Below are 130000 nucleotides of genomic sequence, written 5' to 3'. Positions count from 1 at the left end.
GTGAGCTACCGTCCGGTTTCTTTAATTTAATTTTTTTCTCTTTAATCAGACGATGATTTGGAATTGTACCAAGGAATAGCGCAGTTCAATGCTGGAATAGGAGGCACCGATGAATACACACATAGATAGTATGTGCATCAGATGGACGCGGGACACGATTATCAGGAATTAACAGCCAAAATAAGGGAAACGTGTTTAAAAAGGTGGGTGGTTCTGAGCGCAATCCCTGCGGGGGCAACAAGTGCCAAGGTCAAAAAAAAAAAGAAAAGAAAAGAGGGGAGGGTACAACGTCAGCAATGGCGTGTGAAAAAAACAACTACCCATTTTATGTCACATGACTTGTTCCCAGGCCCCACTTGTGTGTGAGAAAAACTACGTTTTATCTTGAGTCTTACCAGGTTGTTATTCTTGAGTGCAGCGTTTGTGGGAGCAAATACTGTACAGGCATCGCAGGCGTCCAGCAACGACAACAGCTGCAGGCTCTACAAAACAGTTATGCAGCATTAGTTCCAAAAAAAGGTCCTGCTGAGCGGATTTCAGCTGACACTAAGAAGTGTGGATATCAGAATACTGTAAAATGCCAATTATACACTCAACGCTTAAACAACTCTTCAACTCTTTCACTCCCAGGATACGAAGGATTATTGTTGTCGAAGGGTGCTTTTTCCATTTGTCAGAACTCAGTGTTCGGCCAGCCCGTCGTAATAGGAATTTCACTTTTGATCAAAACTAACCATCCAGACCAGTCCAAACCTAAACATTACGCACAAAGGAGATAAGTTTTTTCAGCAAAACATCTTGGAAAAAGACTATTTTATGGTCAGAATGTCTGGTTCGGCCATGGTCCAGCCAGCCAGTTCTGACTTTTGGAAAGCGCCCCTCGAAGACTACCCAATCATCTTCAAAACTTTCATTTATTTCGCTATACCTTCGTTAGAGTCGGTTACATCGCTTAATTCCACAAAACACAAAGCAATGACCAGAATCGGAAGCAAAGCCTTAGTAAACTAACTGACGTCACATGACGTCATCCCTCTTTTTTAATTCTTTATTTGTCCCAGTCTCTGGGACATTTGTGAGAGGAAAAAGTAGATTTTATAAGGCCAAATTCAAGAAATTTTGAGGGAGACAATTTTTGAAAGTTCACATGTGTTAATTAAACTCATCTAATACACGAAAATCAGTTTAAAAAGATTCCGTGTCATATATACTTAAACAGAACAGCACGGTACCTTTAAGGTGGTGTAGAAATCAGAAAACTCCGATATACTCTTAAGAAGTTCTGAAGTTAAAGGAAGTCGATTTTCAGAGGACAAACGTGGAGGCAGAAGAACCTAAACAAAATAACGAAAGGTCGATTATTAGTTGAACTGCAAAGAGTTAAAACTCAAAGAAGCGCCAAACGATAACAGAGAGCTTTAGATTTGGAGACGAGGGCGACATTTCATTTTAAGATTTCTCGACTATTCTCGAAGAATAGACATCCAGGAAAGCTTCCTTGTACTTTTTTCACCAAAAAAGTTAGTACGCTTATTACCGTTGAAGAAGGTGAAGCCCTCTCCCGATCACTAAATGATAAAATTTCCTACATTTGGTAACTTGCTTTCGCCACTACGACACTCTCGCTAAAAGTCGTAGTCGAATGGCGATGGCTGCCACATTTTCCCGCCAAGATGACGTTGTTTCGCGCGCGCACACTACTTAGTATTGAGAAAATCTCGTTCTCGTTGTCGTCCTCGTCTTAGCCTCTAAAGCTCTCTATTAATTGGCAGGAAGCGTCCTAAATTCCCACCGTCACTCTACCCCCCCCCCCCCCCCCCCATGGTGTGGTGGTAACTTCCTATAATAGCTTATACGGGATAGCTCCGCCCGAAAGGGGCGGGGGTGCTTAAGACTACTCCCCAAGCTTTTCCGTTCGATTTTTGCTGAGATTACCCTGAATCGCAGAGGTAACTTGCACCTGTTTTCTACAACAGATGACTATTAATATTAAGAAAAGAAGTCGAATTCTTATAAAAAAAAAAAAAAAGGCTATGTAACAAAGGATTAAGTTATTTAAGAACGAAAACGGACAGTTAAGATAGGAGAAAGAAGATGGATTTTTAAGGAGAAAGTTGGTTGTTTAAGGGAAAAAAGGACCATTTAAGAAGAAAGGTCGCTGTTAAAACAATACGTTAGACTTTAGCAAAAGACTGAACTTGTGCATTTTTTTTAAAAAAATGCGTTACTTCTCGGTGCCTTACTTTATTGATGATATGAACAAATCCATTTTCCGTGGTGACATTTGCTTGCACGACTTTTGCTGAATTACCAATATAAACCTGAAAAAACGCAACTTGCTTGAGTGTCAATGCATTTAAAACAAAAGTACTAAATTAAACAGACTGTATTTACGTTCCCTCGTGGAGACGGAGTTGCCATTTCCAAGTAACCATCCGAGCACGTGAAGATCACGTGAAGATTTCGTTGTTAGATGTCAAGTGTCTTTAAAGTTAGCCTCTAGCATAGCCCTGGGTAGCCGGGTGGAAAGGCCGAGAGGAGAATGGGGCGGAAACAACGAAAAACTCGCCGCTCGCGCGTTTCCGCAGCTTCGCTGCTCATTTTCCCTCTCGCTACGAGCGCTGGAGCGAGCACTGTTGGCGAAAACTTCAGCTAAGTAAAGCCCCAGGCAAACGGACGCAACACTTTTGGACGTTACATGTTGCGTCCGTGTTGTCGGGAGTTGTTGAGGAAAGTTTGAAACCGGTCAAACTTTTGAACCAACAACTCCCAACATTTCTTTTATTCCGTGATAACCGAAGCGTAGCGCGACAACTTGACATCCGTTTGCCGGGCACCTTCAACATTGCTGGGGCCTCGCAAGAGCTAGGACGGCTGTCGAATTCAAGTTTACAAAGTCTTATGGGTTGTTTCCTTCCCACGACGCACTGCATGTCCCAACATTTTTGGGAGTTGTTGCATCTGTTTGCACACCACTGCCAAAGAGGACGCAACAACTCCTACCATTGTTGGCATCCATTTGCACGTAGCTTAAGGAGTACACTTCATACCATTTGTGCCCGTGTAGTTATGTTCAGCGTCAGACCATTGGAAACATTGAATGCATTCATTCCCTTCAGCTGCTCTAGACTGTACGACTTATCTACAAGATGGTACCTATAAAAATTTAAAAAAACAAATACAGAAGTTCATGCATCGCTAAATTTGATTTACCTCTGGATTCTTGGGTATAGCAAATCAGACCAAGGGATTAGCGGAAAATTATGGCCGCGCGCAACACTGGGTCGATGCTGTGTCGAATTGCATTATGGAACTATTTTATGGGAACGCTGTCGCCTCTTGAACTGGATCATACGAGGTCGCACGGGAACTGGGGAAAATTCTTCTTAAAAAAGCCCCGTGTTGCATTTCGACGAAACACCGAAAAGAACATGACGGATTTTTCAAGCATCAAACCTCAAAAAACGCTTAAATATGAAATTCTCGCCATTTCTTATCCGAAAAACTAAAGGAACCTACCTTATCAGATATTGCAGCCTTTCTGTACTGTTGGTCCAATATTGTTTGTCCGCGTCAGAGAGCAGAGATAATGCGGAGACGGACGGTGCAAAAAGTGTCAAATTCCTTGTGGGATCTGACAAATAATGTATCAGATTTGCTTGCTAAATAAAAAAAGAGTAAAAGAAATGTACGTGAATGAATTTCCTTTAGCGTTTTCGTGTGGACGGGCGAATACGCTACTTGTGCACGCGTATTTTTTCGCAAACGGAGGGGGGAAAAATCTCCGTTTCCAAACATAATCGATTACGTGTGGACGGGGCCTGGGTCCGTGTTGCGTGGAATTGCATTGTGGGACTGTTTTGTGACGTATTTTGACCCAGTTTCTGCGCAACTTTCCAACAGTCAATAAAAGAAGCGGTAGCGTCCCCCAAACAACCCCATAGTGCAACTCGACTCAACATTGACCCAGTCTCATCGCAACCTGTAAATGACAAACAGCCCAAATTTTTTCGCAGGGATTGATTAATTGTCGAACAAACGTTAGATGGGCTGGCAACGAAATTGTCGGTCCTCAGGGGGCCGGGTGGGGGGCTAACTTGCCAAATATGCAATCCAGTTATTAAAGACACATTAAATATGTAAATATCATTACCCTTATGAAGTTTTCCAGACGTGGATTCATCCTTCCAATGATCTACAAGAAAACAAATATTTTTGAGATTGACGGTACTTATATCTTCCTCTGCAGGTCAAGTCAACTGGCAAGCACTTTGCATCCAACAAGAACAGGAAAAACGTTTCTTTTACCCCCCCCGCCCCCCCCCACCCCCGTCAATAGAACTTTTGTAGGTGTACATAAAATTCCTAGGTTTACAAACATTACTTTCCTGTGGTGCTGTTTATCATGCTGTAGAAGGTGGTTCTAACTTTTTCTAACCTGTGGATGAAATCCTAAAGTTTGACCATTCAAATGAAAGCTACTGAGCAGTACTTTCCTGTGGTACTATTTATTATGCCGTACAAGGTGGTTCTAACTTTTGAGTCTGTGGATGAAATCCTAAAGTGTGACCATTCAAATGAAAGCTACTGAGCAGTACTTTCCTGTGGTATTGTTTATTATGCTGTACAAGGTGGTTCTAATTTTTGAGTCTGTGGATGAAACCCTAAAGTGTGACCATTCAAATGAAAGCTACAGAGCAGTACTTTCCTGAGGTACTGTTTATTATGCTGTACAAGGTGGCGTTTTTAACATAATACCATTTGTCTACCACTACTTTGCTTAATATATTTGTAGTCACTTTTAACTGGATTTCTTTGTATTCCTGAGGGGGTCAACAGTTAAGACCACACGCGAACTGATTAATAACTATTTTTAAAATAGGTTGAGCCACATTTGCAACCGTCTTTTGAGTTTTATTGGGCTTTCTTAACACATGAAGTTTACTCGCTCTAACAGTACACAAAATTGACTTTCACGTGCCGTTATTAAAACAGCAATTTACCGTTGCAACAGATCCCAAACAAAAGTAGCCATTTCCTATGAAGCCAGTGTTACATTTGCAGCTGTGATTTCCTGGCCCTGTACGAACACACTGAGCCTAAAGTGAAAAAAAAAAAACCACTTTTTAAGTGCCTTGAGTAAAGGCAACAAAATTACTTGTTTGTGATTTGATTTTTCTCGACGATTAACTTGTGTGGTTAGTTGGTCGGTTGGTGGTGGGTCGGTCCTTCGGTCAGCAGGCTAGTTAGTTAGTTACTTACATGCTAAGTGAGGTAGGCAGACAGGCAGACAGTCAGTCAGTTAGCTCGTTAGTAAGTCAGTCAGTCAGTCAGTCGGTCGGGCACTCAGTTAGCTAGTCAATTACGGTAGTCAGTCAGTCAGTCACTCAGTTATTTAGTAAGTCAGTCGGACAGTCAGTCACTTAGTTACTTAGTTAGTAATCAACCAGGCAGGCAACTAGTCAATCAGTCAGTTAGTTGATAGTCGGTCAGTCACTTAGTCCGTAAGTTAGTTAGTTTACTAGTTAGTTAGCCAGTCAGTAAGAACGTTGTTGTTATTCAATCAGTCAGTTAGTCTGTTAGTTAGTTAGTTAGTTAGTTTACTAGTTAGTTAGTCAGTCAGTAAAAAAGTTGTTAGTCAATCAGTCAGTTAGTCTCTTAGTTAGTTTACTAGTTAGTCAGTCAGTCAGTAAGAAAGTTGTTAGTCAATCAGTCAGTTAGTCTGTTAGTTAGTTAGTTTACTAGTTAGTCAGTCAGTCAGTAAGAAAGTTGTTAGTCAATCAGTCAGTTAGTCTGTTAGTTTACTAGTTAGTCAGTCAGTAAGAAAGTTGTTAGTCAATCAGTCAGTTAGTCTGTTAGTTAGTTAGTTTACTAGTTAGTCAGTCAGTCAGTAAGAAAGTTATTAGTCAATCAGTCAGTTAGTCTCTTAGTTAGTTAGTTTACTAGTTAGTTAGTCCGTAAGAGAGTTGTTAGTCAATCAGTCAGTTAGTCTGTTAGTTAGTTATTTAGTCAGTCAGTAACAAGTAGTTACTTAGTTGGGTCTTCCTCCGCTACTTTATCCGTGTTGTGGCTACCACAACCAGCTTCGACGCCTTCTTCCCTTTTTGTCTAACACAGTGCAAAATCCCTTGATAAATAACTAAATTATCATAAAGTAAACTCTCCACAACAATTTATCCTTCCTTCTGAAAAACTAGCCAGCGAATACTGCCGCCCCTTATCGCTCTAGTCCGCTGGGGACGTCTTTACTCGCACGCTTCTGGGAAACGTGAGGAAAATAACTTACATCAGGAGAACAGCCTCCATGATTCACCAAACAGTGATTGACTTCATTGCACGACGAACCATCACCAGTGTATCCAGGCTTACAAACACAAGTACTCTGCAAAACACAATTGTACCATGACAATGCGGTAGCACTGTAACAAGCCCACTATAGTAGACAGAGCCAGAACTCTATCTATCGTGGCCAATAGAAAAGGGCAATGATGGCGCCAAGCTTTTCATCCTCTGTTATGAGCAGGTGATTAGGAAGCGAGTGCAACAAAGGAGGCGACGGCAACGATAACGGGACAAAAGCAATAGGTTTAAAGAAGCAAAACAACTTTGCACTTGCATCACGCATTTTTGTACATTTCTTCTATCTTTTTTTTATCCTGAACTACGATACAGTCTTTCAGAATTCAACTCCAGAAAAATTTGCCAACATTTGACGAATTGAGGGAGATGGGATAAGCGCGATAATGGTTTAACACTTTTTTATCACTTTTTAAGTGACGCCTTCGTTTCTTGAGGTCTCTATTTTCCAGGACAATTCGCTTAAATTGGACGTTCAAACTATCAGTGTTATTGCAAAACAATCGAAACGTAACAGAGTAAAATAGAACCAAGCAGCGTTTGAAGAATTCAGTCGAGAAACTGAGCGGCACTATAGACTCACCTGACCAGGGCCTATATACCGGCATTCAGCGTTGCTATGGCAGTACCCAGCACCCTTTTCCTGGCATGGATCTATTGCAACACATACGACGCCGTCACCACGAAAACCATCCTGACATGTACAGTTATTAGCACCAGGCCCCGTCATGGTGCAGACGGCCTCGTGATGACATCCTCCCCGGCTGGGTTTGGTGCATGGGTTGATCTCACTGCAGAATGTTCCAGAACCTTCGTACCCAGCATTGCACTGACAGCTGGGGAGTATAATGGTTAAACGATCGAGGTTATGTTCACACTTGATCTGACACCGCTTACGCCGGCACGAAGACATACCGGGTAGTACTTCCGTTCACACATAAGACCGCTGACTATGACGCGGTTTCTGCAATGGACGGAAGCTGCGCCTTGTGCTTGCGCATGATGTTCAAACAAGCCCTAAAGCGCATGTTTGTGCGCAGAACTATGGTATACGTATGCTTATTTGGATCAGGATGAATGGCATCAACGCCAGTACCTATGGTGCAAATGCATGCAAATAGGGGAAAGGACTAGAATCCACTAAGATGAGGACTAGGACTCAGTTCACCAAACCCTTTCGCCCAACTGCTCTGGTGCGATGTTCGATGAGTGTGAAAGACTTGTTTCAGTTTAAACTCCCTAATGACAAACAGAGAACTATTCTGTAAAGTACCTGTGTCAATTTAAGGAAGGAAGACTGTTTGCAAACTTAATTTCAATTATGATGCTCCGACCCCCATTTTTTTTAGTCGCGTAGTGTTTTCTAGCGTGTGTTGTACTGAAGGATGTCTCCACTGAACAAATCATTTGTCATTACAAAGATAGTTAAAACCAGGTTACTACAAAACAATGTCCCCAATACCCACCTGTCAACATTTCCTTGCCGGACACACGAGGCAAACACGTGACACCTGAGGGTTATCGAAGGATCAGCACATGGACTGTCTCGCTGGTCACAGTTGTCTCCATGGAAACCAGGTGAGCATGAGTGCGGTACACATGTTCCATTTCCCGTGGGGCCATTGTCGCACTTGCCATGTAAGCACGTGCAAGCTGAAAAAACCAATCACAGGAAATTGGTCGCGTTGGAATAACCCCTTCAGTATCGGCCAAACGGAGAAACGTTTTCATAAGAAGAATGACAAGAATGATGTTGTTATAGGTCATTAGAGAGCTAAAGCAAAAACAACGAAGATCCAAGTGAACACGTCTCAAAAAGGAAATTTACATGAAACTGAAGGGGTGACGAATAGTAAAATCCGAGACTCGCCGAGACGCCGAGACCCTAGTTAGAAATCCGAGCCCGAGACTCTTTGGTAAAAAGTTTCGAGACTCAAAAAAAGTAAAGACAAACCATGCAAAAACGAGACTTCGAGACTTATCAAAAACACTTCCGAGATTTCGAGATCCTGTTAAAATTTTCCGAGACCCAGGTTTTTCAAAGGTACCATTCGCCACCCCTAACTGAACTGCAATAGTCTAACTGGGTTAGTTTGTCACATGCGACAACTTTTGACAACTTTTTGACAGTCGGGTTCACGTACTTAATAGGCTGATTTAGCAACAGGACGGGAACGTCATATGACGAGGGGAAAGCGCGCGGAAAGGACTAAACACGACTTCCGGTGCTCAATTTGCCGCTCTGCCATTGGTCGAGCAAGTTGTTTGATTTGCGCGCGCCGTCGTCAACTGACGCTCCCGTTCTGTTGCTAAATCAGCCTAATAATGCACCGCATGAGGAAATTTCATGTCGTAGTAAGTTGTACGGAGGAAGTGCAGGTTTGTTGTTTTGATCTTTAAAACTTCGGTCGTGGCACTGTTTTTACTCTCGTCGTAGTATTTGCTTAGCTGTACATTGTGATGTGATCGTGACTGACAGATAGGGATGGTGGAAATGAAAGTGTTGATGACAGCGATTGTGGTAATGTTGTTAAAGAGAATGATGACGATAATGACGAAGACGATGCTAATGACCGGGATTTTAGGGTGGGTTCCTTTGGATCAGGATCAGTGATCTAAAAACAATCAGAACATAGTACATCAAATGAACCACAGAGAGCCCGAACGCTGTAATTAGCTAATATGAAAAATTAGATGTATTTACGCTGTATTAGCTAATAAAATAATAATATGTATTTTCCTTTATTCTTGTGTCTTTATGAGTCGTTTTGGAAGGGATTTGAATCCGATCAGAGACGGTTAACATTGCTGATTATCAAATACGTTTGATTGTCTGAGACGTTCAAGTTCCGTCTCACGTTTTTAATATTGTTAACTATTAACTTTCCTCTAACGGCCACGAGAAGAGAACTTTTCTCTTTTCGTGACGATTAAATTGAACCCCGAGATCATCTCCCAAGGAGATCGAGAGTTAATAGTTAACATGGCATTATTAGAAACGTGAAACGAAACTTGAGCGTCTTATTTACGACGCGCCAGACAAGCAAACGCATTTGATAACCAGAATCAGCAATGTTAACCGTCTCGGATCGGATTCAAATCCCTTCCAAAACGACTCATAAAGACACAGAAACAAAGGAAAATGCATCTTATTTTTTTATTAGCTAATATAGCGTAAATACATGTAATTTTTTCTATTAGCTAATACAGCGTTCGGGCTCCCTGTGAATGAACCGATGAATCCCTTCCCACAGTGGATTCGTTCCTTTGATTAAGTATTAGAGAGCTTAAGCAAAGACGTTTTTGAGGAACGCCCGCTAACCGGAAGTGAGGCCCTCTCTCTTTCTATATGCCTTGACTCCAACAAATTTGTATTGCTAACTTTCTTTTCTCTTATAAAGAAGATTTACCCGAGAGTTTCAACCAAACTACTGGCCAATGATACAAAAAGTCCACTTCCGGTTGACGTCCGTCGCTCAAAAACGCTGTTGCTTAAGCTCCCTATTATCTAAGTGATATCGGATCACTAATCCAGGATGGGATCAAAAAAAGGTGACAGTACGGATGATCATTACTAGCCTAATTAATTATGGTGGTGGTGGCGGTCTTATGGCGTGACAGTGATAGTAAGGAGCTAAGCATGAGAAGATATAAATGTCATACTTTGGTTGCAAGTTGGTCCAAACTTATCGACTCGATCGCATAGCTCACAAGCTGTTCCTTTGAACATGGGTCGACAAATACAGCTCCCATTGCCTCTGACTCTGTCAAAACACTAACAAAGCAGAAAAATGATAAGAAAGATCAATAACTCCATTAAATTAAAAAAAGAAATTGCATTTAAAAGAGAAAGGGTGGCGCAGTGGTGAGAACACTCGCCTCCCACCAATGAGGCTTGGGTTTGAATCCCAGCGTCGAAGCCATATGTGGGTTGAGTTTGTTGTTTGTTCTCTCCTTTGCCCCGAGGGGTTTTTCTCCGTGTACTCCAGTTTTTCCCTCTCGTGAAAACTAACACTTCCAAATTCCAATTCGATCTGGAACCCACGGACACGTTTTAATGAGTTCTTACGAACGCTCTGTCGGTAAATACAATCCAATCCAATGGAGGCCATACACTTGCAGCATGGGTACTGGCATTGATGCTATTCATCCAATTAAGCCTACGTATGCCAACTTCTGCGCACTAAGACGGCGTTCTAGGGATCGTTAGAACATTCTACGCAAGCAAAAGGTGCAGTTTCGCTCAGTTACAGAAATCGCACCAAATTCACCGTACTCATGTGTGCGCAGAAGCCCTTTCCGGTTATAGTATCCACTATAGTACGTACATAGCCAGAGTCTTACAAGCCAAGAACTCTCACACCATTGATTTGATTCTATATCTATATGCACAATACCTTTCCATTGCCATTACAAGCATTTCCAAACGGTCCAGGGCATGGATGACAGGGGGCTCCATAATAACCTGCACAGCACTCTGGCACCTGTTATGAAGGTAAAACAGCTTCACCTGTATTGCTTGACCCTTTCAGCCCCGAGAGTGACCAATGTCAATTTTGTCCTCACAAAATCAATCCGTAATCAAAAGAAAATATTTGTGAGAATTTATAAAATGATCAACTAAATGCTTTGATCTTTTATCAAATTCGTACCACTAATTTTTAATAGAAAAATGTACGGAGATCAGTTTGGATAATTTTTTTATGTGTGTAATGAGACTTAAAGGGTAAAAGACTTAACACACTTTTCTCGAAAACAAGAATTCCTAATGCATTAATAATAATAATAATAATAATAATAATATAATTCATTTATATAGCGCTATTAATACTAGTTATTCATAGCGCTTTACAATTTTAAACCTTATACAAACTATAAAATAGTTTTTACAATTTCATCCTACTATACTAAATTCTACAATTATATATAATTAAAAAACATTTTCTAATTACATCTTACACACTATAAAAAAATAGGAAACAAAAGAAAATACACAATAGTATGCAAAATAATAAAGCAAATGCCCATCTAAAGATAGGCCATTTTAAAAAGCATTGTCTTCAGTATGCATTATCACTAAGAGACAAAGTGTTGCCCTTCCAAAAACTAGTTCAGACAAACATTTCAGAAGCAAATTTCCCAGTCGTTTCTTACTTGCCGCGAAACAGAATGACCTGAAAAGACGTCACAATGATTCCCAGTGTCTTGTTTTCAGTTGCAAGGTTTTCTACTCAAGGGAACTTTCACTTTTTTGGTATGCTAACACACGGAAGAGAGAAATCGATATTGGAAATTTTTTGGTTACCCTTTTCCGAGCACAGTGTAGATTCTTTCAAGCAAATAAATAAAATTCTGTCATATACACTTTAAGCTATTACCTCAATAGAGCATGTGCTTGCTGTACAACCAACATATGTTCCGATAAGAAAGCCGCCGGGCATATATAGTCTGTAAATGCATCTTGAGGTCGTGTTCTGAAACATAAGTACTTTTTAAGTACCACTAGAAAAAATACTAAGGCCTCTTTCATAGGGAAGGTGTCAACGGATTCAGACGTAACCTGACTGGATATTGAGAAGTTACTTGGCTCTGCCAGGGATTTGTGAAATGAACAGGCCCAGGATTTTTAACGGGGAGGTGCTATCAAACGAGGAGACGGGTCGGGGGGAATTAGGTTACCTGAGATTGCATTTCGAGCATTTTGAAAAACTGGGTATTTCTCAAACTTTTGATCTTCAAAAACAGTTTTTTTTAATAGAGTATTTTATTTTACAATTTTTTTAGAATGCAAATGCAGGATGTTACTATTCAAAAACAAACAAAAGTAGAAAGAAAGTTGTAAATCCGTATTATTCGCTAGGTTTGATGCATGCCTGCGTCATGATCTTTGAATAGTGTACCAAGCTCAAACTTCCTTGGGTGGGGAAGAGGGGACGGGGTGGTCAACAAAAAATGTGGACCTCTGGGGTCTGTGGGGGGGGGGGGGGGGGGATGCGAGCGCACTCGTCCCCCCCCCCCCCCCCCTAACGGGCCTGATGAAATTCATAAACGGTAAAGATAATGGTAATGGTCCTTATTTTCCGTCAGCAACTCGTAACAATACTTCAACTAACAAAGCTGTGACCGGCGTTGCGCTCATTTTACCCCCCCCCCCCCCCCCGCCCCCGCTTCCTCTCCATCAGTACGCCATTTTACGGGTATTTTAAGCTACACAGAAAAGAAATAAGTCGAAACAGAGGTTTGAGGTAACACCTAGGAATTGTATTCGGAAACTCACGAGCAGTAACCCACTATGCTACACGTTGGTTCGGCTCTCAGAGAAAAACGTTCAACGGCAGTGACCATCGGTCTACTTCACTGAACGTGAGTGAGAAACGTCTTTGAATAGGGGACTACCACGCAGCAATAACTGATAATATATGCAGTTTTCAACCACGTGTTCAGCAGCTATACAAACGTCCTGGACCAAAAGAAAGTTTTTGCACGAGAAAAGAGTTCAATCCCCACAAGAACGATAATATGGTCGTAAAAACGACATATAGTTAACTTCCTCTTAAAAGCCCTGGGCTTTTATGACTCCATATTTATGAGGGCTTATAAACGGCGGGGGTACTTACATCCGGGAGGTTATATAACCGGACTAAAAAAACCGTTTCAAAACAAGCTGCATAGCACTGCTGATTAAAATACGTTATGAAGGTACTCACTTTTTTAAGCTTCAAAACGTCGCAAAAACTGAATTCATATCAGTACAAGCTAGAAAGGAACTTATACCCGGGGGGGGGAACCGCGTGTGTTTTTTTGTTTACAGGTTGATTGGCCTATTGCTGGGGGAAGGGGGTTATAAGCGGAAGTCTAAAGGTATTTTTTTACTAAGATTTAGGACTTACAGATGGAGAATAACCTCTTGGACACCCCTTAGTGGGCAAGGCTTGGACAGCAGAACAGCGGTAACAAATGCCCTGTTGAAGAAGCATACTGCAGGTTTTTAATTAAGGAAAGGGCTGAAATAATTAGGGAAAGCAACAAATACACAAGGCCAATGGCGGATCCAGGGGGAGGGTCCGGGGGATACGAAACCAGCCCCCCCCCCCCCCTCACCGTTATCAGACCTGACCCCTTGTCGCTTGTTTAAGACTGAAATACTTACATCAACAGGATAGTATATCACTTTATAAACTGGCTGATTCACTAAACGAAACATCATCGAAATTATAGCGTGCAACCGCGAGTGGTGGGAGGGGTGTGGGGGGAAGTAATTTGCCACAACAAATTAAACAGTGCTTTCTGAACTTGATTGGGCCCACCCCAATCAAAAATTCCTGGATCCGCCCCTGCAAGGCAGTTGTCAATAAGTAGATTGGGATATTAAGAAGCGTCTTAAACTGGATTTAGGGACCAAATACTTTCAAAAATCTATAAGTAGGGATAGTAGACGTCTCAGTGACTGACCTATTGAGCTCCTCCAAATTTAATAATCCATAATTACGAACAATTTAATGACTAGCCCCCAGTTTTTTGCTGGCTGGCTGTAAAACTGCACTGGTATGACAGAGGCAATATTTTGAATCCTTTTCGCAACTGCATATTAAGTTGCGTCACTAACTACAATTATTTTCCTTGCATTTATTCCTTCAGTGGTTCAAATAGATGAAATTCATATATTTATCAATTAAAAAACCTTAAATAACTACTTACACGACTAAACGACTTCCTGTTGCAAAATCTTGGTAACAAAGGTTGAATATCATCAGGGATAAGAAGCTTGTTTAACGCATGAAGTACTCCATCGCTGGCCAAGATATTCGAACTGATCACGACAGCATCTTCACCTAAAACAATCAGACCCTGCAACAAAAAAACAGATTATAACCCCAGTAACGGTTTCTCATTATCACCAGGGGGCCACCCGGGGGTAAAGTCTCCTTGGGTTTTCTTCTCGATCGAGGAAAAGAAAAGGAGACTCTAGTCTTCCTGAACCGCGTAAAATCTTTGAAGTCGCCGGGGCCCGTAACTTCTGGACCAGTAAGGCCCAGTTCAAACGTCGAATTTCACATGTGCCGAATTTAATTGCTATTTTACTCGACTAAAATAGTTAAATACGGCATTTGATTCAAACGTCGAATTTATCTCACTGAACTCTGTCGAATTGAACTCTCTTCGCTGTCAATATTCTCAGTAATATAATAATAATTTACTAAAATTCATTCATTAAGTTCGGCACATGTGAAATGCGACGTTTGAATCAAAAGTCGAACCTAAGTCGAATCTTCGACTGTTTCAGTCGCAGATACGGCAAACGTCGCATTTAATTTAAACAGTCGAATTTAATTGATTCAAACGTCGCACTTCACATGCATTCAACTCTCGCGTTAAGTTCGGCACATGTGAAATTCGACGTTTGAACCGGGCCTAAATCTTGTTTTCTCTCTCGTCAAACTGGATTTTTTTAAACCCTGCAAGCAGAGCCTCCTTTTGTTTTCTTCTTGATCGAGGAGGAGAAGTCGCCGCAGCCCGAACTTCTGGACTAGTCAATCTTCTTTTCCCTCGTCGAACTGCTTTTTAGAGTACAAGCCTCCTTATATTTGAAGGGGCGATTTAACGGACGGTTTTTTGCGTTAACGGGTCGGGGGGCTTATATTTGGAGGGGCTTACACATGGACGGGCTTATTTTCGGAATTTTACGGTATTGTTGTTGTTGTTATTATTATTATTATTATTATTATTATTATTATTATTATTATTATTATTATTATTATAATTATTACTACTACTATTATTATCATTATCATCATCATCATGCATAAGGTTTACACTGCAGTAAAGGTTTCTTATCATTTTACGTTTCTGGGAAACTACCCACCTACCCCTCCCCTAAACCAACATGAACACTTCTAAAAGTTCTTACCTAGGGCAAAATGTTGGTTTAGGGGAGGGGTAGGTGGGCAGTTCACAGAAACGTAAAATGATCCGGGCTCTTACCCTGGAAGCCAGCTTGATAATCACTGACTCGCCTTCCACGGATACAACTTTGCCGCTGTACAACAGGTCCAAAATTGAGAACTGGCAAGGAAAACAACATTTGGGTGTACAAGTTAATATACTAAACAAAAAGGAAACGCATCATAATGTCTAGCCTAAGAAAACAGCCACCATTTCGCGACACCACCAGTGGTTTCCCCGTGAAATGACGTCTGAGAAACGAGCGCAAAAATTCCATACTGATGACGCGTCACTACCCAGACCTCGGTAGTGCTTCTGATTGGCTGAAGCAAATTTCCCGCGCGGCACGACCAATCAGACACACTAACCAGTTCTGGCTAGTGACGCGTCATCAGTATGGAATTTCTGCGCTTGTTTCTCACACATCATTTCGTTAAAACATGCTGACCTCCGTCGATGTTAAGTTCATCTCAATAGTGCAAGTCTATCGGCAAGTTTAGGAGATAAAGGACTGTTCAGGTCTGCATATATACTCCAACTAGCAGATGTCGTCCTTCGAGCTGTCTTCTTTCTGTTCTTGCTATGTTTTTTAGACAATAGTTCGCCGTGAAACGAGTAAAATGTTCCGCCATTTTGTACTCACTACCAAAACAACTTTAACTCGTCCCCAGGTCTCTCGGTTAATGGTTCAATAATCTCTCAATTTTGCTGCACGATTGACGTCATCAGTTAAATATCGCAAAATTCTTCCAAATTTGGTCAACAATAGCTGATTATGATGAATTATACGTGGGATTTTAGCCAATCAGAAACGGCGAAATATTTTTGAATGAATAATACTTAGCATTATTAACAAAATGAACTAGACAGCCGTAGCCAAGCTCCTTTAATTCAGCAACGTCTGGGAGCCTTGCATTAAACAATAATCTATTTCATCGTAACCTTCAAGTATACCTTTCCAGTAAGGATGTGGTTTCTCAAAAGGGATTTCATCTTTCTTCTTCCCTATAAGAAAGACAACAGTGTGCGATTAAAAAACATCACTTGTCGACTTCACTCGCGCAGTTTGATCCAGGTGATCACTTGGCAACAAGAAATTACTTATAGCAGCGTATAGAGTGTTTTCATATGACGTCACGGCGGCCATATTGGTGTTCCAAAACAATGAAACGGCGGCCATGCTGGTCTCCCAAACCAGTCCTGTGGGAGTTGAACTCTTTTCTTATGCAAACGCTTTCTTTTGTTTCAATAAATTTGTATAGATGCTGGCCACGTGAGTGAAAACGCTCTGTATAAAAATTATTTTCAAAGAAGGGAGCAACAAGACACACTTACGCAATGGGGAATACATCAATAAAATTCCAAGTAAAATGCTTCACTTAGTTTAGGCATAGGTTCGTTTTTCTAACGCCACTTAACGAAGTAAACCTAAAGCACGCCCGTGCAGCTTGAAGACAGCATGGTAAAATGCAGCAGTGTAATTGTAAACGTGCATGACTGGAATCAGGAATTGAATTTATGCCACACGGTTTATTAAACGCACCAGTGATTTTTTGCAAGCCCCAGAAAGTTTTTGTAATGAACTGAATTTAAGAAAAAAATTCAGCACCAAAAACTACATGACTGAAAAAACTACTTAACAAAAAACTCACAAATTACTTCCTCAGTTGTCGACTTTCAATTCCATAAAGGAGGGCAACGGGTTTGTAAACCTGGAGAGATTGTTTTAGAAGTGTCTTCCCCGTAAAATAAAGACGATTACTTTTGTTTTCATTTACACAAATCAGTCAAAACAGTTACTTATACACGATGACATTTAAAGCTTGGTAGCTCGAGGGGTCGTGTATAGGGTATATAATTCCACTACAAGCTTTACAATCAACCAGCTTCGTAATCTTGTTAAGTTTCCCAAACTGAAATACTTACCGCATCAGTGTCGGTTAAGAACCTCATAGTGCTGTTGTCGATTGCACTGAAAGCGGAATTTACTGGTGCTAACAGGGTAAACTGTGCACCCAGACCAGATAACTCTGAACCAATTCCTGAAGACTAAAACAACAAAACATGAGGGATTCGTGTACTCCTAATTCAATAAAGGTTAATTGGCAATTGGTCGTTGGTAATTGGGCATTGAGTATTTGAGCATAAGGAGCTCACTGCAATGAATTGCTTGGGTCCTAGTTGCTTCCTAGTGCTCAATTCCTAATGCCCAAAGCAACGTTTATTGAATCAGTTATGATTTACTTAATTTAATAAAGGTTGCTTGGTCAACTGGGCATTGGGTATTTGCGCATACGGAACTCGCTGCAATGAATTGCTTGAGTGACCGCTAAACAATGGCTTCCTAGTGCGCAATCCTAGCGCGCTGTTATATTTACTGATCATTAATGTGACTGTGCGATGCACTTAAGCAATTAATGTGTTGTTATTTGACTGCGTGATGCAGCTCCTTTGTCATAACCCCTTGAAATACCATTGATCTCCAGGGTCTCCAGTAGTTCAATGGCTAGAGAATCTGTCTAAAGTGCAGGAGGTCGTAGGTTCAAATCCCGGGGTACTCCCATATATGGGCTAGATACAGAGGCGGATCCAGGGGAGCCCCCCCCCCCCCCTTCCCCCCTTATCCTTGGACCAAACTGAGGCCCGAAGGGCCGAAGAAAAAAATTTTGACACTGGGCCCTCCTTATCAAAGGGTCTGGATGAACCCCCCCCCCCCGCCAATCTGAAGGTCTGCATCCGTCACTGAGATAGGTATGTGCCACCCAATAAGGTATGGTTTTTCAGGGTCTCCATCCTTAATAAGGGAATCTATTATGGCCTTGTTAGCGTTGTAATCACGGTGTGATCCTTAAATAGAGTACTGTTATTAAATCACCTACAATTTAAGCAAGTAAATGCCCACCGACACATGAAACAAATCATCTGTTAAAGCTGAACTTTACCTTAGAGTATTAGGAAAGCGATTTTTGGAAGATTTTTTTTCCGTTAGATTCTTAGGTTTTGTTTTATCCTGAAAATGGGTCTTATTTTACAGGTTTTTTTCCAAGAGGATCAGTCTTCGTTTGTCTCATCCTTAAATAGGGTCAGGGTGTAAGACCCCGGGCGGCACAACCCTATCCCAAATTTTCGGGAGTAGCCTCCGGGGTTCAAGCCCCACCTGGAACTCAAAAATTTCTGTAGATACCCTGTGGTTGATTCTCATCAAATTGTTTTTCTAATTCATACCTGTAAGAGTGACGCAAAGACTTTGAATCTGCTCTGACTGAAGAGAACCTGAAGCGATGATTTCTGGAAGAGAGAAAAACGTTTCCCATGTAAAATAAAACTCAACTAAACAGAAAAAATGTTACAATCGTGTTACCGCCCGGCTAGGGTTCGTAGGCAGTCTACTGGTCATTTACAAGTAACGAGAATTTCCGGATTGTGAGAAACGATTGATGTTTCATTTAAGGCCCTAAGCAGCAAAACAACCGACTAATAATAAAACGGCAAATCTTTAATTATCGTAACTTACGGAACGTGTTTCTTGATAGTCTCCGACGTGCCACATTATCTTGTCAATCACATGAATCATACCATTACCAGCCAACAAATCGCTCAACAGCACAGATGCATTGACATAATGCCCATCCAGCTTGAAGTACGTCACATTCTGTTTGTAAAAAAAATATCACATCAACTTCCAAACAAAATGAGACTCGAGCAACACAGAAGTCTATTCTGATATAGATGATCGTTAATCATTTTGAATAAACCAACAGCCTTAAGCTATTTCAAACAGCCATCAGTCACATCACGATTTTATAAGATGTTAACTTGGCTCAAAAAATCTTTTCTACTACAAAAAAAACATCGCAAAGCTTTCGAGAAATGTGGTGTTCATCAACAAGAAAAATAATGCAAGTAACGTCGTTTTTACAGAATTCTTTACAAAACGTCTGCAAAAACGTGTAGCAACATCGCTTTATTCACTAATTTGGCAAAAAAAAAGACTTATCTTGAGGCGTTCTTATAGGTGATTAAGCTGTTTTTCTCAAGGGTAAAAAATAACAGACGAGAAAGCCATATATGGTAAACTGCCGCTGATAAGCCCCTCAGCTTATGAGCCCACAAGTTAAACGCCCATCTACCTGTTATAGACCCCCTCACATTAAAGCCCCTCCGTTTACAGGTCCTCTTAAAACCCTCTACGAAGATGTTTGAGCCCAGCGCTTATAAGCAAAAGGAAAAAACTCAATAACGGCTAACCTTAGATGGGTCTACCATTACCTGATACTCTGCGATGATTGCATTAATTCCTTCGAGTGTTGCGACTTTTCCATACTTTTTCAAAGCAAATGAATCGAAATCGCCAGCTATCAAATGTCTACTGACGAAATGCGAAGCCATATCTAAATTGGCAGTCAGCTCAGCCTTCTATAAATTCAACAAGCAAATGAATGTGATTCAAGAGTAACACTAGAAATTTCATGTTTCAACGGGAGCCTGGCTGAATGCAGCGTCCAGTTGCAGTTTGAATTTGTTTGAGGGGACGAACTTTGACCCAGTTTCCCACGATTCCATGCAACCTCCAAATGGCCAATTGAAGCGATAGCATCTCTCAAACAGGTCAGTGTAAAACAAGGACTGCGGACTGCGAACAGCAGACTGAGTGTAAAACGTCTGCAGTCCTCATTCTGCATTTTGCACCCATCCTGCGTTTTACTCATAGTCTGCAGTCTGCATTTTATCCCTGGTCCCCAGTCTGCGTTTTACACTGACCGTCTCTCAAACTCTCCCAGAATGTAACTGGACACACACGAACCCAGTGTACTTAACATTTACATGGGAAAACCGGAAATTCCAGTTGAAAAAATAAAATGGTTCGCGTCAATCCGTAGGAGAAGCTTCGTAAAAAGGGGGGCTGTGATATGAGTCTGTTCCGCTTATTTGAATATACATTGTAGCAGGTCGTTTTTCCACCACGTCAAACTTTACAGTTTAATGTTAACACACAAGATTTCCTCCCTAGTGGTTTGTGTAAATGGTACCCCCAGCCTCACACATGTGCCATTTTATATGGCCGATTACACTCTACAAAATGGAGTGATTCTCCATATGCAAAAGTGTCCAGTATTGTCTTGTTGGCAAATCCGTCGCGTTGCTCTATTTTCTGTTAAATCTATTTTGTTGTCCTTTTTTCCAGTATACATGTATAGTGTACCTCTATAATCTTTATTTTTTAGTTTTTACCTGTTCCTGGGTAAGATTTGCAAAAGCATCGTCCACCATCAGGAACAGAGTAAATGGCCCTGCACCAGCAAGGGCTTGGTGAACAAACGAACCAGTCAGCAAATCAATGGCAGTATTCAGTTGTCCCTTGAGTCCATTTGGGCCTTGAAGGTTCAGCTCTTTTACTCTCTGCAACAACATAACATCATATTGGATACAAAAGGTACATGACAATCCTTACAGGCCAGGCTAGGTAACTCTAAAAGGACCACAGGCAGCCCACAAGAACCGCAGGCAGCCCACATTCCCCACTCTAGAAATGGCAAAGGGAATGGGTGCAAGCTTTCGGCGCAAAGAGTTTTGGGATCGTTTGGGTGGACAAGCGTTATTCCCCTTTATAGTTTCTAGAGTGGGAAATTGCCAGTGTGGTTTTCCTGTGTGAAGTAGCATTGTAGCTACCCCCTGCCTATGCTAGCCAGCTACAGCGTCCCCATCAGCACTCTGTTCTATTTTACAACCTGATATGGAGCGCCAATGTGGGGCACAACTCTTGTCAACTCGAGGGAAAAAGGCCTGACCCTTCGTAATTCACATCTGCTATTCACCAAAGTTACTGCTACATTACAATTACTTCGCTTGACCCTACACACTAATAAAACTGTATTTTATTTTTCATGGAAAAGTCGTACTTTCAGGGAGAGGAAATAACTTTTGATAAAGATAAGAACGACAACACATCGACAAGTGAGCCCCAATTTGAATTTAAGGTGGCTTACTACAGTTTTCAGATGAAAACTATCGACTTTTTCAAACTGGAACATCACAATTACTTCTCTTAACCCTCTACGTTATTAAAATATGCATTTCACTTCTCATGGTAAGACCAACTTTCAGGCTAAAAATTAACTTTCGATATAGCTGAGAAAGACGACTTCTTGACAATGTGAACCCCAATTTTTATTAGCTAGGGAGGTGAGCCACTCCAGCTTGACATACCCATTATCACAAAGTCAAACCACATGGCAGTTGCTAATTTAGTAGTTGAGTAACATTAAGTATGAGCCACTTACTGTATCAAGCATTCAAGCAGTGTTCTCATTAAAGATGTTGTTTACCTGCAGAATGTTGCCATAGCAAGTGGTTCCATTTCCTCGATAGCCATTTTTACAGTCACACCTATTAAGTAAAACAATAAGACCATTTTGACCAGTTTAAAGAACTGTATGAACAGGCATGAATTATAAACAATAGTCTGCATGTAGCAAGGGGCATACCTCTTTACTCCTGGTCCTATCATTGTACAGTTTGCATGGACGTCACACCCGCCTCCATTTTCACAGAGATCAATCATCACACAACCAGCTCCACTTGTATAGTTTTGAAATCCAGGAAGACAGCTGCAGTTACTCTACAATGAATATCACCACTGTCATTAGTAATGTGTTGAAATGGAAACTCAGGCCTAGTTCAAATGGGACGCTCGCGTGCAAAACCAAAATTTGATGAAGCTGAACTTTGCAGCGACTTTCTTATTTTTCGTCGAAATTGTAACAAACGACATACTTACAACAAAAGCAACATTTATTATTTATAGTTCGCTCTTTCTATATAAATTACCAAAAGTGCAAAGGAAAACGAGTCATTCAAAAAGTGTCAGTCTTAACTGAGGAAAACTTTGAAGTATATCAAAATTAGTGAATAGCTTTCGGTGCATTAGAAGATCACTACATTGGAAAATCTAAGTACATTTAAACTTAGACATGACCACATTACCTCTCCAGGTTGTAGGAAGTTACAGACAGTTGAGTTAGATGGGCAATCACCATTATTTCTTTGACAAGGGTCAATTGCTGTCAAGAAATCAAGAGAAGCACAATAACAAGGATATTAGTCAAGTCCTTGGTAAGTTGAATATATATCTGCCCTTTCATTCTAAGTTAGAATCCTACATAGGACTGTCGCTGTCAGTCTACTGTAGGTGTAGGTATGGGAAGGAAGGCTTAAATAGCTTCGGAAGTGCTCAAAGGTCGTCGGAACACCTTCGCACATTTTCGGTAACGTTCAGAAATCTTCGGAAAATCTTCCGAAACGTTCGGAAGTCGCTGGGACGTTTTTAGAAATCCTGGTCATAACCCTACGAAAATCTCACGCATTTCAATTCTGACTTTAAAAAAAGCCGGAAGTCAAATTAAAAATTTAATAAAACTCAATAATCTTAAATATTAATTTAAAAGCTGCTACTACTTTAGTTCTTACCAACACAGACGGTTCCATCTCCTGTGTAACCAGATGCGCATGTGCAGTTGTGTTTTCCAGGTCCAAGATAGAAGCAGTCAGCATTACTATGACATCCATGGTTTCCATCGATACAGTGATTGATTGCTAAGAACCAAATAAACAGAAAACTTTATTACAGTTGAACGTCCATTAAGCGGCCACTCTCTATTAAGCAACCAGTAAGCAAAAGTCCCGAAATAATTGTAGAACTGAATGGGAAATTAAAACTCTATTGAACGGCCACCTTATGGCCGTCGGCTCAAGAGTTCTCTCATTGTTGACACCTCTATTAACAAGTCATTTAGTGCTTGATACACTTACTTTGGGTTCCCCTTAATAATGTGATGAAGAAGTTGACGACTCGGATTAGGGACTTTAAGATCCAACGACGCGACGGCAATGAGGAAGTCGCTTAAAAAGTGAATTTGCGTTCTTTCATTCTTTATCGCAATTATTCCTACCCACTTACTTGGTCAAATGTAGGCGAACCCTCCTGGAGTTGAATTCCTGGGCACCATACCCAGTACAGAAAGATAAATAAAATTTCGTCGTTGCTTGTTTACGTCCTCCATAAAACGCGAAATTAGGCATTTTCACGTCGTAGTCGTGCAAAAACGGGCAAAGAAATGTACAAAAAAGCGTGGTGCACGTGCAAAGTTGTTGTTTTGCTAATAAAACCTATTGTTTCTTGACCGTCCGCGTCGTTGGATCTTAAAGTCCCATTGTGAACCAGTAAGGCATCTCCCGTAGCGCGTTTGCATCATTACACTACTACATGAGAAATTTCTGCAATTTGATTGGCTTGGAGCAGTGGTATTTCAGCTTAATTTGAAATACCTACACTTTGAAAATTACAAACCTTTTGCGGATAGTGGTATAAACAAATAATAACATGATTTGTGCGTCATATTTGGCATAAATACCACTCGTGATATTTCAAAATTGTCTGAAATTTCACTCGTCTAACTGCTCTTGAAATTACATATACCAATTTCGAAATATCACTAGTGGTATTTATACCAAACATCACTACTAATCATGCTATTACCTATACAAATAAAGTGATGTTTCTGATAAAGATTTGCTAATTTATGACAAACCTTTATTGAGTAGCCAACCCCCATTAAGAGGCCATAAGCGCAGAAATTCTAGGTAGCGCTTCTGATTGGTTGAAACAAATTTCCCACGCGGCACGACCAATCAGAAGCGCTACCCAGATCTGGGAACGCGTCATCAGTATGGAATTTCTGCACTCGTTTCTCAGACACCATTTGGCGGGGAAACCAGTGGTGGTGTCGCCAAATGTCGGCTGTTTTCTAAGGCTAAAAGCAAGACAAAGGAGGAAGAAGACGAAACACTGAGATAACAGAGAGGGAAGAAAGGACAAGAAGGAGGAATGAAGAGAGAAGAAGAGAAAGGAGAGAGGATCCGAAAGAAATAATAATAGCTGAACAAGATAGTTAGAGAGGAAAAGCTGGGGGGTGGAGGAAAGTCAAAAGGACAAGGGCAGAGACAGTGCGATGCGGCGAACGGCGGCACATAATGACATCCATCAGATTAAACTACATTAGTCTTTACAAGGCGTTCCGAAAAGACTCAAAAGCGCCGTAAAAGCTTTACAATCACATATAAACTTTAAATTCCAGCAAATGAAGAGATTAACAAGAATAAAAACCGAAAACAAAAACGGGTAAGTCAAGCTTGAGGTTTTTACGCGGTGGCCTTGTGCACAATGACAAGGCCAACAGTGCGCATGCTCGAAAAACACAGGCAAACCCGCTGGGCAACGGAAGACCAGCAGACAGTAAGGGAAAGCGAGAAGACAGGAGGTAGGAAAACAAGAGGTAGGAGGAAAGGAGAAGGTAAGAAGTTAAAAGGGATTTACAAAAAAAGGCAGTGGAAGTGAAGGAATCGACAAAACAAAAAGACAAAAGAAGCAAGAAGACAAAACACTGAGATAAAGAAACGGACAGGAAGGAGGAATGAAGAGAGAAGAAGAGAAAAAAGAAAGGATAAATGGGAAAAGAAAAAAACCTTCAGTTGGCAAAGAAAGGATGCTAAAGGGACAAGGTAGACCCTCTAAGGGTATTTCCGACGAAATCGAAGTCGCCAAGATCGACCATCTTAGAGATTAAAGCGACGACCATATAGCCATTACCATCAAGTCTGACGACATAAGTCGGGCAAAGACGAGAAAGAAATTTGCGAAAAAGTGTCCTGCACGTTCAGAATTTTTGCTTTCATGAGCATTAATTATTATTTCCTTGTTTCTGTCGTCCGCGTGGTTGATCAAGCTCGCTTGTAGCGTTTATATACCACGCAAAACAATATTTGATATGCAACGATTTCCTTCACAAAACGACGTTTTGATGGAAAACGCGCAACGAAAACTATGATAGTGCTCATAATTTCTTGGCTCGCAGTTAGCCAAAACGCTAGTCGTGGCGTAGCAAATTAATTAAGTAAAAGATTACAAACAGATATCACCGGATAACAAGTAAAAAGCAAAGAGAAAAGAAAAGAAAGAAAATGTGCAATTTCGTCAAAAGCAAGAAAGACAAATCTGTGTAATGCACGTCGTGAAGAAGCTAAGGTTTGGGATTTCGCGATTTTATTTCTCGCATTATCATGTTTGCATCAAGGTAATCATCTGTCTTTTAACGAGGAGAAGAGAGGGCAGAGACGGTTAGGAGTTTGGGAGAAGACTGACCACCTACCCCTCCCCTGACTCAAAAATTTGCCCTAAGTAAGAATTAAGTGCTAATGTTGACTTAGGGGAGGGGTGGGTGGGCAGTTATCCAAAAAAAACCTTAATTTATCCGAAAAAAGGCGAGAGACTGAAGAGCTAGGAAGAGGAAGGAAAGACGTTGAACGTGAGGAAGTTGTAAAGAAAACAGTGACGAGCGATGGAGGGAAATGAAGGAAGGAAAAAAAATGGAGAGAGAAAGTAGGCAAGCAGAAGAAGAGCGGGAGTGAAGGGAAGACAGTGGCTTACGCCACAAACGAAACTAAACTCTGGTTAAGACCGTCTGTGAAACAGCGCCAAAAACTTGTTCGAGGTCCTTACCTGTGTACCAGGATTGGAGTACTCGCCATAATTGGCCTGTTAAAAAAAGCCATTGTCGATTTGCCAATCAGGTTGAAGGGAAATTTGAAACGCATTTCCGGAAATTTGTTGAGTTCGTTGGGGGCCCAAACCAAGGATCTCAGCACTGCTTCGCAGACGTTACTTACCGGGGTTAAATTACCTCTGCAACGCAGTCTAAGAGGAGAGAGGATATAGAACAGTAGAATGAAAGACAGAAGAAACAAAGAGTAAGGTAGAGAAATGAGGAGGGATGAGAGATAACGAACAGTGGAATGAAACACAAAAGAAAAAAAGAAAAAAGAGTAAGGCAGCAAACTGAGGAGAGATGAGAGATGTACTCTAGCAGAGCCCGGTGGCCTTTGGCGCCTAACTTTTGCTCTTGGGCGACTAGAAAATCTAGGTTTTTTTCATACAGATCATATACTGGGCGCCCTGGATTTCACAAGTTCAAAGCATTGGGCGCCCTTCAATTTTTCTTAGAGTACAACCTTGGGTGAGAGATAAAGAACAGTGGAATGAAACACAGAAGGAAAGAAGAGAAAGGCAGAGACAAATAAAACAATTTCAGAGGAGGAGGATGCAGGGGAAGCAAGAATTAATGATCTACTTTATTCCTAATAGTTTACTATAACTCACCATTGCAAGTATTGCTGATGTTTCTGTATCCTGGATCACATACACATGAGTCTGTGTTATTGATCTTGAAGCAACCTGAATTCACTGGACATGGCAGTGGATTGGTACAGTTTGGCAGGGCTGGAAAGCAAATTGTTACTCATTACGTTTTTTAGTTGATAATGACCACTTTGTTTTTCTTTATCCCCCTTTAGATAATCTATATTCTCATAGAACACACTTCTCTTGACTACAAGACGCAAAGCGCGGGCGTCATATTTTCACGCAAAGCGCATGGGCTTCACACGCCCGTAGTGGTGAGAGTATTTTTCGTGTCTGTCCTTAGTATCACTCTCCGTTTTCACCCTCTCTCCGGACCTTTCCTTAGACTGCCCAAGTGCGCGTTCTTAACCTAGACCAAAATACGGGCTGTATTGCAGTCTAACGCTTCTCATCCTACATCAAGTCAGAATGTAACAATGAAGTGTATTCCCTTTGGCACTGATACTTCTCATACAGTCCTTTGGACTGTCATAATGCAATGTTCTTTTATAACTAATGAACCTTTGGGAATCAACATAGATAAAACTCATCATCTGCTACTTGGATCGTCTCTTCACCATAATAAACTTGACCAATCGTTTCCTTGAGAACCTCAAGCAAAGTATTAATTTTAGATAATACAGGTCTCTTGTGCACTGCCAAATGTCACAGGTATCCCAGCTTTTACACTTACCTATGTTACAGTCCTGTCCTTGATGTCCCAGGTGACAGCTGTCTGCTCTGCAGTGTCCTGTGCCAAGTAACCCACTGTCACACTGTCCATGAACACAGTAACAAGCTGCCAAGGAGAAAGGAGGACATGATTTAGATATCATAATTACTCACTCATGTAAATAACAAAGATAATGTAATGTTGTATCTCAGATAACCTAATAAAAGAACTCATGCCAAAAGAAAAATGTATTGGTAGATAAAGGGGGGCCAAGGAAGACACCCTTACCCGCCCTGCATCCCCCCTCCCCACATTTCATCTACAGCTGTCTGTTTCCTCTTGGACACAGACCGTGCTCTCAGAGTTCTTTCACCAATAAAAGATTATTAAGACCTATTAACAGATAAAAGTATGATATTATAGCTGGCAAGTCTCCCGATGCCCCACCCTCTCTTGGTATTTTCTGGATCCACCCCTGACAAGGCTGTTCACCATTTTCACATAGACCATTATAATGCACCTTGTTTACCCACCCCCACCCCCCAAAAAATTTTGCATAACCATTGTCTTGGATTTCTCTTGGGACCACTGTTATACCCAGGAGAAATGGGAAACAATGGTTATGCAAAATTTGGGGGGCAGGTGGGGTGGAGGGGGTAAACAAGAAGCATTATGGTCTATGCAAAAGTAGTGAATTGAAAAGAGGACAAGAGGTTCAGTGTACAAGCTTGAACCACCTCCAAGTAGTAAATAGGTTATCTTTAATGGACAAATAATTATCAAAACATCCTGAGTCACTGACTCATGGTTATTGGGCAGTCATCATTTACCACTTAAAATTAGATAATATAAAACACTTTTGGGGGTTAAAAGGCATGAAAGATCTAGATTTATATATAACATTTAAATGCCATGGTATAACAAAATGATGTGCTTTGCCCCAGTTTTAATACAGTGTATAGGTTAAAACCCTGATAAAAGGCCCCCGCCCTCCTTCCAATTAAAATGAATGTAATTTCAATCAGGTGGCACATTTTTATATTGGGATTCCACAGCAAATCATATCAAAATGAAATTTCTTTGGCACAGTGTTGCACTAATATTATAAAATTAAAATTGAGTTAGTATAGGTAATAGCATGATTAGTAGTGATATTTGGCATAAATACCACGAGTGATATTTCAAAATTGTTATACGTAATTTCAAGAGCCGTTAGACGTGTGAAATTTGAGATAATTTTCAAATCTCACGAGTGGTATTTATGCCAAATATCATGCACAAATCGTGCTATTATTTGTTTATACTTTACCCACAAAAGGTTTGTAATTTTCACATGTAGGTATTTCAAATTAAGCTGAAATACCACTGCTCTAAGCCAATCAAATTGCAGAAATTTCTCATGTAGTAGTATAATTCAGTTAATTCTAATATGAATTACTAATTATAAAAAGATAAGAAAGAGATCATTTAACAAAAGACATGTATAATCAAGACATTAATAAGTTTGTAATAATATGACAATATAGCAATATTAAAGTCAGTAGTTTTAAAATTTTTGTTTGATATCAGTCCTTATGTTAGTGGGAAAATTACTGGAATGCTTTGTCATGATTAATTAGCTGAGTCACAAAAGCCAAGGAGGAAAAGACAGCACTCAATTCTGTTGATTAATTTGCACATGGAGAAGGTGAATTTATTTTTATCATTAAGAGCTTACGGGTAATTAAAGTCTTAATATAGTTAATGACACTTAAAATGTTTCAAGTAAAAAAACATCTTCAGTTTAAAAACATTTTATAAAAATCCTTGATTCTTTGAACCAAGTTAATTAACTTGGTTTCTATTTTTTGTTGTTGCTTGTTTAGGAAATTTTTAAATGGGTAACTTACAAAAAACCTGGCTAATTTGCCAAATACACAGCGAGTCAGGCACTGAGAATTTTATCATGTACTTCTTTCATGAATTAACACTCACTTTCATTGCAGTAGCTGCCAAATTTGTTTGCGTCTTTACACAGCTCACAGGCAAATCCTTTGAAACCATCCTGATGAGTCAAGGTACAAAGTAAAGAATCATTGCTAACTAAGTGAGTGAATAATGGTGACCTGTACTATGAAGGAAGGATATGGCACACAAAAGGAACTTAAATCAACATCCATAACTAGACAACCGCTTCAGCTGCCTCTAGACTACAATGGGGAACAAAAGTGTTGACACACTTCCGTAAAATGGCCCCTTTTTGCATAGTGGATATACTTATCCCCTTCCCTTACTACCCCAACCCCTTCCCCCCCAAAATCAATGTTGAATTTTGGACCCTCAAGTCTTTTTTTACTTCAGACAACATTGATTCGGGGGATGAGGGGATTCACGGCTTTTAAAAAGAATGAAATAATAGATGAATTAAATGTTTGCTAAAAGCACTCGTTTTAAACAAGTGTGTCAACTACTTTTGTCCCTGATTGTCTGAAATATGTATCTGTGTTTTCCGGCTAGATTTTTGACGCTGCTGAATTTTTGTGCGATGACGTTACTCTATGGGCCAAATTGTTTTTTTTAGAAACAACAATTTGTAAAGTTTCCTCCTGATTTGTAGTATACGTAGAGTAAAATGTACGAAGCGTATGTCATCACTTAATCTTGTACTTCCGCGCACGTTCCTGATACCCTGTGGGGTCGAGAGGAAATCATTTGTGTTGTGATCAATGCCGTTGCAGCGGATGTAATGTTTTCACAAGTATTATCAATAGTGGAAAAAGGATGGAAACACTAAGGTGCAATGAAAATTGTTCTTGTAAATGGTTAACTTAAGCGAATGAAGTACTGCAGAGTAACTGAGGGGACATGCATTATTTTTGACATTGACTTGTGCCATTAGTGAAAGGACGTGAACAATATACAGGTTACGAACCTCACAAATGATGGGCCAGCCGTTTGTGCTATGCCCTATATATAGATGTGTGTTTTGTTTGGAGACCTTTTCAAACCTAAGTGATCCAAACCTTTAGCGAAGGTAGGCGTCGAACAGGTTAGACCAGGTTTTGGAATGTACTTTTGTAATGATTTTAGATGACCGCCTGCCATTTATTCAGTGGCATAATTTTTTTATTGATGTTGGATGGACAACTATTTCATTTCCCAGTTCGTAAATCACAGAATACCAAAGAAATTGTTTTCAAGTAGACACACCAGTTTGCATCATCGCTAAAACAGCAATTACTTTTGCTCAGAAGTTCACTTGATGACAAGGAAAGCGGGATAACATGTGATCAATGACGGCCGTGCGCTGGAAAATTTTCCTTTTTTATGCGCTAATTCCTCACGAAAGGCAAAAGAAGATTCCGCTATGTAGAAAGTACTTCGCAATACGTATTCTTGGCGAGAAAAATTCCAGCGATGTGGTGCAAATAAGGAGTTTCAACGGTTAACCACGAGAATACAATTAAGGACATTAAGACATAACAGACTAATGTTACTTTTCGTTTGCCGAAACGTGGTTAACCGTTGTAACACGAAGGAAGCAGTGTTTTCCTCAGTTTGAGCTGTCGTTTTCTTTGAGAGTCAAATACCAGTTCACGTTTCAAAGTTCTCTTTTCATTTTCTCTGCCGACAATAGACAAAAACACAGGGTTTCGCTTGAGAAATACAGTCCAAATACACAGACATATGCGCTCATGTCACGCTATTTGCGTTGCGTTATCATGTCACTCATGGTGTCACGAGGTGGGATTGAAAGTAATTGTTTTCGTGGACGCTTGCAATGTTTGCTACGCTGTCCTTAGTTTTTTATTGAATTGGCCATGAATTTACCTTCACTTTTCCGTAGTTTCGGTATTGAACGCAGTGACGGCCGCTCCGCACTAACGCTCCATATTTCCGTGGCCGGCCAGTGACTATCCCCACTACGTGTCAATCCTTACCCTACCCGTGATTGTTTGCGCCTTAACCATCAGATAAAGTGAAGAACGAGAAATATTCACTTTATTAAAACATTTTCAGTACGCATACCCTTGAAATTCATCAAATCTTGTACATGTGCGCGAGTTTCAGCGTCAGTTTTTAGCTTGTAAACCATATCGACGTTAATTCTGGATATCGCAGCCCTTTTATTACGTCATCACGTAATTCCAATTGGCCCTATAATTCGGTCGTGAATAAGTCAATGTCATCCCCACCACCAATAACATAATTATGTCTTTGATTTCTTTAATTTCAGTTAAAATCAGTGTCATGCACGGCTCAACTTGTGTGCAGTAGCACAATTTTGCATTCAGACAATGAGGGACAAAAGTGTTGACACACTTCCGTAAAATGGCCCCTTTTTGCATAGTGGATATACTTATCCCCTTCCCTTACTACCCCAACCCCTTCCCCCCCAAAATCAATGTTGAATTTTGGACCCTCAAGTCTTTTTTTTACTTCAGACAACATTGATTCGGGGGATGAGGGGATTCACGGCTTTTAAAAAGAATGAAATAATAGATGAATTAAATGTTTGCTAAAAGCACTCGTTTTAAACAAGTGTGTCAACTACTTTTGTCCCTGATTGTAGCTATAGGCCTGTGTACACTACTGTAAGAACTTGGGTGAACTGCGACTCTTACCTGGCAAGTGCAGGTTCCATTACCAGTCACCTTGTCACTGCAGGAGCCACGCCCACTGCATGAGGGACTACCAGGACATGCTATGATTCACAGACAAAACAATGTTAACTCTTCAAGCCCCAAAATCCACATACAAATTCTCCAGTTACACACATTGCCTCATGAGATACTTAGTTGAGAGAATTTGATAAAAGATTAGTAGCATTTCCCTAGCCTCCCAGATCATGTCAGAAATCTAATAACCTTTCCTCTTAATAGTCTATTGAAATCAGGAGAAAATTGATGTTAATCACTACTTAAAGGTTTTTAAGTTTAAAGAATCATTTTGAGGATTCCCTGGTAACAACAGGCAAAAAACAGTCAAATCATTCCCTCTCCCCTCCCCTGTCTCGCCCCTCTCCACTCTCCCTTGCTTTTATTTGCCCATTTCCTAAATCCACTAAATTTTAAAAATCAGTACCTTTTTCTCTGGAATAAATTAATTGTTCAATAATTTGCAAATTAGTACAACATACTTTAATCAGTTGTGATCAAACAGTCATAGCCAGATATTACCCGGCTACATTAATTTGTGTTCTTTGTATTGAGTATTAAAACTCAGTATTTTTTCTCTTCCAGCAATTAATTCTTCAAGTTCGTATGACATATTTAACAGTCATAATCAGATATTGTCCTGCTCATTATACCAGCAAATGAGATGATTAATTGGTTTTATTCTTTGCTTTAATACAACTTGAGGGTACATGACTATGAGTCAATTTTTAGTTTCTTTCGAATTTTGAAGTCATTTTTTTTCCAAGTGTTTTTCTTTTAAAAATAGCCTTAACAAGATTATGGTTTCTTTTCCTCTTATATTGTTCACATTCTTCGTTAAACCACAGCATCATTAAAGCCTCAACACAATATATCTGCTGTACGAAATTAAAGGTTTTGCTTCTAAAATTATCCGCCTTTACGTAATGTGTATTGTCATCTAAATTTCGGGCTAAAAAGTTAATTTTCATATGACCACCGGATATTATTTTTCCATGATTGACTGATACTTATCTTGCTAAAAAATTATTTTAGGTTTCTATGGACTGTTTGTGATGCAAAACTGTAACAGCCTCCTTGTAATTGAAAAACGATGAAAACATAAACAAACCAGATTAATTCACACAGTTACTTCCAGTTGAACCCATTATAAACGTCTACAACAAACTAAAAGTTGTCGTCTATAAATTTCATGGTGCACGATGGCGTACATTTGTTATTTTTAATAACTAGCTCTTAATGTGTTCAGTTTAGTTCTGCGGATTCCGAAGTCAAATTATAAGCGCGAACTACGTAATGAGAAAAGGCGACTTTGAAGAGGAAGTCTAAAAAAGCTTTGAATTCTCCGTACGCTTGGAATTTTTAAACATGCTTGGAGAAAATTACCTGAACTTTTTTTCTCTTATGAGATTGTCTTATTCCAGGACAATATAACATCAAAAATAAGTGACTGCTGTGTTTAATCTTGCCAAGACAAAATTGCTAAATATTAAAAGCAGAACATGCGAAATGATGCGTGTTAATTTTTTAAAAGCACGAAAATATATCGTGTGAAAAAGATACGGCGCATATAAGTATGAGAAGAGTGTTCATGACAAAGTTCCCATGCTACTGTATTGATATTGTCTAGATTTTGCAGAGATTTTTCTTTCCTATTCATGTTCACTGTAGCTGCCATAAAATGTATTTAAAAATTAAAAAATTAAACTGCTTAGTGCGAGAATTTCACAGCGGAGAGTCGAAAACACAGCCGTTTCAAAGACAGAAAATTTTGACTTCACGCTTGTCCATACACACTCGTTAAATATATTCTATCTTCTTCACTGAAAATATAGGCTTTGTCGCTGTTTGAAACATTAGATTGACCTTTCCAGTGAGAGAGAACGTGCACAACTTTAATGGCATAAAATATAACATAATAGAAAATTCAAATATCTCGATTGTAACAAATTTCCCGGAAGATTCATGTCATGTGATCCCTTGGCGCCAAAATTTCCCGAAAAATTCCCGTCTTTGTGAAATATCTCAGCTTTATTATAAACACTTAAGATGAAATTTCGTAGCCAATATATACACTTCGCTTGGGTTTGGAAATAAAAATGCAGGCTGAATGAAATTTAAATTCAAGAAAACTGTCTGTGTTTACATAATCTATAACAGCGCAACAATGAAGACATTGAACAACCAGAGTGATTTGTGTATTCGAGTTATAAGATTTAACTGATAAATTTCATTGCAAAATACCTTGACAGTCTTGTCCCCAAAACCCACTGCAGCATTCTTTTAGTATAAGAGTTCGCCTGCACAAATGTTGACAGCCAGGGACAGAAATTCTGCCCAAGTTCGGTCCAAAATTTAAGAAAATTGTACAGCGTTGAACTCCTTCGCCGCTCGTAACTTGTTGATAACCTATCGGGCAACCTTGGAGAACATTTATGTTACATTCTGTGCAACGATGCCATATGTTGCTGTAAACTTGCCGATCGCATCTCTGAGCTATTAAAATAGATGGCAACATAAACACGATCACGTTCAACAGAAAGAATACGGAGATCGTTGATCGCTTCGCCATGCCTGGAAATGCCCTACTGCAACTAAGCTGTAAGAGTTTTCGAAGCTCGAGTCTTGACCGCAAATTTACAACTTCCTTCAAGATTATCTGCACTGCAAGCTTGCTTCAAGTGGGTGTTCTAGTTTTTCGAGAGGAAACCATATTTCACACAGTAATTTGCATATCGGGATCTGTTGACTTAAAAGAGCCAATGAATGAGAACAAACTCTTCGCGTGTCTTTTTGAAACCACATGCACGCTATATCAGGGTGAAAAGGGAATGACGGCGCAAGGAAAATAAATTTGGAATAAAACTCCTGACAGACATTTCTTTCCTCTTTCAGTTTCTATACAGTATAAATTTATCGGCAAAACGTCAAACGGGCTTGGCTTAACTTTTCACGCACTTCCGTTTTTTTTGTGCAGCTGAGTTTCGACTCTTTTTATAAACTGTCTATCTAACTGCGTTATGTTTGGAGATCTATCTGTTTTACATTATCAACGCTATAAATAGACAGCTCTTGTCCATTAAAATAATGAACCTACAAGGTTAATTTAAGAGAAGTAAAACTATCAAGAACTTCACTTAAAACTCAGAGATGTGTCACAGCAAAGTTTCGTTTTGTCTTCCACGCGGCCGCAAAATGTTTTTCTTAAAAAAGAAGATTAAAATTAAGAAGATAAGATGACAGTTAATTGATAACCTTTCTTTCTTTTTTCACCGGTTGAATTGTTCGGTTTTGTTTTGTCTACCGAATTATGTACATTATCTTTTTTTAAAGTACAGCTGGATAAAAGTTAACTGTAAACTTTACACGCCGCAACATTTGCATTCTAATTACAAATTTAGAGTAAATTGCAAATCTGAAGATGAATTCTATGGGTGAGATAAAAGTGGTAACAAAAGTTATATCTCCTTCATCATATAAGCGAATCATGCTACTTTTCTAAAAGAACAGTTTTTTTATTGATATAAAGATCCCTTAAACGATTTTTCATGGAAATTTTCTTCCTTTAGTAAGAGCAACCTGAGAAGCAATTTGTAACCCGACCGGACGCGAAAATGCATGGCCAAGATGTTTGCTAACTACTTCAAACACTCCTTCGTCAATTAGAATACCAAAGTTGCGACGGAAACTAGAAATGTGCTCGAGAAAAAATATCCGGTTCGTTGCCAAATGTTCCGGTCACAGGGACAAAAGTCCAGCGCGAATAGAACAAACGACCCCTCTCTGTAAAATATCTGTTGGAAGAAATGATTATCGCCTAGAAGTTTTCATAGCTGGAGGACGGATATAAATATGTAGATAACTATTCCATTCAGGCGCAAGTCAAGAACGGAATTCACATGAGCCGAACATAATTGATAATGAGCGAGATTTTTGGGAGTTATTCTGTTAACTTCCATACGATTTTCGGAAATTTGGATTTTTAATCCGTTCTAGCGACTATTATGCGTGAGAAGGGGCTACTTAATTTTCTTGTTTCGAAAAAAGTGAGGAAACTAAAAAGAGATTCTTGTTTTCGGCGTAAACGACGATAAGCCCTAATAGGAAGATTTAAAAGCTTCACGTATACGGCAAACGGCAAACGTCTGATTCAAGTTGACTATTTCGCAAAATAGAAAATGTGCAGATAAAAAAAGCTCAAAACAAATCTTATGGATAAAAAGTTGCGCTAAACTACTAATTTATGCGTAGAAATAATCAACAGTAAACCACACGTAAACGTGATGCTTAACCTCTCTAATGAGAGTCGCCCAAGGACCCCTCTCTTGTCAAGCTCGGACTTGACAAGAGATTTGCATGTGCGTCATTGACCAGGGGTGAGGTCAAATATGGCTGGATATTGACCTGGTTCATTTTTTTTTTTTTTCTGTTTTATGGAACGACAAGAAGACGAGTTCTTTAAAAACGTAAGAAACAACGAGGCAAATACCAAGCTCTCAGGACCGAACAGGCTTAGTCTCATCAGTCAATACAGGATTTATCACATAGCCAAAAAGAAAGTTTCTCCTGCGAAACCAACGCGGGAAACTCCGAGCGGCCACGATCGGCCCATCTTGCCGGCTCGGGTAGCCAATCAGATCACAGGATTCGCTTTATTATGCCCGCTCGCGGATTTCGCCATATAATAAAGAATTGTCTTGGTTAAGAAATGTTGATGACTTATTGGTCAATCAAACAGCTTCTGCTTTGACTTGCCGGATTATTAAATTTAGTTAAGTTTTAACGTACCACAAATTAGCCTGTGAGAGCATCCGGTTTTTTGGCTCTAGTTTCACCCACCGAGAAAAACTTTTCGGAGGGAGAGAAGTGACGACCGGAAATACGTCTGTGGTTCGTAGGCTAACTACAAATTGAGATGAATAACATATAACATCAGGCTAAACAATTCATAGTCCCTGATTTTTCCATGAGATCAACGAGATCGAAGGCTTTGCGTTACGGGCGGCCATCTTGGGTGACTATCAAATCTACTTAGGGGGTGGGGGACAGTTTGGGAGGAAGCGCCTCCCTCCCCCCACCGCTATAAAGTCCGAGGCCCACCCCCCGGAACATATGAAATTGAGGGTGCTCATCCCAAAGGAACACACCCTAACATGGCCGCCCATACCAGTTAGTGCTTGATCCTGATGATCTTACAAACAAATAGTGGACAGTGAACAATCTAAACAAATCAGTACATCTTACTTTTGCAAACAATCCGATTGGTCAGATTAGTTTACAGGGGTATTTGCATATACGTCGCTGAGTTTTAAGTGGTCTCTCAATAAACAAAAGTGCAAGATTTCCTTTTCAAACCGAGCGGGATAAAGATCAATGCTACAACTTCCGCAATGAACAAAAATAATAAAGAAAAGAAAATGCACGCGAAAATATAACAGCAAAATCACATTAAATTCTAAACAGGACCTAAACGTCTATTAGCGGCAAACTGGAGAATGCAAACTCCGTTTTAATTTCCTAAACGAACAAGAAATAAAAAAAAATCTTGACAAGTGTTTTCGTATCTTCTCAGATACTCATGAAATTTAAGTTTTCCCTTTTTGTTTGCACAGCTTCCCAATGATAATTTTTTCAGTCCCCTGATACAGCTGTTTTTCAAATAAACGCTTAAAAGTGAAAAATCGAAGGATTTGTAAAATGGATCAACATTTTAAAATACGAAAGTTGTGAAAGGTAAAAAATTACGACGGAGTAGGCATGATTAAAAATACAATACAAACAGTTCACCCTATGAGATAATTCAGATACTGGAATCCTGGAAATTTTTGCTTGTGGAATCCAGGGCTTTGGAATCCATCCCATGGAATCTGGAATCCCACGAACAATTTGAATCTGGACTCCAAAATCCACTGCCAAGAAATCCAGAATCCACAACGAGGAATCGAGAATTCAAGACTCTTAAATCACCCCACATGGGGCAAAACAGTAGCCTCCCACGCAGGTGTAGTTAGTGGAGCCCATATTTCATCATATTTTGTGGGAAGGGACTAAATACAAGTTTCCCTCAAACGACTGGGTGGGAGGCTAGCAAAACAGCAGCGAGTTAAAATAAAGATGATAAAATGACCGGTCAATTTAGCATTTCATATGCTACTACATATAGGTTTTCAAAAGTAGTAGTTATGAAACTGGGATATCAATGAGCCTTGAGTAAGTAAAGTCTGACAGTTGCGGATCCAGGGTAATGAGGACGGTGTGGGTCCAAGGCTGAAGAAAATGTGTTTAAAATGTTTTTTTTTCTCTCTCTCTCTGGCCCTAAGGAAGGCTAATTTTGTTAGCTGAAATATTGTTCTCAAATAAATCAGCCCTTTGCCATATTGCCAGCCTTGCATTCAGTTTTGTTTTGTTTTTTGTATATATTTTTTGTTACAAACATTTCCCTCCTTTGATAACGCAAGAAAGCAACTCTTAGAATTAAAAAGCACAAAGTAGAAGTATCAGAAGCGGAAAAAAACAGGAAGCGAGAGTTTAGTTTAACACTGATCATTTAAAAGAAATATTAAGCTTATAAAAGCAGAAGAAAAGCAGGCATCTCTAAAACTGAGCGCCCAAGTTATGCTCCTGTGCGCTAACTTATGACATTATTACATTATTGTATAATAACCATAAAAATCCCCACTCTAAAATTCGAGAGAAAATCTTACCCCTAACTCAATTACAATAGAAAGTACTAACCTTTGCAATTTGCTGTTTCTTTGCAATTTCGATTTCGGCGCCATGTTATTTCCAGAAAAAACTGGGGGCGACTGGGATCGAATAAACAGGCGCATGCTTTTCAATACAAAAAATACCTTCCGCTGACAAACTTTTCACATAATGATCGATTTTCTCACGGAATGGTTGTATTCAGTATTCTTGTTCACATTGTTGCATCAGCTCGTTAGATATCATTCCAGCCATCCTTCATGTTTGTACGCTGGTGTAGTCAAACTTCTTTTGACTGCAGGATTCAATATTCATGTTAATGCTGTCAACTACAAAGGAGATACTGCGCTTCACATAGCTGTCACTTTAAGACCATGGAATGGTGAACACATCCATCTTTTAACCGAAATGTTGGAGGTTTTGTTTGATGGAGGTGCTCATCATGATTTTGTAAACAATGATGGTAAAACAACCATGGACATGGCTCAAACTGATGAAGCTCGCGTGGTTTTGCTGCCATTTCATAAAATTTGGCTTCTTTTTTACTTTTTTTAGAGCTCTCTAGATTTATTTTCTGCTTTTAGATGCTATGACCCTGTCTGTGTAGTTATTAAGGTATCATTTATTAACTAAATATTAATTGCTTTTTGTGTTGAAAAGTTACAAGGGGTCGATTGAATCAATATATAGAGAATACTTTATGGAAAGTGCTGGCGTACAGTATTTACACACGAGTTGTTTTTTATCAGAAATCAAACGAGTGAACGCAGCGAACGAGTGAGATTTCTGATACAAAAACAACGAAAGGGTAAAATTAATACTGTACGAAGCACTTTACATGTGTTATTGTGTTTATTGTATACATACTGAGACATTCATCATTTTGGTGGCCTTTTTATTTTAAATCTTTCCAAAATGCTTAAATTTGCCACTACACTCCACGAAATAACAATGAAAACGAAGTATCAGCTTTTTAGTAGAAACATTTCTTAAAAACATAAATGACGGTAAGGATACGAGGTAATCCAAGAACTACAAGTAATCTTAACTGTTTGTTCTGAAATATGTACAATAATATTGAAAATGAGTGAATTTAAGTAAAATGGCCGGTTTCAATATAAGCTTAAGCTTATAAATGTAAGACAAAGTAGCTCCGACAAAAAGCACAACATAAGCTTACGTCTTGTTCTGTTTTTCCCCTTCCGCTGTTGTTTCGCCGGCTCTCCACAGTTTTCTTTATCGACAGTGAAACAAACGAAACTATTCCACTCCATTTCCGAAATGTTTTTCACTTTTTTAACGAGAAAAAACTCTTTGAGAAAAACTTTTCTCCTCGAATGTGTGCGAAGCGGCGCTCAGCAAGCTGCAAGAAAAGGTGGGAATTTTGGCACGAAGCTCACACACCTCTGTGGCTTCTGATTGGATGTATCATTTTTCTCACATGTGAAAAAACATCATTCGCGATTCTGATTGGACATATCCTTTTTTTCACGTGTGAAAACCATAGTTCACTTCTCTGATTGGCTGGAACTCGTTTGCATATCAAAATTTACAACACAACTTTTTGGTCAGTATTTTTCAGTATGTATATAATAAATGCTGGTATTTAGTTTATAACACAGTCAAACCTCCTGTAAGCAACCACTCGAAATGCAAAGATTTACTGGTTGCTTACAAGAGTTGGTCTGCAACAATTTTTATCCAAAGGGGTTGTCTTCTGAAAAGAGGTCCAGACATATCTAGTTGTCAGAAGATATTAAATATCTATTCAGTGTTAAAGTTTGTGTTGAGCTCTAATTGGATGTTTTAATTTAAAAGTTTCTGGTATAATCTGAGTTGGTTAGTACATACAACAAACATAGTTAACCGCCGCCTGGTTAGTTCAATGGGTTAGGTTCAAACCCCTACCAGACCAACACTCAGGGTCTTTAAATAACTGAGGAGAAAGTGGTGCCTTTGTAATAACATCTGCAAACGGTTAGACTTTCTAGTCTTCTCGGATGGGGACAATCCATAAGCCCTTGCCGACATGTGATAAATCTGTGGGACCTTGAAGAACCCAGACACTCTTCGTAAAGAGTAGGGCAGGTAATACCCGTTGCAGAGGTCTATTTCACTTTCACACTCATGTGTGGGGGCATCATTACTCATTCCTTCCTTACTTGTAAACTGCACCTTAAGCAGTCTGGCAAAGTCCCCCAACCAGTGTTGTAAATTATCCCTGAAAAGCCCTGAGGGGAGTGGATAATAAGATATTTACAATTTACAATGATTAAACCACTATATTGACCCTGTCCCTATGTAACCACTCCCTATGGGGATGGAGAGAACCCTGGGAATGAGGTTGACAAGGGTTTGTATGGGTAACCACTCAACTGAGATGGGTTGCAAGTGTAGGCTCGATTACCAGCCGCTGTTCGGGAAAATGAGCTCACACTCATCCCCCGAAAGTCTCTCTTCCGGGAGGATTAAAGACCGGACCTGGGAGACGGCGGAAATCGAGCCTATTGCAAGTGTTGTAATTCTCGTACAAATGTTACAAATGTTGCAATCAAAACGTTTCAGACGTACCACTGAACACAAAAGTAACATAGTTTAAATATGCCTTTTCAGTTCCTAATAAAATCATTTTTCCGAAATGACTTGTTTTTGTGTTTACGGAAAAATTGATCACGTGACAAATTATTGCAAATTAGGCCTAAGACAGGTCGCTGCTAGCCTGAATTTCATCCGATTGCTTCGAGTCGTTTTCTCCTCTCAATAACGACTCGAAGGAATCGGATGAAATTCAGGCTAGGTCGCTGCTTTATTGATAGGTAGCTCCATTAAACAGTTTCCCCTCAATCAAAACTAGTTATTAGGGCTAGGGTTAGGGTTAGACACTTCTGGTTTTATTTATTAATTTGTGGGATGGTGATCTGGTTTGACCTGTGAAATGTGACCTGTAAATAAAAATTAAAAACGTAATGAAAAGAAAGGGCTGCTTAAGTTTCATAATTAGCAATATGTACCTGATACTGTTAAAAAATACATGTATGTTAATTACGCCGTCATCAATGGTCAAGGGGCCATAAAGGGGAGATTTCTTTCCTAATAGACAACTCTTGAAATCACTTTCAGTCTAGCTAGGAAGATATGAGCGTCAAAATAAATGAAACGAAATAAACTGAGAAAATGAAAACTAAACCTGCCATGTTTGTGTTGACGTAAAATTCATGGAAAATGCATCGCTCTTATCCACAATAGCCTGCGTAGAAGGCGCTTGGAAGTAGTGGGCGAAAGAGAGAACGAGCGCGCGCGAGGAAGACACGCGCGTCTCCTTCTCGAGCGCCCGTTTTTTCTTGTGCCCACCACTTCCACGTGCCTATATCCACAATTGCCCCACACTAACGCCAATTGCCTTATCCCCTCCCTCCCCCCCCCCCCCGCAAAACGACCTGTTGACGTTAAGCGGGGAAAAAGAAAATATGTTGACGGCCCCTAACTGAGGGACATCATTTTAGCAATAATGTCCCAAGTTTTCTGAGAACACCCACTTTTGAGAAAACAACCAAATCTGGCCAAAAAGAGATACCAGATTGGGTGTAAAAAAAAAGTCGTAAAAAAGAAGACGATTTTAAGCTTGTTTTATTAACACATTTGTCCCTGAATCGCCCGTCGCGTAAACGCCAGTGTGTTTCCACGTCCATTCTACTGCTTGTGAGGTCAAGGACAACCTTGTCATTTATCTTCTATAGGGGGAATAGGTCTTTCAAACCACTTTGCTCAGCTGGGACTCTTTTTGAAAAGCAGTAGTTAATGCATTACTGTATTCATCTGTGTTTTTCAGATTTTATTATATTAATTTACTTGCTCATCTATTTGTAATTTGCATATTTGTTAGTTAGACCCCTCGCAAGAATCTTCATTTTGAAAAGAAGGCGGGTTTCATGGAAAAAGAATGAAGAAGAAAATAACAGAATAAGTACGATTTAGTCAGCAAAAGGGAAGAGAAAAAGGCAAAAAAACAATGTAATGTTAACCGGGAAATTCCCAATCCCCCACCCCCCCGTCTTATCTCTGGGTGTGGATGACTTGCCCCTCCCTCCCCTCCCCCATCTAAAGGTCTGGATCCGCCACTGGTCTTAAACCCACCTACCTTTCCTTTCATCTACTCCTAGGATGATCCTAAATGCTTTCCCAAAAGCTCGTCCACCGAAATGAAACCTATTAATGACCACGAGGCCTAACGAAAGAAACTGCGAGAAAAGAAAAAGTGAGAAAAAAGGGAGAAGGAAAAGCGAAAGAAGAAAGTCGAGACTGATGTGTCCGGCTTCTATACTGGCTACTTCTCATGAGAATTGTGCGGTGTTAGGTCACTTCTGTGCTGAAGTCATTACTCAGTGCCTTTACCAAACTATCCAACCTTTTAAGTAAGTAAATCGAGAAATCTCGCGAGCGCTGAAGGTTCGAGTCGTTAGGGGTAGGTGTAGGGGCATGGCCCCCCACAAAGTTTTAAAATCTTGATACTCTGAAACGCCATTTCTAGTATTCTGGGAGGACAATTTCTGTCTAAAATGTTCGCTAAATCAATTGTTATTTTCATGCTTATTTATGTTTACGTCTCTTCGAGTGCAAGTGCTGGATCTTGTGTTATGTTTCGTTTTTCTATATTCTTAGTTTCAGTTAAGTATACTCTGTTCTTGTATCATAAGAATTCATGCGAGGTATCAGAACAGGTGTCAAAATTGGGATTTTTCCTCGGATCGCATATTGGTCGGGAATCGGGATTTTCAAGCAAAAACGGGAAAATCCCGACGACATCGGGATGGTTGGACAGTCTGCTTTACCCATACACAAAAATGCCCAGTACAGTGTAGAGTTAAGAAAAGGCCGGATATATCAAGCAAGTATTTCAAAACAAATCAAAACGCGAAACTTTGCTTCTGTGCATGCCTGAACTTCGCACAGGTTTTAGCTGACATTCTGCATCTAACACAGAAGGCCGCGAAGTGCACGACCTGCAAACACCTTTTTGGAAAGTCTTAGCTCGTTAAACCAGACAGTAACACAAAAACGGCCTGACTAGCTTCACGGTTTTCGGCAAAATTCTTGCACCACACATGTTTTAAAATGCGAAATTGTTCATAATTCTTTGTCAGGTATTTGGAACTAGGTTTTCTTTTTTGGGGAACAACTAGAATCCATGCAATTAATTTAAAACGTTTTTTCAACACTTTAAATCAATTTGGATAAGGATCAAAGCTTGTTGTGGACGGTCATGGTGAACCTGTACAACGACGGACGACGGAGACAGGAATCTGGCTGCCTCGTACCCAGACGTCTCTCTTTCGATGTGCGCGCAAAGGAAGGCGGGAAAGAGACAACGGGCTTCGCCCGCCATCTGGACCCTTCCCATGATCCCTTGCGGTTCATCACCAGTCACTCGCGTTGCGCGCTCGCCTCTGCCATGCGAAAACGAAGCGCCTGAGGAGGAGGCTGGGAATCTAGCATTCTTGATTTTCAAAATGGCTTCTTCAGCTTCTTCCAGTTGCGGCTAAATACAGGAATCGATCCAACAACAACAACAACAACGATCCGTCGATTTATAGATAGTATCAGAGCTGAAAAGTTTCACTTGTCTTTAGAAAACATGTGAAAGTGAAATAAGACATTAATTCTAAAATATTTATATTGTTTGAGAAACTTCAGCACAGCAAGATGTTTCAGTGGGGATATCATTTAGTGTGCTTTTCCCGCCGTCAGCTTAGCATCCGCGCTTGACCTTGGTTTACTTTTTTCATTGCGTGACTCCCGAGCATGACGTCGGCGAAAAAGTTTCTCAGGATCAGATTTTTAAAAAAAAATCATCTTTACTGCGCTTTTCACAAACATACGAACTCTAAGGTTCAAAAGCCGCCTTCACAATTGTGTTTTTCACAAAACACACAAAACGGGTCGAAATCCACCAATCATCAATTACAAACCATGACTAACGGTTTTTTGAGTAGTTCAATAAAGACACCATAGATCAAGAACAACTACATGAGTTCAGAAAACATCACAACTATCGATGCATGTTTATTAGGCATAGGTGCTAGGCGGTAGAATTTTTGGGAGTGGAAGTTTAGGGAAGCATCTGCCACTGAACCATTTTCATCAATGTTTCTTTTTGTAAATCTATGTTTCTTAACTATTGTAGCTCTATGCTAGTGGGCGTAGCCCAGTGAAGATATAGTTATTCCATGGCTATATGGTGGTTCATTAACCATTGCATTAGTTCTAACAGGGGAATATTTTATGGCGGCAGCGAAAAACGCAACCGGTTCAGTTATGGTCGGCCATTTGTTTCAAAATTATGACACGATATACGTGCGGTTTTTTCCCACGTATTCTTGCAATCATTCCCGCTATGGTCGGCCATTTGTTTCAAAATTATGACACGATATATGTGCGGTTTTTTCCCACGTATACTTGCAATCATTCCTGCTACACGATATACGTGCGTTTTTTTGCCACGTATACTTGCGTTTTTTCCTGCTTTGTGGGGTTTTTATTCCCAAATATATGACCATTTTCTTACAAACGCGCATATATATGCACAAAAAAGCCAATAGATATACGTTACAAACAAGCATGTGGTATATGGGGTTCACAGAAAGTCGTCGTATAAGAGGCACCGAATCATACCGTCAGCTAAAAACCCCTTCATGTACGATGGAGCTGAAAAGTAACTTTAGTTTATTTAAATCAAGCATGGCCGCAATTCGAGCAAGGTTTGGTTCTTATTCATTGCCCTCACAGTAGTTGTGGTTGTTGGCTCTCCGACAACGGATTTGTTGGAATCCGTGGATTGTCTCATGAGAGACTGTGTACGCTGTTTCACGAATGCTGACCGTATTAAACAACGATGGATTCAGTTAGAAGTTAGCGTCTGACGGGCCAAACACGACTCATAAGCTCGTGTGATAATGTGAAACATGACCTTGAGAGTCTGCTTGAACAAATCGATTTTTCTTCTTTTCTCTCTCTCGCGCGAATTATCTCCTTTTCTCCTCCACCAACACGTTCTAAGCATGGTAAAATGGGGTTGACAGACCTGCGCGGCTCCTGCTGTGTGACCGTTGTGTTGTTATAAGCCTTTACAGTTTTGCTTTAACAAGCATGTCTTTAAGCGACTTTCCTTTTCTATAAGAGATCAAGGGAGGTTCCTTGAATATCTCTCTGAGTAGTGGCTGGTTTTCTATTAAATGCCATTTTTCCATTAGTATGTTTTTCAAACCTGGTAATGACGGTTGAAATTGCGTGACAAAGGGTAAAAGAATTTTTTGCGCTTTCTGTTTTTGTGTCAGAGCTGTCGCTCTATCTGCATATTTAACTTCTGAGAGGATCTTTTCTACCATACTCTCTGGGTAGCCTCTCGAGATAAGGCGTGTTTTAAAGTTTTTAATATTCTTCAGATTCTTGTCAAATATGACTTTAGAAGAGTTAGTTCTTAGAAGTCTAAGAGCCTCTCGTTTGACAAAACCTTTTTTAACGCCTGGTGGGTGGCAACTGTTAAAGTTAGTGTACTGAAACGTTTCAGTAGATTTAAAATGTGTGCGCACGTCGAGAATTCTTTCTTTCTCAAATCTCTCTCCCTTATAGACTGTCGTGTCCAAGAATGTGGTTTCAATTTGTGATATTTCAGCAGTGAACTTGATTGTAGGATGAAAAGAATTGGCTTGCTCAATGAAAAGATCTATATCTTCTTTGTTTGTGTCCCACAAAGAGAATATGTCGTCAATAAACCTTTTCCACGTTAGTGGTTTCCTTCTGCTTTGTTTTAAGATCTCCTTTTCTATTGTTGCCATAAAAATGTTGGCAAAAGCTACTGCTATTTTCGTGCCCATAGCAGTTCCGTGAGTCTGGAGATAGTCTTTCCCATTGAAATGGAAAGAGTTCTCTTTAAGGATAAGACTGAGCATTTCTTTAAGCAGGTGTGTAGCTATAGGAGGGTTTTTGTCATGAAATTTTTCGTATGCGTTGCATACTATAGTAATTCCTTCCTCCTGTGGGATATTCGTGTAAAGGCTGGTGACATCCATTGAGACTAAGAAAGCGTTACTAGGCACCCTAGTGTTTTCGATAAATCTTATAAAATGTGTCGTATCTTTAAGATACGAGTCTTGTATTTGTGCTATTGGCTGAAGTAGCTTGTCTACAAATGATGAGAGGCGTTCTGTGGGGCCATCGCACCCCGAAATGATAGGTCTTCCAACTAAAGTCGGTTTGTGTATTTTTGTGAGAGTGTAGAATACTGGAATTCGTGGCGGATCTGGTGTCTGGTTAAACCATTTTACTGTCATTTCGTCAATGAAACCTTCGTTATGTAGAGTGTTAATGAGGTGTTTAACTCTCTGGGATGTGTCCTTAACCATTGGTTTTTCCAAAGGTTGATAGTTGTTTCTATCATCCAACTGTTTTTGTCCCTCATTTATTTTGTTCTCTCTTTTCATTATGACGGTTGTTGTGCCTTTATCTGCTTTCTTAAGGATTATTTCTTTGTTTTGAATAAGTTCACGGAGCGCTCGGCGCTCCCCAGGCGGCAGATTGTTTTTAGGTTTATTTAGTGGCACTTCTGTTAGCCGTAGTTTGACTTCCTCTAAATAGGATTCTAGAGCAACTGACCGTTGAACTGGGGGAATCCAACTAGACTTCACATGGAAGGGGTGTGGTACAGTATCTTTGCCATGATAAATGTATTTGAGGCGCATCCTTCTGGCAAATTGATTAAAGTCTGAAACCCGGGGTCTGAAATTAGTTGGCTCCTTATCTGGTTTTCTTTCATGACAGGAGTTGGAATGAATTTCAAACCCCGAGAGAGTAAATTGATCTGCTCTGTTGTTAGTTCTGTGTCTGAGAGGTTCTTAATGTGTTTTTTGCGTGTCTCTATGGCTTCGTTATATAGCTTAATGTGTTTGACATTTTACCGCTTTCTTCTCCTGTGATTTCTTCCAGTGAGTGTTTTACTATTTATCCCCTTCTCTTTTCCCTTGTTAGAAACAGAGAGAACACTGGGATACGATTCACTTTGTTTATTCTCAATATCAGTAAACTTTGACATCATTTGTGAGAACTTGTCGAACTTAGCTTGGAGGTCTGATGCTAACTTAATTACATCAGTGCTTTTCATTACATTGTTTTCTCTAGTCGCCGATGGCGTCTTATGCTCTCTAGTTTGAACAACATTGGTCGCTTTCCTGAAGTGAGGCTTATCCTTCTCAACCTTTTTTCGTTTGTTCTGAAGACGATCAATGCGTCTTTGGTGAAACTTCGCTAACGAGTGAATGAACTCTTGTTCGGCAGTTTTTCTAATCGAGCCTATTTCTCGTTTAAATTCTTCGTCTGGCGTGATATTTGCACGCACGTTGTATCTTAGTGTCTTTGGACATGTTCTGTCCTTCATGTGTTTTCTCAGTTTCGTGATGGCTGTCTCTGATTTTTCAATCTTTGTCTCTAAGGAGGCGGCTTCGGCGGCTCTGCGTGGTGTTTTGCCGTTATGGGTCTGATCGTTAGATTGGTCCCGTTTTCGTTTTCTATCGTTATGGTACTGTTCTCTAGGAACTCTTGTTGTCTTCTGGCGGGTAGGTTGAGAGTCAGGTATAGTTTCAGAGTCGTCAGTAATGGCGCTTTCGTTTCCTTCACCTTCTGTCTCGTCAAGGAGTAGATTTTCCTCTTCAGCGTCCATTGGAGACTCATCTGTTTCTTCTGGCTGAGGTGGTCTAAGTTGACCGTCTTTGGTGAGAATTGAATATTCCATATGTAGATGTAAAAGCTGAAGCAAGACTGCAGTTTCGATTCTACTAGGGAATCTCGTCAGTTGCTAGAGGTATATCTCATGGATAGTACCCTCCCCCCAGGCATAGCAGGAAATACTCACATTCCCGGACAAAGAAACTTACATGCATGCATGTATGTTATTCCGCAGATCCAGGATTTACGGAGAAAACCATAGAAACTAAAATCTTTATTTAGCCGTAATACTAAATTAAAGCTTGAGGCTTAAACAGAGGTCAAAGAAAATTAAAACACTTTACAACTGCATCTGAGGTCAACTCCTATCAGGAACACCTAAAGAACCATAAACCACAGGAAATCGTGGATTACATTGTACTCAGTATGCAAGTAACTCTCTGTAGTGCTAGTAACTTTAACTTTATTATTCCATCGTTCATATAGTACAAACTCAGTAAAGCCAAAGTCGGGGGCTTATACGACCCGTGGTCAAAATGACAGAAATTATTTTGTGTAGAAATGAAGACTGAAGGCTAAATTACAAAACTAAAACAAGATACAAAACTTAAATTCAGTAATGCAAGCAGTCCTATGGCAGAGATAAAACTAGAAGTATTAGTGACAAACAAAAAAATAATTCCTCGCTAATTAAATTCAGGCTTAAAAAGTAAAGTTTTGGTTTCTTTTTACAGTCAGTGGTGGTAAGGCTGTTACAGACAGTCAAAGGGAAAATCACTGGGATCATGATCCTTGGCCAAATAATCGGGGTTGCTAATAGCAAATTGATAGCTGAGCAGCCTGAGGGACATTTTATGCAAGTTGAACGATAACGAGTTCGATAACCATGAAAATCACAATTAAAGTGGAGGAGCAAGGAAAGAGAGGCAGGTGGAAGGCTATTAAAGTGTGAGAATACAAAACAAGAAACATGGAATTTATAGAGTGAATGGAGGGAAAGAATATAAAGCTTCGAGACTTGGAGGCTCAGCACGTGTTCGTGGAGGAGAAAAGATGAAACACTGATCTGTTCAAGCAGACTCTCAAGGTCATGTTTCACATTATCACGAGCTTATCAGTCGTGTTTTGCCTGTCACCGGACGCTAATTTCTAACTGAATTAGCCTGAGTATCAGGCCTTCCTAAGGGGCTACGGGAGAGGAGAGTTTAGACGGTCTCTCGGTCTCCGCTCTCTGTCTTTTTCGCTTCCATCTTTCCCCTTTTCCACAGAAACGCCTGATATTCAGGCTATAACTGAATCGATCGTTGATTCGGTCAGCATTCGTGAAACAGCGTACACAGTCTCTCAAGAGACAATCCACGGTCTCCAACAAATCCGTTGTCGGGGAGCCAACAACCACCACTACTGTGAGAGCAATGAATACGAACCAAACCTTGCTCGAAATAGATCTTGTCACGGTTTTCGACGCCATCTTGACCAGTAGGCAAACGCGTGAGAAATTACAGTGTTTGTATGAGAATCTAATGTCGAATAATTTCCGTAAAACGGCTGTTCTGAAAAAAATATCTATTGTAAACTAAAGCTACAAAGCAAAGGATTGTCCTAAAAAATTTGGGGGGTGTACCTTGCTTAAATTTCTCCAGAGGCTTGCTTTAGATTTTCCATATATTTGTCTGTAATTTTCCCGGGACTTTCTTACAGACAAATGTATAGAAAATTGTAAAAAGTGGTTCTAGGTCTTCTAGTGCATATAACGCCCTCAAATTTTTTCAGGAGAATCCTTAGGAGTGAAGCTTTAGTTTACAATAGATATTTTTTTCAGAACAGCCGTTCTACGGAAATTATTCGACATTAGATTCTCATACAAACACTGTAATTTCTCACGCGTTTGCCTACTCGTCAAGATGGCGTCGAAAACCGTGACAAGGTCTATTAACGCGGCCATTACGGCCATGTTTGACTCAAGCTGAAGTTACTTTTCGGCTTCATCGTACATGAACGGGTTTTTTGCTGACGGTATAATTCGGTGCCTCTTATACGACGACTTTCTGTGAACCCCATATATCCCACATGCTTGTTTGTAACGAATATATATTGGCTTTTTTGTGCATATATATGCGCGTTTGTAAGAAAATGGTCATATACTTGGGAATAAAAACCCCACAAAGCAGGAAAGAAGGCAAGTATACGAGGCAAAAAAACGCACGTATATCGTGTAGCGGGAATGATTGCAAGAATACGTGGGAAAAAACTGCACGATCGTGTCATAATTTTGAAACAAATGGCCGACCATATTTAGTGACGTTTACATAGACTAACAAGTTTCATCTCGACCAATCCTCGACCAATCAGAAGTCGGATCGATTCCTGAATTTAGCCGCAAGTGCTTCTTCCGTGTTCAAAGATAAAGAATCTTTATCTTTGAACACGGAAGAAGCACTTGCGGAAGCAATCATTGCTTCCGTATTTGAACCTAGCCTGCGTTTAACCGCGGTTAGAAACCAGAGTTCAGTTTCAGCTGTGACGCAGGCTTTGTAGAACCATGAGAGAGCAAATATCTTTTAAAAAATATACCGGACAGCAGGCTTTGGATAGAGAAATACTAACGATATCGGGGAGCGATAATGTAGCTAGGTAAAGAGCTGGAGAGAATTTATTCACCATCGTTCACCATGGAAAATAGTACAGAGGTCTTGAAAGCTGTGATTTCTGGAAATGCTGCGCAACTAAATGAAATTCTCCAGAGTTTGAATAGTACGGAAAGAGTTTCTGTTTTAGCTGCCCAAGACTACACTGACAAGGCCTTAGAAAAGAAAAACGTTATTAGAATTCCTTGTAAAACCACACCGTTAATAGTTGCTGTTCAAAATGGAAATCTCGATTGTGTCAAACTACTACTGAATTACAAAGCAGACATTGAAGAGCAGGGAGAGAGCTTTAAATGTCGTGTATTTCAACCTGATGCGGTGATAAGGAGCACATTGACATACTTTCCTGAATTTGAGTCCCCTTACACTGGTCCACCTTTGTTTCTCGCTGCCGCTAACGGAAATCTTGATATTTTAAGTTATTTATTTGAACAAGGCGCTAACGTTAATGCATCCTCATCTGCACACTTTAGTGGATTACCGCATTATAGTTTACACTGGTATACTCCGCTTATTGTTGCCTTGAAAAACGGACACAATGATGCATTTACCTTTCTTATTGATAAAGGTGCGGATGTAAATTTACAAGACCATCAAGGTTATATAGCTCTACACTATGCTGTTGAAACCAAGAACTTTGATGCCGTAAGTTGTTTAGTTTATAACGGGGCTGATGTTAATCTCTTTACATCCTTTAAATGTACTCCTTTGATGTTGGCCTGTCAATCTGATAACATGGATGCCATAAATTTTCTACTAAACAAAGGTGCAGATGTAAATTTACAAGGCCATCAAGGTTATACAGCTCTACACTATGCTGTTGCAAGGAAGAACTTTGATGCCGTAAGTTGTTTAGTTCATAACGGAGCTGATGTTAATCTCTTTACATCCTGTAAACATACACCTTTGATGTTGGCCTGTCAATCACATAAAAAGGATGCCATAAATTTTCTTCTAAACAAAGGGGCTGATGTAAATTTACAAGACCATGATGGTTATACAGCTCTACACTATGCTGTTAAAAGGAAGAATTTCGATGCCGTAAGTTGTTTAGTTCATAACAGGGCTGATGTTAATCTCTTTACATCCTCTAAACAGACACCTTTGATGATGGCCTGTCAATCTCATGACATGGAGACCGTAAATTTTCTAGTAAACAAAGGGGCTGATGTAAACCTTCAAGACAGAGATGGGCAATCAGCTTTGCACTTTGCTTCTTCAGACATTTGTTATTGGTTGATTCAAAATCTAGCTGATGTTAACATGTGTGACAATCATAATTGCACCCCACTGATGCTAGCTAGCAGGAACAGTGATGTCAAAAAGGTAGCCATGCTTATTGAGAATGGAGCAAAAGTGGATCTTCAAGATGGGAATGGTAATACCGCTCTACACCATGCTATGCTTAACTCAGATGATTCACTTGAGTACACACCTGAAATTTGTCTTGCACTTTTGACTGCTAAGGCATCCAATCTGTGTAACAGTCAGGGATGGACACCTCTTCTTCTTGCCAGTAAAAACTGCATTAAATCAGTGGTAGAGAAATTTTCAAAGCAGCCAGAAGTAACAAAAGAGCAAAAAGCTAATGCTCTAGAACTACTTGGAGCCTCTCTTCGTTTGAAGAGTCCAGGTACCTTTGTTCTTCTTGGGGAAGATGAAGGATTCAACTACATCTGGCTTGGCATGAAAGAAAGGTTTGCTGACAATTCTCATCCTTTGTTAAAACAGCAAGTGGAACCTGCTGAAGCTTATCAGAACAGAAGAGAGTGTCAAACTCTTGAAGAGCTTGCTGAGATAGAAGAAGACGACGATGCTATCATCATGGAAAGCCTTGTTATTAGAGAAAGAATCATTGGAGCGAACAATGTAGAACTACTCAAACCGATTGAGCGTGTTGCTGGACACTTTTACAGTATGGGACCTGATCATTTTAAAAGACTAAGTATACCTCTGTACAGATATGCAACAAAAATTGCTCAAGAGTGCATTGAAGAATGTTTTGAATCTGCAGTGTCATGTTTATGGCATTTAACATATGCATTGTACGGATATGAAGAATATTCTGATAAAGAGCTTTTGCTAGAATTGCTTGAGCTAACAGTTTTTTTGTGTGAGAATTGGCGAGACTACAACGTCTACCAGCAGTCTGTCTGGCATGTAGAGTATGATGATGAAGAAGTGTCACTGTTTGATTCTGTGGAGGTGGTGATACATATGATTACCAAGAATCTCCAAAATGATGAAGAAGATGAAACATACTCAAATGTCTTGGTTTTGCTGAGAAAACTTTTGCGTCATAATCCTAGATGTAGGAATGATAATGGCACACTGCTTCATGTTAGGACTTATTCAACTGAAGAAATCATTACTGATATTGTTCCAAGTGCTGATACAGTGAAATTGCTTTTGAATGCAGGATTCAACGTACATGTAAATGCCATTGACTGTGATGGAGACACCCCACTTCATAGAGCTGCTTGTTTAGAACCTGGTGATGACTTGATTCATCAGGTACCTGAAATTATGAACGCGTTGTTTTATGGAGGTGCTCATCATGATTTTGTCAACAATGACAGTAAAACACCCAAGGACATGGCTGAAACTGATGAAGCTTGCATGATTCTTTCAGCTGCAGAGGGAAGAAAACTGGAGTTAAAGTGTATCAGTGCCAAAGCAGTTAAAAAGTTTGGAATTCCTTATTTGGGGGAGGTACCCAAAACACTGGAGAAATACATTAGCATGCATTAAATGAAAGTTTTATAGACAAAGCAGAGCAAAGCTCATCTCATGACATTCTGCATCCTTTTTTAATACAGTCGCTTGAAAATACTTTATTATAAATTCCTCTGGTGTATGCTGATGGCTGCCACTTCAGAAAATTTGGCTTCTTTTTCAAGTTGCTTAGAGCTCCCTAGATTTATTTTCTGCTTTTAATTTCTATAACTCTCTTTGTATAATATTATTAATGTATCATTTAACTAAATATTATTCGATTTTTGCATTGAATAGTTACAGTGGACATTGGCATACCTAATTGTTATATATGCTGGTATGTAGTTTTTAATTCATTCAAACCCCCTGGAAGCGACCACTTAAAATGCAAATTTTTACTGCTCGCTACAAGATTTGAACCACAGGTGTTGTCTTTTGAGTAGACGTCCAGACTTATCTAGTTGTTGGAAGATAATAAATATCCACCCAAAGTTACAGTTTGTTTGTAGCTCCAATTGCATGTTTTAATATTTAAAGTTTCTAGTATAATCTGAGTTGGGTAGTACACATAGCAAACAGTGATTAAACCATTGTAATGTCCCTGTCCCTATGTAACTGCTCCCCATAGAGATGGAGAGAAGCCTGGGAATGAGGCTGACAAGGGTTTGTATGGGAAACCGCACAATCTTGACTGGGTGACAAGTGCTGTAATTCTCATACAAATCTCTTTAATTCTCATTAGATGCTGCAATAATCAAAACTTTTCTGAGATATCCCCTCAAAATTCAAAAGAAATATAGTTCTAATATACCTGTTCAGTTCTTAATAAAATCATCCTTCCAAAATGGCTTGTTTTCATGTTTATGGAAAATTGATTGCGTGACACTGGTCCTAAGACAGGTCACTGCTTTACTGATAGGTAACTCCAACAAATAGTTTCCTCTCGATCAAAAACATCATTTTGGATAGGTACTGGGGCTAGGAGACACTTCGGGTTTTCTTTATTTATATGTACAAAATGTAAGAAAAAATTATGTCAAGTCCATATAGGTTCCTACGCAGGCGTTCTATTGCCTCGTCACACAACAATACTTCCTTTTATTTGTTGGGAAGGATTGGTGACAAAGCCCTAAGAGCATCTGCATAAGAGGCTATATCCAATACGGTTACAAATAAATTAATCAAGCCACCATCAATTGTAATCAATGCAATTTCAATAGAATTTATTGTAATAAAGGGGAGATCTCCTTTTAAAAAAAGCTTTGCAAAGTATTCCTGCTACTAGATAACTTTTGTAGCTACTTTCAACAGGAGCCCATAACCCGAAGCGAACAACTCCCATACTAGGCCTATGTCACGGCGTTTTTACGGACCAGTTTATTTTTAGATACATTTTAGGGCACTTTTTCCCATGAAAATTAAGGATCCGGCTTTCATGTCTATGAGCGCATTAGAAGTATAAGATATAAAAAAAAGAAAACTAAACGATATTAAAAGGCAAAAATATGGTTTTGCTGACTGGATTGTGGAATTTAAAAGACATTCATAACTCGCGCCAAAACCGTTCTAAAAATAAACTGGTTCGTAAAAATCGCCTTGACACGAGCGCATGGAAGTTGTTCCCTCCGGGTTATGGCCTGCTGCTTTCAATGTAAGAAAGATGTGAATGGTAAAATGAATGAAAAGAAATGAAAAACAAAAATACCCAGCCATGTTTGTGTAGTTCACAAAGGTCATGGTTTAAAATCGTGATTCCTCCATAATTTTTTCAGATCGTTATTATTTTTAATTGTTTTTTCTCCAAGTTTTGATCATGTAAGGGGCCGTCGACATATTCATCACCCACCCTCCCCCTCCTTAACGTTCACTTGAAATTAACTGCCCCAAAAGTCACTGTTGCTCATTATTATATAAGTTATCGAGGACTTTATAACTTATTCAGTTTTTAAAAGTCGAAGTACTGTCATTTGTTTCCAATTTGTTTTTAATACATTCAAACCTCCTGTCAGAACAGGTGTCAAAATCGGGATTTTTTCTTTCCCGATCGCACATTGGTCGGGAGTCGGGATTTTCAAGCAAAATAGGGAGAATCCCGACGACATCGGGATGGTTGGACAGTCTGCTTTACCCATACACAAAAATGTCCAGTACAGTGTGTAGAATTCAGAAGAGGATGTCAAGCAAGTATTTCAAAACAAACCAAAACGCGAAACTTTGCTTCTATGCATGCCTGAACTTCGCACAGTTTTTAGCTGACATTCTGCATCTAACACAGAAGGCCGCGAAGTGCACGACCTGCAAACACCTTTTTGGAAAGTCTTAGTTCGTTAAACCAGGTAACCTAAAAACGGCCTGACTAGCTTCACGGTTTTCGGCAAAATTCTTGCATCACACATGTTTTGAAATGCGAAATTGTTCATAATTATTTGTCAGGTATTTGGAACTAGCTTTTCTTTTGTGGGGACCAACTAGAATCCATGCAATTAATTTAAAACGTTTTTTCAACTTTATATATCAATGTGGACAAGGATCAAAGCTTGTTGTCCTGTGTTTGGACGGCCGGTGATGGTGAACCTGTGCAACGACGGAGACTGGAATCTAGCATTCTTATTTTTCAAAATGGCGATTCAAAATGGCTTGGCTTCTTCCGTGTTCAAAGATAAAGATTGCTTCCGTATTGAACCTAGCATGTGTTTAACCCCGGTTAGAAACCAGAGTTCAGTTTTGTCTGTGACGCAGGCTCTGTAGAACCATGAGAGAGCAAATGTCTTTTAAAAAATGGACCGGACAGCAGGATTTGGATAGAGAAATACCAACGATATCGTGGAGCTAGCGAGGTTTTTTTTAAAAAAAAGAGCCGTAGAGTATTTATTCTCTGGAATGCGCGTTCTGTAACTCCCTTCGTCCACCATGGAAAACAGTACAGAGGTCTTGAAAGCCGTGATGTCTGGAAATGCTGCGCTACTAAATGAAATTCTTCAGAGTTTGAATGGTACAGAAAGAGTTTCTGTTTTAGCTGCCCAAGACTACACTGAGAAGGCCTTAGAAGAGAAACACGTTGTTAGAATTCCTTGTAAAACCACACCGTTAATAGTTGCTGTTCAAACTGGAAATCTCGATTGTGTCAAAGTACTCCTGAATTACAAAGCAGACATTGAAGGGCAGGGAGAGAGCTTTAGATATCTTGTATTTCCCCCTGATGATATATGGAACGTGTCTAAATTTGAGTCCGCTTACACTTGTCCGCCTTTGCTTTTCGCTGCCGCTAACGGAAATCTTGATATTTTAAGTTATTTATTTGAACAAGGCGCTAACGTTAATGCATCCTCATCTTCTGAGTATGCAGATCCTTGGTCCGTACCTTCTGAATTTAATGATTATTTACCTATCTGGCATACTCCGCTTATTGTTGCCTTGACAAACGGACACAATGATGCATTTACCTTTCTTATTGACAAAGGTGCGGATGTAAATTTACAAGACCATCGAGGTTATACAGCTCTACATCATGCTGTTGAAAGCAAGAACTTTGATGCCGTAAGTTGTTTAGTTCATAACGGGGCTGATATTAATCTCTTTACATCAATGTATAAACATACACCTTTGATGTTGGCCTGTCAATCTCATATTCATAACATGGATGCCATAAATTTTCTACTAAACAAAGGGGCTAATGTGAACCTTCAAGACAGAGACGGGAAATCAGCTTTGCACTTTGCTTCTTCAGACATTTGTTATTGGTTGATTCAAAATCTAGCTGATGTTAACATGTGTGACAATCATAATTGTACCCCACTGATGCTAGCTAGCAGGAACAGTGATTTCAAAAAGGTGGCCATGCTTATTGAGAATGGAGCAAAAGTGGATCTTCAAGATATGGATGGTAATACTGCTCTGCACCATGTTGTGCTTAACTCATATCATTCACATGAGTACACACCTGAAATTTGTTGTGCACTTTTGACTGCTAAGGCATTTATCCATTCATGTAATAGTCAGGGATGGACACCTCTTCTTCTAGCGAGTGAAAACTGCATTAAATCAGCGGTAGAGATTTTAATAAAGCATCCAGAAGTAACAAAAGAGCAAAGAGCGAATGTTCTAGAACTACTTGGAGCCTCTCTCTGTTTGAAGAGTGGAACCTTTGCTTATATCGAGGAAGGATTCAGCTACGTCAAGCTTGGCATAAAAGAAAGGTTTGCTGATGCTTCCCATCCTTTGCTAAAACAGCAAGTGGAACCTGCTGAAGCTTATCAGAACAGAAAAGAGAGTCAAACTCTTGAGGAACTTGCTGAGATAGAAGGTAACGAGGATTCTATAATCATGGAAAGCCTTGTTATGAGAGAGAGAATCTTTGGAGCAAACAATGTAGAACTACTCAAACCGATTGAGTGTGTTGCTAAGCACTTTTACAGTAAGGACCCTGGTCATTTCAAAAGACTAAGTATACCTCTGTACAGATATGCAACAAAAATTGCCCAAGGGTGTATTGAAGAATGTTTTGAATCTGCAGTGTCTTGTTTATGGCATTTAACAGTTGTATTGTATGAATGCAAACAATATTCTGATAGAGAGCTTTTGCTAGAATTGCTAGAGTTAACAGTTTTTTTGTGTGAGAATTGGCCAGACTACGATGGATATTACCAGTCTGTCTGGCATATGGCATATATGTGGTATGATGATGAAGATGTGTCATTGTTTGATTCTGTGGAGGTGGTGATACATATGATTACCAAGAATCTCCAAAATGGTGAAGAAGATGAAACATTCTCGAACGTCTTGGTTTTGCTAAGAAAACTTTTGCGCCATAATCCTAGATGTATGTATAAAGGCACACTGCTTCATGCTAGTACTCATTCAACTGAGTATATCATTACTGATATTTTTCCAAGTGCTGATACAGTGAAATTGCTTTTGAAAGCAGGATTCAATGTACATACCACTGACAAGGATGGAAATACTCCACTTCATAGAGCTGCTAGTTTAGAACCTCGTGATGACTTGATTCATCTTCTTACTGAAATTATGAAGGCTTTGGTTGATGGAGGTGCTCATCATGATTTTGTCAATCATCATGGTAAAACACCCATGGACATGGCTAAAACAGATGAAGCTTGCAAGCTTCTTTCTGAAGAGAAGAGTAAACTGAAGTTAAAGTGTATCAGTGCCAGAGCTGTTAAAAAGTTTGGAATTCCTTATTTGGGGGAGGTACCCAAAATACTGGAGAAATACATTAGCATGCATTAAAATGTGTAATAGCTACAACATGAACAACAATAGTCTTTATTTCCCTTATAGTTATTGAGTTTTATAAGCATGTATTGGCCCACAGGTAGCTAGAGCTAACCTTGGCAAGTTAGGCAATTCATATGTAGGAAATATTTAATATTTATTTTTGTACATGTTTAATATTTGTTGTAGCTAATAATTGTTTAATTTTATTTAATTTTTAATTTTCCATTGTTTTGGGGTATGTTTGTGTTGAAACAAAGGAAAAGCAAAAATTAACTAATTATTTGTAACATTCATGATTTTTAAAATGAAGAAAGATTATACAACAGGGAGGAAAGATAAACTTTTTTTTTTGGAAAAAGCTGGTATCTGTTCATTCTCTCATTACTGAGGATTTTACCTTTGATAAAGTTTTTTAATACAAAAAATTGAGTGGTAAGAGATTAGCATTAATAAACAGCTGAAAGGTATACACCTTGTTTTTTGCAAAGTACATAAAGCATAGTGCACTTTTTTGTCATATTGATATTTTGTCTAGACAGGATTTACAAGCCTGGCTCTTAACAGATAGTCCGGAAGTTACATAAGAAACAATTAATGAGTGATACATATCCAGGGGTGTGCGAAAAGGTACATTTAAAGGTACATTTAACTTCGAGTCATTTTAGTGTCTTAGTTTTACATTTAAACCTATGGTTTTGTTGATTTTTTAAAGTCTGTTACAGTTCTTTCAGAGTTTAAAAACTCTTTTACCCTCTGTGTATAATTTTTTAATGCATCATTTAAGTAAATATTATTTGATTTCTGTGTTGGATAGTTACAGGGGACATTGGCATACCTTATTGTTATATATGCAAGTATGTAGTTTTTAATACATTCAAACCTCCTGTGAGTGACCACTTAAAATGCAAAGATTTACTGCTTGCTACAAGATTTGAACCACAGGCATTGTCTTTTGAGAAGAGGTCCAGACCTATCTAGTTGTTGGAAGATAATAAATATCCACCCAATGTTATAGTTGTGTGTAGCTCCAATAGACCTTTTTACCGATACGGCGGCCATATTGAATTAATTTGATTTAAGGAGTATTATAGGTTGCCCAGGGGCAATGAGCACATTTCATTTGTATTTTCGAGCGCTTTTCAGGACATTTTTTCTTACAGTTTTCTTAGAATAAGATTGTAATGAGAAAAAGATCCTTGTGCCGTGTTTGGATGTAATAATGATCGCCTTTTACCCGAGAAATATACAATGAAAGACCATATTTCTAATACTAAACTAGAAAAAGGCGATCATTATTACATCCAAACACAGTACAAGGATCTTTTTTCCCATTCCAATCTTATTCTAAGAAAACTTTAAGAAAAAATGTCCCGAAAAGCGCTCGAAAATACAAACGAAATGTGCTCATATGTCCCCTAGGCAGAGAGTTTCCATTGGTTTCCCAGGGATTTTCCATTGGACTGCCTGAAAGACCTGAATTCCAATTTATTACAGTCCATACATTGTCAAGAGATTAGGTTATGAGAATTAATAAAATTGTCACCCAACAGAAAATGCTTTGATCTTTTATCAAATTCTCTTAACTCATTCTTTAAGGAAATATATAGAGATCAGTTTGGAGAATTTGTATGCATATATTGGGGCTTAAAGGGTTAAACGGAACACCAAGGGGGTCATAGAAAGTGTCCTTATGACTGAGGTACCTGCATTCCCCACTCGATGAACTATAGGGAGACTGGGTATAAGCTTTTGATGCAATGAGTTCTGGGATTGTTTGGGTGGGATGTGTTGTTTAATGATTGCCTTGAATATCATCCACCTAGCCTCGTTCCCAGTCGTCCTCGGCAATTTCGGATCTGACATCACCTGTTACGTTTGTCAGGAAAATTCGCCAAGGAACTCACATAGCGTGAACTGGCCTGGGTACTAGGATGTCATCCACCAATCATAAGTAATGCTTGTCCACCCAAATGATCCCAGAAATCGTAGCACCGAAAACCTGCACCCATTCTCCTTTTAGTTTTTTCTGGAGTGGAAAATTGAGTGGGTTGAATTAACCCTTAAAGTCCCAATGGTGACCAGCATCAGATTTCTCCTAACAATATCCTAATATTGTCAAGAGAAATGGTTGCAAGAATTAATCAAAAGATCACCAAAGAGAAAATGCTTTGATCTTTTATTAAACTCTCTCAACTTATCCCTAGGGAAATGTATGGATATCAGTGTGGAGAATTTGTGTGTGGATATTGGGGCTTAAAGGGTTAACAGAAAATAATTATAAGGGCTTTCTTTCCCCAGGGACAAGCGAAATTGTTCATGATATATATTGAGGTGTACGTATTAAGCGGGTGTCTGAAAAGCGAGTTGCAACTGTACAGCCCAGCTGTTTGAAGAATTTCAGATTGTACAAGGCTGTGGTTGAAATGACGTTGTTGCTATGACAACCCCAGGTTCGTAGGCAGCTTGATTTGAAATGACATTCAGCCCCTAATCTATTACCTTTAGAGTATTTTCTAGTATCCATAAAGAAGATTGTAAAAAAATACCGTCTGCTGTCCACCTAAGAAGGATGTCTTCCTCATACAGATAGTTTATTTACAGAGAAACATGGAAAATACAGTCGAGACCAGCCTGGTATATCCAACAAGGCAATTTTTCTGTTTTCATAAAAAACCTCGATAAGTAATTTAGTCGGGAACAAATGTCCAGATTGTGCTTCAGTCGAAATTCTCACATCGCCAGGGGGCGACCGCCATTGCTTGAGAGAACCTGCAATTGAATCGAATTTGAATTTATTAAATAATTAAGCACTTTCACAAGTAAGATCGATCCGAAAAAATGAAATTTTGGAGGTTATAATTGCAAATATTAAATAATTAAACTACAAAACCGTATTTTTGTCTACACCAGAGAAATTACGCTGAAGTTTCCTCTTTGAAGAGAGTTATGGTCGCTTCGAAAAGAGATGCCATATAGATCACAAAAAATGGAACACTTGCCGAGAAACTTGCCGAGTAATTCTGAAGATCTCAATCTAGGTTTTGACAAATTCAGCTTCGGATTAGATTATAAAATTAGTCTACCCCATTTGAATTTCTTTCGCTAACAGAAAATCTTCCTTGACGTTATCTATTCTTATTTACAAAATATTTTCAAACTACAACAACATTTCTATTGAGGAAAATCAGAAGAAATGTATTGAGCTAACAGATAAATAAAATATGATGTCATCAATTTTTGATTGGCAAATATTGTCGCGAACAATGATTTCCAAACTAAAATCAGAGCCCACTCAAACGGAGACGAACAAAGATATTATTATACTGCCAAGAATAAAAAACGTAAACATTGATATGTGAGTATCTTCGAGAGAACTACAGGCAGCGTCGAAGAGACATTTTTCGCTCGCGAAAACTTTGACGCTTTGCGAGGTTTTCAACTCGCCTATTAATTCATGACGTCACATCGCTTAATTTTATTTTCGTGGTAAAATAGGTTAAGACGCATAGAATGAAGAAAATAGATTTTACAGGAATGTGATTATCATTTCGTTTAAAATGATATGTTTTGCTTCAATCTTTCTTTCGTAACTCGCTCGTAAGTTATTTAAATATGCTGGACAACTTCTTCAAAGGAGATATCCCAAGTATTTTCGAGACAACGATAAAACGCGAGAAAGGGAAATCCGCCGATAATTCAACAACATCGAAGCTGAAAGATTACAGAAACGAAGAAGAATTCTTGAAGAGTGTCACAGCTACGATATGCTATTGCGGCTCGTTTTGGACCTTTGGAATGGCGGCTGCTGTTATTGGGCCGACGTTGCTGGAACTAGGTTGTGTAACGAACCGCCCGGTTAATGTGATGAGTTGGGTCTTTTTTTCGCAAGCACTAAGCGCCTTGTTTGGATCAAGTTTAGGAGGATTTTTGGCAGACAGGTAAAGATTTAAATTCATTTTATAATTTTCGAATGTAAATTAAATATGGTAAAGTCCTCAGTAAGTAAAAAATTCCAAGCGATTTAACTGTAAAATCGCAAATGATATTTTGTGTATTTTGCATGCTTAGAATACGAAAATAATGCACACCATAGGCAAAAACGTCCCTACGAGCTCTTTTTATAAAGCTCTCTTTAGGGATTTATCTTATTACGCCAATAAAAGGCTCAAAGACAGATAAACGCAATGGAGTGAAAAAAGTTAAGTGAGAAAGGCAGTTTCTTCTAACTAAGGCCCCATGTAGGGCATTCTAAACAGGAAAGTGGAGGTCGTCATACACTATCAGTCTTCTACTGTATGCTACATGCGGAGCAATAAGGGGATGCCCTGTGAATTCCGTCTGGTAAGCAGGTTTATTTAACAACAGCATAAAAATCATGTTGAAGAGATTTTAATTTTAGGCGTTAATCTATTAATAAAACATCCTTAAAATAGAACTGAAGTCTATCTCAGGGAAACGACGCAAACGTTCTCTGCGAGTTTTATCAGCGATCTTGGCGCTGGCGGATCGATAACCTGTGAACAGCAGTATACCGATAACCTGTGATAACAGTAGTATACCAAAGAACATTTCGTATAGAATGTAAAACTCTCAATCAAAAGACATTGATATTAATTCTCTTCTCATATAAATACGAAAATGGTACATATTAATCTTGAACAATATAATCTTAACAGCATCTTAATTTTTCCTCGCCTTTCTTTCTAAAGTTACATTGTTGTATAAGTTTGCTGTATCCGTTTCTATATCGTTGCATGTGATGATTACAATATAAAGGATGAACAATCGATTGTTAGTTACTGATGATATCACAATGTCTGCCTACGCGAATACGACATACGTTTTTACAATCTCTGCACACGCGAATACTAAATAGGTTTTCGGTCTACACTTCTGAGCTAAAGTTGGTACTTTTTAACCTCGACCCCCTGAAAAAGTCTTTAAGCAATAAGTGCTTAAATCAGAAAACATTTATTTCGTTGTGTGTAAAAACTGTAGTTTTTCTTGATCGTTTCTTCCGAAAATTTCCCTCATAAACTAACTATATCTTAACCAGATCTCCCTCGCGTTTTTCGTTTGAAATCTGCTGGACCAGTTGGCTAGACAGTGGGAGATTTGAGTGCGAGATAAGAGCCAAAAACTAGAATAGAATAGACAGAAGACGTCATTGCCACGTTGCCATGGTAGCCAAATTTCTGAATGTCAACAAACCGTGGTGTTGCAAATATGGCAGAAAAAAAAATTGACGTGTATAACTTTCCTGTGCATGAGTGCATTCAGGAACAAAACGATGGCCCATACTTTTCTTCCATCGTTACACTAGAAAAAGGGGGGTGAATAGGAGTATGCAAATCCGCCGATCCGTTATGATTTATTAACCAAATCCGCCGTTAAATTTTCACCCTGAATCCCGAAATCCGAGCAAAAATATTTGTATTACAAGCAGAGTCCAAAATCCGCGACCAAAAAATAGATGAATCCGCATTCCGCTGCGGTTGCAGAATCCGGAAATCCGTTAAAATCTCGCTTTGAATCCGAAATCCGGGCAAAAATATTTGCAAAATCCGCCGATCCGTTGGCCTATTCACCCCCCTCTAGAAAAGCAAATGGTATTGCTACCATGCTACCGTGGTAACGTGACCTCACTCACCTCATTTTATGCTCTTTTCAGGTACGATTGTAACGTCATCTTGTTGTACTGCGTGACTTTCGTAGCAGTATACCTAGCTATCATTCCAGTGTGTCACGTATTTGGCATAATGCTGGCGTTTTTTGCCCTGTTGGGAGTTCACATGGGAATAATTGACACAGTAGCAAACAGTATCCTCATCAAAATTCACGGGAAAAAGGTGCGTGTATTATGGAGCGTATTCACTCACGTGGCCAGCATCTATGCAAATTTACGGGAACAAAAGAAATTTTTTACATAAGAAAAGAGTCCAACCCCCACAGGATTTGTTTGGACCACCAATTTGGCCGCCGTTTCATTGTTTTGGAAAACCAATATGGCCGCCGTGACGTCATGTGAATACGCGCATTATGTAGATTAGCAAAAGAACGCAAAAAGTGCGCGGAAAGGGCTGAAAGCGACTCCATTGCTCCAGTCGGTTTGCACAATCTGACCGCGCCATTAAAGAGCTTAAGCAATGACAACGGCGACATCAACGAGAACGGCAAAAAAGCAATAGGTTTAGATTGGCAAAACAAAAACATCTGCACGTGCATCACGCTTTTTTGTACATTTCTTTTCAGTTACTACACGACTGAAGAGGACGTGAAAACACAAGACAAAGATTTTCTTATTCTTTTCTTGAACTTCGATGCAGTCTTTTAGAATTCAAATCTAGAAAAAATTGCCAACATTTGACGAATTGAACAATATGGAATAAGTGCTGTAAAGTTTGCAGCAGAGCGACTTCACTTTTTAAGAGACATTTCCTTAACCGTCGCTGTCGTTGTTGCTTAAGAGTCTCTATTATTATCATCGCGTCCTCTCGGAAGTCACGTGACTTGACGGTACGTGTAAGCGTACTCCTGTACAGACTCATTGCTTTGGGGGAGGATGGGCGACAGTCGAGACCTTGCAAAGGAGGAGTTTTCTTCTTTTTTTTTTCTTTTTTTTTGCAAAAATCAAACATAGTATTTCATCATATATCATATTGAACACGGAGAAAGTTGAAAAATTGTCTCGTGAGAATGCATAAAGAATTTGATTTAACTTCTCAAACAATCTAAAAACGTCACATAGCGTTATTTGCTTTGAGAAATAAATTACCTTTAGTGAAAATTGTTTTTGTTTTTGACTTTTTACGTTAATATGGCCATTTTGAATTTTTATAGGTGGCACCAAGATTACAGGTAAGTGATACTCTGTTCCTCGGAATCCTTGGAAATTACGAAGAGTGTTCTGTTCCATAAAAAAGAACAGAGATAAAAACGAATTTAACACTCATTAAAAGTTCATTCTTTTGTACTTTCTTTCTGGATTATGATGAAATATCAAACACGATATCCAAACACTGTCAAGTCACATATCAAGAAAAAGTGTCTCATCTGATATCAAGACACCGAGAAATAATATAAAACGAGAATTGAAGGAATGCTGATACTCAAATACCGTGACGTCATATATAAAACACAAGAGGAAGTGTTTCATCTGATATCCAAACTACTGACAAGCAATATATCAAACACGGCAAGGAGCCTTTCATCCTATATCCAAACTCCGAGAAGTAATATATCTCCAACATTATAAGTGTTTCATCCCGGGGGTTTCATCTGATATCCAAACACCGAGAAGTAATATATTAAACACGAGAAGGAGTGTTTCATTTGATTTCCAAACACCGAGAAGTAATAAATTATGCACGAGAAAGAGTGTTTGATCTGATATCCTAACACCGAGAAGTAATATTTCAAACACTAGAAGGAGTTTTTCATCTGATATCCAAATATTAATATAAGACACGAGAAGGTGTGTGTTTCAGCTAATATCGATACACCAAGAGGTAATAGATTAAACACGAGAAAGTATGTTTCATCCGAAATCCAAACACCGAGGGGTGATTTATCAAATACCATGCAGGAGGAGTGTTTCATCTGATATCCAAACACCGAAAAGTAATTTAACAGGTTAACACACGAAGAAGTTTTTCATCCAATATCCAGACCCTGAGAAGCAATATATGAAATATAAGAACGAGTGTTTCATCTGTGTTATAACCGAAGGGGTACGTGTTGATATTACGTCTCAGTTTTTCGATTAAATTCTCTGACTCCTCAAATGAATTCAAAGTTTAATTAAACACCCCTCATTTAACAAAATTTTATGGTACCTTTTTTTTATCCTAACATCCTGCACTGTGGTATTATATCCGTTGGTTTCGTCATTAATTGTTTCTGAGTTCTTCCCGGTAAAAGGGCGCCTAGAAAGGGCGGAAGTCAATCAGAATTCGAATTTTTTTCGTTCCCTTACGAATTGCGTCATTTAGCGGATTGTAACACTATTAAACAAGATTCAAGCATGCTTTGTTGCCTTTTGTCTCGCAGAATTACTAAAGAAAACTCATCAACTCAAGTAAATTAAGGCATGGGTCCCCAATGATTCAGTAAAAAAGTGATGGGGGGTGGTCTATCTCTGAGCACGAAAGTAGTAGAAAGATGAAACCTTGCCAGATACATACATGTGTGGTTTCTGTCAATTAGGTGATGTTCAATTATGCAAATGTTGTCACGTGACTCCACACGGCCAGAAAACAATAAAAAGTCTTTAAACAAAAATGGCAACACTTTTTGTTGTGAGTTATTAAACCGGACTGGTTTAGAACAATGTGTAATGCAAGCATCTACAAGACTGTGTTTGGCCTTTTTTGAATTTTTTACTGTTTTAGAAAATAAACGGCTTTTTCAACTAGACCCAGTCCCCCAAAGCAATTGTATCCCATCTTAACGCCTTCGATTTTAAATATCTAAAAAAGGCCAAGCACAGAAGTGACACATTAAACGGCATTAACATTATGTAACCGGCAAAATAATTGAAGACACACGAAAAAGTGTTGCCGTTTGAAGAACAAGCTTTTTCAGCCAATGGAGGTCACGTGACCTAATTTGCATAATTTTAAAGCACAAAATTGACACAAACTAAAAATGTGGTTAGCTGGCAAAGTTTTATGTCTCTTCATCTAAAGCTCTTAGATATAGACCACACCCTTACTTTTGAAGAGAGCAAATTAAGGCAAATTGAGGCCCATGCCTTAATTTACCTGAGAAAGCAGTACTTTTCTTTTTATTTTCCAGTCTCTTCACTTCTTCTACGGCCTTGGGGCCCTCGTTAGCCCTGTCATTGCAGAGCCTTTCCTGCGTAGCGCATGCGCAGATGGGCATTTCCAAAGCAATATCTTTGGTTGGACACTTGAAAATTCCACCCTGGAGTCTTATATTACGTATAACGTGGATGGAGTCAAGTTTAACGTGACTATGTTGAACGATACCGTGTCAAGAGTGTCTCTACCAAGACATTATCATACTAAGTCTTTTGTTCAATATGCTTACTGGCTTGTAGCACTTCTCCAGGTTTGTGTTTATATCCCCGGACCCCGGCGGATACTCCCTAACCCCGGGGGTAATCCCTATAATTGCCTATACCGGAAGGCTCCACACGAAAGGGGGCCCTTTTTCAGGCTTCATCTAAGTAGCTCTAAGTATAAAAGGGCAGAGTTTTCACTAGTAAAAGTGTATGAAAGGGTAGGGAAATCTGTCATTTCATCGTACAAAAAGGTCCAAAACGGCTAAAAGATGCATTTTATGGCTATGAGATTTAGTTATATCTAAAATTCACTGAATTTACAGCAGTCAAAAGGGATACAAAGTTATACGAAAGGGCTATCTTTTCGGTCGAAAACGGTATATTTTTGAGTAGGGAGTCGGACCTCCTAGCGGAGCTCCCCCGCTCCCGTATGAAACTCTGTTGAGTACCCTCCTGGGCGCCAGACTGTATCAGATATGTCTGCTTTTGGAGTGTTGTGGTTCAATTTTATCCTTGGTTTAAATGTTATTTTCTTTTGTTTTGGGGTATGGTAATGTATGATGATGAGTTTGAAACAAAAGAAAATAACATTTAAACCAAGGATAAAATTGAACCACAACAGATGCAATAAGTCGATAACATGCATGCACGTCTCATATTTCCTTTAATTTACGAATAAAACAAAGGAAATAGCTAGATGGCCACTTACAGGCGGCAAGTAGGCCCACATACTGGAGCCTGAGCGAGGCAAAACCACCCAGTTTTCAAACGTGTCAGCTCTAACCTTTACTGTTAAGATTTTACTGTACAAAAGGAAGACCGTTAATTTCGTGAGTTATCCTTTATGGGTTACATCAGTATGTTGACATAAAAAGAGTTAGAAAATCTTGAAAATTCACAATGTTGCTGCAAGATGATAAATTTTCAATTCTTTTGGTTGATTGGACTCTATTTCGACGTGCTAATAATAACCCAGGCCTTTTTTCTTTCCCCCTCAAGGTTCCAGTGCAGTCAGGCCTGTTTTATCTAATTTATAGACAGCGCTACCTCAGACGCTGGGCACCCGAAATGTTTGCTGGGAGAGTTGTCACTCTCGCCGCTTTGCCTGCTGGGAATGGAGATGAAACAGAAAGTGAAGGTATCGCAAACTTGTTCCCAGGGCTTTTCTCTCTTACATATTGAAAGGGGCTGGGGAAAAGGCTTACTGTACTCATTCGGCAATTTATAAACGAGAAGAGAACTGGAACCGAATTTGTCCCACAATTAATTCTGGGATGGTTACTATGGACGCGCCAGTGAGCCATTGGCCAATTGGTTTTTCTGACACTAATAACAGTCCCAGAGGTCTTTGCGAAAGTCAACTCGGCCCAGTTTTTCTAGAATTGGTAGCAGCAAGATGATTCTTTCAATTCGGGTGATAACTGTGCAAAACATAAAGCAACGAGAGAAATTAATCGATTGTTAAAGAACGTGTACTTACACCTTTGGAAAAGAGGCTTCTCCTCTCTGTTTGCTAAATACGATCATATATTTGAAGTAAGCCTAGCCGTTTAGCGAGGTAAGAGCGTAGACGATAGTGCTTCCCTGATGTTAAGGCATCGTGTTTGTGTCGGTTATTTTTTCGTCTGTGTGCACTTTTATCTATAAAATTGTTGTTGTTGTTTTTTTAACTTGTAAATCATTTTCTTCCCCAGACCTCCCTCAGGTGTTCAAGTCTATGGCTGACCACTCGTCTATTAGACTATCATTCTGCAGTCTTCCCGCCAAAATACCGCTGGTCACCCTACTGGCAGGCCTGTTGCTATTCTTGTTTGATGGATTACAAGGGGCATTTGGTGGCTATGTATACACGTATGCGGTTAAAAGCGAAGTAGATCTATCCTCATCTCATGCTGCTTATCTTAATTCATTATTCTGGGTAGGTAGATAAACTGAGTAAGAACGGATTTCTCCTTCGTACTGTTAACGCAAACTGGTACCCAGAGCGCCCTCGGGTTCTTTGGTCAGTGCGTAGTCGCCAGGTGGTCGTGTCTCCTGGCGACAACCCGCTGACCTAAGGGCCCGAGCGGCTCTGGGTACGAGATGTCGGTAAACATAGTTTACTTCATTCAATTTCCTTAGCTTTTGTTTTGTTTAATATACTTAATACCTGCGAGCGATCGACATGGCCTTAAGACAAACATATAGGGCATTAGAATGGTGACAAATAAAACGAAATTGGAATGAAACTGCGACATGAAAGGAGACAGTTCGAGACGTTGTAGTGAAAAGCCGTCAGGGACATGGTTTGAATTTCATATATATAATGAATATGTTTCTGAATGGAATTCCAAGAAATTCCCGTCTTCAAATACTCAATAGTACGCCCATGTTAATTCCTTGCAGTGTTCATTCGCCGTTGGAAGATTTATTTCAATCCTCATTTCAGTATTCCTGGTTCCGGACAAAATGCTTTTCGCGAATCTGGTAGGTAATTAAAAGTAATTTTAATCATACGAGACGGCATAGAAATCGTAAATAAATCTCCTGCGATTTTGCAAGCGAGTTGACGTTTGCCATAGTGCCATTCCAAAGTTTCTCTATTAGCTTCTGAGTAAACAACAGTGGCATCAATAAAAACGGCTGAAAAAAAATTCCTCGATCTTGCAAAAAATGTAAAAGGAAATACATAGACAGTTTTAACATTATCTCATACTCATCCCTAGCTTCAAATGCGGAGTTTCATGCCATTCATATCTAACAACTACAACTTCTACTATATAGATTTTTTTCTCCTTAAAATATATTTTTCTTGTCACCATAAAGAGTAAAAAACACCAATAAAAAAGGTCTGAGGGTTACTGTTCTTGTTTCATCGTAAAAGACAATAAAATGATAATAACTTTGGCTTTAAATGATCATTTGGCGCGAGGGGACTGGGGCGAGTTCAAGACCAGTTCGTTTGTAGCCGGGAAGAGTTATCGCAATCGCTATTAAAACCACTTGGACTTTAAAAAAGGGCCTTTGTTTATGAGCGGAACTCGCTGATCAAAGACATGTCAACAACATAAAACTTTGTCAAATGATTTGGAGGCGAAATATGTCACATTCAAGTGAATGTAGACCGCGTGGGTCATGGAAACAATAGCTGAAAATAACCTTCACAACGCGCCCAAACTTTCAAATAATTATCATGGCAGATCAGGATTCGCTCTCTTAGATTATTCCTTCTTGGTCGCAATTTTATGAGCAGTAGGTGATGCGCAGCCCAATACAAGTAAATGATCTTAAAAAGTTAAAATTGTTATAAACCGTGATTAACCAGTTCCTCATGACCAACAGATAATTGTGTTTCTGAATTACGTTTCAGTTTGGCTCGTTTACAGCAATATCCGTAATGTTATACCTTCATCAATTTCCCCTCTCTTTGTGGATTGGTACTGGCGCATTTGGTCTGTTTATGAGCTCTGTATTTCCCACGACTCTCGCCTTGGCAGAATACTACATTGACGTCACAGGTAAAGCTGTAGCGAATCAGTTAAAAAGTGACTTTGCGTTCTTTGAAAATTCAGGGCGATTATCCCAAGTGGCTAACTTTGTAAAATCGTTTGTTTACAATGTCGATAAAACGAGAAATTCGACAATTTTACGTCGTAGTCCTGAAGTGACCGAAAAGAAATTTACAAAAAGCGTGATGCACGTGTAGACTTGTTGTCGGTTGTTTTGCCAGTCTAAACCTATTGCTATTTTGACGTCAGTTCTCGTCGCCGTTGGGACAAAAAGTCCCTCTTATCAAATGACTCATTACCATGGGAACGAGGTTGTATGTATCTTCGTATCAGATGCCAAATTATCTTGTTATACCCCCCAACTCAAGATTCTGATTGGAGCAGAAAGGGTCACGTGCTAAACGTGTCAAAACAATGATTTCAGTCCAAGTCAATACGATAGGTGGAGACATTGAGTTGACCAGAAGTCTGAGTCACAAAGAGTGACAAATATTTCTCTTACTATGAGTTTGTCGTATTTTCAGGTTCAATAACAAGTATCTTGATCGTGAGTTCTGCAACAGGGGAGATGGTATTTCCACTTCTTGTCGGAAAGGTGATGCTTACTAATGTAAACGTTTGTTTAAACACCCCTGAATCCCTAACATTCAACAACGACCGCAATGCACCTTTGTTATATCGAGGTGGCAGTAATCATCGTACTCAGATTGATTTTTCTAAATAGGCACTCTAAGAATACTGGCATATTTAGCTTGACCAAAATACCAAAGTCATGGCTGTCACTGCCCAGGTGGTATGTTTTTGCACATTTAAAAACTCATTGATTATTCATAAAGAAAGAACAATAGAAATTAATGTTTAATGAGTTTCTTTATATCTTATGAAGACACGGCTAAACTTTACGTTCAATTTGTTAGACAAAAATAACCCAAATCTAAATATCAGTGCAAGAATGAGTTGATCTGTATTACAGATTTTGAAGCCGTTCAACAAACTCGCGGTCGTGTATTATCAGGTTTGAAAACTCTCGGTTTCGCCTCGTGTTTTTAAACCTGATAATACACTCCTGCTAGATTTTTAAACAGTACTTAAGGTTCTGTTTTTTCTTCCTGTTTTGGTTTAGTTGGCAAAGATTCGTCAGTTTTCGTTTCTGTAAAGGAGGGTCAAGAAGCTATGTCACGCTACTTGCATTGTTTTATAAAAAGCTAAAACGTATCTTCGCATCAATTGAATTCTAAAAATATAGTCACAGAATTGACCTAAAACAACAGTATCCTGGTAATATAGCCCTTTTAACTGTTTAACAAGTAAGATATCAAATTGAACAGAAAAATTATGTTTCTATTTCAAATTCCCAGGCTTTCGCCCGTGATGGCCCTTACTCGTTCTTGGTGATCGGGTTCTTGATTTGTACATTCGCTCTTCTGGTGTTCCTGATACTGCGCATGACAGCCAGAGCGCAACTTAACCAATCAGGTTAGTGTATCATAGCAAAGGGTTGTGACGTAAATGGATACCTTTTAAGAGCCGGATTTCCCAAGCTAAGGAAGGACTGGAACCTAATATTTCAAACTCAATTAATTTGAAATACGTACGAAAAATCTCCATGTGCGACCTCGTCTCTTATCTAGAGATACCACACGTTAATTTGCAACATTTTCTCTTGTTTGCAAACACCAAAATTTTGGCGCGATTTCTGTAACAGAGCGAAGATGCGCCACGCCGATCTCGAGGAGCGTCATATGTCGGATAGGTTCTGTGCCAGACTTTAGTGCAGTGTGAATGAATATTCGGACTGTAGCGGAAGTGGATAAATAGGAGCAAGGACTGGAATCCACTGAAGACTAGGATTTAGTTCCCCAAACCCTCTCGACCAACCGCTCAGGCAAGATTTTTTATGTGTGTGAACGACTTGTTCCAGTTTTGTACCGTTGCTCTTCATACAGTAGGGACCTTAAGTAACAACCACGCCGACTGCTACGAAAACGTCAGTTAAAAAGTTAATTCGCGCTACTTCAAACGTTATCGCGCTTATTCCAACTCGTTCAATTCGTCAAATGTTGGCAAATATTTCTGGAGTTGAATTCTAAAAGACTGTATCAAAGTTCAGGAAAAGAAGAAGAAAGTCGTTGTCTTGTGTTCATGTCGTCGACCAAACATGAAATTGGGCACTTTCACGTTGTAGTCGTACTTAAAAAAGGTGATGCACGTGCAAAGTTGTTGTTTTGCTAATATAAACCTATCGCTTTTTTGCCGTTCTCGTTGCCGTCGCCGTCGTCGTTGCTTAAGCTTCCTAATGTACTACACCGCGAACAGCTTTTCGCGTCGGTACGATAATCTATTGCTGGTTTTCAGTTTCACGCCATTCAAAATAGATCAAAATAAAAATCAAAACCGTTCAATAGATAAAGTTCAGAATCTGGGAAATGAAAGGAGGTACATATACAAAGACCCTCGCCAAGATTCAGGTCAGAGGAATATTTCGTATACGAGATATCTGAAGAAATGTTTTACCCAAACTTAAAGAGATTTGTATGGAGACGCCATGCTGATGCTCACCTGGATGAGCTCCAACATGGCGAACGGAAACCAACAGAAACATCTGTCACCGACTTTTGCTACAAAACCGTGAATTTATTCTTCGAGAAACTCATAAACATTAAAGTAATACTTTTCTAATACATTATCTGTTTAGATAGCAAAATTTCCTGAAATAAGTCATTTTTTTAACCTACATGACAACTCTCTCGGCCGTCATGTAAATGCCGCAACACGCAAAAGCTTAGAAATTCAAGCGTACTCTATCACAAAACCAACAACCCGTTTGAAGCAAAAATTTGTATAAAAATTAGTTTTCAGCTGCTCTAATGCATCGTGAAAGTAAAATCTCAGTAGGATCGATAGTTTTTTAGTTTGAATTTTAGTGACGCCATGTGAAAACCAACAATCTGGTATAGTGAGAACATAACCTTAACCTTGACAAAAACTGTCCTGAAACCGTTCTTAATGACAAGTGGCTTTTTCTTACAGTGCACGACCTATACCGATGTGCCGTTAAGCGCCTATGTCATTGTAACCAAGCCTCCGACGATTGTGAGTACACGCCGCTAGTCACGTGCGAAGAGGGAGAAGAAAATGCGGGAAACGAAGAGCCAATCAGAAGCCAGCCAGTTCACAGAGTGGCGGAACTACAAAGTTAACCAATCACTAAGAAGAATGGAATTTTTTCTTACCGGCGAATCTGTTTAAGAAAATAACTGCTGTAAAAAAAATTATATAATGACGGTACCTATTGCTTTGATTCTAGAAGAATAGGTGTTTTAATTGCTAAAATGGTTTCCTTAATGACCGAAGACGATGAAGGCAAGTCCACGCACAAGAGAGGGTCTTGTCATTCCTCTACTGATCTGGGCCAAGAAGTTATTTGATATAATGCAAATTTTTACCCAGTTCTGTTGGCTCTCATGACGAGAGAATTTTCTTTTCAATTGCAATCTTGTTTCAAAAGATTATTTTATAAGTAGGTTCTCTGTTGTATAGAGCTAGGAATTTTATTAAATATTTGAAGTTTTTTTATGTTTATATTTCTCTTGGTTAATGCTTATTCAGTTGGAGACAAAACAGGAAATTTAGGAAACTACACTGAACATGCACTAAGAATATCAAATTCAGTGCACAAACACTGTACGAAATGCAGCGTTAGTGTAGAAAACTTACAAAATAAGATAAACTTCGGAGCGCAAATAGTTATTGTGAAGGATCTCGCATAGAGGCTACCGCATTTAAACCACAATCGGTGCCAAAAGTAGTTGCCACACTTGTCTAAAACGGGCCCTTTTATCAACAATTTCATTCATTTCATACAATTCTGTTTAACGCCGTCAATCCCCCATCCCCACCCCCCCAAATCCTGTCAGTGTTGTTTGTAGTTGAAGAAAGACTTGAGGGCTTAAAGTGTAACATTGGTTTGGGGGGAGGGATGGGGGTACAGAAGGAGAGATTAGATATGTCCACTATGCAAAAAGAAGGTCATTTTATGGGAGTGCCTCTTCACTTTGGCCCTCAATGCAGCTTTCACAAACTTGACCTAAGACGCCCTTGGCTGAAACCTAATGCATGAAAAAAATTCAAGACGCAAAAGTGCGCGTCAAAATCCCGCAAATGTATAGTTGTCTTCGGCTGGTCCGTAATCCTTGGTCCGCCGATATCTTTGGTCGATATTAAAGCGCCTTTCGATATTTCGGAAACTCAAATTGTTTTTTTGTAGCTAGGGTTTCTGAATTCATTTGGTGTTGCTGCCTTCGCTGTCATGTAATATATACTCGGATAAAAATAAACTTTGGTGGCTGTTATACTCTACGACAGTGAAACCTCCATTTAACGAAGGGCCAAGGAACTGACAAAATTTGTACGCTATAACTAGGTTTCGTTATATCGAGATTCTTTTTCAATATTTTACTATTACTGGGGAAAAGAAAATCGTTCGTTTTATGAAGACCTTCGTTATACAGGTGTTCGTTAAATCGAGGTTCCACTGTATTCTGGTATAGAGATAAAACAATTAGTTTTGCGCATTTTAGTGTAGTTGACTCAAGACTAATACCTCCGGAATCGGCATTAACTGTCGGTCATACAAGACTGTCCACATTAAAAAGATTAAATTAAGTAAAAGTAAAAGATTAAGTAAAAGATTAGGGATTAAGAATGGCAGGGACCAACTCCAAGTGTCCCTTTAGGTAGATGTCCGTTTCGAGAGAATTCCACCAGTTTAGAGCGATGAAAAGCAAGCATCCACATAAGACCAAACGGGTATGATCTGGGATTTACACGGTGGTAAAGAACGACAACTTTCGTACTTTTCGTCCTAAAGTCGTTTTAGACCTGGTCTTGGCAAAGTTGTCTACTTGCAGGTTGTTATTTCTGCCAAAAGAAATTTGTTTTTATTTCAGAACCAATAATTAACCTGCTCTCTTTCTCTTCGCTCACAAGGAAAGAATGATCGAAAGCAAAACAACAATCACCCAACGCGAGAACTTCTTCACTTTTGTAAAATCTAATCACTTCGTTTCTCTGCCAGTCAATGATACTTCTAGACAACTTGTAATCATAAAGTACCAAGAATTCACTCATTAAAAGAAGAATATTCTTTTGCAAAGAGGATGAAGAGGTATTTTGTCGTAGGAAACTTTCTTTTTGTTTATAAAACAAGTACATGCTACTAGTTATTAAAGTTATATGAATAATAAATTACTAACACCAACCGCCAAAAGACAGCCATATTTGAAAAATAATATTATCGACGATCATGGCGAAGTGATTATGGCCAAAGTCTAAAGTCATGGCTTTTACATTTAGAGAAAACTTGAGTAACCCAAGAACATAGAATTCAACGCGTTGAAAGGGCAAAATCCCGCGGTGGAGAGAGTAAAATTGTGTTGCGGAATTCGCGCTGTTCTCGTTCGTTGGTTACAAATATGTCCTCTAGTTGGAGATTTTAAACACAAGCTCCCTTCACACATGAAGAGGAAAGAAAGTTATGAGCTTTGTACATCTTCTTGGCTTGACTATCGCTCGAGACCGGGCGGAAAAGAACGGCAAATATTCCGATCACATTCGCTCAAGTACAAACGGACGTAACGCTTGTTTTCCGCGCCGAGTGCTAATCACAGTGTTGTATTGTGGTTGCTTTTTTTCTTTTGGAACCACAATGGCTATTTTGGGACCAACATTGATGGAGTTAGGCCACTTGGTTCACCATGGTCTAGATATGATGAGCTGGTTGTTTTTTACTCAAGCGGCGTACGCACTGTTGGGAGCGAGCGTAGCAGGGATTTTATTGGACAGGTAAGATTCCGGCCACATATTCTACGGAAATTCGCTTTATTTCAAAGTTGATAGTCGGTGAAGCAGACTTGGGAATTACATTCAAAGACTTAAGGGCCACCTTAAAGGCCATAATAAACAGCACCAGGAGGAAGGTATAGTTACGGCTCAGTAGCTTTCATTGATGACCAGTCCCTCTTTAGATTTCAGCCATCCGTGAACAGCATGATAATTCATTAAAATGTTAGCGATTTAGAATTCCTTCAACATACTTAAAAGTTGCAACTACCTTGTAACGCACAATAAACAGTAGTACAGGAAAGTACTGTTCAGTAGCTTTCATTTGAGTGGTCACACTTCAGGATTTCATCCACATAACCAAAAGTAAGAATCACCTTGTACAGCAAAATAAACAGTACCACAGGAAGGTACTGCTCAGTAGCTTTTATTTGAATGGTAACACTTTAAGGTTTCATCCACAGGCTTAAAAGTTAAAACCACTTCTTACAGCACAATAAACAGTACTACAGGAAAGTACTGCTCAGTAGCTTTCATTTGAATGGTCACAAGTTAGGATTTCATCCACAGACTTAAAAGTTAAAACCACCTTGTAAGGCATAATAAACAGTACCTCAGGAAAGTACTGCTCAGAAGCTTTTGTTTGAATGGTCACACGTTAGGATTTCATCCACAGACTCAAAAATTAAAACCACCTTGTAAGGCATACTAAACAGCACCACAGGAAAGTACTGCTCAGTAGCTTTTGTTTGAATGGTAACAACTAAGGATTCCATCAACAATTAAAAGTAGAAAAACCAAACATCACCTAAAACTTACGCCAAAAAGTTAAAAAAAAAACAATGGCATTATGGGAAGCCTTCCCTGGGTGCAAGTCAGTTTTAAATCTAGTGACTAGTAGAGACCCCTACAACGATGTGGTCATATAAACAGTACAGGAAAAGTAATGTTTTCCAGTTTTCTTTTTAAAGGTCATTCTTAAAGATTTCGGCCGCAGAATCAAAAGTTGTAGCAACCTAGTAAAGCATAATAGTACAAACAGTATCGCAGGACTAAGAGTTACTTCTCCGCGTTGCTCCTGTCCGCGTAGTACTTTTCAGTACGTGTTTTTAATCGTGAATGTCTACTCTTAAGGATCCAATTCACTAGTCAGGGGCACCCAACGAGAATATAGTTCAAAACCACTTAAACATAGCATTGTTAAACGTATTTTAGCTTTTAAACGGTAGATATAGGCATATTTTTATCCCCTAAAAATTTTTCATCTGTTCGGATTTCCTAGCTGAAAGTCTAATGATCCGAAAATTATAGGGATCAAAACTTACCTTTTCGAAAATTCCACCCAGAAAAAAGGCTCCCGAAAATTCTAGGTGACCTTTTTAGGGTAAAACTCCTTTAAAAATAGGCAATTATACCATTATTTAAATGTTCGAAAATCCTAGGAGAGGCAGGCAAGCAAGAAATTTTACAACAAATGTTCCGAAAATTGTAGATCTCAAATCGTCTTCCGAACAGACATTTTCCTAAATTGTCGTTGGGTGCCCCTGCCTAGTCTACTCAAGAGTTAGGCCCAGTCTCCACAAATCCAGATATTTTTGAAACCGCAGATTTTTTACGCGTATCGGCCTTCCGTCCACACGAATCCAGTGAGTCCCCTCAACGAAATGGCATCTGTTTGAAGATTTTTGAAACCGCTTTTTTGGATGGGACGGAGCGAAGTCGTGTAGACGATTAGAACGGGATGTTTTCGATTTCAAACCCCTTGAACAGCGTTAAATTTCAGTCACAGATTCAAAAGCTAGAAGCACCTTGTACAGCAGCCATAATAAACAGTACCACGGGGAAAGTTCTACTCAGTAGCTTTCATTTCAGTGTTAACACTTTAGGTCTCATTAACAGGCTCAAAACGTTACATGAAATGACGGACGGCCTCTTGAAGTTTATGACTTAAGTAAAGTGGTCTCGAATATAGAACATTTTCGTTTATTAGTTTTATCCAACACCTGTACGGTGCGCGGATCAAGTTGTCTTTACTGTTTAAAAGTGTAGCCGATTTGGCCTTAAATTAAATAGACTACCTGCTGTTCAACTGGTACCACAAACACAAATTTTTTTGTGTGTTTATTGTCCCACTGTTTCTTTTGTTTGTCTGAAAGCTGATACAAGCAACCTGATACAAACATAAAGTAGATAAAATAATATCTCCAAGGGAAAAGTCGACATAACAACTAAGACGGCTATCCAAGAAATTTAACCCAAACTGGACACATTTCACCAAAGGGGTATAGATGTCACAATGGTTGGCAGGTTTGACCTGCTGCCGAGATTACGGTGCTGTAGTTTACACTTCTCTGGCTTTACGTGGACACAACGAAGACTCTGGCTGCTCAAGACTTGGACTTGATGAAAGAATTTTTGGCATATTTTTCAGCATAGCGTAAGAACTCTTAGCGGTTCTCTGACAAACCGTCATAACGGCACGTCAAACAGCCCGTTCAAGGGCAAAACTCTCGAGATTTTTTTCATAAGGTCTGGCACAGATTTCAGTCGCTGACAAATCATTCAGAGGTTGAATTGACAGTTGAGAGAGGTCAGCTCAACACAAGACAAGAAATGCTTCGACAAGTCATTTTTCCAGTGCTATGGGAAAGTTTTAAGTCTTACGCTGAAGGTCGCGTCGATGGACTACGACAAATTTGCGCGCCTCATTGTAGAACAATTTTCGCTCATTTCCTCTATTTTAGCACCTTCTTTATGTTCGGTATGTCAGTAGGAATGGCTGGGCCGACTCTCACGGATTATTTGATTTCATTTTTTGAAAATATTGACATAATTGATGCCCTCGCCTGGCTATTATTCACGCAGTCTACTTTTCGCTTCGTAGGCGCCATTGTTGCTGGTTTCCTCGTTGACAGGTAAAACCGGTTTTTCTTACTTGGTCGCAGACTCAGCAGGTTTAAGAGTGATCCTTTCTAGATTTTCATCTTTGAAAGCCCGTGATTCCAAGTCTGCTTCTGTTGTCGCCTTAGTTCTGTACGCATTGAAAATCTTTTTCATGGTGTCCAGGAATTACCCTATACGATAGACTAGCATGCACTCGGGCATCTTTGCGGACGCATTACATTTAAACCTCTTCATTGTGTTTCATTCTGAGAAATCGAATTAAGAACTAGCCATGCAAACTCCTTAGCAAGTTATCTTGATTTTCCTATAAAGTGTCCTGTTCAAATAGTAAAATAAAAAAATAATCCATATAACTTAGTTGGCCATTGATAATAAGTGTGGACGACAAATGCAAGACGACTATTTGCATTGTGTGCTTGTACGCAGGATTTTAGCCCGCGCACACCAGTGCAACGCATGCGCGCGCACGAACTTTTAAGGGTGTAAACTGCGATTTTAGTCCCACTTAAGGTGCACAGGATGGAAAGTCAAACTTTTAAGTCTGTGCATGAAATCCTAAAGTGTGACCATTCAAATGAAAGCTACTGAGCAGTACTTTCCCGTGGTACTGTTTATTATGCTGTTCAAGGTAGTTCTAACTTTTTTGAGTCTGGAGATGATATCCAAAAGGGCGACCATTCAAATAAGAGTTCCGTAGCAGTACTTTTCTGGGCACTGTTTACTATTCTGTGCAAAGTGGTTGTAACTTGTGAGTCGGTGACCGAAATCTTAAAGTGTGACCATTCAAATGAAAGCTACCGAGAAGCAGTTTCCTAAAATAATTATTTTACTTGTAAAGGAGTATTTAATGTACTTTTTTCTTTTCTCCTCAGATATGATATAAATCGTAACTTTATGCTTCTGTGCTTTCTGTTACTGAACGCTATTTTTCTGGCCGTGATTCCAATATGTCGGACATTATGGCTGCTGATTTTGTCAACAGCGGCGGCGGGATTCTCAGTTGGAATTTTAGACACCGCTACTAACGTACAGCTTATTGGGATTCATGGCAAGAAGGTAAAATAGTTTTAGTTTTTAACATGACGAGGTTTAAAATCCCAGCATAGGAAACTCATCGAATCCATCATGGCATCTTAGGTTATCAAGTGATGCACTCGACGTTTTGTCACGTGATTTTTACTCTAAATCACGTGGCATAAAGTCCCGAAAGATCGCAGGAACTTGGCAGCCAGCGTCCCTGTTCAATGTTCCTCTATTTAGAATTCCAATCATCGAAACATTTGCCTTTTTCTCGAGAGTTCAACAAATGGACGGATGTTTACTCGCAAACATTTTTCAAGAATCAAAACTTTTGCAATTTACCCTTCATGTGGTATTATCCTGTATTCTTGCTTTTTTTGATGCGGGCTATTTCGTCATAGCATAACGTGCGAACTAGTACTCTTCCACCACATGATTTTCTCACGGAAACAGCTGAGTCCACAACCTCGTAGGGCGGGTAGGAGAGAACCCTGGAAACGAGGTTGCTGAGTCCAACCGCGCCGCGCCGCTGTCTTTGCGCGACGTCAATGGTCCCCTTCATTCGGCCTACTATTTCACGCTCCACGTCAGCCATAGAACAATACAGAATAATTGTCAACATCTTTCTTATAACAATGGCTGGTCATTAATTAGCTGGCGGATTTAGGCAAACCACAAATGGGGAAATATTTTGAATGAATGGTAATTACAGTTATCTGTACGTATTGAAAGTTTCCCGCATGACAATCAAACAGTTCTCGCTTATAATTATTCCACACTTGGCTAATATTCAATTTCCCTTTTATTTCTGCTTCAGGTTTCTCCTTACTTACAGGTAAGAAGAATTGTCCAGTTATTATTATTATTATTATTGTTATTATTGTCACCATTATAATAGAAATTTGTACCGCGCAGTTTCTATGAGAATATTCAACTGCGCCTAGTTAGTTAGCTTCCTTCCTATTCTTAAAACGAGATATAATCTTGTTACTGTTGTTATTTCTTTTTTCAGGCTCTTTATTTTTCGTACGGCTTTGGTGCATTCGTGAGCCCGCTAATAGCAGAACCTTTTCTCAGTGGTACTCCCCATCCAGATATCGGGCTGCCGGCAGCCAAGAGGGGGAATCCGCTACCCTACGGTGGAATGGGACATCGTGGGCACCATCATTTATCACACAGACCAACCAATCACATGAGAGACACTTTCTATACTGAGCCAGAAAAATATAAGAGCGAAGTTCAAGTAGCTTATTGGATTATAGCTTTAGCACATGTAAGTTATTAAGTTCTCAAGATGTCCTACAGTATCTCCGAAATGGAAAAAGGGTTTCTTAAGTGAGCAATGTGTATCGATAAAGTAATTAGAGATATTTTCTACTATCATTCGATGTAAATTTTTCTTCCTTTTCATTGGCCGAGAACCAACCACGTGACCTGCAAATAACTGCCTACAAATAATGGTCTGCTCATGCGCAATGTCGTCCAGCTATGGTTGGCTGCAAATAATATTCTACTCATACGTAAATGTGAAAGCACGCTTTTCTCCTTCTTGCGATCGCTCTTGCGTGAAAATCGCAGCTTCCCGAAGATATTTATCAAAAAACAAACTCGGTGACTGAATGATAAATCAATTATCCGTAATTCATAATCGCTTTTACTCTCGACTTTCTTGATGGTTAACTGCATTGGCCATTTTGAAGTTGCTCAGGAGACTGGGTCAGGTTGCATTATAGAAATGTTTCGGGGAAGTTATGGCTTCTTTTTTGGGGCTTACGAGGTTGCGCAGGGAACTGGGTCAAAATTTTTCCCTTCAAAACAGACCCATGAAGCATTTCGTCACCATCGAGTCCTAATCGATTGTAACTTTAAAATGTCCAATGGCTAGAGACGGACAGCTGCCTTAGACGTATGTCTCGAGGTGCAATTGACCTCTGCCGCTCGTCAGCGGTTTTCTATGACTCTCTTTAAAACAGCACTATGTAAGTAGCACACTCCTGCTTTTCTCAACGATGTCCTTCTTAGAGAGAGTTGATTTAAAGGGTCTGCAACAATACAGATAGTTACAGAAACAACTTAACTTTCTATAATTTACGAGACATTTTTCGACGATACATCCGCTATCAACAGTGTTAAATACTTTGAAATTACCGTTGAATTGAAATCGCGGACAAAGTTCGTTACATTGCGTTTTAAGTATTGCGTACTTGAAAGTTTAAAAAATTGACTTCACTGAACTTACAGTGAGATAGTTAGGCTTAAATGTTACATCTGTTGATTGAGTCTGGTTTCCTTAAGCTTAACTTGAAACTTAGTAGCCGCAGATTCAAGGATCTCGCTCGCAGCAATCCGCTGAGCAGGACCGATTTCGACAGAAACAGGGACTCTGCGGATATCTACATATCACATACTAATTTGTTTCTATTCGTATATAGTTACCAGTTGTTATAGGTCTGGCATATATTGTCATAACAGACAAGTGGGAGGAACACAGATTAAAAACTCAAGCTGCCAGCAAAACAGAAAGCAAAGATAGCACTTCTGAAAACCCCGATGGAGATATAGAAGGTAAAATTTTGCGCTTAATTCGCAGAGAGATTAGAAAATCAAGATAGACCAGCTGCTTTCAGAACTAGCGCGAGAGACTTACGAAGGGCGAGCGGCTAATGCGTAAGATGCGTAAAGAAATGTCCGTAAATCTGCTTGATTATACGACTTCGCTCGCCATTTGTGGTTCTTAGGCTTACGACTGCTCGCGGTTTATAATCTTGACGGTGTGTGAGATGGTAATTTAACAGGAGAATAACTTTTATTAGTGAACAGTTCCCGATATACACCCTATGTGAGTTCCAAAAGAACCCGGCGAAACAACAATTTGCCTCATGCAAATCACAACACGTACAATTGAACAGAACTGAATTAAGTTACTGTAATAGATCGTACATACTGTACGTTGAGAAACTGTCCAGAGCAAAAACTCAATCTCCCCTAAAAAAACACGTGCAAATTCCCTTGGGGAATTTTGTAAAAACAATACAGAATTGTAACTACACCGAAACCGGAACCGGAAATAAACGGTAGCCACACCCTTGATGGAATTTTTTCGAGCGACATGATGAAGGGCAATCGGGAGAGGCGATCGACCAAAGGGAGACGTTGAATAGGGGCATGGATCAAAGAAAGTGGTCGTGAGCAGAGGTTACTGAGTGAGAATAGGGGGCAAACAAACTCCTACCCAAGGCTTTTCTCTCGAAAACTAAAGCTATTTTCACATTGTAACGGAAGAAAGCACACAAAAAGATATCTAGTATAGTATGAACTAGACTACGAGCAGTCTCCCTTTTTTTAGTCGGTCGAGCGAAAAGCGTGAGACACGACAATGACCACGCCCACGACAGAAGACGCGTGAATTCCCTTCGCTATATCGAAAGTCTAAGTATGAACATTAACGGCACAGATCTTGGTTGTTTACATATCTTAAACACTGTGCCGGAGCGGTTGACCGGGAGGGTTTGGTACACTAAATCCTAGCCCTCACCTCTGGGTATTTACTTCCGTTTTATTGGATTCCAGTCTTCGCTCGTACTTCTTCACTTAAAGACTTTTTATAGTTTTCTGGCCCTGTGGAGTCACGTGACAACATTTGCATAATTGAAAAACACCAAATTGACAGAAATCACCCATGAAGTGTTCGGTAAAGTCTCATCTTTCAAATGCTTAAGTGCTCAGAGATAGACCACCACCCATCACTTTTTGACTGAATAATTGGGGGCCCATGCCTTAATTTACCTGAGATTCCGTGACGGTCTGAATAATAATAATGGAATTTATATAGCGCTTATACATCGCTGTTCTAAGCGCTTGAATACCTGTTGAAACTGCACCAAGGAATGGCGCAGAACCTATCCGATATGTTTGCTGTGCATTCGAGATCAGCGCGGCGCAGCTTTACTCCGTCGCAGAAATAGCGCCGAGATCGCGGTTCTCATGTGAACAGAATCCCTATTGCGTGTGATTTTCGTGCAGGTGAAAAAGCTATTCGGTATATTGTGAAGAGACAAACTTGCCTAGTCCCTGTACGGCGTTTTCCCAGTCCCTGTCGGGAAACATTTTCGCATGGACCACGTGACCCGAAACGCTTTGGCCGCGAGGAGAAATGAGGCCTAGGGACTAGGCAAGAGACAAACTAAGGAAAAAGCTCGGGGGACGAAGTTGAAAAGCAAATAGGTTCAGCAATCATCTACTAGTCACAGAATGTAAATTAAGATTTATCTTGTCTTTTAGGTTTGCAGAACAAGGTTCACTTAGATACAGAAACTCTAAGGCCTGGTCTGTGCGATGACTCAACAAATAAAACGCAGATCATGTGCATCACATTCTGGACATCATTTTTAGTTTTTCTCTATGACGGAATGCAGGTACTGAACTGATAACTTGGTAGGACGATTTTGTATTGAAAGAAGTTCATCTATTGATCTGTGAAGATGCGGTGCTGTGGTAGTAAATAATTAGATTTTGCTGACTGGTTTGAGGGACTTTCGCGCCCAGATCGTTCTAAAAATAATTAAAGTTGTCGTTGAAAACGCCGTGACAAGAGTAAATGAAAGATGCTCTCTAGGTCATGAACTCCTGGCCCATAAGAGGATGTTAATCCCCGGGTTACAAGGGACGCCGGGAATAGTAGGGACCAATCATATATCTTCTCTTTTTACCTCCCCTTCTCAGGGTTCTTACGGTGGGTACGTTTATACCTATGCAGTCAAGAGTCCTTTGCGAATGACGTCAGCACAGGGTGCCTTTCTTACTTCTGTATTTTGGGTGAGTATGAGCACAGGATGCCTTTCTTACTTCTGTGTGTGTTTTAGAACTTTTTTCTTTCGAAAAGTCGGGAAATGTATCGTTCTTTAGGTAGAGATCTCGACACAGCTATAAGTCGAATACTCAGAATTCATAAGTCAAGATGACATAAAAGTAATTCTCGGATAAGGACGACAAACCGTTGGCCCTGTCTCATAACCCTCGTACTTATAAATTCTGTTGGACGCTAAAGAACCCACACGCTGTTTGTAAGGAGTAGGTAACGTACGCCCCGGTGAGGTGGACTATCTTTTTCGGGCCCGCAGTAATTAGCAGTCATAGGCTGTTACTTTGACCCTTCCAAATTGGCGAACCTGAGTAACTAAAGTACTTAATTTCATTCCTTCAGTCGATACTTTGTGTTATAGGAAGATATCTCACGATGAGAGCCGAGACCTCGTCGCATTATAAGCGCTTCAACATGCTGATCTCCATTTGACAACTCATCAAATTTCAAGCAATCACTCGCGCGCGACTCGTAAAAAACCTAGGCGGTCTAGTTCTTCTAGAGCGATTCGCGAACAGACATGGCCCGAATGTCCTATTTATCAATTTATCTATTAATCACTTACTTAATTTTTTTTTTTGTCTTCAGGGTTCTCTCGCCTTGGGTCGTCTTGTTTCGATACCTATCGCCCTTTTCTTGTCTCCTGCAATTATGCTTCTCGTCGACCTGGTAGGTTAGATATATAGAGAGATAGAGAGATAGATAGATAGATAGATAGATAGATAGATAGATAGATAGATAGATAGATAGATAGATAGATGGATGGATGGATGGATGGATGGATGGATGGATGGATGGATGGATGGATGGATGGATGGATGGATGGATAGATAGATAGATAGTTTATTTATAATTACATCGCAACCGAGAGGTTGAATTAGGCGATTATTTACAAATAATTATGATTACTTAAAAATACTACCACTAATAAGCAAATCTAAAAAACATAAAAAAAAAAAAAACGAAATCGACATGATAAAAAGCAATCGAGACTTCTGAAACTATAGATCGGGAACACAGTTTAAGCTTTGAGGGCGTTGGACGTAATAAAACTATTACGGAATCTGTTGGTCTTGAAAACGGACCTCAATTCCCGTGTGTTTCTTAGGCTCGACCTCCAGGTATTAAATACCTTAAATTAAATCCGTAAATTTCATGAGATCTTCAATATCCTTCCTAATAATCCACACTGGTGGAAAAAGGAAGAAAAAGAAGTGCTTCAAAGCTAAGCTGAATTAACCAAAAACCCGCGAAATGCACGGAAAAACGTGCAAAGCGTGTTTATAGCTACGTGATCACGAAGGACGTTCAGTCCGTGCTAATCGCATGGGTAGTCAAAGAAAAACGTACAGTTCATGAAAAGAGCCAAAATACACGGTGACAAGCTCGAGAAAAGAAAACATATAAATGCAAAGTGAGAGGGAAAATCATGGTGTACAGGCGATGCTGCGGTGGCCCACGCTAAACTTAATAAAAACCATTATTTTACCAAAATTGTTACTTAAATACGCAAATAATGTTATTTGGCCGCGCGTGAAACAAGTATTATGGACTCAAAATTTGCTTTCTTTTAAGATATGGTAAAACGGACAACAAAAACGTACATTTTATTCCAGTCGCAATGTTGCTGCAAAACGTGTTGAATAGCAATGTTAATTTTTGAGAGTTTTAGCACCCACGAATAAAATCTCTCTTACAACAAATGAAGTTGTTACAGGTCGCGAAAAGTTGTTGTTGCAAGACATGATAACAAGTGAGTAGTAAAACTCGAAATATCGCCTTTCAATTGTTGCAAAAAAAATGCGCGTTTGCGTACCCGTTTTTACGGTAGCTTTACCCAAGAACCTAAAACATTTTTACCTCCCACATGCGGTATTTTGTTCAGAAACGAGCGGTTCCTAGTTTAGTACAAACCTAAAGATCCAAGGACGGTGACGGTTGTTTAAATGTCGCTTAAAAAGTGAGTTCGCGTTCTTTCGATCTTGAAAGTTCATTGCTATTATTCCAAATCACTTACTTTGTCAAATGTAGGCGAACACTCCTGGAGTTGAGGAACCATATCCAAGTTCAGTAAGAGAAAGAAAATTTAGTGGAGGCTTGTTTACGTCCTCCACAAAACGTGTAATTAGGCATTTTCACGTCTTAGTCGTGCACTGACGTCAAAGCAATGTACAAAAAAGTGTGATGCACGTGCAAAATTGTTATTTTGCTTATTTTCTTACTCGGGACGATTCGCAACGGCGATTTTTAGCACAACACAGCGTTGGAATATTGCGAAATTGATTCAAATGGTAGAAGCATTGTTTCAACATTCAAATGCTGTGTTGCGCAAAAAATCGTCGTTGCCAAGCGTCTCCTGTATAAACATCACCTTAAAACCAATTGCTCTTTTTTTACTTTTCTCGTTCCCGTCGATGTTTTCGTATCTAAAGGCCCCTAACAATCGCGTTAAAGGGAACAATGCTTCCGCACAATACTACTTGCTCAGAAAATGTCATTAGGATTAAACAAACTATTTATGTCGAATTATTGCAAACTGTTTGATTACTTGCTTTTGTGGTTTATTTTCCAGATTGGTTGCTTGGTTTCTAGTTTATTAATGTTAATCTTTAGAGCAAGTGAGTCTGCGCTGTGGATGGGTACTAGCACATTTGGTCTTTTCATGAGCAACGTGTTTCCCACAAGTGTGGCACTAGCTGAGCAGTATTTTAATGTTACAGGTACCTTGTGCTTTAGTAATAGTGGGTGTTGCATTTCCCCAGACAGTTTCCGTAGTGGAACGCTGACCCATTTTGGAGTCAATGCGGTAAAGACGGTTGAAGTCTGGCAGCATTGCACCACCGTACCTAGGGTTGGTTAGCCACCCGAAACACAGAAACATTCAGTATCTTTCTCTATAATGAGAATCACTTCTTGACATAATGATCATGAAGTTGGGGGAAAACTCATAGCACTGTAGTAATTTGTAAAATATTTAAAAAAAACCAGAGAAGGGTTATAGGAAGAAGGGACCTTTGCAAAAAGTTCAAATATAAACCTATTTGGAAAAAGTTAACATGGTAAATGGTTTGGTTACATGTATACTGGAACGCGAACCAAAGATCCCCAAAATGCAAAACCGATGCACTGGCTATAATCGACCACGAAAAGTGCCAGCGTGTCTGTTTTTTGGGTTTTGTCCTCTACCTGCTAATCCTCATTAATTGTACTGTATGTGGAGCCATAACCCCGAGTCACCATACGACAGCTTTCCCGACGTTGACGGTCGGCTATTCCCTGCAAACAGAAGGTTATCTACAGTCGAACCTGCCTTAACGTACACCTCCCCTAAGCGGACAATTGTTCTGATTCCATGGGTATCCGCTTTCGAAGAGGTTCCACTGTATCAACACTCTGATGCTATACACATTGCGGACCTATTCTGGACCTCTTGCTGACCTAGAAGTTACCTAACGCTATATTCGCACTATATCGGCTGGCTTTTGCGCCGGCACGAAAACCATACCGAATAGGGCTTCTAACACACGAGAACGATGATTTTCGCGCGATTTCTGTAACGGAGTGAAACTGCGACGTGCCGGTCTCTAAGGTGGAGAGTCAAATATCGGATAGGTGTTTATACTATAAGGGATACCTTTCCGTGATGCCACGAAAAGCTACTCGGTATGTTGTGAACATAACCTAAGAGTTCACTGTACTTACGCACTTGTTAGCATAGAGCCTGTTAAGCTTTATCCTTGAAAACCCGCTGATTTAATGCTCATCTTTTTTCCCATTCCTTTTTTAGGTACAGTGACTTGTATGTTTGTTGTGAGCGCCGCTATTGGAGAGATGATTATACCACTCATCGTGGGTAAAGTGTTCGACTATGTGGGAACGATCAGTTTTCTGGCTGAGGGCTGCATTCTATGCTTCGCCGCATTTGGCGCTTACCTAGCAGTATTAATTATTGGAAAAGGAACAGCGTCTCACGAGAGGAAAAGAGAAGGTAAAATATGTTCACAAATGTATATTGAATAACCTCTAAACATCGAGGGGTTCTATGGCCTCGTTTGGTCAGCCCCCGCGCGTTTTGGTAAACTCGTCCCCAGGGAACAGCCCTGGGAACGAGGTTGGCGTTCCAGATGGAATTGAAATTTGGAAGTATTGGTTTTTGGGGAGACGGTACACTCACGGTAGTCCGAGAAACAGCCGACATTACGCGACGTCACCATTGCTTTCTGCGCGAAATGACGTCAGAGAAACGAGCGCAGAAATTCCATACTGATGACGTGTCACTACCCAGATCTGGGTAGTGCTTCTGATTGGTTGAAGCAAATTTCCCACGCAGCACCGCAACCAATCAGAAGCACCACTCAGATCTGGGTAGTGACGCGTCATCAGTATGGAATTTATGGGCTTGTTTCTCAGTCGTCTATTCGCGGGGAAACCAGTGGTTGTGCCGCGAAATGTCGGCTGTTTCTCAAGCTAAAAAGACGGCGGAAAAAAAGTATCAGAGAAAAACTTCTCGGATCAAGGATAGGAGCCCATTAATGAGCTTTTGACAAACGGATGGGGACAAACAACAACCGATGGCGGCGGCGTATAGCTTGACGTCGCCTTCGTGATATACGAACCCTGGATAGATTATTGAGAGGGGAGTGGTCTCACTAATGCGCGACACCAGTCTTCTTCACAGGACTGCACTTCGACAAATCGCGCGGGGCGAAGTGTATGAATGGAAATAAGCGAAACAGAAGGCATCATGGGAAGGAGAAGAACGGTAGCGACGCACTGTCCCTCCACTTTCTTTGCCCCACTGTACTTTGTATAAAAATAGCGCGTAGCTGAGGAGACGCCTAATAACCAAGCAGGCGCAACCCAACACTTACACCTTCCTCCTTGGGCAATCCTCACACTTTTACAGATGAAAATTCAAGAAGAGCATAAATCCCGCCTTGCAGCAAGGACTGTTTATCATTCTACTCAAGTTTGCTGTCTAGTTGAAACGCTATTTCTAATTCCTTTTTTTTTCGTCACAGTAATCGGAGAAGGCAACGCGGAAGTAAAAAATGACGATGATGCTGATGCAGAAAAAGATTCTGAGAAGCAGGAAAAATCAGAGGAAAAATCACCCAAGAGATGATCTTTCTCTTCGAGGGTAGTCAGAAATTAGAGATATTTTGTTATGACTAAGACCAGAGCCAACCAAGAAAGTAGACGTTTATTTTTTGAAAAATTAGTCTCATTAACATGAGAAAAATAGGGCGACTGGAACCCAGTAAGATTTTATCACACGGTCAGGATTGAGAGAGATCTGAGAAAGAGCTAAGGTTGCCATTGTCACGCTAATGATAGGAGTCCTACTGGAATAGAATTGAGAAAAAAAGTTATGACGCCAAAAACTAAATATGTGAAATTATGGGATTGGTTTGCATATCCGGAAAGAACAAGCCTGAAAAATGCTTACTTGCTAAAAATCTGCCAGTTGGTGCAAATTGGTAAGGAAGTATAAGCAACGTTATGTTGTGATGACTCCATTTAAATCCTTCTGGGTCGTTAACGTTGCGATCCCAGCCAATTTTAGAAGATTTCTACAGAGTCATCAGAGCAAACCTCCGGTGCTTGTATCTACCCACCAATTTGCACTAACAGGTTGATTTTTTGCAAGGGTTTTTTTCATCTTTTCTTAGTGAATATGCTAACCAATCCCATTATTTCACAAGTTTGAATTTTTGTGACCTCACACTTCTCTTTTCTATTGAATTTACTCTCTAAGCCCGTTAAGTGAGCTGGATAGCTTTGTAACTTTTCCGACTTATGGTTGCAATTTAGAAACGGAGAGAGAGAGAGTGAGAGACACGGACTTGTCAACCACTGATATGATGTACGCATAAAAAAAGACTTCTTTATATTTTTGGCTGTTGTTGAAAGGTGTCATCTACCAGACAGTTATAGTTACAATTCCTTCTTGGTGGCTAAAGCTTCTACAGCTAAAAAACATTTGTATATAAAAAAACGAAAAACAAATGTATGTTATCAATTTTGTACAATATGTAAGTAGTTTTGTACTTGGTGAAATAGAATTAAAGAACCGCAGTCACTGAATTCTCGGCCATACTTTGGTTTGTAGTTCATTACTATCTATATTTCTTTTCTATCTAAACTTAACTCTTAGACGTTACTATGGCGAGAAATAGCCGTGCTCTTAACCTGCGATCAGGGTTTTTAATAAAAGGGAAGAAGGACCGCCTGATCGCAGGTTACCTTGCCCTCTAGACTGTTCACAGTCCCCTATTTTTTCGTGAGATCGTTTAGATATAGCGCGTCTTACCGTTAATGACGGCCACCTTGATTTTCAAATGTACCGAGGGGGCGGGCGTCGGGGATTATAGCTCTAAGTAGTTTTGACACTCATGCAAGATGGTAGTCTGCTACACAGCATTGCGTGACGACACTAAAAACGGCTGTGTAGCAGACTAGCAAGATGGCAGCCCGTAACGTAAAGCGCTCGATCTCGATGATCTTACGGAAAAATAGAGGACTGTGAACAGTTTACTTCCTCTCGAAATACGTGACACGAACGCGCAATTAGGGAGTTTAAGCAAAGACAATTTTCAGCAACGGACGTTAACCGGAAGTGAGGCGGTTCCCTTTCACCTGAAACACTTGAGAAAGCAAAACCACAAAGACAAACCAATGAGGTTCAGCCGGATCTTTAGTAGACGTGGATCAGTAAAATCTTGAGTACCAAATTTTAAAATTAATACAGTAGCGGGAGCTATACCTGCCTTGACGCTACCAAATTTCCATTGCTAAGTATCTTTACTCTTATAGAGACGATTTGCTAGAAAATTTGGGAAAGACCACTGCCCATTGCGAAAAGTCCACTTCCGGTCGACATGCGTCGCTGAAAACGTCCATATAATTTCCCATCCTTGCTGCACCTCTCCTTGAGCAATCATCTCACTCAGCTTCCTTTTTTGCCTCGCTCTTAGAAATAACGCATGTGTGTTTGTATTAACGTGAGAGTGAGATCTTTCTAAGAGATTAATAGCAACAACAACGACAACAACGAGCTTTATTGCATGACCATACAAGCACATACAGTATTGCAAAAGCTATTTTTAGGAATCAAAATTACAACACAGGGCAATTACGTTACTTTGGTGATAATTTGTCACGAACATCAAAACAAGTGGAAACGTTTTATGAATTGTATATTGATAAAGTAATGAGAAGAGTTCATCAGTTCTTTGATCAAACCGTTTATAGGTAACTGGGTAATATTTGGAATCAGAGTCTTGACTTTATAGTAAAATTTATTCCTAATCATAGTGTATGCAGGACATTGAAAAAGAAAGTGAACTTCTTCTTAGAATAGCAGATAGAAAATTTGATAATACATATGTGATCAGCCACACCCGATTTAGGTTGTTCATAGCGCTATCCACCGGATAAATCGCTATCCAGGGGATAAGTACTACTAATTAGGGAAATCGATTGCGTTATCCACTGGATAGAGATTTATCCGGTGGATAGCGCCATCCACCTTTTGAAGACCTCTTTGAACAACTGGGGCTAGGTGGTTAAAAGCGGGGTTAAAAAACTACTCCTGACCTCTTATTCCCCGAATTCGTATTTTAAGTCCAGCCTACATGAAATACCAAGAGTAATGATTTGTGAAATCTGAAATGGATTGTTTGAATCACTTATTCGCCTAATAAAACATTAAGAGATTCTAGGGAGTTTTACCTCTTTATTTTTCAGTGGATTTTTTACGGCTTCTGTGTAGGGGACTGGCAACTAGTTTTCATTTTGGCGCCTTTGAGCCTCGTTTCCACAAAACGGACGTGTTGTCCGTGATGGGAATTTACATCCTCAAAAAGTTCAGACCGTACACTGCGTGTAGTTTCTCACTGATCTTAACATTTCAAGGGGGAAAATGAAAACAAATTTCAAACCTCCTTGTCTAAGGTTAGGAAATGTTCTTTACTTAGGAAAATGGAAGCGATCGGCTTTGAAATAGACCCCGCAATTGATGTAGTTGTTGTGCCAACGCAGTGGCCTGTCCAAAGTTCGACTGGGATTTGTGCGTTCATCGTTTATTCGGATTGTAAAATGTTGCCACAAAGTGCAGATGATTTTTTCGTTTGACTTTGGTTTGAAAAAGAGAGGAAAGGTAAGGCCATAGTTTCATTATTCTTTTTTTTTGAGGTGCAGGCTGCAAGATCCTACAATTTGCGAAGTGTTCAAATTGACAACCTTTGTACCTTTCAGGCAGGCTGGGGGACATGTGGAGGTGGGGTGGGGGTGGGGTACACTGTTTCAAAATAGGCCAATTTTCCATATGCTATTAATCGAATTCATACTTTACTTTAACGCTTGGGGAAATAAAATTATCGAATTTTATTACTCATCCCTGTCTTACAATATGTTTTTTTATGTTTTTTTCCCCCAAGACCTGAATTGTGATATATCCAAATATTGGTCTATAATAATTTGTAGACCAATATTTTGGCTAAATTTATCATCTTTTTTACTATCTTGACCTCTATAGTATAGTGAGTAAGTAGTGCTACAGTTGGACCGATGTAAGACCACCTATTTTGAGTGACCATCTGTTGCAAGGTTCTTAGGAAACAAAAATAAACAGTGGCAGATCCAGGGGGAGGGGGAGGGGGGTTCAGACCCCCCATCACTCCTGTGGTTGTTTTTTACCACTTGTTTGGCTCTGAAATTCTGTGGAGAATCAAATTGTATCTCAGAAACAGAATGTCTCAAGAGGGGTTGTCAGGACTGGCATTCATGCACTTACATCATGATCTTAACTAGCCTGCGAGCAAGCTTTCTGGGGTGCTTTCCAGCAGGGTGGGAAAAGGAAGGAGAACTTGCAACTTTTTCTCTGGAATTTGAATTCTGCCTCCAATTCTCCTGTGACTTCCTGCTGACTGAGCTGTCAGATTTCTGCCAATCAGCGTGAAGCTAAACAAGCACAAAATAATGTAAAAAAAAACAAAAAAAGCACAGGCCAAGGGTAATGACGTCATTACTAATGTCATCTTTGCCAATCAGCATTTCGCATCAACTTTTTTGATGCAGATATGTAGAGACGTAGTTGCAAGCTCTCCTTCCTTTTTCCTCCCCACCTCCAGAGCACCCCGGAGAGCTTGCTTGCAGGCTAGACCTTAACATTGACATTGACAACTTCAGTAAAGCCTTTGTTACCAAGCACAAGACAAGAATGGATGCACCAAGGGTGCATCCTTTATGAGTAGCACTCTTGAAACTACATGGTAAAGGGGCTGAGGAAACTAATATCAAATCGATTAAAGTGTATAACTATAAGTGGGGAGAAAGCTGGGGTACCGTAGTATGGGGGATGACATAATTAGCTGCAAATGGCTTTCCAACCATGTATTGGACCACCCCAATTAAAAAAATTCCGGGATCTGCCCCTGGTAACTGCTCCCCCAGGGAGCAATTGTTTGGTGGTAATTGTTCTGTGTGATCGTGCATTTTGTTATTATTTTCTCTAAAGAAATGTATAATCAAACAATAATCCTCAGACTCCTGGTGAGTCTCCTAGACTGGCTGATGATTACTGCTGAGGGTACGGTACCAACTAGTGGCTGCTAACGAAGATTGGCTGGTCAATAGCGATTTGTCATAAATTAGCATAATCTTTAGCAGAAACATCATGTTATTTTGGAACAAACACTCTCCATCCCAAACACCCTAAATTAGAGACGACAAGCATCCCTGGTTGTTTACCATTTACATTTTTAGGTTCGTCCCACTGGAAAATTCCCGTGGCAAATGGAAATTCTGAAAAGGTAGTCCCATTTTCCCGATTGGGACGTTCTGAATGGAAATTCGTTTACTATCTACAAGTTTCTTGAGTTTCGTACCAGTTTCATGTTGTAACTAGAATCCAGTCTTAGGCAAATGGTAAACAACACGTACCATTCTTACCGACCGAAAATTCCCAACCAAAATTTCTGGAATTTTTTTTATAAATGGTAAACAACCCGTATCACTTTTATATGGGAATCACCTTCCCCCTCTCCAGGGGTATATGTAACCTCCTAAGAGGGCCTATTTCATATGTCTTCTGTCTTTAATTACTAAAAGGAGTCAGCATGGCAGAGTGCATCGTTAGCTATATGGAGGGCTGAACCTTCCGGTGGTCACAGACCCATCAAAATCAAATGTGATACTAATTGGACAGAAAAGCAATATGCACTTCCAAGGTAAGCTAAATCAATAATTTTTTTTAAAATCCAAAACTAACATACTCATTCTCCACACCATTTATGTCCGATTAAGTAAAGGTATTGTAAGGGGAAAATAGATGCTCATCACTGTTACCCCCAATGGAAAAGATAATTGATTGTGGTGTGGTCAAATATTCTAAAATGAATTTATCAAAAATTTTCTGTTTTGTGCAGAGAGATTAAAATGCATCCTCGTATAACTTTGAGCGCCTTCATGTGTAGCCAGGTTCCGAAAATTTGTTAGCATGTGGGTATTTATTGCCACGCGTTGTTTATTGAACTTGTTAATTACGTCACTTACAAAGGCGATTTGGTGATAATGTTTCTGAGTTTTGACTATCGTTACTTATCAGTCTTCATAATAAGGGCCCAGACTGGCCCTATATTGGCCTTGTGATTGTCATATTTTTCCGGAAACCTGTTTTGCTCGAGCCATTTACATTTGATTTTGATCGCGGGTGGAAGTCCATTATAGAATCGCACGAACGTCGACACATCTTTCATTACCGTAAATTTCGTTCTCTCAGGTCGCAGTCTCGGTAAGTGAATTTCAGGTTGCAGTGATTGATGTTGCCTAAATAACGACCAAAAGAAAAGCACGGAAGAAAATTTGTCTTAGGATAAACGTAGCAAGACTGCCGTTATCTGATCCTTTTGGGTTGTGTCACGAAATACTCTTAATATTTTCAGGCATGCCTTCATTTTCTAAATCCCACGAGATTATTGAACCAGTTTTCCTAGAAAAAGACAGGTTTTATGCGTTCATTCTTAGATAGAGAAAAAAAACTTTCCTTTTTTTTCTGGCGATTGACCAAGGTGATTGACCCAGTAGAAGGACGTGATCATGGGTTGAGATATTTTCAGGTTCTTTTCGTCACACTTCATGAGTCACTTGAGTAGTCCTGTGTTTCTACCTGCTATTAATAGCAAATTGCAATAGCAACTGTAAACTTTAATATAACTTCTATTTGTTGTATGCTAAAGTACTATATGTCTCACAACCAAACGTAGTACTTAATTTTATGCGATCGATGGTCTTTTAAATCGGCCAGGAGAGATGAAAGAACAATAAGACTTAACACACCCCCGAAACCGCCCCCGAGTTAGTTGTACCAAACGAGTCTTTCAGGTTATGTCGCGTAGTGTTTTGTGATTGGCGCGTACTTCATATACCCAACAAGTTTTGAAGAAGAAACTTGTACAATAGCCGGGCTGTGTTTTTGATCGCAAATTGCACGGTTTTCGTGGACAGAGCACGTCCATTAAACCTGCCAATCGAGAGTTTATTGCAAGTCTGTGCGAATAATGCTCTCTGCCTTTCGTTTTGCACAGGTAACAACAGCAAGATTGGCAAGAAACATTTACACAACACGCAACGCAATGGGTTCGCTGAAAGTAGCCGTGATCGGACAGTCGCAGTTTGGCTTGGAAGTTTACAAAAGCCTTCGCGCAAAAGGTCACGAAATCGTCGGGGTTTTCACCGTCCCTGACATAAAAGGCAAGCCTGATATTTTAGCGGCGGGAGCAGAGGCAGACGGAGTCAAAGTCTTCAAATTTAAACGATGGCGTTCCCAAGGAGAACCTATCGAGGAAGTGGTCGACGAATACAAAGCGTGCGGAGCTGAACTTAACGTTCTACCATTTTGCTCGCAGTTCATACCAATGAATGTGATCGACTTTCCCAAACATGGCTCTATCATATACCATCCCTCTTTGCTTCCAAGACACAGAGGTGCCTCTGCGATAAATTGGTGAGTTTTTCTTGTGTTCATGGTCACGCAAAGTACAAGGAAAACCACAAGTTTTTAATTCTGTGGGATGCCAATTTCATTACCCTTAGCTTAAGTTATTTATAATCAAAACGTGTTGATTTGTTGTTAAGAAGTTCAATAGCTCTTTTCTTTAACACAGCTAAATGCTCTAGGGAATTATAAAGGTCAAAAAAGTAAAAACAACTCTATTGAATAGCGTGTTGATTTCGATCATTGATAGTTGGACTGAACACGTTGTCGTTGCAACGGACCGTTGAATAAGATAAACAGATAATTTTGAGGCTTGGAAGAGATAATTTCAAACCAGTCAAACAAGGATAATATACCGATAAAAAGGGACTTTTGAAATGAAGCTGGACCGGCCGGTATGTCGGCTACGAAGACCATGAAATTTCCCATATCACTTCCTCTTTTCGTTTTATAATAGAAAGATGTTAATTTCTCCGTCTACATATATATTTGTTTAGCTTGATTTTTCTTTACAAAATTTTTTTCAGTTATTAAAATCTTTTTTCCTTCGTTTGTTTCATTGAGCTGCTTGTTTATAAAATGGTTGAAATGACCTATAGGATTTGACCTTTTATATGGCTGTCGCCATCTTGTTTTGGTGCCGTTGTTGATGTTTATATTTAGTTCAATAAGAGTTTTATTAGACGAAAGAGTAGAGATAAATTTACAGTATTTTGGTTTGTCGGCATTAATTTATACGTTATGTAAAATGTGGATTGTCCAGGGAAAGACATTCCAAAACTATATTTACAATAATTATTCTTGTACTTGTTTGTGGATTTGTTCTTTGGTTTTACGTGTTAATTGTGCAAAACAAATTTATGGATGCGACCTAAACGAGAAAATAATCTAACTAGAAAGCCAATTTTAAGGTGATTGACACTGAGACTGAGATTTTACAGTTGGAATGTCTGCAAAATTTAAGAGGGGTGGGGGAGTCCTCCGGATTTCAAGTGACAGGGATGATAGAATGGGGGCAAAAAACAAAACCCAAAAAAATCCCTAGGGCTTGCAACAAAACCAAAAAAAACCCCATGCCAAATTTCCGCGCCATAGAAATTTCCAGAAAGCATTAAGTGATGTAATAAGAAAAATAGAAATATAAGTTTTGAATATCCAAAAAAATCCCTGCTTAAATCATGCTACCCAAAAAAATACTTGCCAAAATTTGCCTACCCAAAAAAATCCCGAAATCGAAAATTTCAAACCCCCCAAAATTCTTTGATCATCCCTGTCACTTGAAATGCAGAGTACTCCCCCCCTGGGGCAGACACCCCTTTAATACGGACACCTTCTATGGCCCCCTCAGTGTCTGTTTGAACAGGGTTTGACTGTACCATGAGCAAAAATCCAGCTAGTGAATAGTGCAGGACTTGAATTCAAGGCCTCCGAATTGCAAGTCTAATGCTTTAACTACTTGGGGATGATGCCTCCTGTAAACTATGAATATAACGTGGATTTTATTCTTTTCAGGACTTTAATGGAGGGCGACAAGCAGGGAGGTTTCAGTGTGTTCTGGGCTGATGACGGTTTAGACACAGGTCCTATCCTGCTTCAAAAAAGTGTAGATGTTGACGCCAATGACACGGTGGATACTCTATATAATCGCTTTTTGTACCCTGAAGGGATCAAAGGCATGGTATGTGACTGTTAGTGTACTATCAGAATTATTTTGTGATCTTATTTCGTAGTAACATAGGCCATGCTGGGTCAGGATCAACAGTAAGATCTATATATATGTGACATCATAATCCTTGTTTAATAACCAAGTGTGTTTGTTGTGGAATGCCAGGACCACATACTAGTCCTGTTGTCAAGATTTCATGTTGCTGGGTAGTGTGCAAAGAAAGTCAAATTCGGGCAAGCTGAAGCTAACATTTACTTGTCCAAACATCATTTCAACTACCCCCAAAAAGGTTTTGATGATCAGATTGATTTCACAGTTCTTCTGTAATTTGAATTCCTCAAAAAACTTCACTTGCCTGTTCGGCAAGTTAATAACAGAATTCACTAGCCCAATAGCAAAATCCACTAGCCCCGGGCTAACGAACACTACTTTCTTTGCACACTGCTGGGTATATGCAGTTAATTGCTGGTGAATTGAACAGATAGGAATTTCGGATCATTATACACTGTACAATTCTGGGAAACTGCCTACCTACCCCTCCCCTAAGCCAACATTTTGCCTTAAGTGAGAAGTAAGTGTTAATATTGGCTTAGGGGAGGGGTAGGTGGGCAGTTTTCCAGGTTTCCATTCCCTTTTGTTTCCCACAAAGTAGTCGGGAGTTATGCTCATAGCAGTGGGGGAAATCGCTTTCCCCTACCCTTAATTAAGTGACTGCTCTGATACAAACTGTAGATATTTTTTTGATGTTGTCTTCTTAACTCAGGTTGAAGCTGTTGACCTGATTAGTGATGGAAAAGCTCCCAAAATACCCCAGCCTGAGGAAGGAGCGACATATGATAAAATCTGGAAAAAGAAAGAAGTGGCAAAGGTTGGTACTTTGAATTGAACTTTAGCTGAGATCAGTCCTGACCATTTCTTTTAACACCCTCTATCTCTTAGATCACCTTAAGTGGCCATCATTGAAGTTTTCAGTAAATGCTGCAATCTCGAACAAAATAAAGTGGAACAACAAACCCTCATTCCCCAGCCAAATCAAGGATGGAGCCACACAAAGGGAAAAAATGGGCCATTTTCCCATACTTCATTTTGGGGAGGGGGGAGGGGGGGTCTAGGTTTTCCAATTATTTTGTCCAAGATTGTTGTTATCTGGGGTCTACTGCAGGGTCTATAGACCCTTTTTCCTTGTTCTGTTAGGGGCCCTAGAATGAAAAACATAGCCATTGCAGTAATTTTTTTCTTCTCCTACAGATAAATTTTGTTCAACCAGCTGAGTCACTGCACAACTTTATTCGAGGAAATGATAAGGTGATAGCAGTAAACAAGTTAAAAAAAATGGGACATATTTGCTACAATTTTTCATTGATACATGTAGTTACCTTGATAAGGTATGAGTGGTGCTTAGAATTACCTGTAAATTATTAATCAAGGATAAACTAACCATATGTCTTTTATACATCTTACAGCTGCCAGGAGCTTGGGGCATGATTGATGGTCAGGTAAGTCAGGATTAATTCAACAGTGACCAGCATCAGTTTTCTCGTAACAAATTTATATCAGTACATAATGATAAAGAGAAATGGTGATGAGAATTCATAAGATGATCACAAGTTAGGGAAAGTGCTTTGATCTTTTAGCAAATTCTCTCTACTAATTCTGTTGTGGTTACAATCATGGAGATTAGTTTTGATAATTTTGTTGCAGATTTTGGGGCTTAAGGGTTTGACATTTTGGATTAGTTAAACTTGTTTTTCAGCACCTCTGTGTACCATCAAAAAATTCTGATACATGGTGGTCTTGAAACTTATTTTCCTGGAACCTTGCTATAGACACCCCTCTTTGAAAAAATTTAGAGATGCATAGTTTCTATTAGCGAAGTACGAGTTACTTAATCCTGTGATATCAAAATATGAACATAAATGAGGTTTCAGACTGTAGGATAAAACGTTTTCTAGAATGCACAAGGTTTTGATTTTTTCATGTAATATTTATCAAGTGTTGGAGTTTAATGCTTTTTATACTGTGAATCAGGTGACAAAACATCTTCGTGCATCAGAAAGAGCTTCTGACCAGCATCTTGATTCAATTTCTGGAGGCGTTTAATAGATTTTAATAGCCCTGACTCTGCACTATGTGATTTTTATTTACATGTGCAATAAACTTACCAGAATTAAAAAGATTTATTTCAATGCTGTGCATGAAAGTGATATGTTCTTTCTGCCTGTAACAGCAAGTAACTCTCTATGGCTCCTCACTGACACCTGGCGACTCACCACCCGAAGGTACCCCTGTGACAATTGAAGGCTTAGACACCCCTGCTATAGTTCACAAGGGTGGCATGACACTGACAGGAAGTGATGGAAAAATGGTAGGTTAATGTCTGCTCCAATTTTTGTGATCATCTGTAGTGCATTGCAGTAGGGGATTCAGACCTTTAGATAAGTGGGGGGCCCGGTCATCCAGACCCTGAGATTAGGTGGGGGGGGGGGGTCTCCCCCAAAATTTTTTCCGGCCCTTCGGCCTCATTTTGGTCGACAAATAAGGAGAGGGGGGCGGTTCCCTCCCCTGAATCCACCACTGCATTGTAGCTGATTGCATCTGCGACTTTTGATATGATAATCGAAGGGCTCTGTACATGAACATCACCATAATCTAATAATTTTTTGAAATGGGCTGTAGTCAGTTACAAAAATACATTTATGCAGTTTGGTTTTGTTGAAGGGCTCCATGCAAAGTAGTCCTCTCTAACGCGGAAATGAGTGGGCCAGTGGAGCCTTTCAAGAATAGCATTTTCTTAAGTTCTGGATTTAACTTTCAATTCCAAAATTCTTGAACCTTTCTAAAATATAGAAAAATGTTCCTTCCATGTTACACATCAAATGGGCCTACTGATAGGTAGTGAATAAAATAATTATACCTTATGCAATGTACAACTTAATCAATTCTCTCCAAGATGTGCACTGTTGGGTTGGTATATGTCCATCTAACTGAGGTGACTGCTTTAAAGCGTTTCAAAGAAAATGGCTGAAGAATGGCAACTACTAGCCTGCCTAGCAGGCGCTAGGAAGTCCTTCTCGGGCGCGCATTTTTTCTTGCACCCATTTATTTCCTAGCACCTGCTACGCAGGCTAGGCAACTACTAGCTCTTAAGTGTCCCTCTTATCAAGTTGACTGCATATTATAATAAAATTTTGAGGAGCACATTGTTCAAGAACTTTCATTATTTTATAAAATTTGTTTTTGCCAGTTAACTGTGAAGACTTTACAACTTGAGGATGGACGTATGATCCAAGCTGCCAAGTATGGCCAAGACGAAGAGACTGCAGAGGCTATTGAACTTACTGAAGAGGAGAAGGTTATGGAGGCAAAACTCAGGGTAATGTGAAAGTTTTATTTTGTGTAAGGGGTTAATTGAGCTTATATAATGTTATTGATCATCAAGAAATGATTCAAAATATTTAAAATAATTAAAAGTAAATGCCTTGTAAATCTGCTCTGCATTAATTTTGGCCTGGAAAAGTAAGGTCCTTGAACAGAAGTGAATAACACTATTATATGAGGCCATGGCAAGGACTATATGTAATTGTGTTGTATTTCTTATGAACTGGTAATGTATGGTCAAGCCTTTAAATTTAATCTACAATTCAGCCACCTCAGCCTTCTTTAGGAGTACATAACAACCAAAGGATTCTATATCGGGTTCTAATAACGCACTCGTAACACATTATTTTCTTGTAAACTATGAGACACTCTCGCCTACGCGAGCGAAATTAACTTTTAACCGTAAAATTCCGAAAATCTGAAGCCCCTACAACAGTCAGGAAGGTTAGAAATCGTTAGGTCCTCAAGGGTGTGCACATGTTTGGCCTTCTTTGACAATAAATTCCTCTATCTACCCCAGATGTTTTCCATCAATCAGTTTTGTTTATAATCGTGCAGTGATTGGCACATTGCTATCTTTTGTACATCATGGATTTTTCAGCATATAAGTGTTCCTTAACCTCTTTCCCAACAAAAGGTTCAGGTTATCATCAACCAATTTGTTTTCTTATGGCAGGAAATTTGGGCTGGAATTTTAGCAAACCCTGATGTGCTTGAAGATACTGACTTCTTTAAAGCTGGTGCTGGGTCCATGGATGTTACCAGGTACATGTACTGCCTGCTGTACTGTTCTCTCTTTAATATACAGGTTTCAGTTTGCACTGGCCTTGGGTTTTTCTGGGTCAAGGCTTCTTCATGCTTCTTCTTGTATGCTGCCCTTGCGAAATAACTTTTGGAATTCCTAGGAATTCCTAGGATTATCCAAGGAATTCCTAGGAAAAAAATCCTAGGAATTCCTAAGAATTCCTAGGAATTCCTAGGAATCATAGGTGTGAATTTTCACGGTAAATTCGGACTTGGAATTCCTAGGAATTCCTAGGAATTCCCAGTTTAAAAAGTTCTGGTTCTAAATTCCTAGAAATTCCCGGAAATTCCAAATGGAAATGAAACTAGACTTGGAATTCCTAGGAATTCCTAGGAATTCCAACCTACAAGATTTTAAAGCCAAAAAATTCTTAGAAATTCCCAGAAATTCCTCGTAATTCCTAGGAATTCTTAGGAATTCCTAGGAATTCTAGGAGTTTACAGGTTAACATCATGTCATCAATCAACATCCAATTCCAGGATAGTAAAGTATACGCAAATTTAATGATTAATTACCAACTGGAGAAAGCATGGAAATTGCATTTAAACAAGTTTATGATAATAATGTTCAAAATCACATCTTATGGTACATGTTTTGTTTTTTAAAAAATTGAATAAAACAATTAAAGTCCTGAGATATAAATTGTTCTTGAGTCATTACTGAAAAATTGTGGGACACTTTTGTAACTGGAATAAAACAGCAAAAGAGTCTTGATTGAATTAATTTTACAGCGGGAACATATATGTAAAAAAAGAAAAAGTCAGGCCAACTTGCTTCCAGCAAGCTTATCTGCTAAGCCCTTATTTAGCCGCTCTTTTAATTCAGCTCTCAAACTGAGAACAAAATAATGAACTGGAAACTAAAATACTTGTAGTACATGGCGTTTAAACATACTTGTCCATGACTACAGTAGAACCCCGGCGGTGACTCGAACTCTAAAGGGAAACGAAAAATAGTTAGATTTTAAGTGGGGAATTCGAGTTATCGGGGTAAATTTCAGTGAAATCTTGATCAAGAGAAAGCAAATTTAGTTCGACTTAGCGGGGAATTCGAGTTATCCGAGTCCGAGTTATCGAGGTTCTACTGTATTAAATCCGCCAGAATCTGATCGAGTATTAGCTTATTCACGTAGAATTCCATCAACCATTTGCAACAACGACTACAGTTATGTCTCCAGTAAACAAAAAGGAACCAATAAATGGTTTTCCATGCCATCTTGAAGTTTCGTGTTCATATATCGGAACGATCTATAATTTCACTTTGATCTCCAGCTTCATTATTTGAGTACGTGGTTACCATCAGAAGACACATTACGAAGCAGGAACGTACCTTTAACTTTCACAATCCAGCTGACATATCGTTCTCAGACATGACTGGAAGCACGTTTCATGTGTCAACAACAAAATAAATGAACAATCCGCGTTTAAAATAACGCCCATTTCGGATGCAAAATACTTGTGCTCTTGCTAATGAAAGTCCGCGTGAATTTGAACTCACCAAACGGAACTTCATTTCACACTTTTTCATTGGTTCAAAAGGCGCACGTGATGATGCACTTCACTTAGTGGGGAGACTGGTAACCAGTATAGCTCAAACATGGCGGATGATTTTGCTCGATGATGATCAAGTTGAAAAAAGCGGTCGTTTTCAGAGCTAAATAAAATATCCCAACGCTTTTGAGGTATAAGCAGCGAGAGGAAAATTTCGTATTGTTTTTTCAAGAAGCGATGACCTTTTATTAGGCAAAGCCGCGATGAAAAACGTGTTGTGGACATGTTTGGAAAGCTCAGGTACGAGAAGTGGCACTTTGAATAAGCTTTCAGTATCGTGCTTATTGTTGATAATTTTTTTTAAAGATTTAAGTCGCAATAAATGTTGTATATAGATGCTGGTTAATGTCAAGAAATCCTTGTTGTTATAGGCAATTAAAGAAATGATTATTAAAATTGTTTACGCTTTTTATTACCTTTGAACAGTTATCGTTTTTCCTAAAAATTAAGCCAGTGTTTCCAAGTTAACAATGACTTGGAATTATTGAGAATTCCTAGGAATTCCCAAAAATTCTCATTGGTGTTTAAGCAATTCCCAATAATTCCCATAAGTTCCAAAGACAGTATTCCTTCAAACTTGGACTTATTGGGAATTCCTAGGAATTCCCAAAAATTCCCACTTGTGTTTTAACCCATTCCCAAGTATTCCCAAATATTCCAAGCTTTTTTATCTTTGCTCATTTGCATGTCTTGGAATAAATTGGAATTCCTAGGAATTCCTAGGAATTCCTAGGAATTCCCAGAACTCTGGGAATTCATTTCGCAAGGGTGATGTCCAAGCTTACTGTTAACATGTTAAATATAAAGTAAAGAGGGTACGTCTCTGTTGTCCTCTAATCCACAACAGTACATTACTTCCATCCCACACAGCCATGACAGGAAATGGAAAAAAGGAAGACACTTGCACGTCACTATACAACCAATTTCTTCTTCTACTTTTTTCACCTACCTCTTTTCCTTGTCCCATTAATTAAGCCTTTTAATTAGTCCAAGATAATGTCCTAAATCACAGTTCATGAAAACTCTTAGACACCAGAAAGCACTGTTAATTAGGTTTTATTTGAATTGTTAAACTTTAGGATTATGCATTTCACTTTTGTGTTTGGAATGAAATTGGTTTTTAGAAATTTTTTCTAATGAAACTACATCTTATGAATGTCCCTTTTTGTTATTAATGGAATTAGTGTCATACTTTCTGATAACAGTGTAATGTTTATTTGTAGGCTTGTTGAAGAAGTCAAGGATGCATGCTCAGTCACTCTGCAGACTGACGATATTTACATGAATACAAGGTACTGTTTTCATTGACATTATTTTTCTACACAAATTGTTATGTTTCTTTTTCTTCCTAGATATTGGGATCAGCGTACCCCAAAATGCATGCCCTGGTGAAAATGCTCCTGTCTTGGTAATTTCTTATCATGAAAACATGACATTGAAAAATCTCAGTCCCATTTGTTATTTTTGATTCCAGGTATGGAGATTTTGTTCGCTTGGCTGTCTTGCATTCTCGTGGTGGAGGCCATCAAGAGTTCACTTGTAACACTGTAAGTACTTTAAAAACTAAAACTTTGGCACTTAAGGTGAAAACTACGTACATACTGATTCTGAAGTGAAGTTTGCCTGTGGAGAATGTTACTCAATGCCCATCTAAGACTCCCATATCAAACGATTAGAAGGAATGGTTGTCAAAGATTTTGTAAAAAAAAAAAGAAAAACAATGCCCAATTGTTCATATTCAGCATCTTGTTTGATGAGTGTGCCTTAAGTTTGTTTTCGTTACTCGAGGGTGCCAATTCTAAGCTGAGGGATATTAGGGTTTGCAGGATTGTTGTGTTGGACCATTTTTCAGTAAATTATTTGCCATAACTTATCACAATTCAAAATTATTTTGAAACATTGTCATGGTATTTTTGCCAATATAACTCACTGTTTGGCCTCCCCTGCTCCATGAAAACACATTCTTGTGTTTCTATATATGAGTAGTATATAGAGTAGCTTTTTCCCTAGTCTAGATAAAATCTTCAACCAACTGATTAGTTTCCTGAAAAGTAATACCCTATTCTAGACCCAAACGCTCTGATTTATATACCCTATCCTAGAGTAAACTGCTTGAAAACCATACCCTTCACAGCGGCACATACCTAAAATTATAGCCCATATATGGCAGTGCCCCCCCCCGGTTAAGATTACAGTGCCATACCTTTTTTTATAATTTTTTTTGTGTTTTTTGCAGCTATTACATGATCTGTGACATAACAATAATCCTTATTTTACTTTCAGTTTGACGTGGAAGTGAATAACATGACAGTTCACATGCCCCACCAACTGTTCATTAATGGTGAATTTGTGGATTCCTCCACTGGCCGCACATTTGATGCCATTAACCCAAACGATGGCTCAGTAAGTACTTGCATAAACTCATGTTGATAAACAATGTCTAATAATTACTGGAGTTTTGTGTTTTGGTATTTTTGTAGACTTACTTAAATATTTGTGCTCATGTTGCTAGTTAAAGGTTTGAGTAAAAATAATAAGGACCTTATCACCTTTTAGTTAATGTCGCCTTCTCTCTTTGTTTGACTAGCAAATGCAAGGCAATTCATTTTAGATGGATATTTTTTTCTAGGTTATCACAAAAGTTTCCTTTGCCTCCACTGAGGATGTAGACAAAGCTGTTGCTGCTGCAAAGGTTGGATATTCTAATAATTACATTGTAGTTTTTAAATAACTATTGTTGAATTGTTGTGCAATGTGGTCATATTAATTTTGGTATATGTTACTGATTACTTGAGATCCTAGCAAATACCTACAGACTGTCATTTTTTCACATCAGTAGACAGTAATACAGTGATTTTACCTCTTTAAGTTTGACACCAAATGGAACAAAGTTAATGGTCTGCATTACAGAGCTGTCCACATGATAGAGATAGTGTTTGTAATGTTTGAGGTGTATTATCTGTGGGACCAAAAGAGCTCTGCATTAAAACAGAGACCGTGTCTTTGCATATAGCTAGAGTCTATACGAAAAGGTTTAACTGTGTTGTGTTTGTTGTATCTTTGTAGGAAGCCTTCTATAATGGGCCTTGGGGAACAATGAATGCTAGAGATCGTGGTCACCTTATGTACAAGTAAGCTTTAGCCTTATAGCGGAATAGTAGTATTCAATCCACAGGGTTGGAGCTGTAACTTACTGTCTGAGTTCTTGCCCAGAATGGTTACTTCTGCTAGTGTTCCTCATTCTCGCATTTGTGTATTTATTTCCTGAAAACGTGAACCGCCTATAGAATGTGTGTATGTATGTTTATTTCATAAATACATGTTTATTGATCTTATTGTTACTGTGTTTGACTGTCTTTATCCACTTTTCTTACAAAGACTGGCTGAACTGATGGAAGAACACAAGGAGGAACTTGCAACAATAGAATCACTGGATTCCGGTGCAGTTTATACACTGGCCCTCAAGACTCACATTGGCATGTCTATTGACACAATGAGATACTTTGCAGGATGGGCTGACAAGATTCAGGTACAATTAAAAGAAAACAATCTGCCTACTTTATTCTTAAATCAACAGTGCTTTAAATCAAACGAATAATACAAATACACTGTATGTCCAGTACTTTGCATCTGAATCTATGAAGTGTTGGGTCCTAGGTACTTAAAATTTTTTTTGTGCCAAGACTATAGGTTTCCTGATCACCCAGAGGTAAAAATTAAGTCATCACTCCTTGAAAACAACCCTGCTTCTGTGAGCTCATCAAGGAAGTTGTTTTTGATGTGTCACAAAAAGTTGTAAATGCTGCTAATTTTAGCCTCTCTGTTAAGAAAAAAACATGCCTTCATGCAAAAAAATATTGCCTACCGGTAACTATTTTTCAGCTCTGGTGCATGTTACTAGCATGTGATTTTGTCCCCTTTATAATGTCACTGTTTAGTCAAATACATAGCATGTGGAAGAGTCTTGGTTTTCAAACAATAAAATTATGTCAAGTTCCTCCAAGTACAGTACCATTAGAAATCTAAAGAGAACAGCCACAGGGAAAGTATTTGGGTTTATACCAATATTAATAGTGAGGGTTTAAAGCTAATGTTTTGTTAGCAAGATTTTGATGTCACTTGTTTTCTTGATCTTTGTCTGATTAGGGGCTGACAATTCCAATCAATAATGCCAAACCAAACCGAAATCTGTCCTTCACCAAACGTGTTCCTATTGGGTAGGTGTTGAGTTGTATGCTTCTTGGTCAAAAACACCTGTTTTCTACTGTCAGATAAGATGACTGGGAAATATTTTTAATAGACTTTTCAGTACATATCCTTAATGGTCAATACTACTTGACCAGTAGGTTACCATAACGGCATTCTTCTATTCTGATAAATTAAAGATATCCTGAATAGTTTATTAAATACATTTATCTTTTGATGCTTGACCCCCAATATTATGGACATGTAATCAGCATGTTATAATATGATACAGCAGGGCTAAAAATTGGTCACCTGACCAGTGTGATCTGCAAATAGGCCAGGCTGACTAAAAGTTGAGGTTTGATCACCTGATATGTGCCACTACAATACAAAAGCATTGCCATATTGTGGAGTACGGAGTGATCAATTTGTCAGAAGTAGTTTTATTTACCTTTTTGGGTTCTTTTCTTCAACTTTAAAATTTCGTGAATATCAAGTTCTGAAAAGAAAAATTCTATAAGCAGTTCACAAGTACATGTATTAATTAGTTCGATGTTATTTGTTATTTGTCACTTGACTCTAAACTCCAACCCAGGTTATTTGAGTTCTGTTTTGAGGTTGCATCACTTTAACAATAGTTACAGTGAACAGGACATCAAGGGTCACTATTTTGACCTGGGCCACTGGCTAAGAATCCTCGAAAAACTGCCTCAATTGGCCACCAAGCACTGGAGCCCCAGTATCCACATACAAATTCTCTGGACTGATTTCCATAAATTTCCTTAAAGGCTAACTTTAGAGAATTGTTAAGAGATCAAAGCATATCCCTGATCTTTTTAGTAACTCTCATAACCATTTCCCTTGAATAACTATGTGCTGATATTACTACGTGAAAAACCATGTTGGTCTCTTGAGACTTGAGGGTTGATTTTTAGCCTTGGTACAGTACTTTCCCTTGAAAATTTGCTATTGCCCTTTTCCACATTGCTTTTTAAGGTCATAGTTGAGGCTTCACTCTAATGCCAGAATGGCTGTGATCTCTGTGTTGATGTGGTTGCACTTCCTTCTCCACACAGGGCATGTTTGCCTTGTAAAAAAGGAAGTATATAGCATTTAAGGTATAGTAATGTTCATTTGTACATTGGGGCAAATAAAATTCTGATTCCAGTCTACAGACACCTCCAGGCGATCAAGTCTTTATTTCCAATAGTTTACTTGGTCCCACAGTTACAAAAAAAATTTTATTATTTGTACCTCTAAAATGATGACTCCTCGGAACTCTTGGGTATTAAATTTTAAAATTATGTCACGTTGGTGTCTTTATTAAAGGGGTGTGGCTGTATTTATGAATTACGTGTTGTTATGCCTTTCAAATTTGATTAAAAATTACCGAAGACCAGAAAATGGGCTCTAATAAGAAGATTGGCTTTCTCAACAAAAAATATATGTGTTTTTCTTCGTTTAGCGGTGAAGGTGTATCATTTTCTGTTTAGTGGTTGTTCTTCCTTCTCCACTCACGGCAACTTTTTGTTGTGATAAAAAGGAAGTTGTTGATTATTTGTTAATTAGTTAATGTTTCCATTTAGGCATCATCATCATCATCATTATCATCACAGTTATTATCATAATCATCATCATTATTATCATTATTTTTTGTGCATGACTAATTACACATTAACAGAGGGTTATGTTTTTACCTCGGCCATGGGTAGATCCAAGAATTTCAGTCATTATGTCAGGAGTTCCACACACCGTTAAAACTAATAGGTTTTGTATAGCTTTTGTCTGGCAAATTATTTGGCACTTCCTGACTGCACATTTTAACTGTTAACCACCGATCTTCAGCAGGTGATGGCATCAACTGTGTGGGGCTGATGTTAGCACGTTCATTAATTTCTGCACTAAGTTATCATCACACATAAACTTCAAAATATAAATCCAGGGAGTAAGTTTAAAGGTTAGATGAAAAGGTTTGTGTTTTCACTTTTGCTTAATATGTGCATTATTTTAAACATAATGTGAATAATTATGTTTGTTGTAGTGTGTGTGGTCTGATTGTGCCATGGAACTATCCACTGATGATGTTGGCATGGAAGATCTCCCCTCTGTTAGCTGCTGGCAATACAGTAGTTCTTAAGCCAGCCCAGGTAAATGTTATATACAGTTTGTTTCTCCACATTAAGACACTTTATACAAGTACTTGGTTATGCCTGATAGAAATTATGAGGGATACAGTTGATTCCTGGTAGCTCAAACCTTCTAGGGATAAATCACAAAAATAAATTCAAAAATTATTTGAAGAAATAAATTCAATGTTTTGGACTGCAGTGTACTATTTTGTTGTTGTTGTTGTTTTCGACTTTTCACGCACTTAAAACGGGTTTGAGTTATTGAGGGTAAAATTTTATAGAATGATCTGAAGGGAAATAAATATTTCTTTGAGTTTAAGCAGGGGGCTCAAGTTATTGAGGGTTCAACTTACCGAGGGTAAAATTACAGTAAATGTGTGAAGGAAATCCAGGGAATTGATTTTGTTCGAGTTACCAAGGGTTCGAGTACCATAAATTGTTAGTAGACTGTAGTTAAAAATTAAAATTAAGTAAAACCAGGAGTTGTTTTTCAGGCTAAAAAAGTGTTGTCTGGCCTTATATTGAATTGGACTGTTACTAGTTATGGTGTCTGAATGTTCTGTTTTCCTTTTTATCTCAAGGTAACACCTCTGACTGCCCTCAAATTTGCTGAGCTCTCTGCTAAGGCTGGATTCCCCAAAGGTGTCATCAACATCTTACCAGGATCAGGTATTAAACAAGAAAACTCAATGCTGTAAAAAAATGTCCCTTACTTGACAAAAGACGTTTAATTTTTAGTGGTATTCAGCATGCATGCAAAGAAAGTAGTGTCCAATAGCCCGGGGCTAGTGGATTTTGCTATCGGGCTAGTGAAATCTGTTTTTAACTTGCCTGATGGGCGAGTGATGTTCTTTGAGGAATTCGAATAACAGAAGAAGTGTAAAATCAATTCTGCTTGGCAAAAAGCTTTTGGGGCTAGTTGAAATGACGCTTGGGCTAGTAAATGCTAGCGTCAGCTTTCCTGAATGATAAGCTGTAAAAATGATTTTCTTTGCACCCTAAATGTTTATATTGATCAGTGTATGCAAGTAGGCTCAAATTTTTATACTGTCAAGGCAAAGTGCTATGAAGGTTTGAAATCCAGGGTGTCCAGCATATGATTTTTATGTCCCTACCTGCCCAAAAGTTAGCAAAGCATAAGAGGCCACCAGGTGATACTACAGCACATAATACTGTTGTGTTACAAACCTGCTTCTCAGCTTAAAGTTAGGCTAAGGTCTCTGTGTTAAATGTTAGGGTGTGGAACCTCTGTTAGGAAGAATTTTCGAATTTCGAGAGCCAACAGTAACAGGTTTGCGTGTCTTCCTTTTTTTCAGGGTCTGTTGTAGGCAACAGTATCTGTGCACATCCTGATGTGAGAAAAGTTGGTTTTACTGGGTCAACAGAGACTGGAAAATCTATCATGGAAAGGTAAATTTCATCCATTTTTTGATTACCATACTTTGTTTCAAGTTTTTCTTGCTGATGACTAATTGGGTACATCAACAACTACCACTACTGAAATTGTGGGAACCACACCGGCCACAGATATCCTTCACATTTATTGAGTGAGTTTTTATTTCATTCTTCTGTAATGGCTTTCTTAGCTAAATAAATGAAATCAGTTACCATTAAAACTTTTCCAGCTGCATGTACAAGCCAAGGGAATTTCCCCCCAAATCAAAGAAAAACTTAAGCTAGGAATTTTGGTTTAAAGAAAGGTGACAGAGCTATCAATGTGAGGAAGTGACACCAGTTTTTCTTTTTATGTACAGTTGTGCTGTCAGCAACTTGAAGAAGTGCTCTTTGGAACTGGGCGGCAAATCTCCACTGATTATTTTCCATGACTGTGACATGGATAGAGCTGTGAGACAGGTTAGAACATGATACTCCATGCTCATAAGGCCACCCCAGGGGGGTGGGGTCGAATCCCATATAAAAGGATGGGGATGTTCCTTAAAAAATTGGACGTTAACAAGTAACAGAGACCTATCTGGGTGTGGCTTGTAAGGCTTTTTTGACCCCTACAAGATACCATTGTAATTAACAAACAGGCAAATACTGTAAGAGCTACAGCTGTATGGTAATAGTTGCAATAATAATGTATCTTTTGGTATCACTGAATGCTTTCTTTCTACTGTTCATTTTCTGCTTCCCTTGTAGCACAACCCTTAGTGATACATGTGTGGGTAAAAATTATTATATTTTGTTGTTTCATTCTTACCACCTGAAATGAGACCAAAATCAGCAATTTACAGCCCTAGGCAAGACCACAAGTGGTGCATGGAATAAGTCTTTAGAAAGTGACTCTTGACGTAGTGTTAAATATTCTCCTTTTGATTATAAAGTTTACACAAGGCAATTTGAAAGGAGAATCTCTGAGCAAATTATCAAAAGTCACTGTCACGTAGGGCATTTTTCCACACACGTACTATTTATTTATTTATTAATTTCTCTATTATTATTATTATTATTATTATTGTTATTATTATTATTATTATTATTATTATTATTATTATTATTATTATTATTCAGAAGTCTCCCTAGACCATCACCTGGCCTGTGGGTTAGCAGATGTATTCATTCCATGTTTGTGTTTTTAATTGGCAGGGAATGATGGCCTGTATGTTCAATAAAGGAGAAAATTGTATCGCTGCTGGTAGACTTTTTGTTGAAGCATCAATTCATGACGAGTTTGTGCACAGAGTGGTGAGTCTAAGCAGAATGATAGGGTCTGTATTATTGCATTATTGGGGTGCAGCCACTTATGTGGCTCAGGTTAAAGTCCTGCCCGAAATCAGACGGTTGGGTGTGGGTTGAGCTTGTTCTTGGGGTAACTCTCTTCTGTTCCAAGAGGTTTAACAGAGGTACTGTACGCTGGTTTACCCTTCAAGTCAAAACCAACACTCTGGAAAGTGAGTCCCACAATATTATTCATGTTTAGAGAAGGACATTTAGTGGACCACATGTTCATATTCAGTTCTGGAAACTGTCAAATGTCACCCTCTCTGAAAAAAAGTAGTTTGCTTTTTTGCTTTATTTAGCAGCCCTTTTTTGCTTCTGACTCCTTAGGTCTGAGTAACTCACAAGTTACTGATATTCGCAAAATAACTTATTAATAATTAGGTAGGCTATTGCTTTGTTGTACTCTAGATATACTGCCTATTCTTATCCATGATGGGCCTATAGTTATTTGAAATAATCATGTATAATTAATTGGTTTTGTAATTTTGATGTATAGGTTGAAGAGATTAAGAAGTTGAAAACTGGTGATCCTCTTGATCGTTCCACTGATCATGGACCTCAGAATCACAAGTGAGTTTTTTTTCTAAAAACAAATTATTTTTTCCCATGAACTGTCTGTGAGTACAGCAGTAGACCTTTAAAGATTACACCAACTAGGTTTTAGTGTTGCTTATGCTCAAGTAGCTTTGTGTTACATCTCAAGGGAAAATATACCACCTACATTTCTTATGAAGCCATCTTTTACCTTTCATTAAACTTCTGCAGAGCTCATCTTGATTCACTTTTGGAGTTTGTCCACAAAGGAGTTGCTGAAGGAGCCAAGTTAGTTTATGGCGGCAAGCAAATTGACAGACCAGGTGAGTGGAGCGATAAACATGCAACAGACTATGTACATGTATATGTACATTCTTTTTTACCTCACAAGGTAACTATTCAAGGCACATTACATGAAGTATCCATCCAGTGTTGTTCCTTCATCCAGGCTGTCACTAAGGGCTAGCCTTCACAGCGGTCAAATGAGTGAAATTTGCAAAAGTTAAGCGAAATACTTCAAAGTTAAGGTTGCTACTTTCACTATCGAAAGTTTAGGGTATTACCAACATCATGTTAGTTTACTAAACTTTTTAAAAGTTTACTAAAAAAGTTCTAAGTGATTGAAAACCGATGCTGCGTTATTATCGGTGCCATTTTCAAACATGATTCTCTTTAGCGCGAAGCGTTTTCAGCGAAAAAAGCTCAAAATTTTGAGAAAAATGGAAAGATAGTTACGTTAACTGATTTATACATCTTTGCCCATTTTTCTCTAACTGGTAAATGAAATCCCAGCAATAAAAAACAAAAATAACGATTTAGACGTTTGACCGCGGTGGTGGGCTAGCCTGTGTACAGATTCCCCCTCCCCTCAGTAAAAATTGGGAGGGGAGGGGGGGGGGGTCTGTACACAGGCTACTAAGGGCCAGGAGGCTGGGGATTTCCCCCAGCTGCTATGAGCATAATCCCTGACTACTTTCAGCAGAAAGAAAAGGAGAATATCTGCAAAACAATTTTCTTTCATAGCTGTTCGTTTCCCTATCTACACTGTACTAATTTAGTGATACCCAATAACTTGAAATCTCAGCAACAGCCCTGCATCATAGTTAATGTTACTTGATTTTACAGGTTTCTTTTTTGAGCCGACGGTTTTCACAGATGTTCAAGATGGCACTTTCCTAGCTTCAGAGGAGTCATTTGGTCCAATCATGATCATCTCTAAATTTGAAGATGGGTAAGTATGTTAAGCCAAGCGTTGGTTGTAATGCAGACCTTGTATCTAAAAGGTTATGTTTCATGATTTTTTAAATAATTAAATGTACTGTCAACTCCCTCTAAGACTGACACCTTTGGGACCGGCAGTAAGTGTCCGTCTTATAGAGAGTCAAATAAAGGGAGTAAAGAAAGGCAGGGATCAACTCGAGGTGTCCGTTTTAGGGAGGTGTCCGTCTTATACAGGTGTCCGTTAAGAGAGAGTCGACTGTAAAACCAAAAAGTAAAAGTGACTTAAACCCAACCAGAGTGCATACCCTAAACTTTTACAATTTTTATTTTATATAAATAATTATTAATTTTTAATGATCTTTTTTTTTTCAGTGACATTGATGGTGTTTTGAAGAGTGCTAATGGAACAGAGTATGGTCTTGCTTCTGGTGTATTTACAAAGGATTTAAGCAAGGTTTGGTTTAATTTTTTCAAAGCATCTACTTGTTTTCAGTTATTTTACTACTCATTCCATGTACGGTGGAAGCCCTCCCAACGTATATCCTTGTAAATGGACAGCTGAACTTATGGCTGCAGCCTTCACAAGATCCCGTTTATCTCAACTTTCATACAAACTCTGTATTTTTACATTCCCGTAAGTAGCCAGCTCAGTAACAGACACCTTTATCATGTCCTGAGCCCTAAGGTTGTTTGCTCGTGAGAACTTCCACTGTACCTCTAACTTATAAAATCTTTTTCCAGTTTGGTCATCATTGTTAAAGTAATAATGAAAATAATATTGAATGATAATTATTGTTACTGACAATATTTTTGACAACAGCTATTATGCACTCTCATGCTTGCACTTCAGCTACATTGTAGCTATGGCAGTTACGCTAGTCACTGACAAGTTGTTTTCTTTCCAGGCTTTAAGAGTAGCTGACGGTTTGGATGCAGGAACTTGCTTTGTCAACACCTACAACAAGACTGATGTAGCTGCTCCATTTGGAGGCTTTAAGCAGTCTGGATTTGGAAAAGATTTAGGTATGCTGGTTTCTGTTATGGAGCTGATGGAGCCTAGAAAAATTTAAGGCAGTGGCTTTGCCGCACATGCATGCATATTTTATTATTGGTTATGTCTTAAGTTCTTTTTTAAAAGCGTTTAAAATGAAATTAAATCTAAACCAAGGATAAAATTGAACCAAAACATAATATTATGCATCACTTTAGTGGGTGTCACTCTGTTTCTAAAGACATCTTGTACTCGTCGACAGTCCTTACTATGTGTAAGCATTGATTGGGATGACTGTACTGACCATTTCTTTATGTATGAGGAAAAATGGGTTACCTGTGCAGATCAATTTTTTTGAGGCACGTGACGGTCATCTTGTAGTTAGTTTAGAAGGATTGTGTTTGGTGATTAACGTCCTTGCAGGGTTTATCACTGGCGACGCAGTCACATTTTTTTCTCAGATGAGGACCTGTCTGTACCATGTTGTTCCATACACATAATAGCCACATTGCCATGGAAACTCTGATCAACCCAAGTGTGTAAATGGACACAGTATGTGTGTTATGACTCTAGTCTATGGTCAAAAAATTTACTACACACTGTCTCCCTCCACCCTGATGCAACATGGATAAATAACAATTTAGTGCTCACAGTTAAAATATAGTGAGAGTTAGGTCATAAAATATTTATAGCTAAGTGAAAGTTGTCTCATAATTCATTCTATTCTTTCATTCACTCATTTATTCATTCATTGCCAAAATAATATACTTTTAGTTATAATGGTAATTATTTGCATGCTTCAAATGTCACAAAAAAATTCACAGACATGTGTTGATATTTTTCATTTCAGGGGAAGAGGCACTCAATGAATATCTGAAGACCAAAGTTACTACTGTTGAATATTAAAATCATATTCACATTTCTTTCTACAGACAAGTGTAGCAATACATAATAATTATCATTGTGTCTGTGCTGAGCTCATTCTGTCCCTTTAACTCCAATTGCAACTAAAAATCAGCTTAAAAAATCCCAAATCTCATCTTACAATAACATTGACAGGCAAGCACCAGATGAATGTACTGTGTGCTGAAGAGGAGTTATTTGAATGGTCACGATGTAGAATTTTGTCCTTAGATGATTAAGTTGAGATAGCGCTATTTCCTTTTTTTTGTCTTGCTGTACTCGCTGTCTCTCATACCATTGGCTTAGAGCCTACAGCTAGTTTTGGAACTCAGCATAACCTTGAGATTACTTAGTTACCTGCTAGCAGATAACTGACTTCTGTAGGTTGCACACGAAATGCATGATGTCGATATTTTCTTCAAAGCATTAACATTATAAAAAAGATCATTAGATTTGGTATTTGTGATTATATTATCTGGAATAATACGTCTCGTCTCGATATTGCTATTGGATGATTATTCTGGATATCACAGAAACTTCATCTAATGTCTTGTGAATGAATATTGTTTATTAATGACTCTGGAAGAGGAAGGTTTATAATATAAAGCATGACTCTGAGAAGAGCCCAGTCCAGTCTGTAATAAAAAATATTTTTGATAAATAAGTTGGTTGACTAACATATAATGACACAATAAATTATAAGTGCTCCTTTTGTATTTTACACAATGAACTTCTTTAGTAAACATCTGTGTAGTTCAGATGTTCATTGGTGAGGAGTAATGAACAAGCGAAAAGACCACGTCATTAGGTACAGGTAGGCAGAAATCAAATAATTTATACACAGACTGGACTGGGCAAAACATTTTTGAATAAAAGATCTTTGAAAGTATTGACTTTATGGAAAATGAAAGGATACAAGATTTTTTCCTGTCCCATTTCAGGACACTAATATTATGACATTTGCCTGTCACTTTCCCTATTTTAAGCCACGATAGGTGCTCTGTACATTAATGTTCAAATAAGGGCCATGCTAACTGCCAAGCAAAGCAAAAATTTGTGGTATAGTTATTATGGTATTAAAGGTGAAATCAGCTTTAAAGTTGATTGTCAGATTCATGGGATAAGGAAAGTGATTGCTTGTCAGCATGTTGCATAAGATGTGTACTTTTGGTTTAAGTGAAGATAATATGTCTAGGCTTGTGGACAAAGTGACTGTTACATAATGGTAATGAAACTCGCTATTTTAAGCGTATGTGACTGAAATTTCATAGAGATAGTTTGCTTGCAAAGTGCTGGTTTTTTTTTTTTTTTTCTGGAACTACAGAGATAAATTTTAAAGCTACAGCAACTGCCAATGGGTAATAAGATGATGTAGATAACATAACTTCATTTTACAATATATTGTATTGTAATGCTCAGAAAGGGTTTTATAATGATGGCATAATAAAATTTCATAACTATGGTAGTTTTTAATTTCTGGGGTTTTTTTGAGATTAATAAAGTACAGTTATTTGTGCTTGGCACATTATTGTGAGCAAGTGATTTTTAGTTCGTAACTATGACATAAAGGTTTTATCCTTTATTCTATAAAAGCCTGGTTTACAAAGCAACACTTTGACTTAATGCCATAATGACATATAATAACATTAAGAAAAGTTCAGTTTTTGCCTTAGGTTATATCCCTCAGGTTTGCACTGCTGTAGCCTGAATTTCAGCTGCCTTCTCCCCTTGCTAAATCACTCCCCAAGCAACTAAGCGATTGGAAGAGGCAGCTGAAATTCAGGCTAGCACTGCTGACATAAGGCAGATTTAGCAAAGACAACATGGAAGCAGTGAAGAGGGCCGGCGCACAAAAAAAATTAATAAAAATATTAAATTTAAAAGATAGGATTTCTTCAACAGACAACTGAGATCGTGAAATGAGAACACCTTGTGCACAGTTACTACACTCCAGTATTTAACCACTACCCACTCATACATCTTTCGAGTGCTTAACCGGTGCACAAAAACAAAGAAAAGGGAATTATTGCTCCACAGGATTTCTTCAACAGACAACTGAGATTGTGACATGAGAACACCTTGTGCACAGTTACTACACTCCAGTATTTAACCACTACCCACTCATACATCTTTTGAGTGCTTAACCGGCGCACAAAAACAAAGAAAAGGGAATTATTGCTCCACAGGATTTCTTCAACAGACAACTGAGATTGTGACATGAGAACACCTTGAGCACTGTTTCTACACTCCAGTATTTCACCACTACCCACTCTCACATGAATGTGGGCATAGAGCAGCCATGATTTTATTAATACAAACTAGTGTGGTTTACAAAATGATACTGTACAATTAATACAAAATACAAACTGAAATAACATCAAGCTCAAAAACTTGAAATGATCTCATTAAAATAATCAAGTATGCTATTTTTCAATATTCCAGGTTGAACTAATAGTTCCCTAAAATAGGCATCAATGTCCTTGCATTGAATTTCTTGTCACCTGTAATGATTTTAAAGCGCCAAGCATCAAAATGTTATGATAGAGTTTCCCCCTTTGTAACCTGCAAAAAAAATACAGTAACCGCAGGCAATGAGATGAACAATAATGTTATATTATTTTTAAATAAATCATGTTACTCTCGCAGCATCAACAACATTAAATTCAGAATAAGCTTATGATGCTGCTTTCTCAATTGCAGGCAACAAGGAGCCTGCAATCCTTATCTCCTAGCTACAATCGGCAACAAAATTGTTGAGACATTGTACTCAAATGGGATACCTTCAGAGAACCAAAGAATCGGCACCCCTCCCCTGCCACCTCCATTCAAAGTTGGGGTGTTTGTTGTTTTGTGTAGGTAGCTTGAACATCGGCACAGCACTGCATGGAGGGGATGGGGGAGGAAAAGCTATTTTTCCTCCTTTTGAAGTCAGTAAAACGTAAAAACCACCGGTTTAGGGCAAAGTGTCTCAACTCATTTTGTTGCCAATTGTAGCTTTGTTTGGACTCCCATTAAGAATGAATGCAATACACAGAATGCAATCTGATCAAGCGTATATGACCTTCTGTAACTTGTACTCTAATCATGCATGTTTTGACGATCTATCAAGTGAAACTTACATTGGAGCATTGGAGCAAGAGTGTTTTGACCTTTGATTGTTATGGCCTGGGGCGCGTTTCTCGAAATTACCGATAATTAACGGGCCTGTAAAGCTGCTGTTGTTTACATGTAAGATAGAGGTTTCAATAGTTTTGCATTTAACGTGATAAAACTATGATAAGTTAATGGAACAAAATGGAGCAGTTTGCTAGCCAGGACCCACGCTCTTATTCTTTATATTTCGATTTGAATATTTGATTTTGAGCTCAAAAAGTTACCGGGACTTTCGAGAAACGGGCCCCTGCACCCAAATGATCATCAGTGAGGTCTTGCATAAAGAAATACCTAGGAATAGCTGGGTGTTTTTGAGGTTGATAGAGTCTATGAGAACAGTCAAAGAATAATAATTTTGTCTCAAAAATTCACATTTCATCTTGGCAGGCTAGAAATGTATCAGTGGTGAAGTATTTTGTCTCAGACAAAGAACCGATTTTATGATTGATCGCAGCCTGATTTTAGCATAATTTATTTGCTGATTACACCATAATATCACTGCAGTGAGACTCAATTCCTGTAATCCAGGTTTCTCTTGGGCTACTACCTTTGAAACCAAGTCCCCTTCAAATGGTCCAGAATGGAAAGGGAGAGGGGAAATAAGCATTGATTACAATAGGGGTGTGTTTTATTGGGCTCCTGTTTCAATTAACAATGCTCAAGCTCAAACATTTTCACAGGAAAATAAGCTAGATGCAATTTATGGGTTAGCTACCATGACAGAATACCGACTTGTCAGTGACCTCCCCCTTATTTTAAGACCAGACTGAGGCCCCGAAGGCCTGAAAATTTTTTTTTTGAGACTGGGCCCCCAGCTTATCGCACCCCCCCCCCCCCCCCTCCGCTCCTTATCTGAAGGTCTGGATCTGCCACTACTTGTAAATTTGTAAAGTCCTTCAAAGAAAACCCTGGACTGGGGCACTAGGCTGGAACCCTTGGGGGGTACTCCAGATATCAAGTGACAGGACGATCAAAGGAATTTTGGAGTTTGAAATTTTCGTTTTCAGGATTTTTTGGGTTGGAAAATTTTGGCAAGTATTTTTTGGGGTAGCTTCATAATTTTAAGTACGGATTTTTTTTTCCCACGTATCCCGACCGTGTAGTTCCGCGAATAAATTTTTATGGCTCAGAAATTCTGCATCATGGGATTTTTGGGGGGTTAAATTTTGGTTCAGGGATTTGAAGGGACACCCAACGACTGTTTCTGTAAAATATCTGTTCAGAGAAGCAAATATTGCCTAGAATTTTCTATTGTTTTGAGGTTGGTTAAAATTTTCTAGATAAGCGTAATTCTCTTCATGTAGAGTTTTCGAAGCTTTTCTACTTATTTCCAAATGAAGTTCAATTCTTTACCTTTCACTACCCAGGTTAGGCTAATTTTTTCGTACAAAAAGGAAACCTAAAATTTTCGGATTCCAAAATGTGATGGACATACCGAAGAATCAGAAAAATGCTCACTTCTGTAATATGCTTAATTGCATTTAAAATTTTGGGGAAAATAATACTGAGGCCCTTGTAGATTCAAAATGACTCAAGTTCCCGTAGGATGACTGAACAGGCAAAAAAATTTCATAGCACCGTTTAGAATGCAATTCTTGAGATCGATTCAGAGTATTTTAAAAAGTACTCTGGATAGGGGTTTACTTCGGTGTAAAAACCTGAGAAGTTTTCCTTTGTTTTTTAGCTATTATTTTTCCTGGCTCTATTTTGTTGACTTCTCAGTGGCTTCTTGTATTCATTGTTTTAAGTCAATTTATTGTGAGTTTCACACTGGTTTTTACACCAAGGCAAGGATGAGCCCAAGATACCCTTAAAAACTATTCCAACGTATTTAGGAGGAAACCGTCGTTGCGTGTCCCTGAACGAGGCTCAGGGGCTACTTACTCTGGCTTCAATAAATTCCACTCTCTGTTCAAGTGATGTTAGTTGATCATTTATCTTCGCTAATCTTGATCTGCATGACATATCTGGCATTTGAAGAGATGTGGTATTAAAAAGAGTCCATGCATCGGTTCTAAATTAAGATTTAGTCACAGCATACCACAAAACATGTACAAATTAGTGCAGACATAACATTTTATGTTTCTAACACTACATAAATTGACTTTTTAACTGTAGAAAACAATATTGCTCATTGCAGTAGTCAGTCAGATTGAGAAAATCTTTGGCTTACCAAAGTCGTTTAGGAACTCTGCAATCTTTTTTATTCCCTCAGAGACAATTTCTATGAATTCTCTGTTATCCCAATCCTGCTGAATTTGTTGCTGCACTTCAGAACTCATGGCAATTTTCTGTATTTTGTAAATGAAATCGTAAAATGTCGATATGGAGGGACTGAAATTCCAAACTTTGTCAGCGGAAGGTATTTTTGCTCAAAAAGCAAGAGCATGCGCGCATAGCGTTGTAAATATTTCCGCGTGCGTCACATCGCATTTACTTTATCGTTAAACGAATTTGTTCATTTTTCACTCCCGTATGGCTTATAATCGAACCAAAGAAATATTTGAGGCCTTAGAGGTTAGAGATGCTGTTTTACTCAACGAGATTCTCGAAAATATGAATGGAGGTGAAAGAGCTTCCGTGTTATCCCCAGATCGATGGGTGTCTATAAAACGACGACACGTCTCCAGTGCATTTCCAGATAGCAAGTCTCTGCTGGTAGCTGCAGTTGAAAATGGAGATCTCGATAGTGTTAAAGTACTTTTTAAGCACAACGTACATATAGGGGTTCCGCTTCGGGATGGATTGTTTTTGTCGGTCGTTAATGGAAATACTGATATTTTGAGGTACTTCCTTGAAAATAGAGCTGATGTCGATGCACGTTTAAAAAATGAATGGACCCTTCTGATGGGGGCGAGTTTGTGTGGTCGCACAAATGCTGTTAACGTTCTTCTACAGTACGGAGCCAATGTGGCTCTTACACATAACAGACTTGGCTCTACAGCTCTTCACTTTGCTGCAGGTAGTTCACACAACTCAGGTGAGATTTTGCGTTGTTTGATTGAAAATGGAGCTGATGTCAATGGAGTTAATAAAGTGAAACATACCCCTTTGATGATAGCGGCTAAAAGGGGTCACATAAATGCACTCACTCTTCTCATTAAACATGGAGCTGATGTGGATCTTCAAGACAGTGATGGCTACAAAGCCCTTCACCATGCTGTTTATGGTTCTGATGTCTCATCTGAGATTTTGAGTTGTTTGATTGGAATTGGAGCTGATGTCAATGCACGTACAAACAATGGAGTCACTCCTCTGATGATAGCAGCTGAAAAGGGTCACATAAATGCAGTCACCTCTCTTGTTAAATGTGGTGCTAATGTGGATCTTCAAGACAAAGATGGTCAAACAGCTCTTCATCATGCTATGCAAAGTCCTCAGGCCTCAATTTGTGAAGTTTTAAGTTGTTTGATAAAAGATGGAGCTGATGTCAATGCACATACGTTTCATAATGAAACCCCATTGATGTTAGCAAGTCGTGATGGCCATGTAAATGTGGTGACCTTTCTTATCAAACATGGAGCTGATGTGGATCTTCAAGACAAAGATGGTGACACTGCCCTTCACTATGCTGCAAGCTCTAGTCTTCCTGAGGTTGTAGAAATGCTGTTAAATCTTGGAGCATCCCACATGTGCAACCACCAAGGACTAACACCACTTCATCAAGCCTGCATTAGTGCAAATATTGCAGTGGTGGAGTATTTAATCCAGAGACCAGAAATAACAAGAGAGCAAAGAGTGGATGCTCTAGAGCTGCTTGGTGCCTCTCGTGCCACTCAAAATAAAGAGTTTAGTCTTCATAGTTTTTTTGTTGCAGAAGGACTGATGTACATCAAGCGTGGCATGGAAGAGAGATATGTAGATCCATCTCAGCCTATATTAAAACAACCGAAGAAACCTGCTTATGGCAACAGAAAAGAGAGCCAAACACCTGAGGAACTTGCTTAGATAGAAGGTGACACTGAGTCTATCCTAATGGAATCCCTTCTTATTAAAGAGAGAATCCTTGGAACAAACCACAGTGAGCTACTTCGATCAATTAGATTTGTTTGTAGCAGTTGCAACCTTACTGATCCATCCTTACTAATAGCATTGTATAGTCGTGCGGTGGATATAGCACAGAAATCTAATTTATCTGCCCTTGATGATTTTCAAGAAATAAGTCATTTATTGCATAAAATTTGCAGCAGGAGTAATCATCTAAAAGAAAAGGATTTGCTTGAATTGCTGAGGCAAATAGTTATTGAGTATGAGAAGCAACATACAAAGAGAAGAAGATTAAATGATAACAAGCAATACTTTCAAGAGCTGGTCCGGGAGGATCTCTTTGACTGTTCACTTGAACTTGTGCTCATGATTTCAAAATCTGAATTTTGTGACGAGAGGAATGCCTCAAGTTTGACCATGTTGTTGAGGAAACTTTTCATGCAGGATCCTAGAAACAGATATGGAAATACACTGTTACATGAGTTCATCAAAAGGTGCACAGACGATGATGATTCATCTCCTTGTCTTCAAGCAGTGAATCTTCTTTTGAACGAAGGGTTCAATTTTAATGTCATCAACAATGAAGGAAACACTCTACTTCACATAGCTGTCATGTTAGAACCCAGGAATGACAAACTTTATCTTGTTACTGAAATCCTGCAGCTTTTGTTTTATGGAGGTGCTCATCATGATTTTGTCAACAATGATGGTAAAACACCCATGGACATGGCTGGAACTGATGAAGCTCGCATGATTCTTTCAGAGAGAAGAAAACTGGAGTTAAAGTGTTTCAGTGCCAGAGCTGTCAAAAAGTTTGGAATTCCTTATTTGGGTGTGGTACCAAAAATCCTGGAGAATTACATCAGCAGGCATTAAAATTTATCAGTTGCTTAGATACAATAAATTTTTAGTAGCATCATTGATATTCTTTAACATTTTAACTATCGAGAAAACATGACCAAATTTCCTGATTTTTATGCTTCTGGCTTCAAAGGTGGTTACTAGGTACACAAGGTGACGGGCTTACTTTGTGGCATTCAGTTCTTTGGATCTGGAAGGTTGTATTGACAGCAAAAATATGAACCATAAACCTAAAAATAAAGAATTTGAGATTAAACCAATAGTCACATTGGACCTCACTTTTCTATAGCTATATCTATTTTTAATCATGGGACGAGGGTAATATGACTCCCCCAATAAGGGGGGTGGGGTGGGACAGGTGGGGTAAACCTCCCCACTCTTTTTTTTTCTTGCCTCTTCCCTTTAGGTCATCTTGGATTGCAAAACATTGATTTTTGTTGCATAATTTCCTCCTATTTCTTCTGCTTCCGACCCATTTAAAACTCCCACCTCCCATCTCGTTTTCTTTCACCGTCTACCCTCCTGCACTATGTACCCCTCCTGCCCTACGTACCCCTCCTGCCCCATGTACCCATTCCACTGTGTATTATCCCTAGCCCCCCCTCCCTCCTGTCCTCCCCACTAATAACTCTGATGAAGATCTCGAAAAGGAGCAACTTCAGAACCTGCCCACCTTAAGGAGTGGTAAACTAAACGATTAAAAGTTGGTAGTGAAGGTGTTGCAGTATACTTTTTTAAAATATTTTTCCTTAAAAAATACCGTTATACAGTGGTTTATGGTCTACGGTATATACCTGTTACTGTACCTTATTATTTATACAGTTGCCAGGGGCGTAACCCGCTTTTCGGCTATTTGTAGGCCTGCACTGACCCCCCTCCCCGCCCCCGCTTGAGGGCGTGTGTCCATCCGTAAACTCCCAAGGGAACCACTTTCCATATATGGAGGCGAAGAAACAAAGCATTTGTTAATGACGACATATCATCTACCCTGCGAGCAGTCTCCTTCGATCTTCCTAGATGGACGATCGAAGGAGACTCTGCTCGCAGGGTACATAACGTCAAGACATTGCGTGAGTGATTCACGGACGTGGTTTTCCAAAATATACACAAGCATACTTGTCGACCGAAGTTTTCATGCTAAAGAACAATTTCACTACATTATCGTTCAAAAGTAATACTAAGTTCTCAGTGATTCTAATGGTGCGTATTACTAATTATTAAACATCCCTTTCGTACGTTACAAGCACAAATTTTAAGACAGATACTAAATGTATTCTGAGTATTTTTTTTTCCTGTCTTTTTGCTTTTTCTCCTTTTATTCAACACCAGGGGGGGACTCCGCATATGAAAGGGGTGGGGATGCTCGTCAGAAATTTTGAATTAAACCCCTAGAGGAGACCGATCTGGGCGTTACCCAAGCTTTTTTTGACCTCTAAAAGTAACCTGAGATCAGGCCCAATCTTCGTTTCGCTTTGTAATAACATTCCGGCGGGCAAGGCGAAACGAAAACAGGCCCAATTTAAGCGGTAGCCGTTAGAGAGAATGTATGAGAACCGCTAAAATTGGGCCTGATCTCAGGTTACCTAAAAGAGACCATGTTATTATTACACTCTTGTAAAACAATGGACAAAGACGTCTCCTTTAAATATTGATGTTATAGAAAACTTGGATTTTATGAATGGAGTAATTAAATAAAACGAATTAAAAATATACATGTCAAATATCAACTTTTGAAGCAAGGACCAGCTTTAATACAAAAAAGAAAGACCGGATCCTAATGAAGGATCTAATCAGTAATAAGTGAAAATATAAAACAAAACAAACAAGGACGATTTTACAGACGGGAATATAAATAATTTTACCAATATTTCGGAAGGCACGGCCTTCCTTCTTACATGTAAGACCCTGAAGAAGGAAGGCCGTGCCTTCCGAAATATCGATAAAATTATATATATTCCCGACTGTAAAATCGGCCTTGCTTCTTTTGTTTTACATATCAAATATATATTTTTTCGCGTGCAACCCTAAACGAAACCTTCACGGCTAAATATGGTGGCGTTTTGCCCAGCACACCCTAAGTCAGCCCAAAATCCGAAATTTATAACCCTAAGCGAGACGACGAGCATCCCCACCCCTTTCATATGCGGAGTCCCCCCCGGGATTCAACAGGCATGATAGATGAAACGTGATTCATGGATCCATGACGTCAAAAAATTATTTCGTAGAAAACATAAGAACCACTAGTTCTCAAAAGATCGTGTGAATTATCAGGAATTACAGGAAAATACATAGATTTTTCAAACATAAAATGATTTTGTCAAAGGGATGACCTAGCAGAAAAAAAATGGTAAAAAAAATTTGAATAGTATTTCTTTATGAGCTTTAACAATTCTAAATATCTGGTAAAAAGGTAACATTATCTGACTAACCATTAAGAACCAATGACATATTTTAAGACGCGCGACTTTACTAACAACATAATTTTTTCCGAGTACCACTTTAATTTCTCTCGCAACTGGTTACACTAAAGCCCTAAATACTAAATCGACCAGCACACTACACAGGAAAGACGTTACATACATTGTGAGTAAGGTAAGCCGCTTTTTATTGAAATCCTTTCATTTTCGTGGGTTAATTTCGCGCTCCTGCCGGTTCGTTTTGATAACATAGATAGCCTGTGAATTTCAGGTTGTCTTATTTTTAACTCTTTTCAAGTCTGGCTTCAATGTCGTTAAATCACATATTACGAAAATACTAATACAGTCGAACCTCCATATGCGACCACCTCTCGTAAACAACTGCCTCTCGTAAAAGATCACCATCCTTAAGCGACCGCGTTAAAGAGATTTCCCATTGTTTTTAACCTCCTAAAAAGCGACCCCTTAACGATTTGTCTGAACTCTTATGTTCGCTGTACGCTACTAGGAGTATACGAAGAACTTAAGTAACAACATGTAACTGAGAAAGAAATCGGTGCAGTAAATTATCTGCTTTAAAGTAGATGTGCCCGGAAATCTACTCCAAGGAAGTGCCGTAAGCGACCACCTTCTGTAAGTGACCATAAAGTCTTAGCCTTTACAGTGGTTTAACTGCACCTTGAAAACTCCATGTTATGATATTATTACATGTAATATTGTGCATTATTCTTTTTAGGGTGGTACAATAGCTGTTCTCAGTGTTATGGAAAGACCTTATTTCTTTGCGTGTGCTATTTTTAGTGCAAGGTAATTTATTGCTCCACTTGCTACAAATAATGAACGAAAACACAATGCAAAGACTGTTTCTCTTTCATAGGGTGCCGTCAATGCAAAAACAGGATACAGCAAACCCAAAACAGAAAAACAGTACCAGAAAACAGAAATACAAATCCCAAAACAGAAATAAACATCTCAAAGCGGAAACACGTGCAAAAAAATACAAAACTGAACCACAAAACTGAAAGAGAATTTAAAAATACAAACCATGATCAAAAACCCCAAAACAGAAACAAGGAAATAGTGTAAAACAATAGATTCTCATGATTCATTGTCTTTTAATTATCTTAACCCGCGATCAGGCGGGTTTTTATAGGGAGGGCATGATCACAGGCTATAATAGCCCATTTCCGAGTTCCAAAAACTCTCGCTTTAAAAACGAGGCTAAAGGTACAGTAAAACGGGCAACAAATTGCTGCAGAACGAGTCCGAAAGCGATGCTACGCGTTTTATTGCCCATAAATCAAACCTGTCTTGTAGCAAATAAGATTCAGTGTTGCAAGTTGCGTAAATACTGACTCCTGATTGGATAAAATTACGCGGGAGTCATGCCAGACACAGGAGTTACGTCACTTGCTGCAAAACAAGTTTGCCTTGGGTCGGTACTTAAAACCCGCAACATTGACAGATTTTGATGCAAAAAGTAGAACTTCTCTCTAGTT

The 130000-nt window shown here is 39.1% G+C and overlaps 8 protein-coding genes across 10 annotated transcripts in view; 6 read left to right on the top strand and 2 right to left on the bottom strand.

Moving 5' to 3' along the window:
* LOC140922612 (stabilin-2-like) overlaps window positions 1-34664 on the bottom strand; it is a 70974-nt gene extending 36310 nt beyond the window's left edge. The window contains exons 1-31 of the mRNA XM_073372595.1: window positions 34088-34664; window positions 31811-31890; window positions 29181-29250; window positions 27228-27332; window positions 26513-26632; window positions 22768-22893; window positions 22285-22361; window positions 21786-21919; window positions 21627-21687; window positions 20533-20700; window positions 19570-19716; window positions 18815-18952; window positions 18526-18588; window positions 17227-17349; window positions 16255-16305; window positions 15340-15420; window positions 14056-14205; window positions 13248-13319; window positions 11736-11831; window positions 10755-10841; window positions 10021-10132; window positions 7824-8010; window positions 6941-7193; window positions 6287-6382; window positions 5004-5099; window positions 4154-4195; window positions 3520-3662; window positions 3051-3156; window positions 2244-2321; window positions 1233-1334; window positions 396-482 (exon numbers count right to left, since the gene is read on the bottom strand). Of these exons, the coding sequence (XP_073228696.1) occupies window positions 396-482; window positions 1233-1334; window positions 2244-2321; window positions 3051-3156; window positions 3520-3662; window positions 4154-4195; window positions 5004-5099; window positions 6287-6382; window positions 6941-7193; window positions 7824-8010; window positions 10021-10132; window positions 10755-10841; window positions 11736-11831; window positions 13248-13319; window positions 14056-14205; window positions 15340-15420; window positions 16255-16305; window positions 17227-17349; window positions 18526-18588; window positions 18815-18952; window positions 19570-19716; window positions 20533-20700; window positions 21627-21687; window positions 21786-21919; window positions 22285-22361; window positions 22768-22893; window positions 26513-26632; window positions 27228-27332; window positions 29181-29250; window positions 31811-31890; window positions 34088-34415 (3579 nt within the window). The 5' untranslated portion in view covers window positions 34416-34664. The remainder of the gene's footprint in view (window positions 1-395; window positions 483-1232; window positions 1335-2243; window positions 2322-3050; window positions 3157-3519; window positions 3663-4153; window positions 4196-5003; window positions 5100-6286; window positions 6383-6940; window positions 7194-7823; window positions 8011-10020; window positions 10133-10754; window positions 10842-11735; window positions 11832-13247; window positions 13320-14055; window positions 14206-15339; window positions 15421-16254; window positions 16306-17226; window positions 17350-18525; window positions 18589-18814; window positions 18953-19569; window positions 19717-20532; window positions 20701-21626; window positions 21688-21785; window positions 21920-22284; window positions 22362-22767; window positions 22894-26512; window positions 26633-27227; window positions 27333-29180; window positions 29251-31810; window positions 31891-34087) is intronic.
* Window positions 34665-45272: 10608 nt separating this feature from the next.
* LOC140922506 (uncharacterized) lies at window positions 45273-47283 on the bottom strand. The gene is made up of 2 exons (XM_073372484.1): window positions 45933-47283; window positions 45273-45418 (listed from the first exon to the last, which is right to left on the bottom strand). Exons 1-2 carry the CDS (start codon window positions 47281-47283, stop codon window positions 45273-45275), a joined length of 1497 nt encoding a protein of 498 aa, XP_073228585.1.
* An 8973-nt stretch (window positions 47284-56256) lies between these two features.
* LOC140922773 (protein fem-1 homolog B-like) lies at window positions 56257-58981 on the top strand. The gene has a single exon (XM_073372797.1). The coding sequence runs from the start codon at window positions 56536-56538 to the stop codon at window positions 58870-58872; it is 2337 nt and encodes a 778-aa protein (XP_073228898.1). The 5' UTR covers window positions 56257-56535; the 3' UTR covers window positions 58873-58981.
* Window positions 58982-62112: 3131 nt separating this feature from the next.
* LOC140922769 (major facilitator superfamily domain-containing protein 4A-like) lies at window positions 62113-74948 on the top strand. Its single transcript, XM_073372792.1, has 11 exons — window positions 62113-62798; window positions 64532-64709; window positions 65701-65718; window positions 67657-67932; window positions 68885-69023; window positions 69580-69803; window positions 70271-70351; window positions 71235-71382; window positions 71898-71968; window positions 72732-72849; window positions 74404-74948. The coding sequence occupies exons 1-11, from the start codon at window positions 62473-62475 to the stop codon at window positions 74571-74573; spliced, it is 1749 nt and encodes a 582-aa protein (XP_073228893.1). The 5' UTR covers window positions 62113-62472; the 3' UTR covers window positions 74574-74948.
* A 1726-nt stretch (window positions 74949-76674) lies between these two features.
* LOC140922771 (major facilitator superfamily domain-containing protein 4A-like) lies at window positions 76675-91340 on the top strand. The gene is made up of 11 exons (XM_073372795.1): window positions 76675-77217; window positions 80991-81174; window positions 81956-81973; window positions 82151-82411; window positions 83571-83703; window positions 85420-85553; window positions 85861-85953; window positions 86588-86668; window positions 88572-88723; window positions 89791-89987; window positions 91021-91340. The coding sequence occupies exons 1-11, from the start codon at window positions 76910-76912 to the stop codon at window positions 91122-91124; spliced, it is 1665 nt and encodes a 554-aa protein (XP_073228896.1). The 5' UTR covers window positions 76675-76909; the 3' UTR covers window positions 91125-91340.
* Window positions 91341-96132: 4792 nt separating this feature from the next.
* LOC140922750 (cytosolic 10-formyltetrahydrofolate dehydrogenase-like) lies at window positions 96133-119617 on the top strand. 3 transcript variants are annotated; one of them, XM_073372770.1, is made up of 27 exons: window positions 96133-96231; window positions 97588-98006; window positions 99510-99675; window positions 100427-100531; window positions 100912-100968; window positions 101127-101159; window positions 101891-102028; window positions 102908-103036; window positions 103718-103806; window positions 106620-106688; window positions 106871-106943; window positions 107680-107799; window positions 108026-108088; window positions 108463-108527; window positions 108775-108925; window positions 109543-109613; window positions 111623-111728; window positions 112292-112379; window positions 113027-113120; window positions 113465-113564; window positions 114300-114398; window positions 114931-115004; window positions 115200-115291; window positions 116094-116199; window positions 116562-116643; window positions 117095-117212; window positions 118031-119617. In XM_073372770.1, the coding sequence occupies exons 2-27, from the start codon at window positions 97636-97638 to the stop codon at window positions 118084-118086; spliced, it is 2715 nt and encodes a 904-aa protein (XP_073228871.1). In that variant the 5' UTR covers window positions 96133-96231; window positions 97588-97635; the 3' UTR covers window positions 118087-119617. The 3 variants fall into 3 exon arrangements, with proteins under 3 accessions (XP_073228871.1, XP_073228870.1, XP_073228869.1); XM_073372769.1 differs by lacking the exon at window positions 96133-96231 and adding an exon at window positions 96668-96794; XM_073372768.1 differs by lacking the exon at window positions 96133-96231 and having other exon boundaries at window positions 97425-98006.
* A 4094-nt stretch (window positions 119618-123711) lies between these two features.
* On the top strand, window positions 123712-125185 carry LOC140922505 (ankyrin repeat domain-containing protein 16-like). The gene has a single exon (XM_073372483.1). It carries the CDS (start codon window positions 123712-123714, stop codon window positions 125182-125184), a length of 1473 nt encoding a protein of 490 aa, XP_073228584.1. The 3' UTR covers window position 125185.
* A 26-nt stretch (window positions 125186-125211) lies between these two features.
* On the top strand, window positions 125212-126099 carry LOC140922504 (protein fem-1 homolog B-like). Its single transcript, XM_073372482.1, has one exon. The coding sequence runs from the start codon at window positions 125212-125214 to the stop codon at window positions 126097-126099; it is 888 nt and encodes a 295-aa protein (XP_073228583.1).
* The last annotated feature ends 3901 nt before the right edge of the window (window positions 126100-130000 follow it).

The sequence above is a fragment of the Porites lutea genome, chromosome 13 (genome assembly GCF_958299795.1).
Source record: "Porites lutea chromosome 13, jaPorLute2.1, whole genome shotgun sequence".
NCBI classification, from domain to species: Eukaryota; Metazoa; Cnidaria; class Anthozoa; order Scleractinia; family Poritidae; genus Porites; species Porites lutea.
Note: the sequence above shows the minus strand (reverse complement) of the source record. Positions and strands in the feature narration are given on the sequence as shown.

Coding starts and splice junctions, on each gene's coding strand:
- LOC140922750 (XM_073372768.1), top strand. CDS start 97,561: ATGCTCTCTGCCTTTCGTTTTGCACAGGTAACAACAGCAAGATTGGCA. Junction 98,007..99,509: donor GGTGCCTCTGCGATAAATTG/GTGAGTTTTTCT, acceptor TATTCTTTTCAG/GACTTTAATGGAGGGCGACA. Junction 111,729..112,291: donor TAGTTCTTAAGCCAGCCCAG/GTAAATGTTATA, acceptor TTTTATCTCAAG/GTAACACCTCTGACTGCCCT.
- LOC140922769 (XM_073372792.1), top strand. CDS start 62,473: ATGCTGGACAACTTCTTCAAAGGAGATATCCCAAGTATTTTCGAGACA. Junction 71,383..71,897: donor ATACTACATTGACGTCACAG/GTAAAGCTGTAG, acceptor TCGTATTTTCAG/GTTCAATAACAAGTATCTTG. Junction 71,969..72,731: donor TTCCACTTCTTGTCGGAAAG/GTGATGCTTACT, acceptor TCAAATTCCCAG/GCTTTCGCCCGTGATGGCCC.
- LOC140922504 (XM_073372482.1), top strand. CDS start 125,212: ATGGAATCCCTTCTTATTAAAGAGAGAATCCTTGGAACAAACCACAGT.
- LOC140922505 (XM_073372483.1), top strand. CDS start 123,712: ATGGCTTATAATCGAACCAAAGAAATATTTGAGGCCTTAGAGGTTAGA.
- LOC140922506 (XM_073372484.1), bottom strand. CDS start 47,283: ATGCGCCTCAAATACATTTATCATGGCAAAGATACTGTACCACACCCC. Junction 45,419..45,932: donor CTCGAGAGGCTACCCAGAGA/GTATGGTAGAAA, acceptor TAATACGGTCAG/CATTCGTGAAACAGCGTACA.
- LOC140922771 (XM_073372795.1), top strand. CDS start 76,910: ATGAGCTTTGTACATCTTCTTGGCTTGACTATCGCTCGAGACCGGGCG. Junction 83,704..85,419: donor CCCCGATGGAGATATAGAAG/GTAAAATTTTGC, acceptor CTTGTCTTTTAG/GTTTGCAGAACAAGGTTCAC. Junction 89,988..91,020: donor TCACGAGAGGAAAAGAGAAG/GTAAAATATGTT, acceptor TTTTCGTCACAG/TAATCGGAGAAGGCAACGCG.
- LOC140922773 (XM_073372797.1), top strand. CDS start 56,536: ATGGAAAACAGTACAGAGGTCTTGAAAGCCGTGATGTCTGGAAATGCT.